We start from the raw sequence: 144179 nt of genomic DNA on the forward strand, positions 1-144179 counted from the left end.
AACCATAGTTAGCTGCTGCAAAGCAGCCTGGGATTGAAACAAAAACATATTCTTATAATATTCATATGTTTTTAAAGAAAGCAAAATTCCAAAACTCCCACTATAGTGTCAGGAACATTTCCTCAAGCCTTTTGGAAAGGGGCTCCCTGAAATCTCTTTCTAGAACAAAGGTTTCTTTACCCTTTGTTATTGCTGTCTTCCAGAGACACAGGATTCAGATAAACCCAACACTGGCACCAGCTACACTGGTATAAACACGACGAAACAGGCTGGACTTGGTGGTGGTGCAAGCCTGGAACCCCAGCACTTGGGAGGTCCAGACAGGAAGAACCCGAGTTTGAGGCCACACTGGGATACTGAAGGAGAACTTGTTTCAAATAAAGCAGAATTATGGGAGAAATGACTCACCGGTTAAGAGCAATGGACGTTCCTCCATAGGACATAGGTTCGACTCCCAGTACCCATATGGTGGATCATAAACATATGTAACTCCAGTCCCATGGGATCTGACTCCCTCTTCTGGCCTCCATGGGCACTAGGCATACATGCGGCACACAGAAATATATGTAGGAAAAAAAAAAAACTTCTTACACATAGAATTAAATGTGTAGTTATTTAAAAATTTTTCAAAAAGAACTTCAAATAAAGAGGAAATAAACAATAAACTATGGTACAGTTTTACAATCCTGTCTTGAATCCAGAAGCGTTTCCTTCCCAGCTCCTATTCATTGTGGGTTTTGAAAGCATCATGGACCTAGGCACTGGACTCGGAGTAAGACCTGGGACAATAGGATGGTGTGGGAAACACTAAACTATGACGGCAGATGGCAGACGACAGCAACTAAGTACTCAGTTGTTCCCACACTGTGGGCCCCTGTGAAAACTAGAGCTGAGGGCTCTGCCCAGAAGGTTGAAGGGCGTCTCAAGGATGAAGCACATGTGGACTTCCTCCCTTTGATGCATATTAGAGGTTAGAAGATATAATGGAAGTTCACTGGGGCTCTGGAGAGTGGAGGCTGGGGCCCTTGACAGTGACTGGCTGTGTGCATGCTGCATGACTTCCCTCAGCAAAGTTTTAGGTACCTACTGTAGGCCCCATGTCCCATCTAGGGCCACAGTCTGGCAGAGGAGGTCAAGTAAGAGCAGTGGCAGTAAGCTGTGGTAACTGTTGGGATACAGAAGAGAGAATTCTGTGGGTAGCTGGTAGGACAGCATTGCCTGGGAAGGGAAGTGGGGCTCCAGCTGGACCCAGAATAGGCTAGTAAGGCATGGAGAAGGTGAGCAGGGAGGCCTTTCCTAGGAGGTCTACAACCTGGAGTTAGTCATCCTGCACAGGTCATCATGTCCTGAGCACCTGAGAAGCCAGGCATTATTGAAAAGGGAGGGGCTAAAATCTCTGTCTACCTATTTGCAGTGGCTTCCTAATCAAGACACTGCATGGTTTGAAGGCTGAAACAACTGGGTGACCTGAGAACTGCAGAGGGGCCTTCCCATTTTCCCAACCCACCCTGTCTCTCTCTTTCTCTGTCTCTCTGTCTCTGTCTCTCTCTCTCTCTCTCTCTCTCTCTCTGTGTGTGTGTGTGTGTGTGTGTGTGTGTGTGTGTGTGTGTGTGTGTGAACCAGACAACAACTACCACCTCAGGAGCCATGCAGCCTGTTTTTGAGATAAGGTCTCTCATAGTCTGGAGCACAGGCACTCACCCAGGCTGCTTCCTCATGGACTGGCCTGTCTGTAGCTCCCTGGAACTAGGATGATAAATGCACAGTCCTTAGCTCTTTGAAAGCCTGGGAGAATTCTGTGCTAAAACCATCTGGCCCTGGGCTTCTTTTATGGTTGGGGATATAAATTAAAAAGGAAGAAGTCAATGTATCCCTATCCCTGACTTCAAAGTGTACTACAAAGAAATCATAATAAAAACTGTATGGTGTTGGCATAGAAACAGATTGGTTGGTCAATGGAATCAAATCAAACACCCAGACATAAATCCACATACCTATGGACACTGGAGTTTTGACAAAGAAGACAAAACCATACAATGGAAAAAAGATAGCATTTTCAACAAATGCTGCTGGTCTAACTGGATATCTACATGTAGAAAAATGCAAATAGAACCATATTTGTCACTCTGTACAATATTCAAGTCCAAGTGGATCACAGACCTCAATATAAAACCATAAACACTAAATCTATTAGAAGAGAAGTGGGGAAGAGCCTTGAACTCATTGGCACGGGAGACAATTTCTTGAACAGAACACCAAGAGCTCAGGCTCTAAGATCAACAATTAATAAATGGGACCTCATGAAACTGGAAAGCTTCTGTAAAGCAAGGGACACAGTCAACGGAACAAAACATCAGCCTACAGATTGGGAAGAGATCTTCACCAAGCATACATCTGACAAAGGGCTAATATCCAAAAGATATAAAGAACTCAAGAAAGTAATACCAACAAACCAAATAATCCAATTAAAAATGGGGTACTACAGAGCAAACCAGAGAGTTCTCAACAGAGGAATATTGAATGGCCAAGAGAAACACTTAAAGAAATGTTAACATCATTAGTCATCAGGGAAGTGCAAATCAAAATGACGCTGAGATTCCACCTTACACCTATCAGAATGGCAAAGATCAAAAACTCGAGTGACAGCACATGCTGGCGAAGCTGTGGAGAAACGGGAACACTCCTCCATTGCGGGTGGGAGTGCAAACTTGTGCAAGCACTTCAGAAATCAACCTGGTGCTTTCTCAGAAAATTGGGAATAGTGCTACCTCAAGACCAAGCTATAGCACTCCTGGGCATATACCCAAGAGATGCCCCACCATACAACCAGGACATTTGCTCAACTATGTTCATAACAGCTTTATTCATAATAGGCAGAATCCGGAAACAACCCAGATGTTCCTCAAGGAAAGAATGGACAAAGAAACTGTGGTACATTTACACAATGGAATACTACTCAGTCATTAAAAACAAGGAAACCATGAAATTTGCAGGCAAATGAATGGAACACCAGAGTGAGGTAACCCAGACCCAGAAGGACACAACGAGATGGCATCCTATCATGGCTGTCCTCTAAGAGTATCCATCCAGCAACAGAATGAAACAGAAGCTGAGACTCACAGCCCAACATTTGGTGGAGGATAGGGAGAGATGGGGGAGGATAGAAGGACCAGAAGGGGACAGGAGCTTCACAAGAAGACCAACAGTACCAACTAGCCTGGGCCCAGGGGGCGGGGCTTGTGGAGACTGACACACCAACCAAGGACCAAGCATAGACTGAACCTAGGTGCCCTACACATATGTACCCAATGGGCAGCTTGGTCTTTATGTGGGTCCCCTAGAAAGGGGAGTGGGAGATGTCTCTGACAAGGTCTCTGTTTTGGTCATTTCCCTCTGCTGGGGCTGCCTTGCCAGAACACTGCGAAAGAGGAAGTGCTCAATCCTGATGGGACTGGACTTGCTGGGTGGGTTGGGGGAGGGGATCCCCTTTTCTGAGGCGGGGTGAGGGGGATAGGGTGAAGAGGGAAGGAGGGGAGAGGGAGGGGAACGACTGGGAGGAGAGGAGGAAGGAGAATGTAAAGTGAATAACTGCATAAATAAATTAAAAATAAATAAATAAACGCACAGGCCTCCAAGCCGGACATTTTCACTGGCTTCCAGACTCCCTGCACTTGTGAGGCCAGCATTCTAAAAAGTGCAATCCAGCTCTCCAGGCTCACAGGAGGCCCCCTCCGGGGAAACTCCCACCCCTTGTCAAAGTTCTAGGTGCTCTGGTACCTGGGCCCCTTGCATTTCAGCTGCAGGGTCACTTGAAGGACCGGCTGGCCCTGGTTAGCTACAGGAGAGAGGGCCGGCAGGAAGCAAGAGAAACTCAGCCAGCTTGTTCCGCGCCAGCCGGCCGGGGCGGGCCAGGCAGGTGGAGGCGGATCCAACCTCAGGCTTCTTAGGCGGGTCTGGTCACCTGTGGGTTTGGCTTGACTGGGGGAGAAGGCGCCTGCTCCTCCCTCTCTGGGAATCCGCGCTTCAGTGGGATGGGCTGGGGACAGCCGCACAGCGCCACGTCCCTCCCTTGGGTTCTGCTGGGAAAGCTGCTCTCCTATACTTTGGGAGACTCGCTCTTCCCCTAGGGAGAGGTGGGTGGCTTTTCTGTTTGTTTGTTTTGTTTTTGTTTTTATTTTATTTTATTTTATTTTTTAGGACTTTACAACTAGCTCCGCAGCAGGGGGAAGGAGCCAGTGGAGGTGAGCGCCTGCTGGCTATGACAGCTGAAGGCTGACACAAGGCTAAGCGCTCTCACCTGTGGCCAACACAGCCCTAAAGAAGACCTGCCTGCTGGACTCTTGTAAGTTTGGACTGAGGGGGCAGCAAAAGCTTAAGGGGCGGCAGGGAGATGCCTATTCTAAGAAAACTGCCAAAGGTGACCTGCTAGCAAGACTCCCTCCTCTGGGCTGGCATTCCTGTCCAGCCGCCCTCATTCCTTCCAACTCCTTTGTGTACAGTTAACAGTGGTGTGCACAGAGCCTGGCTCTGCCTGAATGTTCTTTCTTCCCCCTCTTGGAGGTCATCTGTCCAAGGAGTTCAAGGTCAGCTGTTGGACACTAGGCCAATTTGGAGGAATATTTTTCATCTGATGCAAATATTTCGAATCTTCCATCTCTCTTCTTTCATCTGGCCTCGTCCCTGACCCTGTTCACAGGCAGGTTGTTTTTTTGGGGGGTTTTTTGTTTTTGTTTTTGTTTTTCTTTTTTATCTTCCCTAACTCTTTTTTTCCCTCCACCTTTGAGTTGTATTTTTTTCTACACAATATATATTTTTTTTTACTAATTTTTTTGCATTAGGATCATATTTACCCCCACTCCTTCCCCTGACTCCACCCAAATCCACTCCACCTTCTCAACTTCAGGGTGTTTGTTTGTTTGTTTGTTTGTTTTTGTTTTTAAGTAACTCACAAAGTCCAGTGTGGGCTGCCCATATACACATGTGTCAGGGGCCCTCCACCAAAGCATGGTCTGTCTAGCAGGAGCCACTCCCTTCTAACTGCCCCTCCCTGGCCACAAAGCCATCAGCTGTTGGTAGCTCCTCAGCAAGGGGTGGGGGCCAGTGAGGCAAGCCCCTCCTCCTGTGTCCCAGGAATCTCAAGCACCCTGGGAAAAGAAAATGAGCTAGTGTTTATGGGTACTTGGAGTTCCTTCCCTTTCTCTCTCTCTCTCTCTCTCTCTCTCTCTCTCTCCTCTCTCTCTCTCTCTCCTTCCTTCCTTCCTTCCTTTTTTTCACTCCACTCGTTCCTTCATTTCTTTTAGTTCCGTCAATACTAAAAGCCTTCAAACGTGTGTTCAAGAATACACCAAAGGAGAAGGGAAACAGTCTTCCATGTGACACTGTAAAAGGAGACTGATTTTTAAAACCACACAAATTGATCTTCTGTGTTTAGTCCAATACTGTTGCTTCTTTGGAGAACAGATATTTGTAAATTAGAACTTCTTTCTCAAGCTAACGTCATGCTTCACCATATGTAAAGGGATTTCTACTGTCTCTAACCGAGGGGAGACATGAGAAATCTGGGGTTCTCATGTACAGAGACTCACTGAGAAAGAATATATTTAAGTTCTAAGATATTTTTAGGCACGCTGAAAGTATTGGTATCAGGGCATTCCAGAGTTTCAAGGATGTTTACTTGCTTATTTTTAATAATAATAATGATAATAATAATAATAATAATAATAATAATAATAATAATAATAATAATATAGAGCTGCTTACAGTAACTCATAGGGGCAGCCCCTGTAATCGCTCTGTTAGCACATTGTAGGTGAAACTTCTCTTGATAATTTTTTAAATGTAATTATTTTTTCACTGGTTCTTAAGAGTTCTGGACCCTGCTCTCCACTAGGCAGAATCAGAGACCAGAGGCTAAGGTGGGAACCTGGTGGAAAGAATTGAACAGTTCTGAGCTTTAGTCACAGCTCAGTCTTGAAGTCCCAGTGAGTCCTTTGCTATATTGATTCTGAGGTCTCCAAAAGTCCTTAACGTGTGGTGTGTGTGTATGGGTGGGTGGGTGGGTGGTGTGTTTGGGGTATGGTGTGTATGTGGTGCGGTGTGTGTGGGCTATGTTTGTGTGTGTGTGTGTATGTGTGTGTGTGTGTGTGTGTGTGTGTTTTCTCTTAATTTTCAGAATAAGAACTCAGGAAGAGCATTTGAACTCTTTTTAGCATGCTGTGTGTCCAGTGCTGGGGAGCATCGCTCTGCAGAATTTGGACTGTGGACTTTCCTCCTGGTTCCAGAAGGTGTCCTGGCAGGCTGGACATCCCAGCAGCTGACTAAGGGTTCAGGACTGATGGGACCTTGGACAAATTACTCTTGCTTTTTGTGTCTCATTTCCTCCTGGCTGGAGAGGATAATATTCTACGATGTTGTGCCCGAGAGTTGAACGGGCATGTAACATGAACCCTGCAGGGCGTACAGCTAATAGTCATCCAACAAACAGAAACAATTTCTTCAATGTCCATTTTTTTTAATGATTGTTTTTATTCTTGACGAGTCTCTTTTTTATTTTTGCTTTGACCCAAGGTCTCATGATTTGTGTCATGAGGCTAGCTCAGGCTAGCCTCAAATTCTCTATGTTGTTGAGGGTGACCTTGAACTCCCAATCCTTCTGTCACTATGACTAGTCTCTTTTTTCTTTAATTAAGATAATTTATCTCAAAATAAATGTCAAGTCCTACACGAATGTGTCTGACATCTAAGCAAGTACAGGATGAAGGAGCCCCAATGTAAGTTCACAGATGGTGACTGTTGTCTGTGAGCTACAAGTGGCTTGTGAGCCCAGAGAGCAGACATGATCTTAGGTGGCTTTAGGACGTATTAGAACGCACAGCCTCAGCCAATGGTATTTTCTCTGTCTGCCTGTTGCTCTGTATGCACACCTGAGAGCTGCATTCTTAGGGTGAGTATTCACACACTGACCTGTCTAGGGAATGTGGAGTCTCACAGCGATTCACACTTGTTCCCAGCTAACGCACAAACTCCTTGGCTTTCCTTCAAAGCATTTCCTCTGTTGACTTTACATAGACCTTGCCAAGTTACTGCGCCTTTGGGTTTTGTTGTCCTCAGATGTCACATGGAAGCCTCACTACTTTTGAATCGCCTCTAAAAGGGTGTTTCCTTTCCAGAAGCTGGAGGAAGACTAAGCTGTGTACACAGCACTTTTCTGTGGGCTGAAGTGTCAGCCAGTGTCCTGCCCTAGGACACGCACCTCGATTAGACACAGTGAAACACTAGCGTGTGCTTGTGCCCTGGGGCGGGGGGGCACACATATCACACAAGCAGACCACGACAGGCTGGAGGGGTGGCTCTGTGGCCAAGAGCACTTACTGCTCTTCCAGAGGATGAGAGTTCAGTTCCCGGCACTCAAGGCAGACAGCTCATAGCTGTCAATAGCGCCAGCTTCAGGGGAATCCCAGACTCTCTTCAGGTCTTCAGGGGCACTCATACACACATGACATACATACATACACAAATACACACCTGTGAAAATATATATTTTAAAAGCAGACCAAGAACATGTTAGCTGGCATCATTTGGAGTAAATTCTAAAATTACATTTACTACTATTGCTGCTGCCCGCGTTCTCCAAACACTACAGGCTATGCTTTAACTAAGGTGTGCCCTTGGCCTGAGGTGGGAGAAGGTCACCCCCTCTGCACAGGTTCTCTTATCAGGAAAAAATATCTGCATTCCTACGTGGGCCTGATGATATCACTTTTGCTTCCTTCTGAGCAATGTAAGTGAATGTTAGAAAAGAAATGTTACCCAAGAGGTATCAGGGATAAGTTCATCATTTTTGACTGAACATTTCGGTGGGGAAGTTCTTATGGAATTTCACCCTCTTGGTTTCTCCTTGGTATTGTTAGCTTTTAAATACAGAGGTCTTGCCAGGCGTGATGGTGCACACCTTTAATCCCAGCACTCGGGAGGCAGAGGCAGGTAGATGGCTGTTACTTAGAGGCCAGCCTGGTCTACAAAGTGAGTCCAGGACAGCCAAAGGTACACAGAGAAACCCTGTCTCAAGAAAAAATATTACAGAAGTCTTTTCCTTTAAATTTGAACTTGAGTATTTATGAGTTAGCTTCCTTGCTCTCAAATGTTGTGCAAGTTGGCTGAATAAATGAGTCGCTAGAGTTGGCGCTCTCTGCCTCTTACAACTACATGAATTCAAAGGAGAGATTTTTGCTGCAAGGTGTGGGAAAATTCTACCTATCACATAGGTTCCACCAGTAGACAGGAAAAGGAATTTAATACTTTAGGTTTCATTCATTGTAGAGAAAGTTTTTTTTTTTCTGCAGGCCCAGACTAGCTCTACTGGTTACTGAAAGCCTCTATCAGGCCGGGCCCTCATTTGTATCACACCATCATTATCTGGTCTAAGAAATTAGGTGAGAATTACTCTTTTGGAGTATTCTTTCCCTTTGTTCATTTTCTTAGTTTTAGTCAATTGACTTGGACATTTGTTCGTTGTCCTGGTAGACATCAGGTCCAGCCAGAATCGAGCGGAGACTGAATCCAGCTGTTCAGCTTAAGTGTACATGTCCAGAGCCCTAATTAACATTCTGACTCCTGGACTCATCCTGAGACATTCCAGAACTCCAAGGCGATGCTGCTCTCATGGCAACCATCACATTGTGCATGTGGTGCACTTGCAAGGGTGTATGCGTTCATACGTGCACAGGTGCACAGGTACCTATGTGGAGGTCGACATCAGCTGTCTTCCCCAACTGCTCTTCACTTTACTTTCACTGAGCCTGGAGCTTGCTAATAAGCAGACTGGGCTAGATGGCCAGGGAGTCTCAGGAGTCCTCCTGTCCCCGCCTCTCCGGGGCTGGGATTGTAAGCATCGTGCCATGCGCAGCCTTTTAAAAGTGGGTTCTTGCGTGGTAAATAAACTACCAGCTGAGCCATGTCTCTACCATCACCTCCTCCTCCTTCTTCTCCTCCTCCTTCCCCTCCTCCTCTTTCCTAGAGTCCCTGTGTCTGTGTGCTATGTTTATGCATGTGTCATGCAAGTGTGCATATATGTGTGTGGAGCCCAGAAATCAACATCAGGTGTCTTTTATCTTCTCGTTTCTTACATTTTGAGGCATGGTTTTCAGCTCAGACCAGACTTACTCTGGCTAGACAGGTTTTCCCTTAATTCAACGGGTTTTTTTTTTTCTTTTCTATTTTTAATATCAAAGAAAGCCTCATCTAAACCAGTTTTCTCTGGAGACTTGCAGATGAAGGTCCTTAGGCTTCAAGAATTACTGGAGGGAATGAGTTCTGAGCCAGGAAGGTGGGGCTGAGGCTAGTCATGAACTATTTTATTAGATTGTTCCACGTTTCCTCTGGATTCTGGATATAAATTCCCAGCTGAGTGTTTCAGTATTTGATCTGCCTCTTCTGGCACCCAAGAATCCACCTCACTCTCTATCCAGGGCAAATTCTAGCTCCCTGTGTACCTTTGGAAAGGAGTCTTCAGCCCTCATCCCTCAGGGCACAAAGGTTCCATGACCTGTTGGCATCTTGGGGGAGGGGCATGCTTCCTCCAGGTGTGTGGGAGGCTGCAGAGTCAGGTACTTCCTAATGGGGCATTGGGGTGAATCAACCCCCACTTTCTACCAGACTTCAGAATCCAAATATCTTTATTTTTTTGTGTTTGACATGGTTTGTGGGTTTCTCCTCTTTTCAGCTTTGAGAAACTTTATATAATTCTCCATGCCTGCTTTCAAGAAACACGGTATATTACAATTTTAACTATTATTTCAGAGTTGAGAGGGAATGTCCTTCCTTCCTGTGTGCTTCTCATATTTCCATTTACTTATTTAGCTTAAGAGACCGATTCTAAGCAGCCTACCATGCCCTGGGTGATGCCTTGTCCTGTGCTCCCCCAGAAGGGCAGGGTTTGCAGAATCCTGTTTACCAGCACTTCCGTTTTCTATTGAACAGAACTCTGGCAGGGAAAGCTTCAGCCTTTTAAAAAAAAAATCTTATTTTATTATTTTTTCTTTTTCCCAGTGAAATAAAGAAAACAAGTCAGAATGACCCTTGAGTTGCTAATGTCTGTCACCTGAAGAAAGAGCAAATTATTTTCTGGCCTCTGTGTTGCCGTGTATAAAACATGTGTTCTGAGTAGTTGGCTTTTTCTCACTGCCTCTTTTGCCAGCTGAGGTGCAACATAAACTATTTTAATTAATACCGTGTCACCAAAAGGGATTGAGGTAGCCAATTGAATTCTGCCAAGATAGAGTCTTTTGATGAAAACATATCTTTATTGATTGAGGATGAAAAAAAAAATCATTCTTAAAATGAAATCCAGAAGAAAAAAAAATCACGTCCCTCAGAGAAAATTTCTGAGTGGCAGGCCGAGATTAACATCATAAAATTGAATTTGTGCTTCAAGCCTTTGATGTAATCAGCAGCTGGGAGATGGTGCTGCCCTAGCTGTGTGCCCTCCGATTATTGCGGAGAATGAAATAAGGGTTTCTGGTGTCCCTCCTCCAAGAAATACAAACAAGGTATTACTAGGTAGTTTCTTGCTAGTTAAAATGGGTTGGATCGATCCGAGGCCTCTTAGGCCCTCATTGGCCCATGAACGGTGGGAGTTGAGCATTTATTCATGCCCCAGGGACAGAATTTGTGGCTGTTGCTACAGAATGACTTGGGTCAGTAGGAACCTAGCAGAGCAGAGCAAAGGGGATCCTCTTTGCCAGGGACAGCTTTGGGATGGGCAGAGGCTGGAGAAAGGTTAGAAAGCAACACAGTGCTGGCTCTGCCTGCTCAAAGGCGCAGTCAGTCTGGGGACTCGTAATTGGAGGGCATACTCTGTGTGAAAGTCATCTCAGAGGTGTGGTCTTAGGATGCCTGGTCACTCTTTCAACAGGTCTCTCTCCTGGTTTTCTTTAGTCGTGGTACTTTGAAGGAACCACTGCCCACACCTTTGACGCTGAGTGAGTAATGAGTTGGTTTTGTAGATTAAGTAGCAGAAATCTCTTGGCAGCTTCGCCCTCAGACTGAACAGCAGCTTGACCTTCAGTCACCCCGTATTCAGGTTGTACGTATTTTCTGTTGTTTCCTTTCCTTAGGGGTACAGGCTTGCTCATGTGGGCCATAACAGGAGACGACGTACTCCTAACCCTCACTCTCAAGCCCTTTGAGAAGCGGGATGGGCCTTGAGGTCAGACAGACATAGGATATAATTATCCCTAACCAAGGGATTCAGCTTTGCCAAGCCTCTTTCCCCCCCAAGAATAAATACTAAGTGGCAGGTATACGATGGAATCGGAAAGGTGGGAAACACCCGAGTCCAGTGTTGATCTGGCGTTTAGTAAGTGTGTGTAAGTGGGATCTGTAAAGGTTTCCTTAAGGCTGAGGAGGAAAGGAAAAGAGGGTGAAATTGGATGTGTTCTCAGAGAAGGGGAAATGAGAAGAGTCAAAGCAAAGGAGATTCACACACACACACACACACACACACACACACACACAGGAGAGCACATACACAGGAGAGCTCACACACAGGAGAGCACACACACAGGCACACACACACACACGGGGAGAGAGAGAGAGAGATTGTTTTGCTTCTTTTTTCCTTTTTCTTTTCTTTTCTTTTCTTTTTTTTTTTTTTTTTTTTTTTTTAGTTTTCCGAGACAGGGTTTCTCTGTGTAGCCTTGGCTGTCCTGAACTCTGTAGACCAGACTGGCCTCGCAGAAGCAGGCGGATCAATAGAGAGAAAGTTTTTAAAAGACCCTGGTGTGGCCAGAGCACTTGTAACTACGTAACTAGCTCTGGGGAGGCAGAGACAGGCAGAAGCCTAGGGTTAGACCCTCAGCCAAATTAGCCTATTAGTGAACTCTGTGTCAGTGAGAGACCTGGTCTCAAAGAAACAGGCCCGTGGCGCCTGAGGAATGACAGCTGGAATTGTCCTCGGGCTCCACAGGCAACTGAGTATAAATGGACAACCACTCACATTTACACCATCAGGTATTAGGGAAGACGAGGTGTCTTTGTGTCATAATCCTCAGGCCCTGTGTCTCCACAGGGACCACCCTCCCCCAAGCACCCTGGACTTTAGTGTCAGCATGCAGTGCAAGCGATGAGCTTAAAGTAGTGGTTCTCAACCCGTGGGTAGTGACCTAAGGCCATCGGAAAACACAGATCTTTATAGTAGTGACCTAAGGCCATCGGAAAACACAGATCTTTATAGTATGATTCATAACAGTAGCAAAGTTACAGTTCTGAAGTAGAAACAAGAAATAATTTTATGCTTGGGGGGGCACCACAACATGAGGAACTATAGTAAAAAGTTGCAGCTTTAGGGAGGGTTGAGAAGCACTGAATTAAAGTCGTCCTTGCTGCGGGTCCTGTCCACCACACTGAAGGCAAGTACCTTGTCATCCCAGCACTTGGGAGGTGGAGGCGGGAGGATCACACTCAGCTGCATAGAGAGCTGAAGGCCAATCTGAAGTATGAGAGACACTGCTCCCCAAAGATAGAGTGAAATGAAGGGTAGCATAAAGGGTCTCACGGACACAATGCATTGCAGCCATGTGTTCCAACAGCACACAACGAACATTATGTGTTAGAAGGTGCTGTTTTACTGGCCATTTCAAAAAACCAAAATATGCAGTGCCCTGATTCTGTGGACATTTTTTGACTCATAAGGATATGCTTATGTGATGTAATTTATTCTTTTTTTTTTTTTTAAATTTTACAAATAAAAGCTTATTTCACACAGAGTTGTGGAGTTGAGGGGACCAGCACTGACATGGTGTTGCCTCCACTTTCATGATGGAGGAGGAATCCCACACCAAACAGGAACCAGAGATATGTTCTTACACGAGTTAATTTAATATTTTCCGTGTGTTAACCTAACCAAATGTACTAGGCAATTTTTTTTTCATATATATTGTTCTTCCATGTGAGAAAAACATATGACTCAATACTGAAATGGGCTTGTAGAATTCACAGGCACAGAAACAACTGCTTTGCCAGCAACACAAATGCGTATTTAAAGTTAACCACAGAGTGACTCAGTGATAAAGACATTGAGAGTTTGTTTTTCCCCCTTTCCTGTTCTGTGCTGGGAATCTAACCCAACAGGCCCCTAATAAGTATTTTTTTTTTTTTTTAATTTAATTACGAATGACCATACGGCTCAGGGTTTGAGAGCGTTTGGGGCTCCTCCAGAGGACCTAGATTTGGTTCCAGCACTCACTGCCGCTGGTTTACAACTTCCTGTCACTTCAACTTCAGGAGATCTGACGCCCTCTTCAGGCCTCTCTGGGTACTGCACTCGTGGCACATAATTTTAAAAAAACATTGAAATAGATCTTTTAAAAATGGACTAAAGCATGCTAGATGGTTTTAGGTTTTTAAAAAAATGGCTTTTAGTTTAACTATTTGGATAGTTAAGTGTAACACAATCTGAAACAAAACAACAACAACAACAAACCCTGAAAAAAACAAAATCCTTTTAAGGCCTAATCCTAAGGTTTTAAATGTGAGGACGGTATTTCTCTGAATTGTTCCAGACTAAATAGATGTGAAATTGAGTGTCACTCACTAGAGGTCCCCCCGGGCTTCTCGAGTTTCTTTTCCCACGCTAACGCCCAACTCTCTAACAATGACTGCATGCAACACGCGCGGCAGTTTCATTTTGCTAGCACTGCAGATCCACAGTTTAACAAGAAGCAGATGAAGTGTGCAGGCGGCACTTCCTGAGATCCTGCAGCTCGGCAGGGCAGGTAGAGCTGGGGGCTGCGCTGGAAACTTCAGCTATTCAACAATGGGGGGGGGGCGGGGCGGGGCTTTAGGGCTGTTTCTTGGTTGGCTTACATTATTGCATATTCTGGGTCATGAGTATTGGAAGTGCAGCGATTAATCTGCATATCTGCTTAACTCCTCACTTGATCTCGGAGTGATTTTTGCATTGTTAGTACAACTGAGGTAGTATCTGTCGAAAACCTTACCTTTAAAAAAAAAAAAATTTTTTTTTCCAATTTGGTGGAGTACAGGTTTTTGTTTTTGTTTTTGATTTGTTTCATTAAAAATAGAATTATTTTTATTACTGTTTCAACTCCCTCTACTCCTCTTAGATTCTCCCATCTGGACTAAAACAAAACAAAACAAACCAGGCAGAAAGCTAGGGAATAATAGTAAAAATAAAAGATTATCAGATAAAACAAAAACAAATTGGAATAGGGCAAAACAGCCAAAGAAACAAACAAAAAGAGCCAAAGAAAAATTACAAGAAACACATATAGATGGACATGTTCATACACACAAGAATCTCATAAAAAAAACCAACATCTTCTGAGATCTTCTTCAATGTCTTTCTGCAGAGTCTTGAAGTTTGATTATACAGTCTTTCACGTACTTGGTTAGAGTTACCCCAAGATATGGTATATTTTTGAGGCTATTGTGAAAGGTCCTGTTTCTCACTCTGTCATTTACATGTAGGAAGACTACTGATTTCTGTGTTAATTTTGTATTGAGCTACTTTGCTGAAAAGGTTTATCCGCTGTAGGAGTTTCCTGGTAACGCTTTTAGAATCCCTTATGTATGCTATGATATCACCTGCAAACAGTGAGACTCTTATCCTTTCTATTTGTATCCCCCTTCAGCCGTCTTTTTAATAGTTCTAGCTGGGACCTCAAGTACTGTACTGAGTAACTACAGAGAGTGCACAACCTTGTCTTGTTTCTGAGTTAGTGGAATGGCTTTGAGTTTCTCTCCATTTCAGTTGATGTTGGCTTGTGGGCTTGCTGTAAACTGCCTTTATTATGTCTTACAGTTTTCTAAGTAGCAGCTAATCATTTAGTCCTCCTGGTGAGGAGCTTGGCTTTAATGTTGGCTAAGGGTTAATGTGGGAGTAGTTATGCATCCAAGGGTAGCAGACAGGATCACGCTTCAGAGGGTAGAACAGAGGATGTGTGTGTGTGTGTGTGTGTGTGTGTGTGTGTGTGTGTGTGTGCAACTCAGTAGATGCATTTGTTGTTGTTGCTTTGTATTTTCTAAGGAGTGGTCTTATTCAAGAAATCTTCTGCTTTGGGAACGAACCTCTGTAAGCAGGCAGGCTTCGGAAGATACACTTCTGTGGGGACCATGACAGGCACACAGGGGGCCTCAGGTTCCCATGGGTCTAGGCTGCTTTGTACCCTCTGTTGCTGTGACAGGGGGCCTTGTAGAAACTCTGTCTTTTTTTTTTTTTTTTAAGTTTGCCTTTGCCTCATTTTCCAGGACAGAACTGGACTTTGCTACCAACCAGCCAGCTGTGTCATGGCTCCAGCCGTTACTTCCTTCTTGACATCTCAGTCCTTTTGAGGTTTATGAAGGCAATTTGTCCACAATAACCAGACTAATTTGTTTTTTAGATAAAAATATTGTGTTGTAATTAACTCACAAATAAAATATCTCACTAATAGATAAAGGGAGTCACTCAAACACTTGCTTACTTCCAAATCCTGTGCAGATAAAATGGCCTTCCTGTATTCGTGGATCAGGATTTAGGGTTTTAAACCTTCACTAACAATTATTGTTTTATTCTCTTATCCAACACAAAAAGTGAGAAAAAGGTGATGATTGAAACTAGAAAAAATTGATTGGCCTTTTGTGATCCTTGTGAATCAGTGTCATTGAATGAGAGAAATTCAGTGAATTTTAACACTGGAATTCCTGTAATCTCTGTTTAAACTCAAAAATCTATAATAACACTCTCTGGCTTAAAGCTGACCAAGTTATCTTTTTTGAGAAAAAAAAAAATCTCACTTTAAAAAAAAAGCACCATTGATGTTTTGTTTTTTTAAGGTGTTGTGTTTTTATTTTTTTACATATACATTTATATTATTACGCATACATACAGTAAACTACCTACAGCAAGAAGAACCATGAAACAATCAGGAATTATATAAAAGTTATAATCTTAGTGTTTTGGCTATTTGTACTTGGCAGCCTTGAAGGAAACACCTTTCCTCTCTTGGTGAGTCTAAAATTCTGAATGTAAATCAATATCTATTATATCTCATCAATATCAACTTAAGACATCTATCTAGACCTAAAAACATCTTAACCCCCAAATAACTACTGGGCAAAATATCCTTGTTTCTACCACAGACAGAATTCTGCCTAAAAATGGGCAAGCTTGGATGCAGGCAGAGTCAACATGAAACTTTACCAAGACAGGGTAAGCAAGTCCTCAATAGTCCCTGCCCCATAAATATGTCTGTCAAATATATTGGGACAGAAGGCTGAAGACGATGCTCCAAGGTTATAGAGAGTTTTGGGTGACTGTTTAGGTAGCAAACTGTCTCTGTCATCTTCTCATTTGGAAAGCCACTAACCTGCACTCCCTGTATACTCAGGTAATTAATTTTATTCTTTCTTAAGACTCTGATGGGGTTGAACACCAGATACTTTAGTTAACAATAACAACAACAAAAAAAATCTCTTGAAGTGATGACGTTAGTCCCTTTCAGTGGCTGTGGGTTTAGAAAGGATACCATATTGGTTCTTATTCACTTGGCAGAAGGACTCATAGCAGCCACACAGGTCCCACCTGAGACTCAAGCTCACATCGTTAACTGATACACTCTTTCCTCACAGGTGTTCTCCTTTGGTCAGGAGGCTATTATGAAAACTCATACCTTGTACTGCGGGACTTTGGCATATTTTCTTGTCTGTCCTCAGCCAAAGGGTTTGGAGTGGTCCGTCTGTGGGTCTGACTGTGTCCTCAAACAAAGCTATTTGTTAGTTAGCAACCCCAGTGTCCAGTAGACACCAATGGCAGATCCATGTGTCCTGATGCTAGTCGCTATGCTGATCTCAGATAGGTGAGAAATGTGAGAACAGATTGTGAGGGAAAATGATGAAGGTGGATGGAGGAGAACTGTAATGGTGTCATTCCTTGGGACTGCCTGGTATTGTCTCTATAGAGAAAGGGTTGGAAGAGCTAGCCCCTTCCCTCCCTCCCTTGCCCTCTCTCCTTCCTTCCTTCCTTCCTTCCTTCCTTCCTTCCTTCCTTCCTTTCTTTTTAGAATAATCTGATCAGCAAATGAATTTTCCTGGGTGAATCAGTAAGATTTTCTGGCAGGAGAGTCTGGGCCCTGTGCACTCTGTTGAGTTTGCTAGCAGAGTGCTTTTGGGTTCTGGCTCAGCTGATCTTTCCTTGGGTTACCTTGACCAAGTGATCAACTTTCCAAAACTTTGATTTTTTTTTTCCTCATCTGTAGAAATGGAAGAGGTGCTTGTGACCTCCAGCACTGTTGTCTTTAGCTTGGGATTATTAGAGGCCCTCAGACACTTATGCAATGATTATATTTCAATTTTAAACAAACAATAATTGATAAACACGTTCCACATATAAGGCAGTGAGGTGTGTGTGTGTGTGTGTGTGTGGTTGTGTTAGCACTTTCAGGGTTTTGAATAAGCCACGTGACTGGTTGGTTTTAAGAGTAAACTTGCTACAACCTAGAATCACTTGAGACGAAGCTTCAGTTGAGGAGCTCACTAGATCCGGCTGGCCTATCGATTTTTTTGTAGGGGATTGTCTTGATCATTAATTAATATAGAAGGACCCAGTACACTGTGGGCGGCGTCATTCTCTAGCCAAGGCACTGTGAGCTGTCTGAGACAGGAGACAGCTGTATGAGAAGAAGAGGCACCAGGTAGAATGGGTGCATTTGTTTCCCTTGACTGTGGCCTTGGCTTCCCCCTCAGTGATTAATTGTACCCTGGAATTGAAAGCCAAATCGATTCCTTTCTTTCATAAATTGCTTTTGGTTAGGATGTTTTATCACAGGGAGAAAAGTAAAACTAGAAAACAACACTTACATAAAAGAAGTATTATTCACTTTTAACTAGTTAGCTTGTGATTTTATTTACTGTATACGGCAGCTGTAATTGTCTCCCCAATAGTTGATTAGAGTTGAGTTTAGAATTAGTGACAATGAATTGGATGTTGTCATGGTCAAATGTCCTGGATATACCCACAATGCCTCTGAGAAATAAATAGTAGTAGCCATTTAGTAAAATAAACACAGAGACTCTCCTACTGGCAAAGTTCATGTTAGACTGCTGTAATACACCCTCCAGCTACAGAGAGAATCGTAGTGATCCTTTTCTCTGCCAGTCATTGAGGAGACAAACACTGAGCACCAATTATGAGTGAGACAGACAATGTGTATTCTGTGTAGAAATTATTAATCCAGTGTCAATTTTCAAAAGTAATTTCTTCCAGTTTTATAGATGAGCAAAACAAGGCTCTGAGATTAGTTCCTCAGTGCTAAGATAGAGGAGGAAGAGACCACGATGAATGTGACTCATCTGGTTTATCTTCCTTATCTTTCTCAAGAAAGTATGTTTTCATTGGGAATAAAAGAGATTATGATGTCCTGGGTACATACCCAATGCATCTGTTCTTATTGGTGAAATACAGGCAGAGGGCCTGAAGTGATCACTTTCCTGTGGGTGTACGCTCCTGGACCAAGAAGGCTCCTCCCTAGAGTGGCCATACCAATTCTGCTAGACTTTTTTATTAGCATGATGAGAGTTTACCTTCATAATTTTGTCTTTTATTTTTAAGTGTGTGCATGTGTGTGAGCATGTGTGCATATGTGTGTAACTGTGTATGAGTGTGTGTGTGTGTTTGCACATGTGTGCTGGTGCACAAAAGCTGGAGCTGGGTGTCAGATCCCGTGGATCCCGTGGGTGTCACAGGTGGTTGTGAGCTGACCAACTTAGATTTGAGGAACCAGAATTGGGTCATCTGAAAAAGAGCAAGTGCTCTTAATCGCTATGCCATGTTTCTAAGCCTGAACCTCCACATTTTAGAGCCCCTCCCCCCACTGTCTAGATTGAATATCATCACTGAAGAAATATTTAGTGAATGTCACGTCTGTCGAGCAGGGTGCTAGGGTGAGGACAGGGTAGTGGCTCACTACTCCCAGGGTGTTTCCTACTTGATGGCAGAGACTAGCTTGGAAGGTGGCTGGGAGATGCCATTGTCAGAATTAGCCCAACGCTGCCACTTAAGCCTTTCAGTATGTTTTAGTTGCAGTCAATCTGAGTCCCTGCTGAGCTCCTGCAGCTCTCGTCAGCTGTCAGCATAACCACATGACTAGGAGGCTGGATTCTTAGGGACAAGAAGGTCTTCCCAAATCTGCCAAGACATTTTTTAAATGACTCCTGCCCCTGGTCTTCTTTTCCTCTGGTTAGTGTTTTCCATCCCTTGGAAACACAGCTTAGAAAGTTTTCATTTATTCCCCAACCTGCCCCCACCTTTTCCAGGTGATGTGTGACAGGCACGCTGCCGGGAAGTTGCTCCTCATCTGTATCAGGTTAGAGATCTACTGCTGGAATCCAGGCAGCAGCTCTGCAGATCTGGCTGTAAAGATAGGCATGCCTCCATCTGCAGGAGTCATCTGATAGGCTAATTCTGGATACCAAAGCTGCCTCTACTACTTGTTAAAAAGACATGCTCAAAAAGGGGGAGAGTCTTGATGACCTCCCTGCACAGGGCGGAAGCCGAGATAGACACAGTAGACCAGGAGAGTGAAAGCCTGTTCCCTGACTTGGTGGGTTTTCATTCCCAGAAGACGACAGGAGAAAATACAGGAAGGTATAGGGCAGATTTCTAAGCAGGACCAACATGGGTAAAGGAGTAAAGGGTGGACCTGGGGACTCCTCGCCTCATGCCCCTTTCAGCCTGAAGGGATGGAGCTGGCTTTAGTTAGATAGTGAGTAAATCAGTAGTTCATCCATTCGTCCATCCATTCATCCATCCATCCACCCATCCATCTGTTTTTCCTTTCTGCGTGGCGTGGTCCATTGGCTTTTCCTGAGGTTCTGTTATTTGTCTGTGACATGAACTGTGCTTTAGTCACCTAGATGACCATCAGCATCCCCATCACAGGACTTTTCGTAGAAACTAAAGAGAGTCACAATTCATAATTTGCCTGGTTTAAAACCATTTCCAGATAACAGTCTCAGAATCTTCTCTAATTCAAGAACAAAATGCACAGTTCCCTTCTAGCTCTCCCCTCTCTGTACCTGTAGGATAATTAAGTACAGTGTTTCCATCCACATGATAGGAATGTGCTGCCAAGTGCTAATCATTAAAGCACCTGGTTTCAGCCAATTATGCACACCTATCCTGGAAGCTCCCCTGCCCCCCCCCCCCACTCCCCAAGGACTGTGTAGCCTTTGTTCTCCCTGAGTAAAGTTGCGCTAGCTCCCTGTAGTGGTTCCTGGAGTGGTCATTCCCTGCCTTTCTCAGGGCTTTTCAAGCTCTGTGCCTCTCTCCTTCTGCTCCTCCTGCCTTTGTGGGCTGGTGGCCAACAGCCCCCAGAGAAGAAGAAGAAGAAGAAGAAGAAGAAGAAGAAGAAGAAGAAGAAGAAGAAGAAGAAGAAGAAGAAGAAGAAGGGGAAAGAGAGAGAGGGGGAGGGAGGGAGGATAAGAGAGAGAGGAGGGAGGGAGGAAGAGAGAGAGAGAGAGAGAGAGAGAGAGAGAGAGAGAGAGAGAGAGAGAGAGAGAGAGAGAGAGACTCTGTAACTATGGGCTTATTCATTTTCGTTGATATTCTGTCCATCTGCTATGACCATCTTGGAGACCTCCCCGAGAAAAATAAAACATGATATCTAAGTAATTTACAGTCAAGAATTTGAAGAATTTGAGAGGATGTTATCTGAGAGTCATTTAAGACCGTGAAGTTTTGTATATATTTCCTTGTTTACAATCTTGTTTCCATATCTATTCTGATCATGTCATAGGATAGTGACTACATTATTTATATAAGTTATATTGCATAATGTCAAACCCAAGGATACACTTGCTAATGTGAATAAAGATTGGAAAGGAGGCAAATTTATTTACCCTTTAAAAAGTCAGTCATATAATCCTGTGCCTCTTTTAATACCTGTTTTTGTTTGTTCGTTTGTTTTGTTCTGTTGTTGTTTTACAACAGAAACATGTGTTTCAAACTCATGATTTAGAATTTATTAAAGGATAAGTATGTGTCCGTAGCTATTTCAACTCCCCCCCCCCACCATCACCAAATCACTAGGCATTCAAATTAGAGATATACTCATTGTAAGCTGAGGGCTGTGTTTTAAACTTGGTTTGACTTAATTGTTTGAAACAGAACAGGCAACCTTCTTGGGTACATCAGAGAAACTTGATTATAGACAGTTTGCATTTTTTTTTTTTGCAGGCTATTATCAAATTGCTGTAGTATGTACCTAAGAAGTTTGGTACCCAAAGAATAAAGGTTGGTTTATTAGAACTGAGTAGATGAAAACATTGCATCATGTATATTAGATCTTGGACTTGACTCTGGTATTTAAAGGTTTTCTTTAATCAGGGTTTTCCTGCAATGTATAAAGTACCTCAAGCAACAGCTTAAGACTTATTAGGAGCCTCTCACATATTGATAGAAACATTTCAACTTTATGGAGTCATTTAAATTCTTTTTTGTTGTTGTTGTTGTTGTTGTTGTTGTTTTTGTGGGTTTTTGTTTTGTTCTGTTTTTTTGAGACAGGGTTTCTCTTTGTAGCCTTGACTGTCCTGGACTAGCTTTGTAGACCAGGCTGGCCTCAAATTCACAAAGATCTGTCTGCCTCCACCTCCCTGAGTGCTGGGATTAAAGGTGTGTGCCACCGCACCCACATCCAGCTCATTATAGAGACTTGACTGCGAATAATTGAAAGTCACAACCAACCCGCATTCCTTCTGTCGGATGAGGTGTAGTTCTTTTAGCCTGTGAGCAGTAAAATGGGCTGCCATTTTACTTAAGACAGTGTATGTACGTGCTGGCGCTATTTGGCAGTAGAGTAGGTAATGCAAAGCATTAGGGTTTGGTTCCCAGCACCCACATCACACAGCTCACAACCTCCTGTAACTCCAGATCCATGAGATTGACACACTCTTCTGGACTCATGCGCACACACCCACACAGGACACACACAAAAACACATGATTAAAAATAAAGTACATTTTAAAATATAAATGATGTAGGCTGATCCTATATGTTTTTACTCATGGACATGTGTTTATTAGTCCTGCAACATTACAGCTCCACTTCACTGAAGTTTCTAGCGCTCTGAGACAATATATGATATATAATTTAGGTAGCTTATTCTTTTTATCAGTGATTACGGGCAACTCAACTCAACTGTGTTTGGATTATTATTACTTTTTATAATAGTGTATGGTTTTCTCTATGTTGGTTTCTTTGGAATTCTTTGTGCCTATTTAGCTTTTCCTGTACATAAAATTGTACTTTTGATATTTAAGTTGCTATTTTTTTTCATTCTTCTTCTTTTTAAATATATGCCTTTAAGGCTAATATTCCATCTAGTAGGAAAATCTAAATTTGGCTGGTCTCATTATACAAGTCTTCATTGTTTTAGGGCCTTGGTAATATCTAATTGTTATGTTTTTCTTGGTTGGTCAAGGACCATTTAAAACATATTGTTTCTATTATAAATATTTATAGAGCAAATACATTGTTTGTGTATGTGTGGTAAGGGTATTAGAGGAAACATAACTTAATTTTTTTTTTAAGTTCTGGCTGAATGCAGTGGAACATGCCTGTAATCTCAGCATTCAGGGTGTCAGAGGCAGGCAGATCTCTGTGAGTTCGAGGCCAGCCTGTCTTGAAAAAAAATTGGACGAATATTGTTTCCTGTGTAGTATTACTGTTCTCTAGTAAATGGTATATTTAATAGTTGCATAGTGGGTTGTTTTAACCTCTAGTGGTGGGTTTATTTAAAACTCATATTTTCAATGCCATATTAATTTTCTTTGATTACAAATTCTTTTATTTCTGGTTGTGGCACATGAGGAAGCTTTTGTAAGTTGGACATGTTCTGAGACAGCCTAGTTAAGAAGCTTTGTCTCGAGGCTAGACATGGTTTAGTGGCTTAGAGCACGGGCTGCTCTTTCAGATGACCCAGGCTCCATTCCCCAGCACCCACACGGTCTTTCTCAACCATCTGTAACTCTAACCATAAGGGATCTAATGCTTTCTTCAACTGTGAACATGCATCACCCTCATACATGATGCACGGGCATCCATGCAGACAAGCTACTCACACACAAATTTGTAAAAAGAATCTTTATATTTTTACTAGCAATTTCCTTCCATGTACTTTACTGTGCTTTCTGGGATGTTTGAATGAGAATTTACATTTAATTTTGCACTTTTCTCTTTCCCATGTTGCTTTTTTGCTCTTGAGTTTTTATCTTCTATTTGATCAATAATTTTTAAAAATTTTATCTCTCTACTGGTTTAGATGTTAACACATATTTGTTTCTTTTTGCATACTGTCATAATTCCTACCATAATAAGATTTAATCAGTATCCTTTCCTTCAGAGTAAGTTAACATGCTTCTACTTTCTCTTTCATGCTATTACCTAAATTTTATGTTTCCCCTCTAGTGTGTCAGTCAACATCCATCTTTACAACTATGTTAGCCCTACTTTGTTTTCTGTTGCTGTGATAAACACCATGACGAAAAGCAATCTAAAGTGAAAAGCTATATATGTTTCATATTTCCAGGTCAGAATTCATCATAGCAGGAAGCCATGAAAAGAACTCTAACAGGAGCAAAGACAGGAACCCTGACAAACACAATTTGCTATCTTGCTGCCAAGGCTTGCTCAACCTTATTTCTTACACAACTCAGAACTACCTGCCTAGGGCTAGAACTGTCTCCCTGTGGGCGGTGCCCTCCCACACCAATCAACAGTCAAGACACTTCCTCACAGACATACCCACCATCACGTTGATGTGGTCTAGCCTTCACTGTTTGTACCATTGCACCTATGGTCTCACAATTGCAACGCAAGGATGCACACGGTCTAATAGTGATCTGTACCCCCAAACCTTGAATGAGAGAGGGGTGAGGGGATGGGGTGGGGGTAGAGGTGGGAGATTACTAAGTAGTTTAGGCCAGGCTCCTGCCTCGAGTTTTTGAGTCTTTTGGATTATAGGTTTGTGTCACAAGCCTGGCTTTTTGTTCTATGCTTTTTTTTTTTTTTTTTAAGGTTTTAATGCCCTTGTCATTGTAATAATTTCTTTCTTTCTTTCTTTCTTTTTTTTTTTTTTTTTTTTTTTTTGGTTTTTTGAGACAGGGTTTCTCTGTGTAGCCTTGGCCATCCTGGACTCACTTTGTAGACCAGGCTGGCCTCGAACTCACAGCGATCCGCCTGCCTCTGCCTCCCAAGTGCTGGGATTAAAGGCGTGCGCCACCACGCCTGGCTTATCATTGTAATAATTTCTAACAGTTTATTTATTCTTTTAATGGTGAATTTTAGGTTATTAGTTCCCCAGGGTACCCTGGTTGCTCATGGCTTATTATTTTCATGGCTGTGTTGTAACTTTTTTTTTTGTAAATTTATTTACAATTGTAATTATATTTTCATAAGAATTCTCTTCAGACTTAGTTTGTTACAGCATCTTTCAAAATTCTATCCCCAGCCCCGTAGGCAAACAAACAAAATCCAACTTTAGTGCAGTATATTGACATGCAAAATACTTTAATAAATATGTAGAAAATATATACATTGGACACATGTTTTATTCCCTGTACAGACTCATAAGCACACCTAGCCAGAGTTGGTATAATGAACACGTTCGCCATCTTCAATGCTACCAACATTTGTGGCCTGAGGATTATTCATCAGCTAAGACACCACACTGCCCTTGCAGAGGATCAGTGGGCAGTAAACAGCACCCTCATCAGACAGTTCACAGCCCCCTGTAATGCTGGCTTCTAGGAATCTGACGCCCTCCTTTGGCGTCAAAGAGGCTGCACTCATGTGCAGAGAAACACATGCATGCATATAACTGCAAATACAATAAACCTTAAATGAGAAAAAATGCTCTCCATGTTTCCTTTGGGGTCCTCACGCTCTCCTGCTGCTTCTTCCAATCCATGTGGCCTCGCGGTCCTGCCGTCTGCTTCCAGCTGTCATCCACTAATTAGAACTTTCTAGTATCTCACCCAGAGGATCATATGGCATTATTCTTTGCAGGTACTTGATATTTTTAATAATAATTGTTTTGGGATTCACATAGTGTGAGTCAATGGGCCATTTATTTTGTTTAGGAATAGTACCCCATTGGGTAGATATGCCTCTGTTTATCTGGTTACCTATTAATTGACACTTGGCTTGTTTACAGTTTTTAGCTATTGTGAGTAAGGCAGTACATATAGCTGTCTTCCAATAAACACATGTTTTTTCTCCTATTGAGTGAGAGGTAGAGTGAATTGGCTGGGGCATGGAGTCAATATGTATCTGGCTTGTCAGGAAATGGCCTCAATGACTTCCATCATAGGTTCTCAAATACGGTTCATCTGGAACTCACCATGTAGCCCAAGCCAACCTTGAACTTGTGTCACGGCTCCTCCCTTGGCTCTCCATTGCTGGAATGACAGATGTGAGTTTCCCCAAATTTCAGAAAGATAACTATGTACATTTCTCCCCCCAGTTTCTCTGTATCTGAGATTCACCCAGCATGAGGAGTGCTCTGCAGGCCGTGGCCCTGTGGGGAAGAAAAGCTCCTCCCCACAGCATCACCGCCATCATGATCACAGATGACCAGCAAACCATCGTGACTGGAAGCCAGGAGGGCCAGCTCTGCCTGTGGAGTCTCTCACCTGAACTGAAGGTGCGTAAAGGCTGTAGGTATTAAAGCTGCAGCGACCACTCTGCCTCTTAGGCCTACAGGACATGTGGGTGGAAAGGGTGTGCATTATAGGACAGATCGGGATGCTACGGAAAAATTATGAATACTGTTAATCTCAGCTACCAGCTAAGTTCTAGCCCCTTTTAAGCTGCATGGAGTTTTACTATTTTCTGTGCTGAATTATATGTGTAAGTAAGTGAACTATAGACATTTAGGATAGTTCCCAAGAATAATGGTCCATTAATACAAACAAAAGGCACTCCTGACAGCTACTATTAACTAAATGAGTAATATCTTCATTATCTGGACATTTCTGATGGGTTAGCCGTCTTGCTGTTCTTCGAGTCTCTGCTTTCCTGTGATTTTTTTTTTTTTTTAACAGAGCACATCAAAATCTCTACATTCAATTTACTGTTTGCCGTCCTCTGATTTCAGAACCTGACCTCACCTAGTATTGGACCCATCGATTAGCAATTAATTGTTTCTGTCCCAAGTCATAAACATTTAACATATTGGAATAGATATTTGCTTAACTCTAGCAGCCTCTAGACCCAATTTGAACAATTAAACTAATGATGTACTTAAAGTGTACTGCCCTCATTAAGAAGCCTTTTAAAGATCAAAACTATTTTCAGCCTTTAAAGTCTGTCACTTTTAAACCTAAATTAACAATTAATTGTAATTCTATTTTATGGTGTAATTAATTAACACCACCCATCACTGAACCCTTATGCTATAATAGAACTGGCAGGAGCTGCACAGCAAGCCAGCTCAGCTTAGTGTTTATGAACACTTCTGAAGGGGGTGGGTAGTACTGCAGAAGATAATGCTTTAAAAACGGTGGTCATATATATCTGAAGATGTATGTTTCTATTACCGTTTAAACTCAGACTTCCAAATGGCCTAAAAATCTCTCACTAATCTTTTAAAATCTTTTTTTATTGTATTGCTTTCTGGCTGAAGTGGCTGCCTAGCAATGCGTATCTCATTATGAGCTTAAGTAATTTGAATTCCTAGTATCCTGTGGGCTTTTTTCCCCCTATATGTTTCTGATATCTGTTTAGTATTTGTTCACCGAGCATTCTGAGAACATATTAACAGTTAGCTGGATTGAGTTCATACTTGCTGGGGGACACATGTGCTGCTGTCCCAGGAGGTTGCAGTAAACGAGATACAGGACTTGGCTAATTACACCACCCTATGAGGATCCTAAGTAGGCAGTAGGCAGTCATGTGGTGGCCACTTGGAAAGTTCTGTCATGTTCCTTTAGGAGCAAGTCATCTCCTTGGGGTTTGAGCAGTAGTTCTTAACAGGAGGATAATTTGCCTCCTAAGAGATATTTGGCGATATTTTCAGACACTTTTGGTTATCAAAACAGGAATCAGGAGATGTCACTGACATTTAGTGGTTCCTATTAATGTCTTAAAGTGCATATGTTTATCTAGAACAAAGGCTTTCCCAACCAAAACTCAGTCATACTGATACTGAAGGCCACAGCATTGCAGATGTGGAGTGGAATGAGACTCACATCAGCATGGTGGGAGGAGCAGTCATTGTATTTAAGGCAACACCCTGATCCTTTGGGAAAGTGGAGTGTGCCTGCTGCTGGACCCAGGTATGAACTAGGGTCTAAGAGAGATGAGCTAGGAGAAGAGATAAGATTTGGCCATGGAGATGCTTTGGTGCCCAGGAGAAAGACTGGATCTTCTGGGCCAGAGGAGCCTCTGGGAAGATCTCATCTGGGGATGGCATGAGCCTTGTGTTCTGGATGTTGTATATGGAAAAGTAGCCATGCAATAAAATATCGTGCAGCACAAATACGATACTTTATGTCTCTATGATTTTGCCTGCTGTGTACCTCATATGAGTGGCATTACTCAGAACTTATCTTTTAATTCAGGGCTTATTTTATTAGTCCATGGCCATCAAGGCAGGGAGCATGGCAGGCAGGCATGCCACTGGAGCAGTAGCTAAGAGCTTACATCTGATCCATAGGCAGGAAACAGAAAGAGAGTGAGAGTGGGTCTGCCATGGACTTTTGAAACCTCAAAGCCCACCTGCCAGTAACACACCTCTGACAAAAGGCCATGCCTCCTTATCCTTCCTAAACAGTTACCCTAACTGAAGATCGAGCATTTAAACATGAGCCTATGAAGACCATCTCATCCAAACCGTCTCAGAAAGGCAATGGTGCTCACCTCTGATATTTGCTCTGCTGTGGATTTTCCTTTGTGGGTGGAGTATTTGTGACATGTCTGGAGTTGATGTGGCTTTTGGCCCATTGAGGGGATGCCACTCACATGGTGCTGCACCCAGTGTGGAGTCTAGGGACAAAGGGTATTGTTTTCTGAGTAGTAACCTTTGGAAATTTCTGGGAACTATGTAAAATTAGAATTTATTAAGTGATCTTAAGAAGATAAAAGACACTCTTAGCACAATTTTAATATGACAAGAGATCTTTTAAAATAATTCTGATTGTGGTAGAAATAAAGGAAGCCATTCTATTAGATAGATATATTTGGTAACCAGCCATGTGTATGTTTATGTAGTTTGGACAAAAAAAAAAAACCCACTGATTATTGGTCCATGTAGAACATAGATATTTTATTATCCACAATACATTTTAAAACTATTTTTGGATTTATTATGTTTTTTCTTCATTTAAGGAAACATTATGAATTTTCTTTAAAAATGTATTTTTAAAATTATGTGTGTATGTCTGTGTCTATGCACAAATGAGTATAGGTGCCCACAGAGGCCACTAGAGAATGTGTGATCCCTCAAAGCTTGGGTTACAATTGGGGTCTGAGCCCATGTGGATGCTGAGAGACAAGTTTAGATCCTTCCCCAGGACTCTTAACTACTGAGTCATCTCACCCCCATGTTTTCTACCCTATAGTTTTCATTTTCCAAATCCCTTTTACAAAATAGGAATATAATTCTAATTTCAGTCATGAGATAATAAAAGAATAAGAACTTAAGGCTACACATTAAAATGCTCATAGTGCAAATGACACAATGACATTGTAAATAAGCATTTGGTTGTTTTCTTATGTAGAAAAGTTGATTTTATTATTTTTGAGGAGGGGAGTCAAATTAGGTATTTTTTAAATTCAGAACTTTAATTTTAAAGGTAGTTTAAAGTTGGCAGCTAACGTAGAGTTCAGTATCAGGACAATGTCACGCCTACTGAAGTACCTGAGTGGAAAGTACAGGACTCCTCAGCTGCCATTTTGTGTTCTAGTATGATTTCTGTTGCTGTGATAAATAATGTGAAAAAAAAAACTTGGGGGAGAAACTAATTGTTTGGCTTATAATTCCAGGTGACAGTTCATTACAGATGAAAATTGGGGCAGGAACTCAAGGCAGGAACTCAATCAGAGGCCATAGAGGAATACTGCTTACTGCCTTGTTTCCCATGGCTTTCTACTTGCTTTTTCATTTAGCCCAAGCCTACCTACCTAGGGGCAGTATCATCCACAGTGGGCTGGGCCCTACTACCTCAATTGTAAAAAAAAAAAAAAAAAAAAAAAAAAGATGCCGTTCAGACATAGGTCAGTTTCATCTATGCAATTCTTCGGTTGAGATTCCCTCTTCCCAGATGACTCTAGGTTTGTGTCAAGTTAACAACTGACACTAACTGTGCCATGCTGTCACCCTGGAGTGGGGTACTGGGCACAGCAATGAATTAAGACCTTATGATTAATGACTCCCATGCTTCACATTATAGTTAATTTCTCCTTGGTGCCCCGATGGACATTCTATGGGCTTATGTAAACTGACGTATGTTCACAATTTGTCTTGTGATACAGAATTATTCCATTATTCTACATGCCCCTGTGTTCTACAATCTCCTGTAAAAGTATGGAGATTCTTAATCTCATGGATGTGGGCACCAATGTAAAAGTGTCTTTTATTCACCTAAGATAATTGTAGTCTCTGAGGCTTAGCGCTGAATATACTCACCCTTTCTAGTCTTTCTGAACTCTGCCTGGCTGGTTCAATTCAGCTGTTCTGGCTCTAACTCCTCTCCAAGATGACTGATTCAAACTGGCTTCGCTGGACCTCAGACTGATTTGCTCTGCTTGGCTTCATACTGATTTTGGCCATATGTTCTAATCTTCTGGATCCTTCACACTCTCTGGCTCATTTTGTCGTTTCTTGTGTCTGGCTTGTTCTCTCTCTGCAGCCTGTCCTTGTGTAACTGTCCTGGTAGAACTGCCTCCTCCATTCCCTGTTCTGTGCTGCTCCCTTTTAAGTCACCTCTCCTCCATCTCCATTCTCATCAGCCGTGGGCGTATCCCATTCTGCCAAATCTTTCTCTGATTGGCCACTTTGTCTGCCTCTCAGTTAGACATCAAATGGGTGCTTCCTTCTACAAACTAGCTTTACCCTCACTGTTTGGTACTAAAGGAGAGGACTAACGGTGCGTCTGCATTCCAGCCAGATCGTGCAGACCTAGAATGTCTTTGGATGTGATCAGAGCAGCCATGTTGCTGGATTAAAATTCTTCTACAATGTCCTGTCCTCCCAAGCCCTTGATGGGTACCAGCCTGTTTACATCCCTAGTTCTGTCTTGTCTCAAATGTCACAGAGTTGGGGTCATACAGCAGCTGGTTTTCCAGGATAGCTTCTTTCGGCTAAGCAACACATAGGTTTCTATCGGTCTGGCAGCTCAGCTGCTCGTTTCTTTTCTCATCGTTTTCCTACAATCCTGTAGCTTATGTTCTACCGAGGGGCAGCTTCGTTGTGTTTCCATCTTTAGTAATCCTGAGCAAGACCACTAAAAATGTGCATAGCTTTTTTTATGTGGATGCTGCTTTTCAGTTTGTGTGGGAGAACACCAACGAATCATTCCTGGGTTGTGCATGACCTTCAGCGTGGGGTCTTCCTGCTTTACTGCTGGAGTTACAGGCGTTCAATACCACACCCTGGATGAAATCTTTGCCTCTCCAGTCTGGGATCATGGTGGAACTTCTGTGGGTGAGAAGCACCCACACTGACTTATGTGTATTCAAAGTTGAAATGTTGAGGAATTGGTCTGATGCTCATGTGAATCTCAGGATGGAAGCCAGCACATGCCTTTATCTCTGTGGATTTTGATGTGCTGTGTATCAGTTTTCCTGAAACTTGTACACATTAAAAAAAAAAAAAAAACAACTTAGCATACAAAATTTCCTAATCAGAACATGCAAATAGTATTGATTATTATTATTGTTGTTGTTGTTGTTGTTGTTAATTATTGTTCCTAGAAGTTGAAAGTTGTTCAAAAACTTCATTTCAACATTTTCAGATTTCAGCTAAAGAACTTCTTTTTGGCCATTCGGCTTCAGTGACATGTTTGGCAAGAGCAAGAGACTTCTCCAAACAGCCCTATGTTGTGAGTGCTGCTGAGAATGGGTGAGTGACAAGTGTCCACATTTAGCTCCATCTCCATCATCTTCCTTTGTAGCTAAGAGGGTGGCGGGTGAGTGGAGGGGAGATGGACCTGTGGGTGTAGCGCTTGTACCCAAATGTGAGCGCCTGGGTTTGCTTCCCAGCGACCATGATAAAAGCTATAGCCCACAGCTGAGGAGTGAGACAGGAGATCCTGAGGCTGTTGTCCATCCACTCTGGCCAAATTGGTGAGCTCCAGACTTCGTGAGAGGCCAGGAGAGAGTGTAATCTAGACAAACACCCGATGTTGACCTCTGGCCTTCAGAGATTTCATGCCAGCTGTGGTACTGAAGACCCTGTAGCTCTAGCACTCAATAGGCTGACGGGAAGGCCATACATTGACTGCCATCTCCTTAACCCAGGAAATGATGTTCACGTCTATTACCCCAAAGTGGTTGAAATGTAGAATCCACACAAAAACTTAGATCCAGTTATACACCCACTTTCCATTTATATCTGTGTGTGTGTGTGTGTGTGTGTGTGTGTGTGTGTACACATAGAAGATCATTCACAACGAAGTGGAGAGTGATTGAGGAAAATGCCCAATGTAGGCCTCTGTCCTCCACACATGCAGAGTGAAGGCACAACATAAGATAGTTGAACTAAATTTGGGTAAAATATTATTTTGATTATCTGATAGGACCAAGCTTTACAGTTGCATTGCAATGATTGCCAGACAATCAGAAAAAAGTTGACATCATGGAAAAATATAAAAGAAAATGAAGTTGGAAAAATGGTTGTAAAAATAGATAATATAAATGTTATTTTAAAAAGGAAATGGATGGGAAAGGTTTATTAGGTATACCAAATAAGGTTGATGTGGTAGTGTTAAAAATTTATATTAATAAACATACAGAGTTAATGCAATATGGTTAGTTACATTTTAAAACAAAAAGTCTTGGTATTCATAGAGAGGATTTCCATCTGTTAAGAGAAATTCTCACCAGTGTTTTTTTATTATTTTATTTTAGTTTTATATTAATAAACATACAGAGTTAATGCAATATGGCTAGTTACATTTTAAAGCAAGAAGTCTTGGTATTGGTAGAGAGGATTTCCATCTGTTAAGAGAAGGTTTCATCAGTGGATGAGAAGTAGGTAAGTATTAGGACTCAGGACAGAGATTCTGCCAGAGATGGCTCAGAGGTTAAGAGCATTAGCTGCTCTTCTAAAGGTCCTGAGTTCAATTCCCAGAAACCACAGGGTGGCTCACAACCATCTATAATGAGATCTGGTGCCCTCTTCCGGTATGCAGGTGTGCATGTAGGCAGAACACTATATACATAATAAATAAATACATCTTTAAAAAAAAAGACTAAGTGCATCTCAGCGATACCTACCGAGGCTCAGTGCAGATTTCTGGGCCTTAATCCAAAGATATGAGTTCACAGCGGTGACCTTGGGTCCTGTAACCTGCATTTCTAGTACAGTCTTAGGCTAGCCTTCTATTCATACACCCTAGAGACTGTATTTGAAGTCTCCTGTGCCCATTTAGGGATAGCTGGGGAAGTGTGAGGGAGGCTGAGTTGGGAATCTTACAGTGTGGACAAACCATTCATTGACATAGAACCAATCAGGGAAGAAAGTGTTTTCACGAGGCTTGTGAACTCCCAAACACTATACAGATAGAAACAGCTGTCATCAGGTGGCTAGGAGAATAGGAGCTCACCAAGCACAGAGATAGCAATAAAGAAATTGAGAGAAGATAACTTTTAGAGAGAGAGTAGGAAACAAGACAAGACAGTCCAGATCTGGGGGGCTGGAGAGATAGCGTAGAGGTTAAGAGCATTGGCTGCTCTTCCAAAGGTCCGGAGTTCAATTCCCAGCAGCTACATGGTGGCTCACAAGCATCTATAATGAGATCTGGTGCCCTCTTCTGGCTAGCAGGCATTGCATGCAGGCAGAACATATGAGAGAGAGAGAGAGGAGGTCAGCTCAGCAGTGAAGAACACTTACTGCTCTTCCGGAAGGCTCAAGTTCAGAACCTAGCACCCACATGAAGGTTCACAGGACCCGATATCCTCCTTTGACTTCTATGGGAATTACACTCATATGGCCATACACATTAACCCCCTCTGACACACACATACCCATAAATAAAAATAGGATAAATCTTTAAAAACTGATTATTAGAGATACCAGCTTAAAATTAACTTACCTCAAAACATAACAGCTTACCAAAGTTTTTAAAAACCACACATGGCATTATCTAATAATAGCCACGGAGTGAGGATTGCTAGGGTAACTTTTTTAAGTACTTTCAAATGTTTCTTGATGTGAGGAGGGATCAGAAACTACAGTGCTAAACTATGTTACTGTTATTTTTATGCTGTTGACTACTTAGAATTCAGTTTCTTCACCTTTGATTTTTATATTTTTCACTTCCCTTTCAGATATATTGTTAGTTGTTTTATTTCTTGTATATATATATACAAGTCTGCACAATTTTATATATATATAAAAATTTTGTCTTTTCTTCCTTGTTATTTTTCCTCCATGCACACAAATGCACAGGCATATGTGTTTGTGACATCCACATTTTCCTCCCTGCTCTGTAGAATTACATGCACTTTCAGGTTATCTTGAAAACTCTTTGGGATGCAGTTAGCTAAGAACAGAGGGAAGGTCAATGGCTATTTTCTTCCTGTTCTAGGGCATACCCACCCTCCCTACTTCAAACTCCAGGCATTTTGGGATGAGCATCCTTTGTTGTGCAGACTTGCTCACTTGCAAGGTGCCTGCTGTTTCTCTGCTTTCCACCCACCAGATGTCAGTAGTGTGTTCCCAGTGGCAACAAGGTTGTCCCTGGGAAGTGGTCCATAGTACGGAACAAAAATCAACCCAGTTTCAGAGTCAGTGGTTTAGAATATTGACTCCTAGTGTTTTATTAGAAAGTCAGCCCCCCCCCCCAACCCATGAAATTTACGCAATATTTAACATTATTAGTCTGTAATTTTTAATATTACCTCAACTTCAGTATTTCTCATAGTACCCATAAAGTTTGTTTTTCGTGTGTGTGTGTGTGTGTGTGTGTGTGTGTGTGTGTGTGTGTTGTCTGCTTTGAAATTTCCAAAACCAAAGAATATTTTACAGTGCTGATTCGATTGTCTTTAGTCTTCTGAACAGAAATCATTTAGGTTTAAACTATTTTACCTGGTGCATTTCATAGCTTCATTGTACAGGCTGTGTCTATGTCTTTATAAAATGCATTAAAACAAATAAGAGGATACTTAAAAAAAATAACGGGGGTTTTCCAAATATTAAGTGTTAGGATTTGTTTATTTCAGTGGGGAAAAGATCAAAGAAAGAAATTGGGTCAATGATAGGCCAAATGTGGCCTCTTGGTGGTGCTGTTTATTTTCATGAGAGAGGAGAGAGAGAGAGAGAGAGAGAGAGAGAGAGAGAGAGAGAGAGAGAGAGAGAGAGAGAGAGAGAGAGAGAGAGAGAGAAGAGAGGGAGAGAGGGGGGTAAGGGATGGGGAGGAGAGGAATGCGGGATGGAGGGAGGGAGGGAAAAAGTGAGAGATCCTGCATACACAGATAAGGTGTGTTATCCTTCCCAGAATATGTAGTTTAAACTCAGTGAAATAAACTGTTTTTGAATGATGCTGTTTCCATAGAGAGACCTGAAGAAAACACGGTACTGTCCCTCTCGAAGGCCACAATGGCTGAATTCCCACAATTTGTGTCAGCCAGGGTAACCCTAAAGCAAAGCTTGCAGGCTGTAGGCAGGGTGTCATTACCCAAACAAAATGATACAGCTACGGTGCGCCAACCCTGCTAATGACCACAGCATTTTCTTGCTCAGTAATCTGTAACAAAAAGCCACATGAACGATCAGGTTGCGCCTAAGTGCATCACTAAAGAAAAACTTGGAGGCACAAAAATGATTCTAGCCAATTGTGTGGAAATGGCACAGAATAATACAGAGTTCTCTGTTGTAGGGAGATGTGTCTGTGGAATGTGAGCAGTGGGCAGTGCGTGGAGAAGGCCACCCTTCCTTACAGGCACACTGCTATTTGTGTAAGTCTGGCACATAGTGTTTTCTATCTGAGCACTTAATATCTTCGGAGAATATTCTTTTCTCAAATGTTCTTCTTTTCCTCATGATGGAAAATGCTACCAGTAATTGTCTGTTATTTTGGCTTTCCTCTCAGTCCAAAGATTGTTCAACAATAGTTGTTCCTGGTTATTTTATTTCTGTAGCTTATCTTTAAAAATGATTGGTAGAGCCTAGCATGATGGCGCACGCCTTTAATCCCAGCACTCGGGAGGCAGAGGCAGGCGGATCGCTGTGAGTTCAAGGCCAGCCTGGTCTACAAAGTGAGTCCAGGACAGCCAGGGCTACACAGAGAAATCCTGTTTAGGGAAAAAAAAATGATTTTTATGTTGTTTCACATTTCCTAAAGTGACACAAAACATCCACTAATACATGGGAAAACTTGACTTTAACGGTGTGCTATTTTATAAAACACAATTTTTTTTTTCTGGGTCTGGAGTTCGGAAGTTAAGTCTGGTTCAGGAGTTAAGAGCATTTATTACTCTTCCAGAGGACCTGAATTTGGTTCCCATCATACAAAATCTTCTCTAACAACAGCTCCAGGGGGCGCTGTGCCCACAGCAGGCAGCGCGCTGATGTGCCCACCCCCAACTCATGCACACACGCCTGTGCCACATTTTAAAATCTTAACCAGCTCTTTTTGTGGATTTCTTGATTTCGGCTATTTCCTTTTTATTTGCGAAAGGAAGAGAGACCTAGTTATAATATCTACAATCACTTTTCAATTCAAAGCCTTTTTATTTCCCCTGGCGTTGGAGGTTGAAACCAGGGCCTCACCTGAACCATACCTCCTGACTTTTAGGGTAGCTTTTGGATTTTGATGGGCAGATTACAAATAAAGGGGGTAATTTCACCACCCACATGTCTTCATCCTTTCCCCATTGTTTTGTGCTGCTGGTGCCTCTCCTATAGTAACACTTAGCCACTGTTCCCTCTTCTCCTGGACCAGAGCCCAGTTCCATGACTCAGGGGAGGTAAAATGTATATAGAACCCGGCCTTTAATAGAAAATACTTCCAAAATTTATTTGGTAAAGAATATCTCCCCAGTCTTCTGGAAATGCTTTCATTCTTACCAGTTTTTATCCATGCTGCTGGGGTAGAGAGGCCAGGTTGTTCTTCTGTAGCTCCGAGTACCACTGCAGGAATAGTATAGCCATCACTGTCCGGTGATCCATACTATTTCTTTTTAAGAGGTCTCTACTTTCTTCTGCGGGATGGGATGGAGGTTGAAGCTAAGCTGAAAAATCAACATGGGAAGAGAGTGGGGTTATTTCAGGGAACCTGAGGTGTTACCTAGTCCAGAGGTTTCCTTGAGTAGAGGATGACTAAAATTCAACTGAGAGGTCTTTACACAGCTAGAATGGTGCCGATGCTGCCCGTCTTTGAGGTGCTGTCCTTGGAATTCTGTCCTGTAGTACTACCACTGCTCCTTCCGGATGACGGGCGAGGGCTGGCTGCTGTGCTGTGGGGAGTACCAAGACGTCCTCATCCTTGACGCCGGCACCCTGGCTGTCCTGCACGCATTCTCCTCTCTGCAGTCCCCCGATTGGATGAAATGCATGTGCGTCGTTCACTCTGTGAGAGTTCAAGGTAATGGTGGGTGTCTTGGGACTCTAAGGCTGTGCAGCAGCTGGTGAGGTGAGGTGAGAATGCCGTTGCTGCTCACCATGTCCTGGAGGCAGCTCTTGAAGCCTTGCCAGGGAAAACCCAGATCCCTTCTACCAGTGGGTCAAGTTATTAGGAAGCTAGCAAGGAGTGAAGACAAGAGAAAGAGAATCTGTTTCTATGAGGTGGTTCTCAGTTCTGCTTGGGGTAGTTGGGCTGTTTGTCCTGTCCTGTCTTTTCCTTTTCCTTCTCCCCAGTGCCTTGCCCTTCCTTTTCTTTTTCTTTCCTTGTTTTTCTTTTCCTGTGTGTGTGTGTCTGTGTGTGTGTGCATGTGCATAGGTGTGTGCACACATGTGTGTGCATGTGTGTGTGTGCATGTGCATAGGTGTGTGTGTGTGTGTGTGTGTGTGTGTGTGTGTGTGTGTGTGTATGTGTAGCAGAACACCATTTCTGGATATACTACCTGAAATTCAGTTTCTGCAGTGGGTACTACCTGAGTAAAGCAGGAACTTGTTCTACATTCCTGTCTGCGATGGGTTCAACTTGACCAGTGCCTGACAGTAGCCACAGCTCTTCTTTTTGCTATATTCTACACACACACACACACACACACACACACACACACACACACACACACTTAGAACAAGGAATGAAATCATTCCTTTAACCCAACAAAAATCCAGGTCCACCAGCTGACAGCTCATATTCGACCTTCCTTCTTTTCATAGAAGATTCTCTCTTGGTTGTGTCTGTGACCGGCGAGCTCAAAGTCTGGGACCTCTCCTCCTCCATCAACAGCGTTCAGGTTGGCTTGGAAACCACTCGGTTTTCCATTATTTCAATCACCAGTCATTGAGAATTTCAAACGATGAGGGTGATGCACGTTCACAGTTGAAGGTTAAAGCGATATATTTCCAGGGGTGGGCACTGAGCAGTTGAATTGTATTCTTTCATCCATGACCCCACGCATAATGTAAATAGATTTATTTACACACACACACACACATGGAGTAGGGAGAGGATAAGATTATATTTTTAATTTTTAAAATAACAGACATTGTTGTGGGAGCTGTAACAGACAGATGTGGGGGGGGGTCACTTTCCTGGGCATGCTGGCATACACACGTGCTTCCTAGTTTCAGACTAGAGTCAAAGTAACAGACTAAAGCGGAAGCACAGTGCGAGTTAGGCTCACTACCCAGTCTGGGGCAATTTCCTCTTGTGTTGCGTGACACTCTTTGGGAGCACCCACGCCACCCAGCGCTATCAGAAGCTGACATTAGGTTTTGCTGCGCTGTGCTGGCTATGCCTGTCTCTTCTCAAGGAGCTTCCTGTCTCACTATCTTTTGGTTTTAGTCACTATGGGGTTGGGTTTTGTTGTTGTTGATGATGTTGTTTTGACTTTTACCCTTTTATGCTCCTCCCCTTTCTGCTTTGTCTGAAAGCCAGTGACTTGATGTTCTCAGTGCTCATCGTGATCCCTCGTAGAATAGTTTTTGGTTAATTATCAATAATAAGTCCTTGAATCTTAGGTGACTTTCTGCTCACAGCTTCTTTGCAAAGTAATAATTAAGACAAGATGCTGGGAAGGAACCTTGGATACTTTCCCCTGTACAATGTAGGAAGGATATGTGTCAAGCCATCTGAGGAGGGACATGTCTTCTGCTTATGTGTACAATTCCTCAAATTTATATTAATTTTTTTTCCTTTTGAAGGAAAAGCAGGATGTCTATGAGAAAGAATCGAAATTTCTTGGCTCCCTGAACTGCCAGATGATACGATTTTGTACATATACAGAGAGACTCCTGTTGGTGGTATTTTCTAAGTGTTGGAAGGTATTTAAAGCACCAGTGATGTACAAATGCAACGCCATTTTTGTTGAGTCAGATAATGATAATACATTGTAAATATTGAGAAAAACCCTTTGAGTAGTAATACGAAGGCATGAAATGAGTAGCCGTTTGTGTCTCTTATGTTTTATGTTTTATGCCTCTTATTATTTTGTGTAGCACTGCTTTGCTCCCTAAGATATGGTATATGGACCATTAAATTCTAGTTTTATCAACCACAAATCATGGTAATAATGAAAATAGTTTCTGAGGGCTGGAGAGATGGCTGAGTGGTTAAGAGCTCTGGCTGTTCTTGTAGAGAACCAGGTTCTGTTCACGGCGGCTCACAAATGCCTGCGCTCCCTTACCAAGATACCTAGTGTTCTCCTTAGGCCTCCTCAGGGACTCGTGCACCATGATGCATACATGCAAGCACTCATACACATAAAACAAAAATGAATTACTAAAAAAGGAAATGACTCTTCAAATTAAACAATGTCTGTATTATTTTCCTTTTAGGAAGCTAATACCACATACATAGATGGATCGTATTTGTGGATTTTTTTTTCTTTTGTGTCACTGCCATGCTTTTAGGGAATAGTCAGTCCTTTGTTGTGGCTATATTCAGTGATTTCTCTGGGGGGTAAAGTAAAATAAAGTTATGATCCAATAGGCAGGCATCTTTATTTTCTTTAATGCTTCTCTTAGTTGCTATCAGAAGTCTACCTGGTTTTTACTGTACTGATATGTTGTCACCAAAGATTAAAGTATGAGAGCTAGCTAAAGATTTCTGGTACACAAACATCTTATGTATATGGAATTTTTAAGTTCTATGCTGGGACTACTCATGTGGAAAGAAGAAAACTATTTTAAGATGTAGGATTTGGGATCCCAGGCTTAACAGATACAAGGTGGAATAGGCCAGCTAGAGACCTTCATGTACTGCAGCCTACTCAGTGGGCTGTTGCCTTGCTGCCATCATCATCATCATCCCTCACAGTCTTGATGAGCATATTTCAAAGCTAATCCTACTGACAGACTCCCTCTCCAGCCTTTACTAAGGCACATCTGCACTGCCTTGCAGGTTTATGACTATTGTGACTTTTCCCTTCTGTGGACGGAAGTTAGTAGAGGCGGGCAGTTCTTCGCTGGGGGAGAGGTGCTTGCGGCATACCGGATCCTTGTTTGGACAGAAGACGGTCACAGTTATATCTATCAGCTGCCGAACAGGTGGGCTCAGATGGGAGCGGCATTCAGAACATTCAGGTAGAAAATGAACTTGGGGAGGTTTATTATGGAGAAGCCTCTGCGTGCAGCCCCTGATCAAAACCCAGAACAAAACAACTTTGGCACTGGAAGATTTCCTCTGGGCTTGCGTGGCGCTCTGCCTTTGTACAGCACAGCAGGGATGAAGGCATGAGATTAGCCACGTAGAACTTGTACAGCTGGCGCAGGGCTTTCAAAAAGTCACTCGTAATTATTAACCCAACAGTTTATAACTAGAGTTTAGAAACTTGAATGGTGCCATCCGGCTTTTGAAAGTGGAAGGGGGGAGGAGGCAAATAAAGGACCCTACATTTCTAAATTTTGCTTATAATTTCCCCCTACGTAGTGGGCTTTCCAAATGCATATGCCCTGCCGACGGAGGAGTTCTTAAGGACACTCTCTACCCTCACTTACTGTGCTCCACTTCAGTGGAGGAAAATAAGGTAAGACAAGAAAAGCAGCCTCAAATCGGCTTCTTGTTTTGTAATAGACTCAGCCTTGCAAAAATGAAATCAAAGCATTGGATCAGGTTGTTAATGAGAAAATCAACTTTGAGTATTAATGGCTCCTGAAGAGAAAATGTCACCCTTAAGCATGGTTGATTGATACAGCAATGCCTGTTTATTATAGGGAAATTGTAAGTGTGGAAGAAAATAAAGAAATATTAAAATTCTGATTTCACCACCATAAAAATTGACTGTTTGCCTACTGTAGCTGGAAATATTTCAATTGTGGAAAAGTTGTAAAAAAAAAAAAAAAAGTATGAATAACACTTACTTGTCCTTTACCTAGATGTGCCGATTATTGGAATTTTATTTTATGTACTCTCTCATGCATATGCACACACATTCCATGTTTTCACTTGAGTCTGTTCCACAGCACAGTCTTAACATTTTAATATACCTGCTCCAATTGTGAAACTTCATGGAATGGTTTTTATACTTGAAAAAGAAACCCTGCCTATCCATCTGGCTCATTTTCACATGTACTTAGCTATTCTTAGGAGAAAATATCTTCTTCAAGCAAGTATAATTAAGGTTTCTGGCAGATGATTGAGAATATAATTGTGAGCTTTCTACATGGCTTAACTATACCTTTGACAGTTAACCACATCTGAAATCTAAGGAACTGTTTTATTCCAGGCGTGTTATTCAAAAAGTTATTTCTAACTTGTAGAATCAGTCATCAGTTAATTATCCAAGAAAAGGTACTTCATAAGGAGGAAGGGCTTTTGCTCTGGTGACACATGAAGCAGGAAACGATGCGGCTGTGTACACAAGGATGCTTTGCTTAATTAGGGGGCAGAGCTCTCGGAAGCCCATAGCCATGATGCCCCTTGAACGTTTTCTTGCAAAAATGTGGTTAAAAAAAAAGATCTCTCAGCCAAAACCGAGCCCCCTGCCCCAGGTGCTTCTGGGGCAGAAAAAAAAAAAGCCCCTTAGAATTGCAGTGTGCACCGGGACATTTCTACAATCCTTCATGGGCAACAGCAAAGCCTTGTCACAAAGCAGTGCCATGACTCACCCAGAAAGGCATTTTCACTACTCTGAAGAGCCTGCTGTTTGCTCCGTTTTGGCTTCACAGTGAATTTTTACCAACATAGCTTTCCACGGAAGCCAACCGTCACTCGGGAATTTCTATCCTAACAAGCAAACATCAAAGCTATATAAAACTACTGCTATAAAATTGGAAAGTTGGGGCTGGAGAGATGGCTCAGCAGTTAAGAGCACTGGCTGCTCTTCTAGAGGACCTAAGTTCAATTCTCTGCACCCACGTGGTGGCTGACAATATCTGTGGCTTCAACTATAAAGGACTTGTTGTCCTCTCCTAGGTTTCGCCAGCACTGTACACAGGTGGTACCCAGATACATATGCAGGCAAATGTTCATATATGTCAATTAAATAACTTTTTAAAATGGAAAGCTTTCTAGCACAAAATGAACCACAGAAAGGTTCATTTTCCAATGATTCTTCTTTAGATGTCCATGTTTCTTTGCCCCTCAGCCCACAGTATAAGTGGAAGAAATACACGGAAGCTAGTGAACTATAAATAGAATAATCTAGTTGTAGGAATTTGATCACAGTAAACCTAGAACAAAAGCCTTCTGCAACAGCACGGCATTGGCTAGGGTCAACGTTTGGAGCCCTACCATGAAATGACATCTGCCACTTCAGCACCACTGAGAGTTCCGATTGCTTCCCACTGTGAGCCTGTCTGCTGATGGGTTTGTCTGTCTCCTGGAAGGGGCCCCTGGCACTCTGCAAGTCTCAGCTGACATGGAAGAAGGCTGCAGGTCCAAGGTGGGCATGTACACACAAACTGAGACTGGTGGTGGTGTTGACTTCGGCTGCCACCAGGAGGCCATTTTCACGCTGACATTTGGGGAGAGATTAAGTGTAAGGTTTTAAACTTGAGTGCTTTAATCTTATGATGGGTCTGAGTATGAATTCTTAGAGTTAATAGTTGGTCAATAGCTCTGGAGAAGGGTACAAAGGCCTCCATGTTAACAGGTGCTGTTTTAACTGCCTAATAGAACCGAAACAGCTGAGAGAGACTGGGCAGCTTTGGTAAGCAGTGTCGTCATCATCAACCTGTGTGGTTTTGATTCAGAGTTCTTAGAGTCAAGGCCCATTGCTGTCTCCATTACCATGGGTAACCCAAGCCCTTTCTCTTGCATATATAAGCTGAAAAAGACCATGATGGCACAGACTCATAGTACTGGATTTTTTTTTAATTGATGAGATGTTTTAATTAAACATGTACCTGGCCCTTACTGGTAATGCTTTCATGAAAGGATATGCGCAGTACCCATACACAACACCAAGGTTAGATACTTGTGTCAACTCTCTGAACCTTAGCCAGTGATCTCATTTCTAAAGTTTTAATAGCATATTTATTTTTATTTTATGAGCATTTGTTGGTGTTTTTACCTGCATATGTGTCTGTTCAAGAGTATCAGAACTGAAGCTACAGACAGTTGTAAGCTGCCATGTAGGTGTTGGGACCTGAACCCTGGCCTCTGAGAGAAGAGCCAGTATTCTTAACTTCTGAGCTATCTTTCCAGTCCCAAAGGTTTTTGTTTTGTTTTGTTTTTGGTGGTGGTGGTGCTTTTGTTTCATTTTGTTTTGTTTCTGAGACAGGATTTCTCTGCGTAAGAGCCCTGGCTGACCTGGACTGTAATTTCAGACCAGGCTGGCCTCAAACTCACAGAAATCTGCCTGCTTCTGCCTCCTGAGAGCTTGGATTAAAGGTGTGTGCCACCATTTCTAATTTTTAATGGAGGCTTTTGTTTTCTTCTACCTTAAGCCATGAATTATTTCATTTAATTCACCTAAGACATTTGAAACAGTGGCAAATTGTTTGCAAAGGTTTAGTTCAGGTTTGAAGTCTCACTCTTCCCCATGGTCAAGACCTTCCATGCCACATCGCCTGTGCCAAGGCCATGCTTTATTCTTCAGAGCCTGCGTTCCGTCATGGGCTACGTGAATGAACGGAAGGAGCCTTTTTACAAGGTGCTTTTCTCTGGAGAAGTCTCAGGAAGAATAACTTTGTGGCATATCCCAGACGTCCCCATATCTAAGTTTGATGGTTCTCCTGGAGGTAAGACAGCTCTGTTGTCCACCCCCGTCTCCTTCCAATACAGTGTCTCCTTTGGTAGACCAGGCTGGCCTTGAACTCAAACTCGTAGAGCTCTGTCTGCTTCTGTCTCCCAAGTATGGGTCAAAGGTGCTACTCCACTATGTCTATTTTGACACTTTCCATTTCTTTTTATTTTGTATTTACTTTTAATTATGTGTATATGTTTATTGTGAATATGTGCCTGTTAGTGCAGGCTCCCACAGAAGCCAGTGCTGTCCAATCCTTTTCGGAGCTGGGGTTACAGGAGGTTGTGGGTGCTGAGGACTGAACTTGGGTCCTCTGGAAGAGCAACAGACACGATCTTAATTTCTGATCCATCTCTCTAGCCCCAACAGTTCAAGTTTCTAATCTTATTTCCTGAAAACTCACTTGTGATGAATTCAGTGATTTCTGCACTGAACCATATGGTACTACAACCAAGAGTCTTCACAGACCACTGTCCATTAGATCCTGTGGTGGTGACTGCTGACTTGACAGGGATGAGAAGACAAGCCTCTGGGCATGTCTGTGAAGAGCTCGTAGGCCAGGTTAACTAAGGTGGGAAGAGGTGCCTTAGATGTAGATAGCACAATTCCGTGGGCTGGAGAGCCCTAGACTGAATTAAAAGGAGAGAGAGAGCAAGCTGTGTGTCAGCTGTTTCCTAAGTGTGAGCATCTTTTGTTTCCTAAGTGCAGATGCAATGTGAGTGCTACTCAGAGCCTCCTTAGCCATGCCTCTGATCCTGAATTCTGAGCTAAAGTAAACCCTTCCTCCTTTAAGTTTCTTTTGTCAGGCATTCTATCAAACAAATACCAATATAAAAAAGGATATAATTAAAGTTTGGGGATCTAATGCACAAATACAACCAACGTAATTCAGATGACCTTCAATTGAAAATCCCAAGGGGTGTGTGTGTGTGTGTGTGTGTGTGTGTGTTCTAAATGGGACTGAGCTATTCTATCAGGCTCATATTTCCGAAGAGATGACATTTTTTCCATATTTTCATATCTACAGAGAGTAAATAAGCCAACTTGTCTTTTTGTATGTGTTCCTTTCAGAAATTCCAATAACCACCACCTGGACTCTTCAGGATAATTTTGATAAGCATCACATGGTGTCACAGAGCATCACAGACGACTTCTCTGGGTCCAGGGATGAAGTGGGAATGGCAGCAGCCATCACCTCATCAGAGTACATTCCAAATCTTGATAAACTCATCTGTGGCTGTGAGGATGGGACCATCTTTATCACTAAGGCTCTGAATGCTGCCACAGCAGGACTTCTGGAAGGGGGCTCTTTATTAAAAGGTGACTAGATTTTTCTCCCTACTTACATAATTTATCTACTCTTCTACAAGTTCTACAAAAAAGGATACAGAAGCCTCAGGCCCTTGCTAACATATGTAGATAAATTTGCACATACTTTAAGACTAAATTAAGCATGCATACAGGTTTTGTGAAGACTTGAGCAGAGAGTTGTGCTGTCCCACCACAAGCTTTTCTCTCCATCTTAATTTCCACTTTAATGGCCACTGTGCAAAGCAGTTTCACTATACGTCTTGAAAATGTATAGGCATGTGTGTGCACGCATGTGTATATGTGCATGTGTGAGCACAATTTCATACCAGCACACTGTGTGTTAATTGAGCTACTAAAATAGATGCCATACCAAGTTGTTATTAAATAAATATTAGTAAAATATTTTTGATGCTCATTCTTCATGAGCTCATTTTAAATGACAATTAATAATCAAAATCCAAGTTGAAAATCTTTCTGTTAATCAGTGCTTAGGTTTTTCAGACTTTAGCTACCATGGAAGAGTCATAATCGATTATCCTTGAATGAGTACATCAATATTAGTTTGTGATTTTGATTTTGGAAATTAAGCTACCTAAATGGTTCCATAAAGGACTTATCTCAGTATATACATGAATATCCAATAATAACCTGTGAAATTGCAAGTGTTCTCCCAAATATTGGCTGCCTTTTACATTTTTAAACGTTTAATTCTTTACTAATGAGGAGTAAAATGGCATCTTCCTGTATTCATTTATATTTCCTTGTTAATTAAGTCTGTGTTCTTATTCATCTCTGTGCACTATGACAATATCTACTAAGTAACTATCATTATACAATGAGTTGCCATGTAAGGTGGGGGAAAGATAGGAGGCGGCGGAGATTTCAGGATATATAGTAAAAGGTGTATGTGTGCGTGCGTGCGTGCGTGCGTGCGTGCGTGCATGAGTGTGTGTGCGTGCGTGCGTGTTTGAGAGGTTCAACTTAGAGCACCCGTGCACTCTAGATAAGCATTCTACCATGAGATCCCCCACACGAATTTCCTTTCCCTTTCCCTGCTGCACTGCTGATCAAACCTAGGGCCTTACACAGCCTAAGTTTTATGTTTTGTCTCATTTTGTTTTTACATCATATTTCAATTATAACATCCTCTTCTGGTCCCCAGTCTTTTGCCACATTTTAGCTACTCACTGGGTGTGGGTGGCTTATGATTCTGTGATTGACAACAGGGGACTAGATGGCAAGGAAACCAGAAGAGATAATAAGCAGGTAAATGGCTGCCATTTAAAGTCAGAGAAAATGGGGAGTGTAGACATTTTAATCTAGGCCGATTTATCCTAATATCGAGAAAATAAACAGAAACCTGCACTTGACTGACAGCTTCTGAACTGGCATTCATTATGGCTCGCTGTAAGGCCTGAACACGAAGCGAGACAAAAATCAGGTCTTTGAGATTCCATTTCAGTTTGAATAGAGAGACTGCCAAATGGCCTTGTCCAATTTGGAGAGCGTAGGGTAGCCATGATGGGAGCAGCTGGGAGCTAGTGGCGAGGGAATGGGTTTACCAGGAGGTCTCGGTTCTAGTACAGATCAGGTTTGAAAGGCCACGTGCCCATGTGCTACCCAGATGCCAGGCACTGTGCTGAGAATATACGCATTTCACCTACCAGCTTGTCCCAAGTCAGGGTGGGTGTGGTCACCTGTATCTTAGAGAGGTGGGGAGAATCTGTGAGTCAGAAGAAAAGATAAGCGTGTCCATATCTGTGGCGGCACAGGTAGGAAGCGATTGACTTACAGGCAACGGGGAAGATTCCATGAGCAGTGAAGTTTAAACATAGTGCCAGCCTTTTGACACAAGGAGTTGGATTGACCTCTTCAAACCAGAGATAACGTTATCTGTAAACAGTGAAAAAGAGGTAGGACTTGATAACTTCAAACATCTTTTGTAGCCGAACGTCCTGTGACATTTGCTTTTCTTTTCTGTTAAATTTAACTTGACTGCTCACGTGAGGAGGGAGTGCGCGACTGACTAGTCCCTTCACGTTATAGGATGTTGACAGCCATCGGCAAACAGGAGACGTGAACGATGGAGCTCTCTGCCTCGTCCAAAGCTTGGTCTGGCTTCGGATGAGGCATTTTGCTTTTTGAGATGGCCCACGAAGGCTGCTCCATAATTAGCCAAGTGTGTGCATATGATAAAGATGTGTGATCTTACAGCAAGTAGCCAAGAAGAGACTTGATACCCTATGAGAATATATAGGGGGACGTAATCCCCCTCAGGAACAGTCATAGGGGAGGGGAATAATGGGAAAATGGGGGGGGGGGAATGGGAGGATACAAGGGATGGGATAAACATTGAGATGTAACAAGAATAAATTAATAATAAAAAAAAAAAGAATTACCTGAAAGATAATTTTGTGCTACTTGGTGTTTGACCGCTTTCCAGATTCCCCCTGCCACACCCTTCTCAGAGGCCATCACCAGAGCGTGACGTCATTGCTTTACCCTCACAGTCTTGCTTCGAAGTTGGACCAAAGTTGGATGGTGTCTGGGGATCGAGGCTCCTGTGTGATTCTGTGGGACATTTTTACTAAAGAAATTCTGCACACATTCTTTTTGGAAGCTGGTCCAGTAACAAGACTTTTGATGTCGCCAGAGAACTTGAAAGTGAGTGAACCTGAAGAGGTAAACACAGCACATAATGTAAACCACAAACAGCAGCAAAACCTCCTAGTCCCACAAGGAATCCAACAAACCAAACAAAAAAACCCTCTCACCTTCTGTCTCATTTAGCTAGTTGCCTCTGCCAAGTTTGTTTCTAACTTTTCAATATGAATTTTAATTTTATTATAACGCATCACACAAATAATGTTTCTAAAGTAAACATTGGTGTATCTTTATGTAAGTTCTCTTAATTGCACACTAGGTAATCAGTTTTTTTCTCTCCCTAGTTTTGTCTTAGTTTTTAGTATGGAATTTTTTTTATGCATACAAATTTATTTTATTTTATTTTTTTCAAAATATTTTTAAAATTAATTTATTCTTGTTACATCTCAACAGTTATTCCATCCCTTGTATCCTCCTATTCTTCCCTCCCTCCCATTTTCCCCTTACTCCCCTCCCCTATGACTGTGCCTGAGGGGGACCTCCTCCCCCTGTATACGCTCATAGGGTATCAAGTCTCTTCTTGGTTTTAGTATGGAATTTTAAAATAAGTTCAAAGATTATGCAAAAAACAAGTCAAGGAATACAGGAATATATAAATTGAAATTTAGCTTTTATTTTCTTAATAAATATTGAGTGAGAATTTGATAAATATTGAATTTATGAACACCTATCTTCCTTGCTGGGGAAGATGACATAGCGATAGTTCCTCTCTTCCTATGAGATGTCAGCTTAAATCCAGTTTGAAAAGAGCTGAGTTTTTTTGTTAAAATGTGAACTAAATTTTTGGGGAAAAAGTATTTGGCAAGGCAAGTTAGATTGGTTTATAAAATTATGTTCAGATAGTATAAACTTGGGGAAATTGACACTGTGTTTCTGTGATAAGACATGAAAAAATATTGTTCTTGATCACAGAAGATTAAACTAAACTAAACCGTGAAGCAGTGTTCTAGAAATTTCCATGTGAGCAGTTGGAGTACCGTGGAAGATATTTTATTCCCAAGGCTCTGCTGCCTCGGAACAGAAGTGCAAGTCTGTTCTGCTCTTGTTCTCTTTTCCTCCTGCCCCATCGGCAGGTGAGGCAGCAGTTAGTGTCAGAAGCCATTCAAAACGCAAGCCAGGGAAGACAGGGCTTTCTTGGACAAGTGAGTGAGCATCAGCAGGAGGGCTCCATCTGTATGAATTCAGAAGCATTGTTCCTACCACAAGAACATAGTATTCTGCAAATTCCCCCTCTCTTTTCCTATGAGCTATTTCATCTTCTAGCTTTCAAGTGTTTAGAAAGCAGTGCTGGATTGACCTGGTGTGGGCCATATAATGTGTACTCACTCAATGGCCGTGTGCTCTGTATTCTTGTGATGGTGTGTGTGTGTGTGTGTGTGTGTGTGTGTGTGTGTGTCTGTTGGGTTTGTGTCTAGGGTGTGGTGTGTATGTGTGCTTGTATGTATTTGGGGGTGTATGTGTGTTGTGTACTCATGTGTGTGCCTGTGTATGTCCATGTGTGCATCTGTTTGTGTGTGTGTGTGTGTTTATGTATGTGTGTGTGTTTATGTATGTGTGTGTGTTTCTCAATTATTTGGAGCTGCACATTCTAGAAGCTTTGTCGCATGCTTGTTCTCCACAAGGTAGGGTGTCTGGGGAACTATGGCATCTTTCCTATTCTGAAATTTAGGCTCCAAATGTATCATCACATCCGCCATTTTTTAATTTTGTCCCTCCTCCTCAGGATTTATTTTAGTCTCCTCAGAATTGGGAAAGAAAACAAATGCCTGACAGAGTATTGGGCATCAGTGGCTAAGCTGTGTTGTTCTGGGTGCCTCAGCCATCCCCATGCCAAGCTGAGGACTGAGTTTAGGGCTGTGTGCATGCTGGCACATGTTTCTTACCACTACATCCTAGGTCACTTAGGAACTTTGCTTAATTTTTTTTTTTTTTTCATTTTATATATTGGCTGCCCAGGTTGGGTGGTGAAGGTAACCACTGATGACTTTGGCAAATGTCTTTAGGGCTGCTGTCCTCTGACTCTCCTTATGCCCTTGTGTTTGTGAGGGGTGAGGGAATGCCTTCAGCAGGATCCTTCTAAGGCTGCCCTGCCTGGTTTCAGATTATGGCTACATCATGTTTCCTGTTTGGATTAGAATCTGTGGAGTTCTGGGAACCGCACCAAATCACATTTTTGAGGCTTTAAGTGCAAAGTCTCAGCTCTCAATACCCTTGGGCCTAACTTTGTGTCCACAAATAGCTTCTTTTTGTGGTGACAAATGAGTTCCGGGGTTTATTGTGTTCTGCGCTGTTTCCGACATCAGCATTGCTGACTGCATTTGCTGAGTGGTTGGAACCCTTCGCTATCTTACAAGAGGATCTAGCTGCTCCTTTTCCCCTTCGCTGCTGCCTGATGACCTTCCTGGTAGGCTGGTGAGTTTAAACTCTGCTCTGTGTCTATGGCTGAGCCATGAGTGCCCCATGAAGAAGTTCTGTGCAATGCAGAAATAAACTGTTATAAAAAGCTTATAAATAGGACAGAACAGTGTGGAGAAAATGAATGCCTTTATCAAGGTCACAGGTGACTTTTCACTTACTTAAGCCTGTTGTCTTTCTACAGCTGAGGGATGGGCAGATACTCTGCTGTGTGTGTGATGACCACTCTGTGGCTCTCCTTCACCTGGAAGGGAGAAGGTGCCTACTGCGAGCCCGGAAGCATCTTTTCCCTGTGAGGACAATCAGATGGCACCCAGTCGAGAACTTTCTAATTGTTGGTTGTGCAGATGACTCTGTCTACATCTGGGAAATTGAAACAGGTGAGCAGACAGGTTAGGTCTTTTTACTCTTTGTCTGTCTGTGGTGTGTGAGCGTTTGTCCAGAAGAAAAATTCCATAACTCACACAGTGATGACCTTAGTTGTTTTTCCTTTGAGTTGCGCTGCATTTATAACCTCGGTGGAAGTGTGGGAAATAAAACACAGTGGCCTAAGTCAGATCCTCACCAGCTGATGATTAGCTGACAGGGCACTGCTCAGGAATGAGCCGGATATTTCTGGAAGCTATAAATAAAAACATAAGTTATCTACTTTAATTATTAACAAGAGAGAAATTTAGTGTCCTACTGGTCTCAAATTATCATTAAATTCTGCCTTCTTCAGCATAGTCACCAACTCAGCAACATTTTGAGCTAATTGATGATCAGTAATAATGGAATATAATTAATTATAAAAACTCAAAAAAAACTTGAGTCAGGGAAACTAAAGACTAAGTAGTTCAACTTAACTTTTTGATGTCGTACCATAGAGGTTGTGTATTTTGAACATTGAAGGGATTTTTCTCTTTCTTTTCTAGTTTGATTAGATGTTTGAAGGCAGAATAATACATTTCAGAAAGGGCTGGGAACATACCAAATAAGGGAAGTGTAATTACTGAATATGAGTTAGAGGGGATCTCTTGGGAGTGTGTTCCACAGACTCTACTGCACAGTTTTTATCGATCAAACAGTGGTGGTTTTGTGTTGGGTGTTTACAGACTGAGTAGTTCCTAATATAGTTCAGTTTTATATTTTGCCAAGGTAATTACAGTTTTCTCTCCATTTGACTGTCATGGGCTAATGATGGTGATTTGTGTCCTGGCGTTTCAGGTGCCTCCTGACACTGCCCTGCAATGGGACCATGTTTAACAGGTTCATTTCCTCATTTGATTCTCACAGTTTGTAGGGTAGAGAGGCAACACTAGCCATCACCATATTGATAAGAAAAGCCATACCTGTTACAGAAATATGCAAGACGTCAGAGCTAAGAACTGGGGACTGTTCCATGTCCTTGGTGACACTTCATACAAAAAAAACAAAACAAAAAAAAAAACCCAAATTAGGATCATTTTTATTTTAGCTTATTATTTTTTGCTTTTATTTTATGAGTGCTGTTTCTATGCATAGTCTTGCACATCATGTGCACCTAGTACTCGAGGAGGCCAGAAGATGGCATCAGAATCCCAAGGACTGGAGTTACAGGTGCGAGCCACCACATGGTGTTGAAAATTGAAATCAGGTCCTCTGCAAGAACAGCCAATGCTTTTAACTACTGAGCCATCTTTTCAGCTCAAGTTAGGAAAAAAAAATTAAAAATCCATATGTAATCTGGTTCTCTGAGTGATAGTTGGATACAGTGGGTAGAAGAGATGCTGAAGCATTGATTAGCTTCCAGGACCTTTTAGGGAAGAGCTATCTGGCCATGGACAAGTCACATGTCTGTGGAGTAGATGTAATCACACAGGATTAATTCAGATAATACCTCTCATATTGGAAAACAGCAGTAAGTCACTAGTAATATTAAGTAAACCACCACCACCACCACCACCACCATTACCACCACCATCACCACCATCACCACCACCATTACCTTTATCACCATCACCATTACCATATCATCATCACAACCATCATCATCATCACCACCATCACCATCATCATCCCCATAACCATCATCACCATCATCATCATTACCACCACCACTATCATCATCATCACCACCACCACCATCACTACCATCACCATCATTATCACAGACTATAACACATCCTAACTCCTGCTGTGAAGCCCTTACCTGCCAAACACAAGTGCTTACTCTTATAGGCAGTTGCATATTTAAGTGTGGATACTTGGTGACCAGAGCTAATTTTCATAAGTAATAGAATCGAGAACAAATAAAGAACTATGTGGGCCTTCATAAAGGCTCATGGTTGTACTTTATAAGGTAAGTAAACAGCTCCATCTCACTATCAGAACCTAATGCTAGAAATGCTCTCTCCTTGCCGCCGTGCGCATTTCCATGTCAGAGAGCAGATGCCCGCATTATATTTCAATCATAGTTCTAGCAGGAAGCTGAATCCAAGTCATATTTGTCAAAGGATGAGAAATTCATGACTGCAGTATTTGAATGTGTGTGGTGAGGGAGCAGGCTGGGAAGGAGGGAGTGGGTGATGAGGGCATGTGGGCATAGGCAACGTCAGTGGTCTCTCTCTTCCTCCCCTGATAAATGAAGCAGAAAGAACCAGAATTCAACTGAAAACCAGGATATGCAGGGGATGCTCTAGCCAGGCACGCAGGGTCAAAGGAGGAAGCACTGAAGTGATTCTCTCACAATCACCTTCTTTATTTAATCCCACTAGCCATCATTGGCCTCAGTGAGCATAGAGCAGGTGATAGGAAGTAGGAGCAGATGGGCTGGGCTGGCCAATGGACAGTAATCAGCATCGTATCTACCATATACAGAACATGTTTTGATTCATGGGTCTTCTGGAATTGACTGTGAATATTGTTTCTGTAGAAGCATTGGATCAAATAATAAGTGCATATTTTGTGCCAAATCAACTATGGAATGTTTGTACTGAAAGAGGTTATATACCCATGTTGACTATGCTGGTGTTTATTTGTTTTTGTTTTGTTTTGTTTTTGTTTTAATGGCATCAACTCAATCTCTCAATCTAAGAATTCACACACACACACACACACACACACACACACACACACACACACACACACACCTGAGTCTTGATATGGATGACATATCCCTAACGTTCCCCAAATTCCACCCTAATGACCATCAGATCTCTGACTTCCTTTAAACTAAGTTTACCTAACCTGTTTTAGCATTGTGTCTGCTACTAGTTTTGTTGAGGGTTGCCTTCAATCTCTGCAATTCGTTTTGTTGTTATTTAAGGGTTCTTTTATTAGGTTTATGCTTATTTTATGAGTACGGGTGTTTTGCTTGCATATATATGCCTGTGTACCACATGCCTGTGGATGTGAGAAGAGGGTGTCAGATCTCCTACAACTAGTGTTATACATGGTTTTGATGCTAGGAATCAAACCGAGGTCCTTTGGAGGAGCAGACAGTGGTCCTAACTTCTGAGTTATCTCTTCAGCCCCATTTGCTTAAGATTTAAGGGACCACCTCTCCCTTCCCACGCAGGATTCCAGCTGGCTATGGGGGAACCGTCATCTTTGTCATGCTTTATTTTTCATTTTGTTCTTTCTATATAAAGGTGGAAAAGTCTGGAGTCAGGAAGATTTTTCCACGGGTATTTTCATAATGTTAGGGAGCAGAAAATATTGGTGGAAACCAAAACTGCTTAGGAGGACCTTAAGAAATAGAATATACCTGCTCACTGGTGCGCCTGGCACATGGGTAAATGAGCTAGTGAGCAGATGGATGAGTAGAGTAACACAAGCGTTCCTGAGCCTCAGTGGCTGCAGGGTTGAATTCCCAGTTTCTGCAGTTCTTGCCTGGCTGACGCCTGGCTGTATGCAGTCCCAAGTTTTCTGTTCCATCCATCCCACAGGGTCCTGAGGATGATGCCTCTCAGAGGGAGGACAATGCCTTTTCTACTCCAGGAGTTTTTCTGGGCCTTTGTCCCCTTGCCCGTGGTTGTGCAATTCACTCGACAGGGTTCGAAACACGTGACTGGATGTGTGTGTGTGTGTGTGTGTGTGTGTGTGTGTGTGTGTGTGTGTGTTTTGTTCTGGTATTCAGCCTCCTCTAAACAAAGGAGGAATCAATGGACTGAAGTGAGTCTGACATTTCCCAGAACCCACACACCTCCCGAGCCCAGAGGAGGGGGAAAGCCAAGTGTCCGTGAGATAGGACATCAAGAAAGAGGTTCTGGAAAGAAACGAGATACTCTAGAGCTATGTATCCCGTGCCGATTACATGCTGAAACTGTATGCCGCCTCTTTCTTTCTGTGACAGGCGGCATGGTTGGATGCATGTCCGGGTGATGCTCTTGGGTCAAAGGTGAGTGTGCTCACCTCATGGATGACCAACACAGGGGACTGTTGGTTAGCATTGAAGGTTCTTGTCCTGGCTGAGGGCAGAGCCATAGCATCGAGGGCCGAGAGCTTCCAGTTCACGTATTGATCTACTGGATGCCCAGTGATGCTTAGGCCTGATTAGGAAGGGGAAAAATTGGAGATGTCATTTTGATTAATATTTGTGCTCCCACAGCGTGTTTGGCACTGAGGACTCTGGGCCTCACTGCCACATGGCTGACACAATAGGGACAGCACATTACCGATTCTTCTCCTGCGTGCACACCAGAAATAATTTCCAGCTCGGAGCTAATTATTCCTTTTAGACGTTAAGTTTGGTATGTTTCTGAGGGATTTTGTATTTACAGTAACAGATTTGCAGGGCAGAAACCTATACATTGGGTTTCTCATGGCTGTTAATGTAATGGTTATTCTTATTCCTGAATGTTTTCTGCTCAGCTCGTGGTACTGATAGAACACAGTTCATACTGAGCCACCTAATTATTATTTTTTTGTGTGTGGAAAAAATGAAACCCCATTTGTTGGAAGATAAAGCATTTCTTAATAGGATGGTTCAGTAATTTCTTTTTTTTGTTCAGTAGTTTTTAAGCACAGGGCTGGACTGTAAATATTGTAAATATTCAGTTGTTGGGGCATTAGGATTTCTCCTGTGACTTCCGGACTTGCCCTTGTAGGCCCAGAGAAGCTGTAAACAAGACTCAAAGCTCAGACAAGGCTGTGTTCGAATAAAGCTTTATTCACAGGACAGGCATCAGGCAGCTGTGGATGATACAGTGGTGAGTGTAATGATTGTTCATCTTCATGGGTATTGTTAGGGTTGGGGAGAGAGTTCATCTGGTAAAGCGCCTGCTGTACAAGCGTGAGGGCCCGGGTTCCATTTCCAGAGCCCGTGTAAGAGATAGCGGAGGGCATATGATTATAATCCCTGTCTGGGGAAGCCAAGACAGGAGGGTCCCTGGGGCTTGTTGGCCAGCCAGCCTAGTCAAATGAGCACACTCCAAATCCAGTGAGACTCTGTCTCAAAAATAAGATGGAAAGGCATTGAGATGACCCGGTGGGAAGCAGAATAGAAACCAGTGACCAAGGCGGATGACTCAATTTTAACTACATGATCTATGCGGTGGAACAAAAGAGCAAACTGTAAGTTGTCCTCCTTACTTCAGGTACACTCCTAGGCATGTGTACACCCCCAGAGCTTTGGAGAGCAATTGAGGAAAACACCCCAAACCAACTTCAGATAGCCACGCCGCAGGCATCCACACATGCATGCGCCTGTATACCTACATATGAACAAGTACATCACTCATACACATTAAAAAAAATGTCATCTTCGTAGCAACTCATTCTTAGTTCAGTCGACCTTGCTGACTGTGCTGAGTTGGGATTGCTGCGCTCATTTCACTAGTGAAAAAACATAGTTGAGGCAGCCTTCTGAGGCTAACGCAGCTACCAGGGAGTGAGCCCTGCATGGGGCCACATGTCCCTCCCTGAATATCACAAATTACAGTTCCTGCAAGTTGGAAGCTAGTGTCCTGAAACCATCAAACAGGAGATAGATAAGAAAAGTGTTGAGAAGAGAGGGGGAAGCTGCCGGAAGATCGCTCGCTGCTCTCTAGAAGGACACCGCTGGGGCCTCTTTGGAAGGAGGGTCTCTGGCTGTCTCTCAGAATGTGGCTTTTGATTTACACAGAGCACTAACAGCTCTGGCCATCTGATTCCTCACCTGACAGACAAAGAACAGCAAAGCTTGAGCAGGAGGTGGTTAGTGACGGGGCGGGGCACACCAGAGAGCCTGAGAGCAGAAGGGACAGCTGAGGGGAAGGCAAGGGAGACCGATGTGTACTGAGGCTCAAGCAGGCTTCCAAGCTTAGCAAAGCTCTCTGGGAAAAAGAATGCTGAAATTGTTTCTAACACAAATATTAAACTTCTAGTCCATCCATAATTTTTTCCATAATTGATTTATTAGAACTATCTGAGAAACTATGGTTTTTAATGCTGTTGTCTGTTTGGGGATTTATTTCCATGGTTTCAATGGAAATAGCAAGAATTATGATGATGATGATGATGATGATGATGAAAAGAAAGATGCTAGGCTAGGAGATAGATCTGTGGTTAAAGACCCACAAGCAAGAGAACCGGAGTTCAAAAGCCCAGAAACCAAGTAACTGGCAAGTGGGCATGACAACTGTTCTGTAATTTGATCCCCACCTCCCACCCCCAGAAAGCTGACTAGCCTTATTGGTGAGTTCTGGATTTGATTGACAAACGCTGTCTCAAAGAACAAAGTAGAAGAATGAAACAGCAATACCCTACACATCAATCTTAGCCACACAGATACCCACACATACGTAAAGGTGTATACACACAAGGAGGCACACATCACATGCATGAGAAGAAAATGAAAGGATGCATGTATGAGAGATGAGTTGTGTGAGCTAAAAGCTAACAGACCATGTTTCCCATGTATATCCAAAGTTTTGCTTGCAGCTGTGTGGAGGGAAAGCTATGAGGAATGCACAGGGTGTACATTTTCCCAGGTCGTTGGGCCCATTACCCCAATAGTATAGAATCTGTACTTAAATTCAAACCTTGCCTTAACAAAGTAGCACACAAGTTGACTCTGGGAAAATTTTTTTCCCAGTGCGTAAGTTTTAGTCCCCCAGGATACACAATGGCCAATATTGTTACACACGTGAAAGAAAAATATTGAGATGACCCCCGTGGCCAACTGCACCAGACTAAGGATAATTTGCTTGCTTTCTTATCAAGGTCACTATTGTCTAGCTAAAGTGGTAAACTTACAGCATGTGGAACGCCTTGTCAGCAGGGCTATTGTTTAGTGTTCACTGTACACGTGGAAGAGGTAGGCTCAGAGTGCATTGCAATGTCCTGCCAGTAGCAGTGTCTCCAATGTGTCATTTCCCCAAAACCACTAGGTTTTGTTGTGGCAGATTGCAGATGGAACCCCCTTGAGATGATTGCTTTTAGAAAAGAAAATTAGGATGCATTTAAGTGCAGGGCAAGGTCTCTCCTGCTTCACCTTGTCTAAGGCTGTTTTCCTTCCTCACAATAATTGCTGGCGTTATTACCCACTGTCTGTTTTTCCTGGGCAGCCTGGTTTTGAATCTTCATGTTCTCCTCCTTGGCCTTAGTTATCGCAACACTGAAATTTGGAGTTACGTGTGTGATCATATGTGTACAGGTAGGTGCATAACTGTAGACATGAACATTGAGACTTAGCAACTGAATAATTATTCAACTAAGTTTAATCTTTAAAGTAGGAGGCAGTGCCCAAAGACAGTAAGGATATTAGTGTCAAGAGTCGAATTACCCAGGTTCAAGTTTCGTTCTACTGTGTGTGTGAATATCTGAATGTATGTGTGTGCATGTGTTTGTGCAGGTATCTGTGTTTGTATTTACACATACACATACGTATTTTAATTGAGTGATTACTTAATTCTGTCTTTTGGCTCTCCTGGCATCTTAATACATTGGGCACATTACTGTGGTGTTTGCAAGACATCTTTAGAGCATTTTGTGTGCCCAGAAACAAACGTGAAAATCAATATGATGTCATTCTAATTAGAAAAACAAACGCCATCTGCTTATAAAATTGCTTTCACGACTCAAGTTCTCCCTCTCCTGCTGCCCTTATTGCATCCGTTTGGCAGTTGCTACCTTCCTGGATTTTGCTTTGTGAAGAAAGTTCACGATGTAACCACTCTCAGCAGCTCCTGTGGTCATGCTGCCCTCGGGCACAGAGTGCTGGCTGGGTGTGTAGTCACATGCTCACAGCTAATGTGCAGAGGCTCACACTGCAGAACTCCGGCAGTTGCCGTGCAGCTCCCTGTCAGTGAGGCATCTTCTACAAATGTGTTACACTGACACCCAGAACCTTGGCAAGGCCCTCAGCTGGAGTGCAGGGTGGAAAGAAGCCCAGAGGAGCCATCTGCCCTCCCCAGCTTCCCTCCTTTCAGTTTGGCTCCATCTTCCCAGCAGCCAGCTGCCACAGAAACGATTTGGAAAGCAGCACTCAGTGGACTGTAATGACTGGTGCTTAGGGGGAAAGCAGCCTCTCTGATTTGGCCACAAGATAAGACACCGGGCTTAACTTGATTAGTCTAGAAGCATCAATAATATCCACCATCCACCATCCACATGTGTTGAGATTAGATGGGGGAAGGTCTTTCATGTCTCTGGAATGAGCCAAATAAAGTTAGTTCAGCGGTCACATCCTTGTCTTGGTGAGCCAGAGCACTGTACTGAGGGGGGGGGGGTTGTTGTTGGATTTAACATTCCATATCGAAAATAATACTGGTTATTGATCTCTGCCTTGTTGGTAAGATCTGGGTACATATTCACCCGCCTCTTGCCCTCATTTTTTGTGCAGACCCGATTCTAATATGCCCATCTATGCTTAGAAGCATGGATGTTCTGGCAGTGGGTAATCCCAGGTACACTAACCGACGTAGGGTGGGGGGATGGCTCAGCAAGGCACTTGCCAGGCAGATGTGACAAACTGAGCTCAACCTCAGAAGTTATAGCTGTAGAAATACAGACGATGGAAAGAAAAGGCAGTTAAAGGGACATAGGTAGACAAGTGAATGTGGGTCTCTGAAATGTCAGCTTCTTGTTTCAAAGAGCAGAAGAAGGCAATGGGAGAACTGGCCGGAAGGTGTGGGATGGCTATATAAACAGAACCTGTACAGGGAAGGGGAGGACCCAGTGGCCCTATAGAATATCCAAGCCAGCTTGCACTGAGGGGCTCTCGGCCTTAGGACTCTCCCTTCCAGAGCAGGAAAGCTGGTGTTTTCCCTTTCTTCAAAACTTGATTTTCTGTTTCCCCCAATGTCCAGTTATTTGTCTGTGCCATGGAAAGGACTTGGGGCTGCCCTAGGCAGCCGCCAGCACTCTGTTATGGTAAGACAGGCAGTATGTAATATTCTGTAACACTATGGTCAAATACAGGAAAAATGTCAGTGGTTCTACCTGGTTCAGCGTGCATCAGAGATGCCTGGCTGTGTAGGGAACTGTATAGTTCTGAAGCATTTACCATTTTTCCCCCACTTTTACCAAAATATTTAATAAGAAATTTGAATCTTTCAGAAAAAAAAAAACGTGCACTACCAGTGAAACAGGAATTAAATAATTTCAGAGATATTGAAAGTGTTTAAAAGCAAATGGCTTAGGGCCAGATGGATTATGGTCTTCCTCATCCTTTGTGTGAACTATTGACAGATTTGCCAAATTATGAGCTTACCCGTCAGGGCCTTTCTTCAGCTCCCTTTTCTCTATCACCATTTGTGAATCACATATGTTAGAAACAGAACCAAATTTTCTAGCCCCCTTGGCATGCTGGCTCTGCTGCTGGATTGATTTAAGAGTTAAATGACACGGAGATGGCGGGGGATATGTGTGAGGATGTAGCTAGTTCTTTGACGGTTTGCCTAGCATGCACAAAGCCCTGGGTTCCATCTGCAGACCACATAAACAGGGTAGGGAGTTGCATACCTGTAATCCCAGTGCTCAGGAAATGGAGTCAGGAAGCTCAGAAGTTCAAAGTCATCCTCAGTTACATAATGAGTTTGAGGCCAGCCTGGCTTACATTATACCCTCCCTCAAAATAAATGGTATAGATAGTAGTAAATTTAATTATGAGAACTGAAGAGTAAGAGGATTAAAAACTAAACAATAATATTTTGCCATTTACATATGATTCCTCCAGAAAGAGAGTGTTGGAAAATGAAAGTGTTGGTGTGGAACATGATTTCCAATCTGTAGTTATTTATTGACTGTCTCTATGGCTTATTGTATTCAGAGCGTAAGACAGGAGATCGAGTTATTTTCTGAGGTTTAAAATATGTAACTGAGGTACCCCTTTTTTTAATCTCCTGATGCTTTTATGCACTTAGTTACTTGTTTCATAAGAAAAAATATTGGGAGAAGCATCACAGACAAGTGCAGGTAGATGTACCATCAAGAGTCTGCTATGCATCTATGTCTGGCATTGCCAGCATGGCACAACAGCCACAAACCTCATAGCTTAGAAACCTTTAGTTTAATATCTCACAGTTCTGCAAAGTAGAGGGGCAGTTGAACGTTACTAGCTTCCTGGCTTTGAAACTCACATGGCTAAAATAAAAGCATAAGCCCGCTGCTTGCAGTAGCAGCAGCAGCAGCAGCAGCAGCAGCAGCAGCAGCAGCAGCAGCAGAGTTCTAAGGGCTCCACTAGCAGCTTAAGCAGGGGCTGGGGAAATGTGCAGTCAGGAAAATGACCTTGGATTTCCAGTACTCACTTTAAAACCTATGCATGGTGGTATACACCTGTATGCCAACAAGGGGGAGTTGGGGCTTGAGGATATGAGGGGCTTAAATGAACAGCCCGCCTGGACAAACTAGCATGCTCCAAATTCAGTGAGAGATCTTGCCTCCAAAAATAAGGTGGAAAAGCAACCGAGGAAGAGACTGGACCGTAACCTCTGGTTACAATTTGAGAATACACACATGCTTGTACACATAAACACATACATCAGGGGGAAAAGGGTAACTAATGGGAACTGGATTAATAGAAGGTTCTCCTTTTGAGGTCAAGGAATTAAAAACCTTAACAACCGTTGCGCTGCTGTGTCATCACAGTCGTATGGGAGAAGACTGGATAAGGGTGGCAGACACCGGGGATTATTTACAGACTTCTGCCTGTTTCCTTAGTGATCAAAGCATAAGAGTCTGTAAAGACTTCAGGAGTGGATGAACCACAGAAATTTGAGGGTGAAAAGTGGAAAGAACACTTTTTGCATACCAGGGTATGAACATAGTACAGACCTTCATAGGTAGATTCTTGTGGGGGTAATTGATGCTTCCAAATAAATCTCAAACTCCACTGACCCTGCGTTCACTCATCATTTGCCCAAAGCAAAAAACTGATTATAGTCAAAATCCTTCTTTCCTCTCTATTAATACCCCGCCCTCAGAATACAAGAGAGACGGAGCAGGAATGGCGAGAGTCTGCATAGATGCCGTCCTTCGCTCAGCACCTTATGCAGGAGAGCACACTTCAGGTCTGCCTTTTCCAATATGCTTCATCTTTCCAGGAAAAACTCTAGATCAGCGGGGCAAGATAATGACCTAATCACCTAAGCCGATGCCAGGAGCAAATAAATGACAGACTGGAATGTCTTCAGGGCCACTGCAGCCAGTGAGTCAGCTAACCCTCAATAAGACGCAGGACGAACAAAATCTGAGACGGTTATTTTAAAATTAGAAACAAATACACCTGGTGTCAGAATGCAAGCCGTACAGAGTGAGTGGCATTTTCTGTTAGTTAGAAACGTGACGATTTGAATGCTTTGTGTAAGATAGGTGAGTGTCAGTTTGAGCACAGCTTTCATTCAGTAAAGCAAAACACCCCTTTCCTGGGCACATCCTCATCAATTAGCTCATTAAGTTTCAGAAAGAAGTTGAAAATTAAAAATTAGTCATAGACAATGTTGCTAACAATGTTTAACAAGAGGGGGCATTCAATAAGAATGTGACAGGGAGAGTCTGGCTTAAAATTTGCTTATAGTCAGTACTTTATTTTAGTGGGAAAACACGACAGCAATCTGAAGCCTCTATGTATCTGTCTCATCCCTTTCATTCTCTCACCCGCTCTAAGCCCCTCTTGGCATCCTTCTGGGGGTCAATGGTCAGAATTCAATGTGGGGGTCGAGTGTGTCCCTCTGGTAAACGCCAGGATTTCTGTGAAGGTGCTGGAGGCTGTAGCAGAGCTGGGGTTTAGGTCACAGAGGTCAGACATTTTTAAAAAGATGTATTCTATACCCTTAAGGTATAGGAGATTGGTGAAAAGCCAGTCCTGAGTTTGTTAACATACTAGGGTCTTTGCATAGTGCAGAAACGAGTCAAGTCATTGAAGATCTATTTTCCAGATGGATTTATTCCGTTCTCTGATAGTTGGGAGTGAGGCAAGTGCCTTTATGCCTGGTTTACTATTTTCAGATCCATCCTCCTTCCCCAAGCTTCCATTTCTTTCTAGTTAGCTAAATCTAAATCCCATGCCTCCAGGGCCTACCCTTGGTCAAACTCACATCAGTTTCGTATTTTGCAGAGTAAGATGCAGTCACTGTGAAATGCTTTTATTAGAAGGGCCGCTGGGTCAATCTCCATACACTTCTATGAGCAAGCCACTGAGCTTCATGCACAACTGAAGATAAGTGAGAAATCTCACAACACAACCAAGGGCAGCTTCCTCCACACAGGGGATTTGATTGCTTCTGGCAGCCATCTGTTTGACTGAAATCTGATTGCATGAGTGTGGCTACCGAGTTTGGTAATGAAGCTACCTTTTTAAAACCTGTTCTATTTTAGGTCTAGCCACTTTGAAATACAACCATTCCTAAGCACTGCCCTGTAGCACATCAGATTCGGTAGAGAAAATCCTGCGGATGGAGGCAAGTCCTAGCTCTATCGTGCAGTCTTTCATGTTCTTACTGTCAGGCTCTGTTCACGCAAACGCATGCCTGCTATTAAGCATAATGTCAGGCTTCTTTTTTTAGCAAATTCAGCTAATGTCTTAGGTTTTCAGAATGCTATGAGTAGAATATTTAAGTTGAATCCACGTCCCTTTTTATAAAAATGTGTCAGCTCACGGTGCGTGAGCTTTTGGTGGCTCTGAGAATTTGTGTGCCTGCAATAGTTTTATTTCTTTAGTGTTCTTCTGAGGAAGTCACTACTGTCTCAAATTTATTTATGTGTAATGTTTAAATAAATAAAACTTGTTACAATGTGATCAAATATGGTCAACACCAATGATATTTTTAATCTAAACTTCACTTCAGTCATCTGTAGATAGATTTAAGGGTTTGTGATTGTTGTTTAATAATGTGTCTTTTGGGGGGATATTTGGTGCCAATTCTTAATAGACCTAGTTACTAACTGTTAGGAGGAAGGCTTTCTGGCTGGAAATTTAAATATAGGTGGGAAATTTAAACAATTGATTTGTTGATAGTAGGTTATGATTCTAGAAAGCAGGTATCAGTGGCACTTTAGAATATATGTAGTAGAAGACCAAATGTGTTTTAAATTTGCTGGAAATTAACAGGAAGACAGATGGTGAGAACTTCCGGCTCCTGGGAAGGGAGTTCCGGTATCCGGCTATGCAGTTCCTTCCTGATCCTTGTGTATTCAGGAGTACCACACTGCTGCATGTTCTGTGTTCCCTACACTCTCTGCCCTGCTCTTTGTACCTTGGAGGAAGTCCTGTCCTGTCTCCTTTCTTGCTTGAAGACAGCCTGACACTTGAAAGTCAGGTCTCCAACATACATCATAAAGATCATTTTCTCTACTCAAAAATGAGACCAACAGGAAGCAGTACGGTAGGTCACCTGCAAATATCGACAGCCCTAGTGTCTTTGTGCTTTTCTTTTAGGGACATAGTACTTCACAGAAGGCTGGGTGGGAATTGTCCTCTCTTCTTTATATGCAGAAAGACTCAACGGTCTGTCCTGGCTTCAGATGATCCCAAGTCCCTTAGGCTCCAAGTCTGCCACTGGAATTTAACCTCAGCTCCTTTTAGGACTGTTTAAGTTTCCGTCTTTCTGCTCTGGTCTCTCCCTGGAAATCCCTAGGCTGTGTGTGCAAATGGCTGACCTTTAACCTGGCCAGGTCTGTCTCTGAACCTCCATTATTATAATGCACCCATTAAATAGAGAACAAGAGGCAGGTAGTGGCAGTGTTCTCAGAACGAGGGTTTTGCCACAAGGATGGCAGGTGCACTGGTCCTTAGGATGGGATGAGAAACAGCTAGAAAGTTGAAAGCCTTCCTATTCTCCACCAGCCTTTTCTGCTTCGCTCTCCTTGCCTCTGTCTAAGCATTTTCTAACTTTTCCCCCTTTGACTAGAATATCCTGCCCTTGGGCTCATGGGAGAGTGGGAGAGTTCACACAGGCCACATTGACACAGATTTTAGTCATTCAGAGACTGACTCTTGCCTGTCTTTGGGTATTGCAAATAACCAGGCATCATAGCCGTGAGCTCTGCCAGCATCTCGCATGGGTTCTGAAAGTCACCTGTCAGAGCCCCAGGCTCCCTTAAGGCCTGGGCATAGGCTTATAATAAGCACAGTGAGAGTTAATGCCTGTGCAGTGAGACCCAACATTCTCTGATGCTCTCTAGCTGCCCTCTTGCTCTGCCTGCAGGGAAAGAGTAAACTTTAATCTATCCATTCAGTGAGCATTTATTGAACCCTGCTTGGCTCGGCACTCAGAGAATATAGTTCACACTCATCAGCCAGGGCCCACAATCTAGTGAGGAAGCAAAGGATTGTAATGCACCAATTTGGAATGTATGTGCTCTGAGGGTGCTGAAGTTGAAAATGAGGCCAGGTGAGAGAGGAAGCTGCCTGTCTGAGTAGCAGGAGTGGTTAAGATATACCTAAAAGAGGAGCTGGAGCCTGCAAGTAATGGTGCGCTTGTTTTCAAGGAAACTAAATGGAAAGGTAAGAGAAAAGGCAAGTGTGTGTGTGTGTGTGTGTGTGTGTGTGTGTGTGTGTGTGTGTGTGTGTGAAACTGTGCTGAGAATAGAACCTGTAGATGAATGGGCTGGATTCAATCCCAAGTAGAAAGTTCCTCATCACCCAGATTGCTGCTAGCACATAATCCATTAAAGAGTGACATCCAAGCTGTAGTTTATACAGGACCCTACCTTGATGGACTGAGGAGGATTTAAAAAGCGAGCCAAAGGATTGTGGATGTGTTGCTAAGTTAGTAGAGTGTTTGCCTACTGTATTTAGAGCCCTGGGCTTCATCCCTCCCTAGTCCCACATCAGCTGGGCATAGTGGTACAGTGCATGCCTGTAAATCACAACACCTGGGAGGCACAAGCATAAGGACCAGGAGTTCAAGACCATCCTTGCATACATAGTGAGTTCAAGTCTATGCTAAGCAACATAAAAATTCTGTATTAAAAGAAAAGCCAAACATACCATTGTGCTATGAGTTTGATTATATATAACCTGGGAGGAAAGGTGATCTGACGAAGCCACCTCTGGGGTGCAGGGCAATGGGACCCCAAACAACTCATTTGCTCGGCTTGAATGTAAGAAGCTTTCCAGAATAGAGAGGCAAATTTGTTTGCTGTATAGCTCCTGATTAGCTGAGTGTACGTTGCTGTCACATGACAGAGTGAAATCATGGCTCAAGTTCACTTGGTGCTAGAACTTAGAAACCCAAGATGTGTGGCCCAGAGCCCACTGGTTGTTTGTGGCTCCCAACACAAAATTGTAGATATTGCAAGATATCTTGTTGATTTTTTTTTTTGCAAGCAGTTGTGTGGTTTTTAGGTGTGAACTTTATAGATTATGATGTCCTTTCTTGTCTCGAAGTCAAGAACGTGAGTAAAATGCCTATACCATTTAGGCTGCTTAATAACTCTGTGGGGGTGAGAATTATTATCCCATGATACAACCAAAGAAAATGAGGCTCAAAAATCCACAGGAACTATGTGTGGAGGTTTGAGCAAAAACATCCTTCATGGGCTCATGTACTTGAACAGTTGGTCCTCAGTTGGTGATGCTTCTTGGGTAGGTTTAGGAAGTGTGGCCTTGCTGTAGGAAGAACCTCACTGGGTACAGGTTCTGAGGTTTTAAGGCATCCTGCTTAAGGTTTTTGTTTCAAAACATGAGCTTGTGGCTTGCTGCTCCAACCATCCTACCACTGCTCTATACCCTCTTACCTCTTATCTATCTATTATCTCTCATCTCTCTGAAAACATAAGCCAAAATAAACTCTTTATTCCTTAAGTTGCATTACTTATGATGTTTATCACATTAACAAAAAAGGAATTACTAGGCCATGTAGCCTTCAAGAATGGAGCCAGTATTTGGGAACATGAGCACACAGTAGCCTGGAGCTAGAGGGTTCTCTGTCCCATAGTGAGCTGACCCTGATGTTAGACTCCGAGGCTAGGGAGGAGGTGTGTCAGTGGGACCCAGGAACCACCTGTGGTCATAAAGGGAGCTCTGGCTTTAACAGTATGTTGACTAGGGATGTTGTCACCTGGTGGGCTGAGTCAACAAGTGAAAAGCAGCATGTGACAGTGCAAATACTGTCTGAATGGGTACAGGGGTTTGCCAAGGGGAACCAGGGTCTTTGACTATATCAGTTGAGCCTTTGCTTTCTGTGCACTGACTTTTTGGGAGAAAATGTAATTCTGGATCCCTTACAGTAGGTCCCTTACAGTAGATCCCTTACAGTAGGTCCCTTACAGTAGGTCCCTTACCGTAGATCCTTTATGATCATTGTTCTGATTGTTCTTTTCTTGTAGATTTTTTCCTCTGATATACCACAAGCTGAGGATGTCTTTCTCAAAATTCTTGGTACCAAAAGTCTTTCACATGTCTGTATCATTTGAACATCCTTAATCTGAAAAACCAAAATGTAATAGCTTTTTAATGCCATGAGTTACACAGAATAGCTTAAGTTGAAAAGAAATTATGGCAAAACTCTTATCAATAAAATATAAAGTAACAATGGGTGATATTTACTGAAAAGTATTTTTAAAACATTTTATATGATGAAGTTTTGGGTTGTTTTGGCTTGGTTTTATGATACAACAAAGTCTAGCTCTCTGAAACTCAATGTGTAGCCCAGACTGGCCTCAGTTTTTTTTTTTTTAACGTGATATAGATGTCATGATATTTTCACATACCTACCTGGAGGAAAAGAGATGGTAGTTGATAGCATGACTTTGTCACATGCCACTCTGTACATTTTCTCGTCATGTCCACGCTGAATAAGGGAAGAGTGTCTGTACCCTTCCCACTCTTGGTGAGTAGAGGGAAAATCAGTTTGACTTACCATTGGGCTCACATGGTGAAGCAGAAACTCTCTTGAAGTTGGGAATTAAAGTAAGTGATTTATAAACGTTGAGTTTCTGGCATGAGGAAGCAGTGACCCCCGTCTGCTACAAAGGCAACCGTTAAAGTCATGGCAGCTACTGTTGTGGCACATTGTCTTCCCTCCCAAGCATCATCGCCCATCTTCCTGAGAGCAGCTTCGCTCCCCTGAGAGCATCCATCAGTGATCAAGTCTGTGAGCTGTTGTTGGCATTCCCATCACAGAAGGAAGGATTTGGGCGGCTGTTGGACTATTTGTGGGGGGCGAGTTTCTGGCCATACTTCCCAGATGTTTATGTGCAACGTAGCCCTAATTGCACCCAGCCTTGAGTCTAGGGTAGGTACTAGAGTATAGAGGCTGGGAAAGTTAAATGAAGAAGACTGTGGGCCATGGGGAAGCCATCCATCCTCCACGCTAGGTGCAAATCTCCAGGTGCATCTGTTAAAGTTACCCAGTCGCCTTTCCCATAACCCCCATCACTGCTCTGTAAGTAGACCTAGCATACTCACTGTTGTCCCCAGATGAACTTTGGTGGAATGGTACTTTGGTTTGTTACTGGTTTCTTAGGAGAAGGAGGGTAGATTTGTTTACACCTCCATGTAATAGAAGTTTTGTTTTCTTTATAAATTCAGCTGTGTTATGCAAATTTGTTTTTGTTCTAATCCCCAGTGTGGGATTTTAGTTTGAGCTTTAGCTTGTTCATACCTGTTAATTGTCTCATGAGGGGTGTGGTTTTGCCAGTTGGTAAAGGCCTTCCTTGTGCAGCACAGAGAGGGCTGTGGTCTACAGCTCTGAGGCTATAGATAAGAGCTCAGGGAGAGCAAGTTGCATAGCATGAGGCGGTGGCCTGTGGCTTTGACATGTAGGGTGTAGCAGTTTAAAGAGACCAGAGACAGACAGTATCATGGTTTGGAGGAGACAGAGAGGAAACACTTTATGGAGCAGTGGCTTAGAGGAGACTGCTAGCTATATCTGCTGTTGGAAAAGATGGGTATAGCCCAAAAGAACCCAATTGACCTTAAATAACTGGGAAAAGTAAAGGGGCCCCCTCTCCCCACTAAGCTTCTCTCTCCTATGTAGGACTGGGAATTTGGAAGGGAGGTTAAAGCCTAAACACCCCAAAATAAAGTAGAGTTTAAAGGAACTTCCCCAGGGAAGGAATTTACAAGAACACACTGACAATCTCCCTTGTGGGGAGGCTCTTCTTCTAGATACCTGTAACAATTTTAAAAATGTTCTGGAAGTAGTCCAAATTCCATGAATTCTGATGAGAAGTGACTTAAAAGGGCTTATCAATTAGGAGACACAAGCAATAATAATTTGATAAGAAGTTTTTTAAAAAAAGCATTAATTCCCATGATAGGATTTCTTATCAACAAAACCAAATGCTCAATGTTTGTTTTTATTAGGTTGGGGGATATTTACCTGTGTGTAGAATAGAATGTTTGTACTTTAGATACTTCAGTAAATTAGCCTTCAATGTCTCTTGCTTTGAGGGAGCTCAGAATCCTGGGAGGAGCCATTTTTGTTTACTGTATGTTGAATGGTTCCATAAATGAAACAGATTAGACATCTGTGCAGAAGCAGAAGAAGGTGACAAAAGGAGGTGACAGCCACACACACATGTGGGTAAGCTACAGTTATGCCCGAGCAATTCAAGAGATGCCTTGTAAAAAAAAAAGTTTAGAATGGAACACATGAATATATAAAATATACACCTGGTCACATGATTAAAGCACAATAAATTATTTCACTGCCGAAAGCCAAGCATGGTAGCGCACACCTATACTCTCAACTACTCAAGAGGCAGAGGCAAGAGGCCAGGAGTACAAAGACAGTTCTAAGTAACTTAGAGAGACTTGAAATTTTCTGAAAATATTTTCTAAATATCACACTGTCTTGCCACAGAAAACTCCTGAGAAGATTATCCATGTTGATACCAAGTTGAAAGAGAGATCTCTCAGAAAGACCATAACTGACTTACTATTGGGTTCTGGGTTCCCAAACTCAGGTCTTTACAATCGGGCAGTACCTCTCTACTAAGCTTTTTGGTCCTTTGATCAGCGTGTGTGTGTGTTATAATGAGTTTGTGTGTATTATGTGTTTGTGTATGCCAGTTTTCTGGTATATGTGGGCACACTTACATGTGTATGAATTTGAGGGCAAAGCCATGATGTCTTCTGTCTTCCTTGCTTGTTCTATGCTGTATTTATTGAGGCAGAGGCTCACTGAACCCAGAGCTCACCATGTGGGCTAATCTAGGCAAGGGATCCCTGAGTCTGTCTCTTGAATGCTGGAATTACAGATGGTCTGCCTTGCCTACTAGCAGCAGTTACATGAGTACTGTGGATCTGAACTCTACTTCTCATGCTTGTCTAGTGACCATCACCCCAGGTCAACACTGGTAAATTTAATAGTTGTTCATTTTTGTTTATTTATTTTTTTCAAGACGGGGTTTCTCTGTATGGCCTTGACTGTACTAGACTCTCTCTGTAGATCAGGCTGGCCTCAAACTCACAGCAATCCGCTTGCCTCTGCCTCCCTGAGTGCTGGGATTACAGGCATATGCCACCACACCAGTCTACTTGTTCTTTTCTTAAATATTTGTTTTATTTATTTTTTAAAATTTCTTTTTATTTTTTACATATACATTTATATTATTACACATATATACAATAAACTACCTACATCAAGAAGAACTATGAAACAATCAGGAATTATATAAATGTTACATTCTTAGTGTTTTGGCTATATGTATTTGGCAACCTTGAGGAAAACATCTTCCCTATCTTAGTGAGTATAAATTTCTGCATGTAAATCAATACCTACTGTATCTCATCATTATCAACTTAAAGCATCCATCTAGACATGAAAACATCTTAACCCCTAAACAACTAAGTTTAATTGTAAAACTAAACAATCTGGTCTTCAAACCCATCAGAGACTTGAAAAGGAATAAAATTAATTACCTGAGTATACGGGGAGTGCAGATGAGCAGCTTCCAAAATGAGAAGATGGCAGAGACAGTTTGCTGCCTGAACAGTCACCCAAAACTCTCTATAATGTTGGGGCATCATCTTCAGCCTTCTGGCCCAAAATATTGGACAGACATATTTGTGAGGCAAGAACTATTGAGGACTTGCTTACCCTGTCTTCGCAGAGTTTGACCATCGACTCTGCCTACATCCAAGCGTGCCCATTTTTAGACAGAATTCTGTCTGTGGTAGAAATGAGAACATTTTACCCAGTGGCTTGTTTGCCACATTTGAAGCCATCTCCACAAGGAGGTTCTTTGATGCTCATCATCTTCTTCGAGGTAACCTGGGTGTTGCCAGGAGTTAACCTGTCTCATTGTCAATGAATCTTTAAAATAATAAAAACATCTTTAAATGCTATATTCTGTAGGCCTCTGAAGTTTGTGAAGACCGTATATAATGATTTTACCTTATCTTTCTATCAAATCATATCTATTTGTTACACCCAGTATGTATATTCTTGTGATAAAAGTAGACTAGTAATCAACATGACCATGGTTTGATCAACTAACAATTGACTTCTATAACTTACTTATCCTAAACAGCCTGCAATAGCACGTTCGAAGTATTGGAAGTAAACCTTGTGTTATAATTGAGTTGTATGTCTACAATACCTCATATTAGAATAGAAATATATGTAATGTGTGTGAAGAGTAATCTTAAATTTGAATTCTATACCAATGTATCAAAATTAAACTTATTTTGCATCAATATACACAATTCTATACCAGTGAATTTAAAAAAAACCTAGTGAGTAACAACTAAGGCATTAAGTTGAGGAGTAGATTCCCTAATCTACTTTTTGTCCTATCATCCCTATATATTTCTATATTCAGCCTTCTTTCTTTTCAACCCCTATCTCCAAACCTAAGAAAGAAAGATAAAAGAAAAGAGAGGCATCCCTGAGTCAAACCTTGTTTTTTCTCTAAATAAGAGTAATAATTTAAAAACAACTCCCAATGAAAATAAATATCTATAGCCCAAAAATCAACCAACAACCTACACAGAAGATTTATTTTAATTACACGTGCATATGTGTGTCTATATGTGTGTATACTGCATGAGTGCAGTGCCCACAGAGGTCAGAAAAGGGCATTGAATCCCCTGGAGCTGGAGTTACAGGTAGTTATGAGCTTGAAAACCCAACCACAGCTCTCTGCAAGAACAGCCAGTGCTCTTAACTGATGAGCCATCTCTCCAATTCCCATACTTGTTCCTTTTAGACTTAAATTGGACTTGTCAGCACCACTTCTGGAGCTGGTCAGATGTCAGAGGGCAGAGGAGATTAATTCCAGTTCTAATAACATAAGAAATAAAACAGAAAGGCTCTGATGGTAACAAACTCCAGCAATAAAAACAGCAAAATCTGGGGAGCTCTGAGTGAGGGCAGATGCACTCTAAGCCCCACGTCCTCGGTAACCCTAATCATTTAAGTAAGTTACACATTACCAGTAGAAACACTGCAAACTTGGGAGCCCCAGACGGCCACTTCAGAATCTCCGTTGTCTGAGAGCTGGGACATTAGGAGACAACACAAAGGTTGCTCCTAATTGATCACTTTCACACTGGATAATAAGAGGGATTTTAGTTATGGAGACTCGCAGATGGACTGTCGGTTCTAGTAGATAAAAAGGCTCTTAGTGGGGCGGGGTGCACTTTCAAGTCCACTGTTTCATAGCTGATGACAACATTTAAACTATCTAGACAGAGCTCTGAGGCTGGCTCTTTCTGTCGTAGGAAGGCAGTAATGACAGCTTAAAGGGCCAAGGCCTTTCTGAGGAAGCGTCACGTGAGGTCTCTGTATTCTGTTCTGGTGTGCGTTTTGCTTACATTTGTTTTGTTTTCTGATTTTCTTGTTCCAGGCACTTTGGAAAGGCATGAGACGGGAGAAAGGGCAAGGATTATCCTCAACGGTGCTGACGATGTGCAGCTTGTCAGAGCTGAGCCTACACTGTCAGTGGCCTCCGAGACACAGAGACACAAAAGCGTAGAGCAGAGGTCATCCAGCCCCCACCAGCCCGGGCTGCTGTCCTGCCCTGGTCTGCAGCTGGAGCCTTCGTGTAAGGTGAGGCCACATCTGTCTTGTGTTCCTCAAAGAAATAGCAACTGGGGTAAGAAAGAGTGTGCCTTTACAGAACAGGGTGCTAACCTGTGGTCAGAGGAGCAGAGGGGCAGGTGATGTCGTCGGCTAGTGATATTGGGTGGAACAGGTGGGGAAGCCTACCTAACTCTGACGAGAATGCTATCCTTGCAATGACATTTGTGACAGTAGAGTTTTCAGCTCATTAAAAATGAAGTTACTATTCCATCAACTCACATGATAGATCTTTTTTTTTCTAATGGTGGTGATTATATTCTGTAATTTGGATCCATTTTTAATTCTTCAGTTGAATGTATTTAGTGTGTTTTACTCAGGATTGCTGCTCATGTAAACTAGCTTATTTTAATTTTCTAGACATGCTATAATGATTTAATCTAGTTTCTTTAAGATATTATCATCCATCTTTGTGCTTCATGCTCTCTTCTTAGCATCTTTACCTATGCCATTTGTGTGGATATACCTAGTACTTTTTCATGGTAATATCTTTTATAATATTATCTAATAAATTTCCATTGTTCTAAGGGCCACTATATACTCTATATTTCATTGTTCTTATTGCTGATATAAATTATTTTCTTATTAATTAATACTTTATATATACCATTTCAGTAACATGCTTGGCTCTAAGAATTTTTAGAAAATTAAAATTGGTGGCTGGAGAGATTGCTCAGTGATCAAGAGCACTTGCTGCTGTTTCAGGGGACGACTGTTTAGATCCCCAAATCCACATGGTCCTTACAACTGTGTATAACTACAGCTCCAGAGATCTGATGTCTCTGTCTTTCTTGGGCATCTGTTCTCACATGCTTATACCCATGTGTAGACATGTACACTTAAACATAATTGAAAATAATCTAAATAAGATTTTTTAAAATATCAAAATTATTTGAGTTGAAGATGTGGGAATTGAGGATTTTAAGTTATGATTTTCATATCTTACCATTTCCCACTATTTCAATGCTCTTAATAAAAACTTAGCAAAGATCCTCATTTTATCTTGTGTGAACATTTATATTAGAAACAGAAGATGTCTTGTCATTCATTAAGGATATGGAAGCCGAGCCACATGTCTGAGCTTCCGTACCACCTTACAGGGTTAGGGACCTGATTTAGATTTTATCAGAGATTTTATTTGAGATGTCAGATGCTAACTGAACACCTAGTAGGAAGTCTGTCGCCTGCCAGTGTTTACTTGCCAAGCAGTGAGAAGTATGACTGGAAAATCACACTGCTTCATCGTCCCCTCACAAGGTGCAAAGCTAGAAGGCTTACAGAGCACAGATGCTGACACAGGGCCCCATGGTCCTTGTGACGCCAGCCTCGGGAATTGGCTCAGTGCATTCTGAAAGTCAGATACTGTCGTTTCTAAGCCCATCGTGCCACCAACTCACCGGGTCATGGTTGAAATAGAATGAATGTCCCCTAAAGATTGCGTTTCTCTGTTTCATATTCTGTTCAGATAACCTATTTCCGTTTGTTTTCCTTCTTTAAATGTTAAACCAAATAGCTTGCTCTCTCTACCTTTGCATTGTTTTGAGGCTGCCAAAGTTTGTATTTATGTATTTATTTTGGCCTACATGTATGGACCTTGTGGATATACAGTGCCTGTATAGGACAGAAGAGTACATCAGGTCCCCTAGAGCTGGAGTTACAGATAGTTGTCACCCACCTTGTGTTGTACTGAGAACTGAACCTCGATCCTGTGGAAGAACAGCCAGTGCTCTTAACCCCTGAGCCACCTCTCCGGCCCTGGCACTTAGCATTCTTAACATGAAAACAGGATCTTCGTAAGGATGCCTGTGTAGCTGTGATAAAATTTCAGTTGAATCATGTGTGTGGTTGGGTCAATGAGGCTCAGTTATTGAGCCTAGCTGGCTGTTCGCCCTCATCCCAGTGCAGCTGCCTTCTTGTCTGTTGTAGTGGACCGCGCATCACCGTGGAGTAGAAACAGGGTGCCGGAGGCGGCAATGTGGGGGTGAATCTGAGTAGGCTCCTACGTACCTGTGTCTCAAAGTATCATAAGGAAAAGAACCATTTTGTGCAATAAGCACGCACTATAGTGGAGTAGGGATTGTTCTAGAATAGTAGACAAGAGCTAGGTGTCTGTTGACCTGTGTGTTTCAGAGGGAGAGGTGTAAGGTCTGTCTGGAAAAAAAATCACTTTTCACTGGGTGCCAGTGTTTCTCCCTGGGGTCCCAGAAGGTAGGTTAAACTGGCTGCTGTTTCTTTCTGAAGGTCAATGTTATCCTTTAGGTAGTGGTAACAGTGCTTACACATTTCATTTTCTGTATATAATTTTGTTTTCTTTCTTGACTTCAAGAAGCAATAAAATGCCCTGGTCCTGTCATCCTACTTGTAGGCTGATTCCCACTTGATTTTCTAGTTGTTGCCCTTTGCCTGAGCAGTGTATACAATTTCCAGCCTTTGTTCTCTGTAGTAGAGAAGCAAAGGAGACGGGACAGTCTTCTCTTTCCTCCACATGCCCCTGCTGTCACCAGATTTTGGTGTGGCCATGGGTATTCATATTTGTGCTTCTGCTTTCCTCTTTGTGTTCTGTATGAGATGTCACCTTTGTAAGTCACTCATGTGTTGTTTTAGGATTTGTCTTAGAGCCAAGGTACTGAGATCATTTATCTTAAAGTCTGAAATCTCAGAGGTGAACTTGTACGTTATTAATCTATGCCGCATTACAGTGGCGCATGGCTGTAATCTTAGCACTCAGGGAGGCAGAGGCAGAGGCAGAGGCAGGCAGATCTCTGTGGGTTCGAGGCCAGTCTGGACTACAAAGGAAGTCCAGGACAGTCAAGGCTACACAGAGAAACCCTGTCTCAAAAGAAAAAAAAAATCTCTTTCTGTGTGCATGTGGTGCGCATGTGAGAGTCTGCACACACATGTCCTGGTGCACATATGGAGTTCAGAGAACAATTTCAGGTGCTGGTATTTCAGGTGCTGGTACTTGTCACCCATATCACTTGAGATGGGGTCTCTGTTGTGTATTGTCATGTATGCCATCCAGAGTAGACGACCTGCAAGCTTCCAGAACCCTCCTACCTGGCCCTCTATCTCTCTTCTCACCATAGGAGCACTGTGATTACAAATGTCTGACACTGCACTCGGGTTTTCCATGAATTCCGGGTACTCAAACTCAGATTTTCATATTTGTAAGAGCTCTACCTGCTGAGGCATCTCCCCAGCTCATAAGGGATTTACACTTAATATAGTAAATGCTTCATGAATTTCATAAGAAAAAGCATTCCAAAAAGTGTGTGAACCACATTCTTTCATAAATGGGAAAACTGGGAGACTACAAGCCTATGAGCTTTATACCCTCAAAGACTGCTTTGTATCTGTGCCTGTGTTTGTGCACATATGTCACTGTTAGTAAGGCATAGGCAGGCTACTAGGTAGCAACAGAACAGACTATTTAGATAGGAGATAATACGTAGAACTCATGTGGGCCAATATTAGGACATTCCTAGAATTTTTTATTCAATTTTTTCATTCATTTGGATAGTACATATAAATGGGGGGCAGGTTGTGGGGAATAGAAAATACCATAAAAATCATTTTTAAATTATGTGCACTTTGAATTGCTGTTAAGAGCTGAATCTCTGCTGTTAAACAAAGAGGGGTCTTGGGGCTGAGAGGAGGAGGGTGAGGGTCTTAAAGGATTTACAGGCGACAATATCGTGGTGGTGGGAGCTGCTTTTCTTAGATTGGGCAGAGGATGAAACAGGATAGAATCCATTTAAATAGCACTGGGAGAAATTTAGCTTTGAGGTAGGGATTTAACAACTGGACTAAAATCATTGCTACACGACACTGATCTTTGTGGCTACATGGTATCGTACAAAGACACAACTCATTTTGTTCATTGGTTGGTTGGTTTTTATTTTATGAGTGTGTGTGTGTGTGTGTATGGTGTGTGTGTATGTGTGTGTATATGTGTGTGTGTATGTGTGTGTGTTCAGCTTTTCATTGTGCTTCTTATCTATAAAATGGGTAAAAGGAGTATTTTAATTGATGCAGCCTATGTCATTTGCAGTGTCTCAGAAGGACTCCGATGAACTGAGTAGAAAACATGACAGTTTGAGCTGGTGTTTGGAATAAGACCAGAACAAAATGCTAAACACATGCATTTTGGAAATATGAGATTAAACAAAAAAAAATTATTCGAACCAACTTTACCCATTTTCTATTTATGTTGTTTTAAGATGTCTGTTGTGCAATTTAAGATTATACCTGTGATCTGCACTTTATTTGCTTAAGACAATGATGATCATTAAGAAACTTATGCCAATCTCTCAGTAAAAATCAGGGAGTGACTGTATTAGGGTCACAGCTCAGAGCTTTGCCTAGGTTCCTACTCAGCTGTGCTGTTGAGTAGAGGGGTAACCATGGGATGAATAGCTAGGGAGACTTGACCTTACAGCAGCAAGCAGTGGCCCAGACATGATATTCTGGCTGTGGTTTGCCAATCTACGGTTTAGTCGACCTGTTTGCACTGGATGGTCAGGAGGTATCGCGAGGACCTCAGAAGAGTCTGTGTAACTCCCCTTTTTTCTATGTTTGAATTTTTTGTTTGTGTTTTCAAGACAGGGTTTCTCTGTGTAGCCTTGGTTGTCCAATAGGCCAGCTTTGGAGACCAGGCTGGCCTTGAACTCACAGAGATCCACCTGCCTCTGCCTCCCCAAGTGATGGAACTATAGGCATGCACCACCACACCCTGTTCTATGTCTGAAATTTTAATAGAGTCGTTTATTTTGATTTCATATTTGTGTACATGATGTGATCCCAAAATTTATGTGTATATATGATGGAATGTAAATTGGAATTATTTTTTTGTCAATACATTATATTCTATTCTTGTATAGAAATCAGTACTTGTACGCACTGGAGGTACCATCCTTTGTAAAACAAACAAATAACAACAACCAAAAGACCCTGCAAATTTTGATTTCTAGTACAACTGAGTATATGTATGTTTGTGCATTTATGTGTGTGTGTGTGTGTGTGTGTGTGTGTGTGTGTGTGTGTGTGTGTCTAATAGAAAATAAAGAGCAAAAGTATCCTGGTACAGGAAGCCTGTGGTATACATGCGCTTATCCTATAACCTGGCTTGGCCTCTCTCCCAAAATTAGGACCTTTGTTCCGGTTTTGAGACATATCCCACAAGTGACCAGAGTTGTAATCTGCCTGTGAGCCAAGTGACTCACAGTGGGGCAAGCCTTCCTTCCTAAAGAGGGATCTAAGGAGTGCCTGGCTCCACCTGGCCCTATGGCTTCCCTCGAGCTCCTGCTCACTCTTGTTCGGAGCCTTTAAACGGGGCAATCTGACAATCAGTGGCTTCCTGTGTTTCCACAGAGACGAAGACGTGAACTTCAGTGCCACGTGCCACACTGTCCTCGTGTGCCCATAGATCTCTCTGCTTTGTGTGTGGCACTGCACATACACAGCGCATACACACATATATGTAATCAAAACTAAAATTAAAAAAATACACATTTCCCACGCAGAATGTTACTTTTCACCTCTTTGGTAGGTTATTTGGATGGCATGCCCTTTGATAGTTGATCAAAGTATAAGCGACAGGGAAAGTTTTGCATAATTTTGTAAGAAAATCAACTTTTTATTAAATTAAGGACATCCAGATCTTTAAATTTAGTGTTCTAATTTTTGTTTTGAATATTTTACTTTATTTAATCGCTACTTAGAACACAGTGACTGGCTGGCAACACCTCCCCACCTCAGGCAGTATAGGAGAATGTAAGATAGTGTTGATATGGGTGTGTCAATTTGTTTTTTGAACCATATATAAAGCAATGGATATTTTTGACAGAAGGTAATTATTTCTCAGAAGGTGAATAAAAGCTTCCATGATTGATAATGCTTAAAAAATTATCTGACTTGTGAAAAAAGCATCTTACCTCTTATTCAATGGCATGCATTTAGACTTTATTTATATTTATTTTTATTCAGAAAGTTGCCTCAGCTACAGGAAACTATTAGAGGCTATCACAGCTTTGTTTTAAAACTACCTCAGGAGGTCGGGTCACCACAGAAAGACTAAGCATGGTGAAGTGAGCCCAGCTGCCAGCCTCCTGCACAGGATCCACCCTGAATCTCCTCAGAGGACTTCAAAGCCTGGCTCAAATCTAAGCATTCGTCAGCCATGTAAATCAGAGTTACAAAAGCAAAATGCATCTATTTCATGGTTCACGGCTGGCGAGAGAGCCCAGCTTTGTGCTGCACGTGCCGGGGAGGGCGGTGGGGGGAGGGAGAGTGCCAGCCACCGAAGGGCACGGCCCCCACCCCTGTGACAAACACAGTTAACACCAGACCCATATTAATGCTGTCAACTTTCCCTTGATGCATTTAAACAGATTTTTAAATTATTTGCAGCATTCCGAGGTCCACAGTATATAACCTCACAGTTCTCCAGAGAAAGCTTGCTTAGTGTGTGAGCATAAAAACCTCTCATCAAAAACGAAACTTTGATACCGGCCTCAGCCACCGCCACAGGTTATTCATCCCGTCAGCAATTTGTGTGGCAAAGTGCCATTTGAATAGCGTATTGTTGGGGGACTTACGGTCCACTTGACAAGGGCTCTTTCTCTAAATAGTACAATTTGACTCCAGCTGTTAGAGATTGCCTTTGACGGCAGCCACACAGAACGGAGACTCACTGCTGAAAAAGGAAAAAAAATCAATATCAGCTTCTGGCTCCTAGGAATCTGTTCTTTTCTTTTCTGTGGACCTATCAACAGCTATCGAGGGCGGAGAAGTGGAAGCTTAAATATTGTTTTAAATGCAATCCACTTTGAGTTTCCAGTTAAGACGCGCCACGGACAGTACCAAGAAGACTTTTAGGATGTGATTTCCACACCCTGATTCCTGTTGAGGCCCAGTTACGGGGCAGCTGAATCTGGCGTTTCTGTTTTCTGTAGAAAAGAATTAGTGTAAAAACAGGCAGAATCGTGGGTGATGTTACAGAGCCAGACCCATGACTTCTTGATGTTCGCTTGTCAATGTGTCTTCCACATCCCCTCCCTTCTCTGCGTGTGTAGTTTTTTTTTGTTTGTTTGTTTGTTTTGTTTTTTTTTCTTTCTAATATTGATGGCAGACTCTTTTGTGACTGTGCCCATGGCAACACCAACAGATGTTGACAGTGTTGTTCTCCCAAAGTAGTTTTGTGAGTTTGGGGACTAGGCTTGGGGACTTTTCTAGCACTTTCTCTCTCTCTCTCTCTCTCTCTCTCTCTCTCTCTCTCTCTCTCTCTCTCTCTCTCTCCCTCTCTTTCTTTTCTTTTTAGCAATGCAAGGTTGCTATGATACCTGACTGGCGTAAATAGCTATTGAATCTCTTAATTCCAATAACTCCCCACAAGGACCCGTCTGCCTCTCGCCCTCTTTGATTGGGGCCCTCTATTATTTCCTCTTTGGTCGGGTCTCTCTCTTATCACTAGATATTATCCTTAACGCACAGTAGAGAGAGTAAAATTGCATCCTTGAGATGAGGAGTGAAAAAAAGTCTTAGGGTAAAAATCTCAAACCATAAAACATTTCAAGTTATAAAAAAAACTCTACTGACTATTGATCTCCCAGGATTGCAGATATAATTTGTTTAAATTATTTCTTGCTTTGACTGTATGTGATTTTGGATTTTTATCGGTATTTCCCTGAGATGTCGTAAGTCTTCATCTAAGGTGTGCTGAGTGCAGTCTAGGAGAGCTGTCATTTTTAACATAGAAAATGCCAGAGTGATGTGTCCTCTCTCAAACGCCTTTCCACTGGGCTTGGCCGAAATAGCTGCTGTCTTATTATTGGTCAGCTCTAGGTTTACTGAATCCTTGGCTGCAATAGCAACTGAAAATTCATAAAGCCGTTGAGCCAATTGTGAACAAAGACCTTTAAGGCGCACTCAAGGTCAACGTTATTGTTTTTATAATTGCTGATAGGCAAACCTGATTTCTCCCAGAGAAGGGCTTTGCTCAGCTTTGATTTCCGTGACTGTTATCTCTTTTGCTAATTCTCGTGGAAGATTTTTTTTCAATGAATAAATGTTGGTGCCACCTCTCCAGTGCTCCATGCAGCCTGGGTCTACTTCATGACCCTTCCCCATGCAGGGTCCCGTCAACCCTGTTAGGGTGCAAAGCGCTGGGATCTTGAAAATATTCCAGAGCTAAATTCTTTCTGTACTTATCAGTTAACGTGTGTGTGTGTGTGTGTGTGTGTGTGTGTGTGTGTGTGTGTGCGTGCGTGCGCGCGCGCGCACGCGCGTTGGCATGGGTGGCTGAGGAATGACTCGAGCACAGAAATGCTGAGAAGAATTAAGCTAATCAGGCATCCCATTTTGTGCTTAACCTAACCAAGAAACACCATTAACATTATTTACTACATATGTTTTAAAATTTTGTCTTTATTGACATGAATAATTTGATAGGTCTTTAGCACATATGAGTGCTATGATTATGGTCATGCTGTCTGACCTATGACAGCTTAGGAACATTTTCTTCTCCTGTCCTTAGTTTCTTTCCTTCCTTTTATTTTCAGTCCTAAATTGTTTGTTTGTTTTTAAGCAAAAATTAAAACAACAGGCAAAGAAAACCCCAAGGCTTTTTAAGTTTTGGTTATCTCTTCCTATCAATTTCACTGAGAAAACCAAACCACTATCTTGCTAAAGCAAAAATCCCCCCAATGGGGTCAGATTTGTCCTGTTTGAGGCCCTTGTTTCTGGTGGTAAAGCTTCTTGAAATAAAATCATCATCTTTCGTCAGGAATGTTCTCTTTGTATTTGTATTTATTACTAGCACATTGGATACTAGCTTCAAGAACAAAAAAGAAAAATTATAGAAATTCAGATGTTGAGTTAATTCAATAGAACAGGAAAGGAAAGGAGAATGAAATCTCCCTTTAGAAGCTGGCCATGTCACTTGCTGACTGAGTACACCCTCTGGGTCCATTTAAGGAAACACAACAGGCCAGTGCTGGCATCAGTGACATATGTTGATGCTGTCTCTAAGAGCGGAAAATGCAAAAATGTTACAAGAAGCAGTTCTTGGACAAAAGCATTTATTCTCATGGAATATTTCCTCTGGGCTATTAAAAGAAAATGTATTAAAGTGTTAGCTTTGTTTATTGAGGCTAAGAGTCTGAATGTGTTTCATTAGAACACACAGCCAGCTAGGGTTCTTTCCTAACTGTCTTTTCAGAATTGAATTTTCACAGTCGCATCCTGGGAATGCCTTCAGCTCCAGACTAGTTAGCGTCTCTGAAAACAACCATCTTCATCCTAAATGTAAACATACTACAGAACCTTTTCCACCAATTATCACTATTCCTTGTGGGTATTAAATGTTCCTAAGACGTTGTATGCGCAGCAGGACTTTGTTTTCCTACGTACATAGTTTCATACATAAACAGATCTGAACACTGCATGGTTTCTATTGATGGTGGTAGGCTCCCCCTACCCCCAGCATCCTGGCATCTAAGATGTTTTTTCAAAAGCCATTCCCAAAGCTAATGAAATACACATCCTGCTCACCCCCAGCACTTTCTTTCATATCTCTTAAGAGGTCCCTTGTCATTATATAAAACTTGGTTTTGTCCATTTCGTGTTTGGTAGCAAATATTTTGTTTTCCTTCTCTGTCCCTTCCACCAGACTGAGTTTTATAACCCTACACCGTGGCATTCACCATGTGGCTGTGTCTGGAATACAGAGAGACGAGCACAGGCACTGGCTTCCTGTGAGACCACCCGGAGACTTGAGTGAGAATATTTATTCCTGGTAGATATGGGTGGCCACATCTAAATGCTCACCTGGGTCTGGAATATGTCTGGAGAGTTCATGTACAGTGGGATTGTCAGCTAGCCACCACACATAAGCACCATAGACCTACATTTTCTTCAGCTCATAGTTGAAGTCAAGTTTATGGATGATTAAAAAAAAATTTGTCTTCAGGACTCCAATGTGCTCCCTCCCCCCTTTGTGCTTTTGATTTTTGCATAAACTAAGGATTTTCTTATATAACCCTTAGGGCACACTTTACCTTAGTCTCTGGCATGTTGAAGAATGAGATTACTATGATGGTAGCAGAAAATGTCTACTTTTCCATGTATTTATGATTTATCCATTCATTACCGTTAGTTTTGCACTGACTTACATAATCTACCCTTCTTAGTCAAGATAGCAGTTATCACCAGAGATAGAACACGCAGTGCGCAGCTGTGAGTGCATGCTTTGACAATGCACAGAACCTCCAACATTTTTTGTGTTTTTACTGCATTACTTTAGATTATTATAATTCCTTTTGTAACATGGAGTTTGTTTTGAGACAGGGGGTTTCCCTACGTAGTGTTGGCTACCCTGAAACTCACTGCATAGGCCAGGCTGGTTTGAATTTACTGAACTCCTCCAGCTTCTGCCTCCCATGTCCTGGGATTAGAGGTGTGCACCACTGTGCCAGCTTTGTCGAAACTGCAATAGTTAAAATCCACCTTTCCCTCTCTAATGAATACGTTAGAAAGGATTTGGACACTTAGTATGTCTGTCTCTAAAAGACCGCACAATGATCAGGTAACACTTCCATAGAAACACCACAAAATATGATGAGAGCAAGTGCCACAATCTGCTGGCTTAATAAACTTTAAAAGATTATTCAATAATGGTAATGAAATCTAGGATTCTTGGCACACGGGGAGTCAATGGCTTCACTTTAGGTAAGACGCAAATAGCAGTTCCCTTATAAGAGCCAGATAGACAAAAGGTGACATGGTTAAGATGGCTTTATTCACCAGCCAACTTTATGGTGTTGCCTCCATTTACCTGTCTGTCAATCTAAGGCTCATTTCTCCTCGTCACAAAGTTATCTAAAATAATCACTCAGACGTAGCCTGAGGATTGTATTGTGTGTCACGAGTCCTCCTCGTCTCTGGGATAATTACTTTCCAAGCCCACCCCTTAATATAAAACCCCCAAAGCTATCAGCCATCTAATCAACAGGTTTGCAATAACGTTTAGAGATGGGTGGATGATAAATATGAAGAGGGTTTATTTATGCTTCCTTTCCCAAGCACAGGAGCCTTCAAGCAGCAGCTTCCTGCTTTGGAAAGAGGACAGGAGAGAGAGAGAGAGAGAGAGAGAGAGAGAGGATAGAGAGAGAGAGAGAGAGAGAGAGAGAGGAGGGGGGAGGGAGGGGAGGGAGGGGAGTAGGATAGAGGAGAGATATAGATAGCGATAAGAAGAAGAGAAGATGAGAGAGAGAGAGAGCGCTTATTCCACTCCAATGTATGCCACTTCAAATACCTGCATCTTTCTCTTTGGGTGGGATTGGTTCAGAGCCTCAAGAGACTGGGAAGCCTTGAAGGATTTCCTCTTCTTCCCTGTCTCTTAATACTTCACCGAGATGTGGCGGGTGAGGATGCTCAGTAATTTTCGGTAGGCTTATGTTTTTCCACATGCTGGCACTGCTGACTCTGGTCCTTACATGTCTCTTCCTGGCCAAGGCTCTCTCTGCCTGCTCAAGCGCTCCCTGGTCAATAAGCACATGCTAGCTCGCTTTTGAAGTACCAACACATTGCCTCATTTATACTACTACTTTCCCAAGTAGGTCTCGAGCTCGTTGGAATATATGTTGTATAAATTTTGTAGTGAGTTAAGTCAGGCAGAAAATTCATTCTTCAGATACTTGTTGAATACCTACTGTGTGCCCCACATGCTGGACACTAGGGATTTCAGGAGCCTGGACTCACACAGCTTACGTGTACAAGGAGAAGAGATGGACCATAACTTAAGAAAAAAAGGCCAGGGTTGGAGAGATGACTCAGTGGCTAAAGACAGGTGATAAATAAATAGCTGTCACACGTTTCCTAAGGAGACTGGGAAGTGTTAGAATCTAGACTTGGCCTTATTGTTTCACTCACTGCTAATTCCTACTGAGTACTGCTATCAAACAGGATGCTTTGCAGGGGACCTTAGGGCTTCTTCAGTTTGCTGGGCTAAAATTTTCCTGTCCATTGACTGATAGTTTACCCCCCCCCCCCCCCGAGCTCCTGGCTGCTCTGTGAAGGTGATTATTCTGTGTCTCTTCTTTTTAAGTAGAACCTTGTGGTGTTCCTTCTGTGTTTGGCTCTTGTTATTCAGCATCAGGTCCATAGCATATTTATTATGGAGGAATCTTTGTTGCTGTTTGTTTTGCTTAGTCATCGGTTGTAGAATTTCCTTCTAGGGCCGAATATTATTTTATCACAGCTATTTTAATATGTTTGTCTTCATTCATTCATCTGTCAATGGACATCTAGGTTTTTTTCCTCATCTCTGTTATCGTGGATAACGCTGCAGTGGGCACTCATGTTTCTCTGAAATCTTGATTTTAATCTTTTGGTCAGTATCTAGAAGTAGAATTCCTAGGTGTGTGTGTGTGTGTGTGTGTGTGTGCGCGCGCGTGTGTGTATGTGTCTGTATGTCTGTGTGTGAGTCTGTCTTTGTGTGTGTCTCTGTGTGTCTGTGTGTGTGCATGCGTATGCGTGTGTGTGTCGGTATGTCTGTGTGTGTGTGTGTGTGTGTGCATGTCTGTGTGTGTCTGTCTTTGTGTGTGTGCGTGTGTGTCTCTGTGTGTGTGTGTCTGTCTGTGTGTGTGTGTGTCTGTGTGTGTGTGTGTGTCTGTCTGTGTGTGTGTCTGTATGGCTGTGTGTGTCTGTGTGTGTGTGTGTGCATGTGTGTCTGTGTGTGTAATTGTCTGTGTGTGTGTGTGTCTGTGTGTGTCTGCGTGCACCACAACACATGACTGGAGGTCAGAGGAAAACTTGTGGGAGTTGGTTGTCTCCTTCCACCATGTTGGTCCCAGGTATCCACTCAGGGTCATCTGTTGCTTGCGAGTAAAGCCCTCTCAGTGGTCCAGCATCGGCTCTAACTTTCAGAGGACTGTGGGTATTGCTTTCCCATGAGTTTGAGTTTCACCATGTGAGGATTCATTTCCCCACTCTCTCACTGAGACTTGATGACCTCTAGTTTTATGACATCTTCACAGAGCTGAGGGGTGATATATTTGCTCTTTTAGTTTTCATGTTTGTGATAATTTGTGCCCATTGTGTTGGCCACTGGTGGATCTTTTTTAGAAACATGTCTGTTGAATTCCTTACTCTGTTCTGAATCTGACTTTTCAGGGTTTTGCTACTGAGATGTAAGAGTCCCTGAACTTGGAGCACAGCTTTTATCTGTGGTGGAATTTCTTATGTGTAAGGTAGGAGTCACTCGTAAGACATAAGTCATGTACACATACTGCTTCCCTAAATCAAAGGGACCTCATTTCTTCCTTTTCTTCTTCATGTGGCTTTGTTAGAAAGCAAAGCAGAGCATTGGTGGGTACATTTAAAACCCCTGTTTGTGTAGGATAATCCAGGTAGTAGAGACCATTTTTCCTGAAGGTAAGATGTGAAATGCTCTTGTCTTTACGGATTAATTTATCTCTGTGGCAACCTCCCAATTCTGCATCTAGAATGCAAAAATCCATCATTAGATGACTCCTGTGGAAAGGAGCAGTCCTGTGTTTCAATAAAACTTTATTCACAACAAGAAGGGGCAAAGATGATTTGAGTGTCAGGCATTTGCTCTGGCCTTTCAAGTAGGATATAAATAGGTGCAGTGTGCTGGATCTGGAGGCAACCTTCTTGAAGGACTGTGCTTTCTTGTCATACCCTTCTGCTTAAACATGTGGAAAACAACTGCCTCAGAAAAGAATGTTGGCCGTTTGCTTTTTATTTTTTCTAAAATATCAAAATCTGCAAGTTATCTCTTGGCTTCACTCTCATTCCAGAAGCGAGGCATGTGGGTGGGTAGATTATTTCTCTTTTAGTTTTTCTCTGGAGGGAGGTAGATTTGTCCCCCAATTTTTTCTCTAATCTGCTAACTGCATGAAATGAGCCTGGACATGCCTACCACCTGACCTCGTGTTAATTTTGATTCTCATAATTTTGCTTGTACAAAACAAAACAAAACAAAGCAAAACTTCAGGAAGCAGGTGTTGCTCACGCAGCAGGAGGGCTGAACCTGCATGCATGCATTGGAGTTTGAGGACTGAACATGCATGCATGCATTGGAGTTTGAGAGCTGAACCTGCACACATGCATTGGAGTTTGAGCGCTGAACATGCATGCGTGCATTGGAGTTTGAGGGCTGAACCTGCATGCATGCATTGGAATTTGAGGGCTGAACATGCATGCATGCATTGGAGTTTGAGAGCTGAACCTGCACACATGCATTGGAGTTTGAGGGCTGAACATGCATGCGTGCATTGGAGTTTGAGGGCTGAACATGCATGCATGCATTGGAATTTGAGGGCAGTAGTTAGAGGGCTCTCATTTGGCTTGTTGGCTTATTTCTTATTTCTTCTATAAAGCAATTTATAAAGTTTTGTCAATCAATTACCAGATTGTGAGATGTCACTACAAGGCCCTTTCCCCCTTCACTTTATGTGTAAGAAGGTCGGCCTGCATGTCTGTCTGTCTGTCTGTCTGTCTGTGCACCATGTGTGCAGTGCTATCAGAAGCCAGCAGAGAACATCTGATGATCTGGAAATGGATTATAGACAATTGTGAGCCACCATGTGGGTGCTGGGAACTGAACCTGGGTGTTCTCTAAGAGTAACAAGTGTTCCTAACCACTGAGACATCTCTCTAGCAGCTTTTAAAAGGGACTTCTGCACTCAAGCATTTCATATACTTTGTTTTCTATTACATATTGTTTTAGCCAATGATACTTTCTGTACTGACTTCAGCTTAGCAAGTTATTTGAGGGATTGAAAAGATCAAAATATCTGGTGGCCACATAGAAGCTATAGAGGTATAGCTTCCAGATATATAAATACTGTGGTTAAAAATTCTTTGTTTAAATATATTTTTAATTTTTTTAAATATGTGGATATACCTATGTAAATATATCACACATGTGTCGATGCCCTGGAGGCCAAATGAAGGCATCAGATCTCCTGAATCTGGAGTTATGAGCATTTGTGAGCTGCCTGATGTAGGTGCTGGGGACGGTACCCAGATCTGCTATAGTAGTACCGGATTTTAACAGCTGGGCCATCTCTTCAGCACCAAGTCTTTACTTAAATATGTGTCACTCCAAAGAGGAGAAGCACTTAGTAAATAAAATGTTATCCCTTGTTCTGTTTAGTGGTAAGCCAGTTCTGGCTGGCTTTCCCCCTCCCCCCTCTGGACCTACACCTCTGCTGATCTTTTGGCCAATTGTCAGTTTATTGGGATGGCGTTTATAATGTGTAAATGTGATGCTGCCAACCAAAGTGTCATGATGAGAAGCAAAGGTGTGTGGAGTGAGTCACATCAGCATGCCCACAACACACACTTTTTAATTAGTGTTCTTCCCTGGGGGCTGAGTTCCTAGTAATTTAGCAACACACACTTGTCATCTTAATTAACAATTATATACTGAGTAAGAGGTTAAAAAAAATAAATAAAAGGAAATAGTTGCTGTTTAAGGAAAGGGCCTGAGACAAGTAGCTATTTTGCCATTTAAGAGTGAGTTCCTTAATAAACATGCTTTTGGATTTGATTTTTTTTTCTATTAGTGTCGTTTATTTTATTGCAAACTAAAGAACAAACCAAAGTTGAGTTATAAAACCTCTATTCAAACAATTGTGGGAAGAATGGTTTTGGATCGTCTGGTAATTTTTAAAGGATGCAGAAAGTATTCTCTCTTTGTGTGCTCCTGAGCACACTGGTGTCTCATTTCCACCAGGGCTCCTCAGCATTGGTTGATTGAATAAAAGTCTGTGTGACTTTGAATTTGTCGCCAGGCCTCTCTCCACTGTCATCTGTCTGTCTGTCTTTTCATCCATCTATTGATTCCAAATTGAATAAGAGCCCAAGTCTCATTAGCTAATACAACCCCAGTTTATTTCTTGTTTATTGTCAGCACCAGCCTGCCCTTTGCTCATTATACAGACAGTAGGCTGAGCAGGCAGCAGAAGCAGTTGACTCAAAGACATCCCAGTGGTCAGGCACGTCAGTATTTCAAAGGTTCTATCCATAAGAACCCAGAGCCTTTCCCTCAGGAGGATGCCTTCCCTTCTAGAGAGGCACTGCCTCAGAAAAGGGTGTTGCCTGTTTGTCTTTTAGACATTTTTCTAAAGTATTGAAACCTCAGAGCTGCCTCTTGGCTCCACTCTCATTCCAGAGGGGAGGAGAGGCAGCTTGTTGTTTTTCTCTGGGGGGTGAGAGGGATTGTCCCGCACTTTTTTTCTCTAATCTGCTAATGCCCTGAAATGAGTCTGGACATTCCACCAAGTCTCTTGGTAGTTTTCTTTTTTGTCTTCCTTCTCTTCCCCTCTAAAGCTCTCCCTTACCTTGGTTTTTGAGGGCTGTCGAAAAAATGAGTCCTTTTTGCTATTAAATCAACTATAAATAGAAGGTAGGCTGTAGCTCAGTAATACAGCACTTTCCTAGCATTGTGGAGTGCTAGGTTCAGTCTCCAGAATGATAAAAAAAAATGGAAACACATCAAATAAACCCATTACATAGACACGTGCATTATTTCTTACTAACTCTGGCTGTATTTGTTCATGTTAATAAGTTTAGCCAACTACTGAGGTATTGTTTTAGAGATACCACAGTAGGACACTGGTGGCATGATTTTTAGAAGTAAAAATAGTGGAAATAAAAAGTTTTATATTATTCAGTGTTTTTAAAAAAGATTTATTATGTATGCAATGTCATATCTGCATGTACAACTACTTACCAGCAGAGAGCACCAGATCTCATTATAGATCCTTATGAGTCACCACGTGGTTGCTGGGAATTGAACTCAGGACCTCCGGAAGAGCAACCGGTGTTCTTAACCTCTAAGCCATCTCTCCTGCCTCCCAGTATTCCTTTTAATTGGGCCCTTGATTTCTTTTTCATGAGCTATAGAAATCTGAACTGCTTAAGGACTGAAACAAAATTTCAATTTGCAAGTTTAATTTATTTTCATGTGTATGGGTATCTTGCCTGTGTGTGCCTGCTCTCTCAGAGCCTAGAAGAGGGTGTCAGAGCACCTGGAATTAGAGTTACAGAGATAGTTATGAGTGACCATGTGGGTGCTGAGAATTGACCCGAGGTCCTCTGCAAGAGCAACAGCAGCCAGAGCTCCCGACTCTGAGCCTTCTCTCCAGACCCATTAACCTGGAAGTTTAGAAGAAGAAAAAACAACTTTTTTCCAGTTATTAAAATTATTGATACAGTTACGATTAATTTTCTAATGTTATTAATGTGTGTGCACATGTGTGTACACACACATAGTGATGAGAGGCTGACTTTGAGTGTCTGTCTATATTGCTCTCTGTTTTTTTTATTTTTCCTTTGAGATAGGGTCATTGAACCTGAAGCTTTGGCTAGACTAGATGAATTTCCTTAGGCTTTGGTTGGACTGATTACCCAGCAAGCACCTGGGTTCTTCTTCTCTCTGCTGAGACATGCTGGCCATGGGAAGGAGGGTGTGGAGTGGTCCTACTCCTGATGATCTCAATACAAAATGTCTGGAGTTTGGATATGTCTCAACCCCACTCTTGCTTTGGGCCAGCGCACCTGGTCTATGGCTCCTGCCCCCACACTACACCTGATTTTTATATGGGTACTAGGGTTCCAAACCCAAGTGTTTGTGTTTGTGTTGGAAGCACTTTACACAAAGAGACATGTCCACAGCCAGAAGTCACATTTTATGAGTGACCCAGAAACATTCATTATTTTTCATAAGTAAATTAATGGCCCTACACATGTGAGTTCATGTGGGAATGCGTCCAGGTTCGCTGAGACGGCCATGGCTCTCGGCTGTGGTTCTAATACAATTATTAATGGTACACTATTTTACTCTAAAACGTAGTCTGACCTGAGCAATAAATAACATACTCATTTGTTTAAAGGAGATAGCCTTTAAATGAAGAAAAATATATCATAGGCTACCCAAGGTTAAACCATCCATTTAAAAATATTCAAATAACCATGGTGGTAAACTCATATGAATATGCCAAAAAGTCACAATAATGAGAATATTTACTAGTTTTCCTTTTATGTTCAAAGAAGCAAAAATACCAGAGTCATCTTTGAGAAAGTCAGTGATACAAGAAAAATTATGCAAGAGGCAAATTGGAACATACATTCCACATGTACACTCTACTGTGGAGTGACATCCTCTATCCACCGTTAATAAAAACAATCGGCCTGGAAAGCAGTGCCCTGCACTTCAAAATCAGATGTTGTATTAATTAGGAATATAGTCAACTCACTGAGCATCTTACAGAATTCTACCATTTCTCAGACTTAAATTATAAAGCCAACAATTTAAGCAGAAACAAGCAATCTTTTCTGTTAGCTGGGGTGAGATTATAGACTTTAAAACCGGAGGTTTTGCAGAACAGGCTCATAAACCAGTTTGAAGCCTGAGACACAATTTCATTTATCTTTATATTCTAAGCTTTATGGTGTCGCAGAAAGTGTCCATCTGTTCAGCTGAGATTGCTGCAATAAGTGAGTGGTCAGGAAGACTTAGTAGAAAAAGGTCAAAGGGGCCTCTTGACCCTGAGGAACGTGCCAAGGCAATTGGAGCATCGGGGCTGATACATAGTGAGATACAGTGGGCTGAAGCAGGCTCTCTTTTAATTGGTAATGATAGTGAGACTACACGGGGAAGTCACTGGCGAAAGAAAACAAAAAGTGTCCAATATAGTAATTTATTACCAGGCAGTGGGTCTCCAGTGCTGAGTTGTCTTACCCCTGCAGCGGCAAGAGCCAAGGAAAAACGTACGCCAGCACTTAGCTGAAAATGGATGCCCTGCTGGTACCTGGGATGCACGGGGGTCCGGTGATTGCCCCTGCCATTAGTTTGATAATATTGTCTCTGCTGCAAGCTCAGTCCCCCAAGCTCTTCGTGCATCTGCAGCAGAGGGAAGCCTTTCTCCTTTGTCTACTGTTTGCCCGGCCAGTCAGGCCACCCTCCACCTGACCAGATGGACCCAGATGATTGTACTGCCAACAACTACATCCAGAAACCTAGGGCTCCGGCAGCCTCAAAGAATGGCTGACACTTTCATTTGCACTTTATTGTTTGAGTGACACATTGATGGTTTCATTGCTATTGGGCCGGTGATGGTTCCTGGATTTTTCATCTTTGTAAGATGAGCTTTTCATCAGCAGCACATCCCCAGCTGCTGTGGTGTCCTGTGAATCAACGTATTCGTTATACATGCTAAAGTGTGTTTGGTTCAGAAAGAGCAAAGCCCTTTGCTGACCTTTTAAATTTAGCGACCGATTTTTAAAAGCCCCGCTAAAAATCATACCAGTTTCTGGCAATTCAAAATTCTCACAAAGAAGTATAAATGAGCTCTTTGAAGAGTTAAATTTTTTTTTTAACAAAAAATGCCTTTTTTTCAGGTTTACTTATACGTGTGACTATTTTGCCTACATGTGTATCTGTGTGCCATGTGTGTGCCTGCAGAGAACTGAGTTACAGACAGTTGTGAGGCACCATGTGGGAATTGAACTCAGGCCTGCTGCAAGGGCAGCAAGTGCTCTTCCCCATTAAGGCACATCTCCAGCCCCTATAAAAATGTCTTAAGTTGAACAATATAGTACCAAGAATGGACACCAAATTGCTAGCACAGGCGTGGTAAGATAAACCTTATTTTACATTCACAATGCTAAATGTGGGGGCGCACTTTATGCTTTCAGCTTGCATTTGTGTGTGGTAAAATGGCATCGCTATTAAAAACAAGTTAAGATAGGTAGGTAGGTAGGTAGGTAGACAGAGACAGACAGACAGACAGATAGCATAAATACTCAGAACTGCCTCAAATCTTTGCACTGCAACAAGGGTCACTTTATTTCATGACTGGAAATACCCTGGATTTTTTTTTTTAAAAATCAAATCCCAACATAAGTTTATCCCTAAGATAATCATAGCAACTCACTATTAAATTGGCACTTAGGGCTATAGCCAAAACTTAAACTTGACTTTGATTTTACAGTTGTAATTCTGGCTATATATATATATGAAATGTTTATAACTATGTACATTTTCAGTGGTTAAAAACACTGTTCATACATTTAGTTTGCATAGGTAAATTAAATTCTGTATTATGTAATTCTCCATGAAGTGACCTTGCAGATAAATTTTGATATATCTGTGGAAATTGGTGAATTGTTGAAAAAGATATTGTGTTTTCTCTTTCTAGATACATACAAATACACACATGCATGTGCACATAAACATGAACACACACATGCACACACACACTCACACATGCTCGCGTGCGTGCACACACACACACACACTCACACTCAGTTTTAACTTAAGCAAGCAATCCTACCCTAGTTGGGATTACTATGGCTATAATGAAATGCTAATGATAAAAGCAAGTTGAGGAAGAAGAATTTATTTGATTTCCACAACCACATTATCGTCTGTCACTGGAGAAATCAGGACAGGAACTCAAACAGGGAAGGAACCTGGAGGCAGGAGCCGATGCAGAGGCCATGGAGGAGTGCTGCTTACTGGCTGGCTTCTCCTGGCTTGCTCAGCCTGCTTTCTTATAGAACCCAGGACCATCTGGCTAGGGATGGCACCGCCCACAATGGGCTAAGCGCTTCTCAATCAATCACCAATTAAGAAAATGCTCCCAAGCTTGCCTACAGCCTGGTCTTATGGGAGCATTGTTCTCAGTTGAGGCTTCCTCCAAAGAGATAACACTAGCTTGTGTCAAGTTGACATGGAGAATTAACTAACACAAATAGTATTGTTCTGAGGATAGACCCACAGAGGCCAAAAGCCGGAAAGACTGAACAGAACCTTCCACCAGCAGCTGTGTGCAGGCGGGTTAGGTGCTCTGCACTGTGCAGGTCACCCCAGAGAAGTTCTGATAGGACATGCCCCCTAGCTCAGTCCCATCACGTTTAGAGACCATGGTGCTGTAGACTTCAGAAACATCTGGACTTTCAGGATTCTAAGCTAACTGCATTGTCTTTGCGAAGAAAGATACACAAAAATCTTGCATCGCCTGCCTGTGCCTTGTGAGGGATTGCTTGGCTTGTTTGGTAAAAGTCTGCTTGGTAAACATTCAGTTGTTATTAGTATCCGAATTCATTAGCCAATTTATTAATTGATTTGCTATTGAGATGAAGACCAGGCACTCATTATACCATGCATCATTAATCTTTATAAACTAAGGCATTCTATGGCCAATATCTGTATCAAACCTATATATATATATATATATATATATATATATATATATATATATATATATATATATATATATATATATATTTTTTTTTTTAGAACACATGGTTTCCAAGTGAAAATTGCATGGAATTGCTTTACCTTTGGATAAATATTCACTTCTTACCGTATTTATAAGGACTTCCTCCTAACTTGTGCTTTATAGATTAGAGTCTGATTTTTTTTTAAAGGCTCTGAAGCCTGCAAAGAGGGTATGTGCTCCCCAGGAACTTTATCATGTCAGCAAAATGACTAGGCTTAGGAAGAGGGTGCAGTGAGGGGAGCCAACATGAGGCCCTTCAGCAGCTACCGGAAATGGATATTTTAAGGGAGATAGCTGAGTTCCCAGAACCAGGTGGACCCTAGTGGTAAAAGCCTCCAGAGACCAGGTGAGCTTGTAAGACAGCCTCTGCACTGTGCTCGCCATGAAATTTTTATGTGCCTATGTGTATTAAATCAGTTAATGCCTTGATGTTCTGGCAGAGGGGGGTTACAATAGGCTTTCATTTTCCTGGATATCATGTCAGTAACATGTACATTAAGTTGCCTTTTCAGGTATGGTTTCTATGTCATTTAAGACTTTCCAAAATACAGTGTAGCAGTATTGGTTTTCATGCATCACTAATGGACCAAGGCTGAATTTTAGGAGTGAGTGCTTGACAGAATAGCAAGGACCCTGACATTTATGGAGAGGAGAAAAAACATCAACAACACACACACACACACACACACACACACACACACACACACACACACACACACGCACACCCTTGCTAGCTCTTTAGATCACAGCGCTGGCTCACCTGTGCTATTAGGCTGTGGACATGATGCTTGCGAGAGTGCAAGACAGAAATTTGTGGGAGTGTCGGGATATTTGTTTCTTTTCATATGGAATTAAGATGTGTTACAGATGCTAGTTCTAATGAGTAAATTGCTTTAGATTAAAATGATTCCTTAATTTAGAATAACAATATTTTGCCAGGACAGGGAGATGGGTCAGTAGTTAGGAATTGTGGTTGCTCTTACAGGGCCCCATGATTTGACTCCAGGCATCAGCTAGTGGTGCATGCCTGTCTCTAAGCCCAGTTACAGGGAATGTGATGCCCTCTCTTGGCTTCTGAGGGTACTGCAGGTACACAGGGTAAATACTTACATGAAAGCAAAACCCTCCTAAACATTAAAAATAATTATTGATAGCCACATGTGATAATGCACATATGTAATTTCAGTACTTAGTGAAAACAAGAGGATGGCAAGTTGAAGACCAGCACTCACTGTATGTTGAGGCAACACACGCACACACTCACACACACCATACACATACACAAACACACTCACATACATACACACACACAGGCACACACATACACATACAAGTACAGGCACACACATACACACACACACACACACACACACACACACACACACCATTCTACTGTTATTTTGACCTTCTATATAAGTTTTAGCAAATATCAACTTTCTTTCTTTCTTATTTATTTATATTTGGTTTTTCGAGACAGGGTTTCTCTGTATTATATTGGCTGTCCTGGACTTGCTTTGTAGGCCAGGCTGCTCTTGAACTCACAGTGATCCTCCTGCCTCTGCCTCCCAAGTGCTGGGATTATAGGCACGTACCACCACGAATTCTTAATAAATAGAACCAAATGCAGAGAAAGAAACAAGCTACATTTATTCAATTATTGAAATGGTGTGCATCTTGTTAAATGATTAATGAATCAAAAAATCTAATGAAAATGTTTAGCAGAGTAGTTGGATAAGAACAAAACTCTTATAAAAATATTAGCATTTTGAGAACATATCATTCAATTGTAAATAGCCATAAATATGAAATAAAAATGTAATACATAAGTGTGTAAGGGGCCCATACAAAACTATATTTAAAGTGCTACTAAGATAGAAAGGCTATTGATTTAATGAAAATATGTAATCCCAGAGAGAAAACACACTATTTTAAAGAGGCTTATACTCACAAGTACATACAGTTATTTATTTTAAAGATTTACATGTATTTTATGTGTATGAGTGTTTGCCTGTATATGTGTGGGGGCATGCATATGTCACATGCATGCAGTGCCTGCAGAGGCAAAAAGGCATCAAGTCCACTGGAGCTGCAACTGCAGGCCATGTAAGCTGTAATGTATACTGTAGGAACTCAACCCCATGTCCTCTGGAAAGACAGCCAGTGCTCTAAGCACCGAGCCTTCCCTTGGTGTATTTAATATTGAGAAATTTCAATGTTTCATTGGCTGGATTTTAGGAACTTAAGGATTGCACTATAAAATTCTAGAAAAATACCCATAGGGACTGAGTTGAGAAGAACATGAACAGAAGAGTGTGGAGGGTGAAAGCCCTTCTGTCTCTCTCCCCATCCATTCGCCTCAATCCATGCAGTGTATAACAAAGCTATGGGGTGTATGCTCCCTTAAGAACAGATAACTGGACAGACAGAATAAAGTAAAAAGGAGCTCAATAAATAAATCACAGCTTGCTCTTTGAAAAAGACGAAACTTAAAAATCAGGAGAGGAAACCGCACAAGTGGATTTTGTATAATTCATTGTCATTTTATATAAACTATAAAAATCATATGCCTGCTTTCTATAAAATATACTCAGGACCCTACAGGTTTTCCACACAAATTTTTAGAAAAGCACAAAATGTAATAATAGTTTTAATAATTGAGCTATAAAGGGCTTAAGAGTACCAAAATCAAATCATTACAATGATTGTTTTTATGTTTAAAAGCATTTTTAAATATATAACAGAACCTGTAGTGTAATTTAAAAGTGTAATAACAAATTAGGAATGTCTTAGTAAGATATCCAATGGATTACCATCATATTCATAAATGGGTTTTTACAGTTGGTAAAAGATACAGCAAAATGACAGAACTGTGTGACTGTCATTTAAGTCACAAGAAAAATATCGGGAGTGTGACAGTTTCAGAATCATATGACCTCGTGATTCATAACAGTGGCAAAATTACAGTTATGAAGTACCAGCAAAAAAGCTTTATGGTTAATGGTCACCATAACCTGAGGAACTGTATTAAAGGGTTGCAGCATTGCCAGGCATGGTGGCACATGCCTGTAATCCCAGCACTTGGGAGGCAGAGGCAGGAGGATCGCTGTGAGTTTGAGGCCAGCCTGGTCTCCAAAGTGAGACCAGGGCAGCCAGGAATATACAGAGAAACCTTGTCTTGAAAAACTAAAAGAAAAAAAAAGAAAGAAAGAAAGAAAGAAAGAAAGAAAGAAAGAAAGAAAGAAAAAAGTCACAGCATTAGGAAGTTTGAGAATTGCTGTTTTAGAAGCACCTGGGTAGAGAGTCTCATGAAGAACTTTCTACATCAGTTTTGTCTATGGACATATATTATCTTAAGTTAATTGACATGGAGAGACCCAGCCCACTGTGGGTGGCACTCTCCCTAGGCAGGGGATTTCAGCTCTGTAAGAGCTGAAAACGTGGCAAAGCACAGCAGGTGAGCATGAGCTCACTCATGTTCTCTGCTCTTCCCCTTGGATGTGATGTGAGCAGCTGTTTGAAATGCCTGCATTGGCTTCCCCGCGGTGATAGGCTGTGCCTGGCTTTCCTGCAGTGATAGGCTGTGCCTGGAACCCGGAGCAGAAGCATACCTTTTCTTCTCTGAATCGCTTTTTATCAAGGTCTTTAATTCCAATAACAGAAATGAAACTCAGATAGTTATTAAGTATTTCTCACTGAAACCCAGCCATAACATTTCCCGTTTTTGTGATGGAGACTATACGGAGTGCTGATTGAATAATTAATTACTGCTACGCACCTGCATTTGCCAAGTGTGTTTTGGGGTAGTCTTGCCAGAACCATCTAACAATCTCCCCTTTCGCCTTAAAGGTATCTCTGTCTTGTCATTCTGAGATTTCACTTCAAAGGATTTGTAAAAGAACCAAGAATGCATTGAATTGTTTTAGGTGCCTGTGTGTTTACATAAGGGATACGAAATAGGTATTTATTTGTAGTCTGTGGAAATAGCCTAATCAAAATCTTTTGTCTTCTCTAATTTCAAATTCACGATCAGAAAATTTTCAAAGAGAAATATTGTGTTCAAGGGTACCAGAACCAGGAGTGAGGACTCCTGAGTGATACTCCAGGTGCACAGGGGCCAACAGGCCTGGGGAAATCTTGGCAGAGTGACTGTTGACTGAACTGTAATTAGGGCCTTAAATGGGCAGGAGTTTGGAGGCATTTGTTTCATACTTAGGAGACAGTTTTGTAAATGAATTTCCCAGGTCAGATGGAAGTTGGACATGGGCTTGAGGGAGCCATAAGAATAAGGCTTAATGGCTGGATTTTAAGTCACCAAGAATAACAGCAGAGTTATCAGTCATAATAGTAATAGTCTTCTGGCTTTATTTGTTGTTTGTTGTGTTTTAAGTTAGATTTTATTTTTATGTTTGTATGGGTGGGAGGAGGGTGAGAAGGTATTTATTTGTCCTTGTGTATAAATGTGTGAAGTAAGTGGTTTAAAGGTTTGTTTCCTTTGATACTTTAATTTCATTTGTTCATTTTATGCCCCAAGGTAGGAATAATCTACTAATTAACCTGTATAGTTCTTTATCTGTCAAAACTCCTAGCCTTTGCTTATCTGTCTTTTAATTTTTGCTCTTACACTTCTATTCGGGTGGGTGCTTGTTTGTGGGGAGCTGCGGGTTGGGTTAACTTGCTTTCCTTGATATGACAAAATACCTGAGGCACACAGTTTATAAGGAGGGAAGGTTTATTTTGTTGTTGGTTTCAGATGTTCCAGCCCATGGTCACTTGTCTCTATTGATTTTAGGTCTTTGGTAAATGCCACTGGGGGTGTGGAGGGGCCATTGGTAAATGTCACTGGGGGTGTGGAGGGGCCATTGGTAAATGCCACTGGGTGTATGGACGGGCCATTGGTAAATGCCACTGGGTGTATGGAGGGGCCATTGATAAATACCACTGGGGGTGTGGAGGGGCATTTGGGGTGAACAAACTTGGTTGGTATCTAGGAGCCAGGAGAAAAGGAGACAGAGATGTGAGGGTCAGAGTCACAATATCCCAATTCAGTGAACACTGCAAGCAATCTTGCTTCAGCTGCTGCAGGGCCCTCCAAACAGTGCAGTAAACTCAGTATCAAGCCTTGTCACATGGCCTTGAGGGTGGGGGTCACAAGCTCAAATCATAATATATCAATGCCTATGTCAGTTAGCACTATTTTCTTTGGCAACGCTGACGGCTATTTTAAAGGAATTTGTTGGTTAGTATCATAAGTCATAGACATTTTAAAAACAGATAAAAAGATATTAATAAATCCCTAACTTCATAATGCCTGCAGATCCCTTGCCATGTCATCATATATTTGGTGTGTTCTTGCTTTAGCAGCCAAATGACAGTTCTTTAGGAGTGCATGCCTGATGACTTTAGACAAAGTGTGCCATGGACCATTTATTTTGCAGCATATGGACATTTAAAAAATCTGTGCTGTTCATTGCTTTTATATGACTTCATGTACCTTTGAAATTGTCTTGTGGGATAAATTAGTTTATAATTTCAATATTAAATGGCACATAACGTTTTAAATACTTTAACATATAATACTAGTTGCTTTCCATGCAGCAGGCACCATGTATACTCATTCTGTAGTATGTGCAAATGCTCATTTTCTCTATAAAAACTGATTTTTAAAAACATTGCTCTCACAAACATAGTTTCGATCCATTTTGTAGGTTAATGTCATAAACATTAGTTCTACTAGACTCTCTAAAAATAATAAACAATTTATATTTCTAATCTCTAAAAAGAATGCTTATCTGAATTAACAAGAATCTTAAGGAAGTCTGAGATGCTAAAATCAAAATGGGAATACGATTCTAGAAGATTCTGCGGAAAGATGAAGGTACAATTCTGTCCCTGGGAGTGTAGGTTAATTGTAACCACTCCACAGGCGATTAGACAGAATGAACCGATCCAGGAAGGGATGAGGTGTTGCTAACAGCCTGAGTCCATCACTCCTGAGGAACTGCATACTCACTGAGAATGCGGACTCAGTGTTCCCCAAATAAATGAGAAAACACAACTCTGCCTTTGCCGGTCTCTACCTTGGGGGAAATAGTTTTGATTCAGATTGAATACTATGATGTAAGAGTCAGAATTAGTAATATATGCAAGGGCTGAAAAAACATTTAAACTGAGCATTTTACTCAAAGTGTCTGTGGGTGACAACCCAGCATGTACAGAGGCAGTCATAAACTAAGGTTTTCTCTTGAAGAATATGCCCTCACCCTGGGCCTTAAGGGCTCTCCTGACAGTATTTCATACAAACAGTCACACGTAGTCAAGTTCATGCAAAGGACCAGAAAAATCATAGACAAAATTAAAAAGCAGAGTAACATATAAAATAAGCATGTTTGGGGCGGGGAGAAAACCAAAAATATAGTCTTAAAACACAACTGATAAACAATCAACTGAAATTTGAAAAAAATATATACATCAAAATATTAATGATACATAGATCTTAAAAAAAAAAAAAAACAAAAAAAAAAACAGACAGATGGAGTGACAGTTAGCCCAGCAGCTGACTTTTTCACTGCAAGAGAAAGGAAGCCAGAGTCTGCAGAATAGTGCCTTCAAATGCTGTGAGACAAGCTGAAGGCGTGTGCTCAGCAAACCTGCCCTTCAAGAAAAACATTATTTTGTTGAAAAGCTAAACAAAGTTAAAAGCTGATTCCTTAAGAAGATCATCAACATTGAGAAACTTCCAGCAAGAAAAAGAGAGAGAGAGAGGCAACAACCGCAACAACAAAAAGGCACAATGACCTCCAGTGAAGGTCAGTACATGATAAAGAGAGATGCCCGTTGAACAAGTATTAAAAACTATTAAAAATGTTAACCACAGTCTGGATGCATGAGAAACATGTGTTGTAACTTGGCATGAGTTTTCTGATTTATGGTAAAGCCTGGAAGGCCAAAGAAGGCCAAAGTAAGGTGACTTACTTGATCAGATGTTGTCCTTGAGTTTTAGTATTATTACATAATTTGTGTCCAGTGGTGACAAGGACATTGATTGGTGTCCCCAGTAATTAGACCAGCGAGCGATACTGGGGCAATTGGGCATCAGGAGAGAGATATGAGGAAACCACCCTGCATTGCAGGGCAAATCCAGGAGCAAAAAGTAAAAAGTAATTACAAATTTAAAGTTATGAAAAAATATAAATTTTGAAAAAACTCTAGCTAACTATTTTTATTTTCTCTGAGAAGAGATAATTTTTACAAAAGAGAAATGCAAAGAGAATAATCTTCAACAATGCTTTCTGAACTGGGGCCTGTTGAACTCGCGTATCCCTGACTTTCACACGAATGTGATAGCATACTCTTTCTCATTTTCATTGATTAGTCCTGTTTTGCTGAATTTTATAGCTATAACAGACATATTTTTTGATGACTCTGGGTAGGTCAGTTGAGGCTACACATGAAGGGAAGACTAATGTGGAATCAGAGGAGTCATAAGCCTGAGACCCTCAGCTCTAGTGAGCAGTCCTGGTATCAGGACGCCTTCTGCTGTGAAGTCCAAATGGAGGACACTTGCTGATTCTCCTTCACTGTTACTTTCCTTTTTATTGTTTATAAGTTCAGAGCAGATAAGCAGGTAGATAGACTGATGGCTGGATAGATACAGAGAGATAGAGATTAATACATGGTAAATAGAGAAATATAGTGAGAGATAAGATAGATGATCGATACATTGATAGATGTGATGGATAGATAATAGGTAGATAAATGATAGATAGATAGATAGATAGATAGACAGACAGACAGACAGACAGACAGACAGACAGACAGATAGTTAGTTCTGGAGAGATATTCAGCAGTTAACAGCATGTATTGGTCTTAAGAAGGACCAGAGTTCAGTTCCAGTACCCATTTGATGGCTCATAGCAGACTATAATTCCAGTTCTAGGGTCTCTGGTACCCTGTTTGGATTTCTGTGGGCACCTGCATACAAGTTGCATGCACATGCTGACCACCCACCCCCCGAACTTCCAGAAGTCTAGTTCTAATTTGCTCAGGGGAAAATCTTAGAGGAAAGAAAGTTTGTGGTGGATGTCAGAATCTACGATCTTCAGTTTAGAAAAGGAGTTTCATGATGGAAACAAAACCAATGGTCACAGCTTTAGTATTATTATTTTTAGCAGACTTTAATAGTTCTTGCCTTTAACTGTCACTAAATATTTCTTTTTCTGCCACAATTATATCATATCATGCCACCAATGCACATCATGAACTCTGATATGCTCATATCTTTCCCCTCAGGTTGCGGATGCCTCATCAATCCCAAGACCTTTTAATGTCTTGCCTGTGAAGACAAAATGGAGTTACATTGGCTTCCATGTTCTCCTGTTTGATCTGGAAAATCTTGTTGAACTACTGCTGCCCACTCCCCTAAACGATGTTGACCCTTCTGGCTCATTCTATGGAAGTGACATCTTGAGGAGAGCCAAGAGCACAGTAGAAAAGAAGACACTGACAATAAGAAGAAACAAAGCATCATGTGGCTCTCTCCAGGCAGAGGCACAAGCCAAGCCCAGTGGGGACAGCCTGGCCCCCGGGGACAGCACCAGTAAGCTCCCAGAGGAGAGTGATGGCATTAAAAGACAGAGGAAAATGAAGAGCTCCAAAAAGACATACCCTAAGCCATCCAGGAAGGTCGATGCCAGCCTTACGATAGACATGGCGAAACTGTTTCTGTCTTGCGTTTTGCCATGGGGAGTGGATAAAGAGTTAGATAGCCTCTGTATCCAGCATCTCAGCATCTTAAAGCTGCAGGGCCCTGTGTCTTTGGGACTTGCTTCAAATGAAGACCTCTTCTCTCTGATGCTGCCTGGGTGGGATGCATGCAGTACCGAAATGAAGGAGTACTCAGGAGTCAATTTGTGTTCCAGAAAAGTTTTGGACTTGTCAAATAAATACACAGCCACTCTTCCACAGTACACTGGAATCCCCAGAGGCCCGGAAAATCACTGTGATGCTTTGCAACAATCAGATACTATAGTGTCTTTACTGAGCAGGCTTTTTTTAGTTAATAAGTTAGTTAACATGCCTTTGGATCTGGCCTGTGAAATGGACAGGTAAGAAGCGCTCGAGAGACCGACAGTTCGGATGCAGACCTCAAGGCTGTTATGATCACTCTCTGTGCTCAGCCCTCTCATCTTCCTCCCTTCTGCTGGGAGGCAGAGTTAAAGATGCAACAACCCTTTTAACTCAGAGCCCATTTAAAAATATTTTCCTATTGATTCTTCAGGCTGGAGGTTAATTGTATGTTTTAATATTAATTCATTTAGGTTCGGGAGATGTTTTGATGTCATGCAAAGATGAAGAGTGGAGATGGAGTCTCCAGCACTGATGTGAAGGCTGGGTGGGGCAACGGGTGCCTCTGAGCCCAGCCTTGGGGACACAGAGGGAGGTGGATCTCTGGAATTGGCTGCCCAGCTAGTCTAGCACAGTCAATGAGTTCTAGGGTCAGGAGGAGGCCCTGTCTCAAAACATAAGGTCAAAGAAGACACTCAATACTGACCTCATGCCTTTACATGCATATGTATACACATACACACATAGGAATATACACATAAACACACAAATGAAATTAGGGATAATATTGGTCCCCTCAGAAGATATCCATTATATTCATATGTGCTAGAAAGGCCATATGGTTAGATACTTAGTGAAAGCATAGATGGATGTGTGTGTGTGTGTACTTACGTATGTCCATACCCATGTACATATCTTGTGATTCATCTAACATAGTGTGAATTAGATCTGAACAAAGCATTCCTTAATGGGTGCTTATGGCGGTTGGAAATGTCATATCTTAACTCATACCACAACTTGTGCCTTGCACAAGGTAGGGGTGGTGCGATTGTCTGTTATAGAAAACACAGCTCACCAGTAACAGATGGCAGGTGCAATTTAATACTCGGCAGTTACTATGTTGTCCTTTTACATACATGACAACATTTTTTTTTCCATTCTGATGCTATTAAATTGAATTCAGTCCACCAAATGCTTACTAAAGTATGTCCACAGCTTATGGCCTACAGAAGACAGAGAAAATAGGTTTTTGATTAAGGCAGGGGAATCATTCAAATAATAAAAAACTCTACACATAAAACAAATAAGGACCGCCGAATACAGGAAAGGGCCGAGGAGAAAGGGAGGTGTGATGTGCATGGTGGGGGTGGGAGAGAGAGAGAGAGACTTACCAGTGTGAGGCAAATCCACTCTCCTGTCCAAGGACAAGATTCAACTTACTTGCTGCAGGGTACAGGGTCTCTGCGATCTTTTTGATAATCGCTCAGGCCAGCAAGCCTTTGTCCCAGATGCTGAGCGACAGCGCTCCTGCCCTCCTGTGCTTCCAGTCAGTGGGAGTCCAGACAGACTTCATAAGCTCCTGGGCTGCTACATACCATAACACTGCCATGTTACAGGCTTTTAATGCCTATCTTCCCGGTGTTAATGTGGAGAAAACAGACTCGAGGGGGAGGGGGAAGCAGACTACTTTCTGTTGTGCATCTTAAACACCCAAATCTCACCCAACCCTGCATACTTAACAAGAAAATTAAGGTAAACTTAAAAAAAAACCAAACAACCTTTTTTCTTTCTCCTACTAAACATTTACACAACAACAAAGTATGATTTGTTATCAGTCTTGAGCCTGAAAATATAGGGGAGAGCCTTGCATCCACTGGGGCAGCCCATGTGCTGTCAGGCTTGCCACTTAGCCTGCCCAGGCTTTATTTTCCCCTTTTTACAAAGTGAATCCCCAACCTACCTCCACCCCCACCCCCACCCCCATCCCCACTCCCAGCAACTTGCTGGACTGTGATTATACCATGTGGATGTAGGACAGAGGTTTATTCTTAAAACTGACTCTGAGGTGGAAAAGCTGGCTGGGTCCTGTCGGAGGAGTCCAGGTGCTTTTAGCATGCTTACCTACCATTAAAGAGTCTTAAAAAACTATTAAAATGGTGGATGCGGTGGTGCAGGCCTTTAATCCTAATACTCTACTGTGGGGCGAAGAGAAAGGCAGGCTGATCTTTGGTGTATAAAGGAAGTTCCAGGGCAGCCAGAGCTACATAGTGAGACCCTGTCTCAAACCAAACCAAGCCAACTAAACCAAAGCAAAACACAACAACAAAAACAAACAAACAAACAAACAAAAAACAAAAACAAAAACAAAACAAAACAAAAACCAAAAAGAAAAAAAAAAACAAACCAAACAAACGAACAAAAAAAACAAAAACAAAAACAAAAACAAAACCATACAAACCAACAAACAAACAAAACAAAAAACAAATCCCCAACTATTCATTCAAACAAACTCTGGAATGGAGGTATCAGAGTGATCAGCTCTCTGTATTTGATCTGTGGGGGCCAGGGTTGTATGTTTTATTGAGACATCAAAATGATGTGTTACTGGGTATGTCTTATCAAATCCTTCCAACAAATTTGTCCATTTTGCCAACACTTTATTATAGTTGTGAAGGCTGAGAAGCCCCTGTATAAATGCACTGAATTCTGAAGAAACAGCGCAGCATCCCTAGCTTTGTCAGGAACAGTGGTCCAGGACAGAAGCTGATGGTACCTGGGGAGAGTTGTCTGGTGGCATCAACTGTGGGATTCCTAAAGCAGTCACTGCAGCTGGATACACTGCTCCATGGTAGCAAGACTTCTCCCGCCAAAGGGGCCACAGTGCATTCTGATGAGCTAATATTTGAAGTTCAGTTGAGAATGGAGATAGGTCAAAGTTGAGAAATTAAGTATAGAAGATAATGTGACGATAACTGTGCTTAGTGCCCAATCTGCTAGGATAGTTGTGAGCATGTGTCTTCAGTTTATTTTCTCAAAGAGGTTACCATACTTTTAAAGTTATATCCCAGAAAACTCTCTCTCTCTCTCTCTTTTTTTAAACAACAGACCCTTCAAGACAGAGTCTGTGCATAACAAGGGGAGATTCCCTGGAAGTGATATTTTAAATATACCAAGCTTCTACAATCACCTAAGAAATGGTAAGAGAGTTAATGACACAGATGTGATCTGACGTATTTCTCACTGTAAAACAAAGTAACAGTTCTACAGCTGGATGGTAATAGGTAACTTTATAAAATGCGTAGATTGTACCCACAGGCCACTAGGCGCCCAAGTAGCTAAGACTTCTCAGTGGATGAAATATTTGGATAGTAGAGTCCTGTGTGGTTTATTAGAAGATTCCCTGCATCATGGCTTTCTTAACCCCGCCCCCTTCCCAAAAGCTACTATCAGAGAGTTCTCTGGCTATTTCAGGAGGTTATTTTTATCTGCATAACAATCTCAAATTCTTCTGAGTAATCGTCTCGGCCTTTAGATTATGTTTTGATGCCAAGTGGCTGGTGTACTTCCCGTTTGCCTCTCCCATCCTTAGCATCCCAGGGACCGCTCCCTCAGTCCTGTTGCTCAGCTCAGAACTTTGATACCGTTTTCTCACTTTCTCTTCCTTCTGTCATCCAGTGTCTGATGCACCCCATGTGTGAGCCTTGAGTGTAGTGTGCTTGTTAGCTGAATGGCTACAGTAGGTCTCTCACCACTCCACACTCCTACCCTTGCCTCTCACACTCTGTTCCCAAGTGGTATCTTCTCTTCCTCAATCTGTCTGTCTCTCTGTGTATCTGTATCTGCCTCTCTGTCTCTCTTTCTCTGTCTCTCTGTCTCTGTCTCTGTCTCTCTCTGTCTCTCTGTCTCTCTCTCTGTCTCTGTCTCTCTCTCTCTCTCTCTCTCTCTCTGTCTCTGTCTCTCTCTCTGTCTCTGTCTCTCTCTCTCTCTCTCTCTCTCTCTCTCTCTCTCTCTCTCTCTCTCTCTCTCTCTCTCTCTCTCTCTCACACACACACACACACACACACACCATCTCCCAGTGGCTTTTTTTCACTCGGGATACAAGCTACATCACTCCATTAATCCCTTGGACTTAAGTTGCTCCACCCACACATCATGTGCTGGTAATGATGTATATAGTATGAGGTTGCCCCTACATTTGCCTCTTTATCTCTAAGAAACATGACAAACAAGCCTTAAGACTTCAGCCTTGCCTTTGTTTTTGTCTGGATTGTTCCTTCTTCTGGTGTCCTCCCCAGGACCCTACCTACTGTCCTTTTATTCATCTTCATCCTCCAAATCTTCCTCACATGCTCCATCTTCTTTATAACACCCCACCTCTTCTCCCATTGTACCATTCTCCATATGTTTTTTCACTAATAATTATCGTTCCCATTTCTATGACAGTCTCATTCATTATTATATCTAATGCCTGGAAAGAATTGTCCAATTGTTCTGGGTTAGTGTATAATGAATTAACAAGTGAGAAGACTTAAAAGATACGTACTGGCTAGAACAATGTTTGAGATATGAATAAAACAGGTGAGTGTAGATTAAGGTCCAGCTGTGTAGATTACTCTGTATACACACCCTTTGGGATGTCTTTTAGTTTTTATTAAATCCCTATTTAAAGTGAGAAAAAGGGTCCTGGCCTAATGCATATGCTACCTCTGAAGCTAAGCAGTGGCTGACCTGTGTTGCACAGTGGCCCTACTAGGCTACTAAAAGAGCATTTAAGGTTCTTTCTAGGAGATTTTACTAATAATGGTCAATTATGGTGTCCTAATGTATTCCAAGAATTCTGTTAATAGTTTGCATATGAAGTTTCACTTGATGTATAAAAACCCCTTTGCACTAAAAGTATAAGTTATCCTCCGGGATGGGGCCACAGGGCTCCTAAAAACTAGATGGATCAATGACACTCAAACTGCTGATAACCAGAGAAACAGCAGTGGCACGCAGATCTGAGTCACCCCTCTCTCTTCTGTCTTCATCAACTCGCTCTTCATTTGCATGCCTGTGATAGACCATGACTGGTTGCCTGCCTTCTTCTTCAGATATAGAAGTTCTTAATAGGGCTCCTTCCTCAGTTTCCATTTTTTTAGGACTATCAAAAGGATTCAAATTTAAGGTTTAACACACATGTTTCAGTAAAGATGGAATAGCTAACCAGATCCAAGGATGCTTCTCTTTCTCCTGTGTGTCTGCAGGTCAACAGCCTTGATAACTAGAGTTACTGCTGAGTCATACTGGTGTTTAGGCTCCATTTGTTACAGTTAATATTAAATCAGAGAGACATGGAAATGATTGGGCAGGTAAATGCTTACAGTGCAATTTAAGGACCCAAGCTCAAATCCGCAGCATCCTCATAAAATCTGGGGATTGTGGCCCATGCTTGTGGTCCATGTGCTGGCAAAAGGGAGACGAACGGATCCCTGAAGCTTACTGGCGAACAAGCCTAGTCAGTCAGCGAGCTCTAGGTTGAGTGAGAGGCCCTGTTTCAAAAACTAAAGTGGACAATCAAGGAAGACACTTGATGTCCAACTTGGACCTACAGAGGGACACATATGTACACACATGCCACAGAGGGACACATATGTACACACGTGCCTCCCCCTCCCACAAAGTTGAAATTAGAGACAAATAAAGGTAACTTTTTTCATAATAGATAGAGAGATGAGGTGAGTGGAGAGATACAGGAAAAGACTCACTTCTTGGCAATTGATTTTTAAAGCCGACCCCTGGAAAGTGAAATAACATTGGAGTTCTCTTTTTCAAGGCTTGACAGGAACTAGTGCCCACTCCTGTTAGCAGAAATGGTGACTGAGTAATGCTGACAAGGCTGGGATGTTTTCTTTTCATCTTTACCCCTGAAGTTGCAATTAATTCTACGACTCCTTGACACTGCCAAGAAAAGTTGGCTCTGGTCTCTCTATCATATTAAAATTTTAACATCACATTAAAGCATACTGTGAAGTGCCCCACGATGCCAGTAAGTAGTTACAGTTGAGACCAAGACTTAGCTTTGAAGGTGAGTCACAAGGTCAGCAAGATTAGAGAAGAAGAGGGGAGAGAGATCAAAGGAAAATTTCTTCATCGGCACTTGTGGAGATGTGGGAAGTGTGTTCAGAATGAGACTGTTTTGGGACACAGTTCTTGTGCAGCGTGACTGGTTATTTCAAATTCACATTGCACACTCCTTTAGGAAAAAAAAACCCCAGAGTAGTAGGCAAGCATGTATTATTGCCTTCTTTTATGTTCTTAACTTGCTTTATACCCAGTATGCTTGTTCCATCACCATTCTTTGACCACTAATATAATTTAATGGAGATATACACGTATAAAGCAATATGCATGAAATGTTTCTCATAAGGCAATTCATAGAGAATGTAATGGATTAACACTAATATCACTTGTTGTTACTAGAATGTCAAACATGAATTAATACCTTGATTTTTTAGTAGACAGCTGTAGTTGCAATTTTCCCAGCAGGGAAGGCCTCATGCCTCCCACTTTTCTCCGAGGGCCTGAGACCTGTATGACACCTTCAGCCATCAAAGCCTTCAGTGATTGGCTTTTTTTTTTTTTTTTCATTTAGATGATTATGCATACATTCTCAATTAATGAAAAGGCACTTTTATTTTTCATTAGTTGCTCTTTTGTGTGGTGAACTGTTGGTCCTGGTATGGACCAGTTTAAATGTAACAACCCCTTCTCACGGTTAGAACTTCCCTCTGGACTTAAGGCAGAGATAGGACAGGTAATGAAGAGAAGAAGAAACAGAAGAAACAATGTCCCACAGACAGTGTGAAGCATTGATAATTTTCCTATTGGTAGCAGACGAATAGGTGGGTGAGGACACACCAGTAGAGTCCGATTTTACCTATGATGGGTACCAACTCATTGCAATCCTGAGCTCTTTGTATGGGGAGGTAAGAAACAGAAAAATCTGGCACCTTTTGTCCCAGTTTGGGAGAAGGGTAGAGAGATGAAATAAGTGTGATTTGACAAGCATCTGTGTTTGTCTAATTATTCTGGCTGTATCTGAAAGTCATCTGAGATACTTTGGCAGAGTGTTACTGGCTGCCCGTTCCCATCCTTGGACCCACTAAATCACACTCCCTGAAATGCTGAACCTGAGCACTGGTGTTTGAGAAACAAGCTTCCCCGGGTGGTTCTGAATGTGCAGGCACCAGGAACTGACCGTGCTTTGCATTAATAAGTGTGTTCTCTGCATCTCTAGGTAGGAGTGAATGCCACGCACAGGAGGCCGACCTCTCGCTTTTGAAGCTGGTCTCCTGCTGGAGAGAGCAGTCTGTACAGGTATGACGTAATCCACATGCCTCATCCTGTCAGAGGAGATCCCTGATGCTGAGCTCCACTGAGCCCTTTCCCTGAGGAAGCAAATAGGCAGTTATTCTCATCCCGCGAGATGGCTTTCTAGAGCGTCCTCGTCACCAAGCCTAATGTAGAGACAGGGATCTGTTAAACCATAGCGATGTCCCATAAGGATCCAGGAAGATGGGCGCAAAGAAAATGGGCAGGGGAGGCGGGCTCACCCCAGAGGAGGCAGCCCCTTGCCTGATGGGAATCCTCCTCGAAGCAAAACTAGTTATTGTTTGGGTTGTGACTTGCTAGTTATTGTTTGTGTTGTGACTTGCATTGCTCTTTTCTGAGAGATTTCCTTACATGAAATTGGGTGACTTATAGACCAGCTTTGTGTGATGTCTTGTTCATGTCTTTTCTGGGACCCTGATGATTGTATCTTGAACAAGTATTTTTTTTTTTTTTCACCATCGAGAAAAATTAAAACAGCATCATTAGACAGAGTAATTAAAAACCCCTCTTAAGTGCCCTTTCAGAGTCTTGCACTTAAAAAAAGGGGGGGGGCAAATGGATGGAACTGGAAAAGATCATCCTGTGTGAAGTAACCCAGGCCCAGAAGGACACGCATGGTGTATACTCACTTATAAGTGGATATTAGCTACATAATACAGGATAACCACACTACAACACATAGACCTAAAGAGGCTAAATAACAAGGAGAGCCCTAAGGAGGATCCTTAATTCTCACTTAGAAGGACAACTAGAATAGACACTGGAAGAGAGGGAACAGGTCAGGAGCCTACCATGGAGCTCCTCTGAAAGAAGCATAGAAGCAGAAGCTGAGACTCACAGCCAAACTTTGGGCAGAGGGTAGGGAGTCTTATGGAGGAGTGGGAGAATAGAAGCACACAGCAGGTACAGGAGCTCCAGCAGACCAACAGAGCCAACAAATCTGGGGCCAGGGTGGCCAGCGAAGACAGTTGTACCAAACCAGGACCAGGCATCAAGAGTGCCTAGGCCCCCTGCTCAGAGGTAGCCAATAGGAAACTCAGTCTCCATAGGGGTCCCCTAGTATGGGGAGCAGGGGCTCTGTTGCCTGCTTTTTGATTACTTCCCCCTGGCGGGGTGCCTTACCAGGCCACAGAGGAAGAGGATGCTGGCAATCCTGATGAGACTTGGTAGGCTGGGGTCAGTTGATAGGGAAGAAAGGATCTCCTTCTCTGAGGACTAGGGAAGGGGCATGGGGGAAGAGAGAGGGAGAGTGGGACTGGGAGGAGATGAGGGAGGGGGCTACAATTGGGATGTAAAGTGATCAAATTTTTAAAAATTAATTTAAATTAAAAACAAAACAAACAAACAAAAAAGAATTCAAGGCTGGTGTTTTCACCTGGATTCTTGTTTTGGTTTGTTTTATTGTTTTCCAAGACAGGGTTTCTCTGTGCAGCTTGACTGTCCTGGAGCTTGATCTGTAAACGAGGCTGGTCTGGAACTCACAAAGATCCACCTGCCTCTGTTTCCTGGATGCTGGAATTAAAGGCATGCGCTCCCTCCGCCACCACCCTCCTTGGACTTTTTTCTTTATTACATTTTATTTTTATTGTTCTGAGTTTACAGTCTCACTCGTGTGGGGTGAATACTGCCCGCTCTTGTTTCCACTACTCCTATCACCTCTGTCCACCCTACCTCCTCCCCACAGCTCTCTCTCTCACGTTCTTCCTGTTGGTGTGACTTTCTCGTGAGGACTGTCTGCATGACTGGGGGTATGGAGCCTTTTGGAGCCTCTTGGGCTCAGCTACGGGCACACAACTAAAAACAGTGATGTTCTTCTCCCAGAATCTACCACTAGCTAATAATTCAAAGGTGAAAGATAGGGCCCCTGGCGGGCTGTTAACAGGGTATGTGTGCATGCTCCCAGTGCAGGTAACAATAGTTTTGATAGTTATTTTTTGTTCTAGGGACTGGCACTTTGGAACCCTTCACCCTATCTGTTGGCTCCTACATACGCCTCATTTGCTTTTTTGCAATTTCTCCTTGGGTATTAGACAGGGCTAGGTCCACATCTGCTGCTCGGGCAGCTCTGGGTCTCTGCATTCATTACTTTTACTCACAAAGAGAGACATTTGATGTTACTTTTAGCAAAATGAGATGATATCATTTATGGAAAAACTCAAATCGAAATTCCAGGCTTTGGATGTAGGTTTTTTTATAAGACTCCTAGTAATATGGAATAATATGTAATTCATTAAAAAAAAAAAACTGTCCCAGGTAACTGAAGCAATACAAGCCGTCCTCTTGGCGGAAGTTCGGCAGCACATGCAGAGTCTGAGAAATGCACCAGTTGGTAGTCAACCGGATCCAGTGTTAGAGCACGGCACATGTGAAAGGATGCAGGTCGCACTGAAGATGGAACGGGCTGAAGAGCTAGAGCTACAGTATGTGGGAAACGCTTCACCTCTGAGAAGTAAGTGAGCAGTTGGCCTGTTTGCTCTTCCAGCAGAGCTCTCACACCACTTAGAGTGTGTTGGGGAATATGAGTTGACAGGGTACCGTTTGCTCATGCGTCAAGTCAATACCCTCCATTTCTGACTTATTTTTTCTTAAAGGTTTGTATCATTAGCAAGCTCCTGAAGAACATCTGGATTCTATTGTAGTCATAGATACCTTATAGGATGCCCTTGAGGACTGAGTTCTAATCCCCACTACCCTCATAAATATCTGGGCTTGGCAGTGTGTATCTATAACCCCAAAGAAAATGCAGGACTCCATCACGGTTGTCCCATTGGAAACCACTGGAGGGTGGGACTGGGGGGCAAAGGAGGGAGAGCGCTATGATGGGATGTAGAAGGAAACCACCAGATTTCTTGAACAATCTGTCTGAGGTGCATATGGGAATCGAGGTGTGTCTGAGCTCCATGATTTTGCAGCTTACTCACTTTGCAGCATCTGCTTATGTTTCATGGTGTGTATTTTTTATTTAATTAATTTATTCAGATTACAATTCAATTGTTTTCCCCTCACTTGTATCCTTCTATTCCTCCCTCCCTCCCTCTTTCACCCTATTCCCCTCCCCTAGGTCTGTGACAGAAGGGGACCTCCTCCCCACTATATGGTCACAGCCTATCAAGTCTTATCTTGGTAGCCTGCTTATCCTTTCTCTGAGTGCCACCAGGGCTCCCCACCAAGGGGAAGTGGTCAAATATGGAGCACCAGAGTTCATGTCAAAATCAGTCCCCACTCTCCACACAACTGTGGAGAATGTCCTGTCCATTGGCTAGATCTGAGGAGGGGTTCGATGTTTACTGCATATATTGTCCTTGGATGGTGCAGTAGTTTGAGCAGACCTCCCCCGGGTCCAGATCCTCCCATCATGATGTTCTTCTTGTAGGCTTCTAGAACCCTCTGGATCCTTCAATTTCCCCATTCTCCCATTCTTCTCTCACCTAGAGTCCCAATAGGAAATCCTTCCATCTATCCTAGTCTCCTGGTAAGTGAAGACTTTCATGGGACATCCCTTTTGGGTTAGTGTCCAATTATAAGTGAGTATATACCATGTGAGTCTTTCTGCTTCTGGGTTAACTCACTGAGTATGATCATTTCTAGTTCAATCCATTTGTCCACAAATTTCAGAATTTCTTTGTTTTTAATAGCTGAGTAGTATTCCATAGTGTAGAAGTACCACAGTGTCTTTATCCATTCTTCAACTGAGGGACATCTAGGTTGTTTCCAGGTTCTGGCTATAATGAATAAAGCTGTTATGAACATGGTTGAACTTATGTCCTCCTTGTGTGGTGGAACATCTTCTGGGTATATTCCAAGGAGTGGAATAGCTGCATCTTGAGGTGGCCCTATTCCCAGATTTCTGAGAAAGTGCCAGATTGATTTCCAAAGTGGTTGTACAAGTTTGCATTCCTACCAGCAATGAAGGAGTGTTCCCCTTTCTCCACATCCTTGACAGCATGTGCTGTCATTTGAGTTTTTGATCTTAGCCATTCTGATGGGTGTAAGACAGAAGCTGAGGCATTTTGATTTGCATTTCTCTGATGACTAAGGACATTGAGCATTTAAGTGTTTCTCAACCATTTAATATTCCTCTGTTGAGAATTCTCTGTTTAGTTCTGAGCCCCATTTCTCAATTGGGTTCTTTGGTTTGGTGGTGTTTAATTTCTGCACTCTTTATGTATTTTGGATATTAGACCTTTGTCAGATGAAGGGTTGGTGAAGATCTTTTCCCAGTCTGTAGGCTGTCGCTTTGTTCTCTTGACAGTGTCTCCTGCCTTACAGAAGCTTCTCAGCCTCATGAGGTCCCATTTATTAATTGTTGATCTTAAAGCCTGGGCTGTTGGAGTTCTGTTTAAGAAGTTGTCTCCTGTGCCAATGTGTTCCAGGCTCTTCCCCACTTTTTTCTAACAGATTTAGTGTCTCCGGTTTTATGTTGAGGTCTTTAATCCACTTGGACTAGAGTTTTGTACATGGTGACAAATATGGGCCTACTTGCATTTTTCTACATGTAGACATCCAGTTAGACAGCACCATTTGTTGAATAAGCTATCCCTTTTCCATTGAATAGATTTGGTTTTTTGTCAAAAATCAAGTGACCATATGTGTGTAGATTCATTTCTGGGTCTTCAATTAAATTCCATGGATCAGCCAGCCTATTGCTGTGCCAGTACCATGCTGTTTTAATTACTGTTGCTCTATAGTACAGCTTGAGATCAGGTATGGAGATTCCTCTAGAGGATCTTTTATTGTACATGATTGTTTTAGCTATTCTGGGCCTTTTTGTTTTTTCATATGAAGTTAAAAATTGATCTTTCAAAGTCTTTAAAATATTGTATAGGTATTTTGATAGGGATTGCATTGAATCTGTAAATTATTTTCTGTAAGATGGCCATTTTTACTATGTTAATTCTCCCAATCCACGAACAAGGGAGAACTTTCCATCTTCTGATGTCATCTTCAATCTCCTTCTTCAGAGATTTGAAGGTTTTTTTCAAACAAGTCTTTCCCTGCTTGGTTAGAGTTACTTCTAGATATTTTCTATTGCTTGTGGCTATTGTGAAGGATGTAGTTTCCTTATTTTATCTGAGGTCTCAATATTTGCGTATCTGTGCTTCACATGAGGGTTGTCACCTTCGTCTGAGTTTACATTTCTATGCTGAGTACATCTTTCTTTGAAATTGCTTAAGTAAGAAATTGTGTAACAAATACATTTCAGAGTGTTTATTTCTTCTTACTTTACATGCATGTGGATTTTGCCTGCATATATGTCTGTGCGTTGTTTGCACTCAGTGCCACTGGACACCCTGGTACTGGAGTTACAAAGGGTTATGAGCTGCCATGTGGGTGTAGGGGACCACACTTGGGTCTCTGCGGGAGTAGCCACTTTTAACTGTTAAGCCACCACTCCAGCCCAACTCATCTTAAATACGGCAAAGGTTTCAGGTATCAAATGTATTTTGGAAGTTATTTCCTTTTATGGCTCTGTGTGTGTGTGTGTGTGTGTGTGTGTGTGTGTGTGTGTGTGTGTGTGTGTACAAATGTGTGGAGGCCAGAGGGTGATCTCAGGTGTCGTTCTAAGGAACCATCTCTCTTGTTTTCTGAGAAAGCATCTCTCACTAGACTCAGGCCCTGTCAGGCTAGGCTGGTTGACAGGCATGCTGTAATGATGCTCTTGGTCCTGCTTGCCCAGTATTGGGGTTACAAACACACACATTCATGTCTGGCTTTTCTGGTGGATTTTGACCATGCTACTTCCAAATTACTTCCTGGGGTTTCCCTATACATTTTGCCATTACATATATATTAGTTGAATGATCCAAACTATTACAATAAATAAATCATTTGTCACAGATGTGGAGGCTTTGTAGAGAAACTGTCCCTTTGGAATTATTGGCCAAATTGAAGTTAAGCTGTGTTTGTGGGGGGAGGGGAATTGATCCCTTGGAGACAAAGATTGCAATTAATCTTCCCACATGCTTCCTGTTCAGAGGCTTATCCAGAAAATTAAATAACAAAGCATGTTTCATGCTTTTCTTTACATAGAACATAAGCATCTGTTGAACAGGAAGTTGGCTGATTCTGCGTTTTAGGGCAGGAAAGGGGCATCCTTTGTCTTCAGAGATGGAAGGGAAATCTAACTTAAAAAAGGATTTGATATGCAGCTAAGTAACTCATAGGGAACTGCCGTCTCAACTGGACTTACATACTAACTATCTCTTCATTTAGCCTCAGCGTGGTCTCTGTGCCCAAATGAGACATGTAAGTTCTTCCTGGTCATAAAAGTTGCCTAGGAAGTCCATGGATGCTGAATTATCAAGGAGCAGAAACACAAAGGGACACATCGTGGGAGACCTACACATCAGGAATCTCTAAGGTGCTCTCTGATAGAACCTCATCTGGTTCTCCTTTGCTGGCCATGTTACTCTGTGTCTGGATGTTGAGGACAGTAGTGCCTGGGTTAACCCTGGGGAGCTGCCTTGACTCCTGTGTGTGGCAGGGTAGCATCAGGTCTAGGAGTATCATGGTGTCCTGAAGGTCAAGTACAAGACTCACGCCACAGAAGCTGCCCTGGGAGCCTGCTTTCACAAACATGCATTTAAGTGATCTATAGATATTCTATTTTTAACTAAAGTACTCCCCAGAAAATGAACAAGAGGTATACAAGTCTCCCAACAAGAAATTTGGCTTAAAGGTGACACGAACCCTGCCAAGCTTGAAATGCTATTGTCAGATGCAAGTTTTTGTGAGGGCTTGCTACTTCCTTCTTTAAACACTCCTATTTGTGTACATTTTGTAATTAGTGCAATGCAGAGGTACTGTCATGGTGTGTGTCATTGATAAACAAATATGTATATGTTGATGCATGTTTGGAATCTTTCATTATTCTCTATGAAAGTATCTCAAATATAGCCTTTAGGCAGGCTGAGCTGGGTAACTAAGACTGAGCAGTGCTGGTAGACTGATAGTCACCAGTAGACAGTGCCTTCTTTTCAAAACTTTGACTCAATCTTCATACATTATATTATTTATTTATCATTTGTTTGCTAACTAACTAACTAACTAACTAACTAACTAACTAACTAATCCTCTGTGATGCATGATGACGGAAGAGAAGCATCCAGAACTCACTGGCCTCCCCACTGTTATTCTGGAAGGCTGGGATAAAGAGGGCAGGTTACGGATGCAAGGAGACCTGAAAAGAACACGTATCTAAAGGCAGAGGATTCTGCCTAAAATTGCTGAAAGGGAAAAATACGCATCAGGGTGCCATCTGTGATCTTAGCTAACAGCTGAATTCCTGCATCTCAACCTTTTCCTTGGCTGATTCTGGCATCATACCAGATGAGAAAGAAAAGATATTCACTCTCGCCACTTTTCTTTATTATAGCACACTAGATATTTTATTAAGAGATATCAAGCAAAAGAAAGAAATAAAATAAACTTGCAAATATGAGAGAAAGTAAAATTACCTCTGTTTTCCAAACTACTCCACCAAGACTATCTGAGTTAAGGAATGAATACATAGAGTTGCAGGACACAAGATAAACATACAAAAAAATCTTAGGTCCTCTATATAATAATAATAAATTTGCTGCAGAGGAAACTATGAAAGCACTTCTAGTAATAATGATAATCTCTAGGAATAAACTTAACTAAGGAAGTAAACATGCCCACAATAAAAATTATGAGACATTGATAAAAGAAAAATACATATTAAAATGTGGAAAGATCTCCCATGTTCATTTATAGGAAAAGGTAACAAATTCTTCAATAAATGGCATTAGAAAAGCTGTTTCAATCTGTGAAGAAGATTGAAACTGGAGTTCATTGCTCGTCCTGTACAAACAAAACAATACAATACAATACAATACAATACAAAAAGAGTTAAATTGAGTCAACTACCATAGTATAAGATGTGACAATATGAAACTATTGCTTAAACAGAGGGTACACACATCAAGATACAGGCATGGATGCCAGTTCCAAGTGGGACTCTGAAACACAAGAAGCCAAAGGGAGCATTGACAAAAGGGATTATACCAATGAATCAGACAGCAAAAGAAACAGCACAACAATGAGAAAACCTTAGAAAGGAAGAAAATGTATGCTGACTAGGCATCTGACAAACAGTTCATCTCCAGAATATAGGAAGAGCTCCAAAACTTTAACAAAGCAAATAATCCTGTAGAAACATGAGCGAATGATCTGCGTGCTCTATATGGAAAAGTAAAGGATGGTCAGTAAATGTACAGACATCATTAACTTTCAGGGGAATGCAAATCAAAACTCTAAGGAGATGAGCTTGTCCCACTTAGAATTACTGATTTCACAAAACAAAAATAAGAAATGTTAGGTGAATGTGGAGAACGAGGAACTTTTCCATTTTGATGGAGATATGAATTGCTGCAGCCTCTTTGGAAACAGTGTGAAAGCTCCCCAGAAAACTAAAATTAGAATTAACATATGATCCAGGTACCCAACTCCTTCATGTAAATTCACAGGAAATGAAATTCTCATACTAAGGAGGAATCTGCATGACCATGCCTATTATGGCCCTATTCACAATAACTATGAGGTGGAGCCAGCCATGGTTGCTGTCAGCAGATGAGTAGGTGACAATGATGTGGTGTGGAATTCCCAGTGGGATAGTACACAACAGTAAAGGAATAAATCTTCTTGTTTGTGGAGAAATGGATGGAACCCATGGACATTGTAGTAAGCGAAATAGGCCAGATACAAAAAGGCAAATGCCACGTTTCCTCTCAAATGGAAAAGCAGTTATCAATCATCCTGAAAGTAGTGTAAATGTTACTAGAGAGGAACACCATGAAGGTCATGAGGGCAGAAGAAGAATGAATGAATAGGATCTACAGAAACTACACCCATGTTATAGAAAAGTGTGAGTTTCTGTCCCTTAATAAATACAGTTTTTACATGTACAAATATATTAAGTATTCTTCCCTTCAAAATAACAAAAGAATAAGAGAAAAAGAGAAAATCTTGCCCAAGGCCTTATTGCTAGTGTGTGATACAGCCACACACCACATCATCATACAGTCTGTTTCCCACACTAAGTTCTTCAAGGTAGCATTGCACATTGCCTCATCTCCAATCAGCCACGGTTGTTCTTCTTGTCTCTCTCTCCAGTTCCCCAGTATGACACTCTCAGAGGGAGGCTTTTGTGCTTTTGTGAGTGTGTGTGTGTGTGTGTGTGTGTGTGTGTGTGTGTGTGTGTGTGAGAGAGAGAGAGAGAGAGAGAGAGAGAGACAGACAGACAGACAGACAGACAGACAGACAGACAGACAGACAGACACAGAGAGACAGAGAGACAGAATGGGAGACAGAGAGAGACAGAGAGGGTGTGGCATTTGGTATTCGGGTATGAATTGCCCTTCACAGGCTCCAGTTCCCTGTGGACGGCACTGATTTTGGAAGGATGTGGAGCCTTTAGAAGAGGAGACCTCTCTGGATCATTGAAGGTGGGCGTTATTTTTAGCTCAATCCCACCTTGCATCTGCTCCCTGCTTCTTTATTTTTAACATCATAAATTTATAATCATAAAGCAGCAAAAATCCAGACACTCAATAAGACAGAAGGAAAAAAACCTCTCTAGACCAAATCCATCAACACATATTTGTGCCTACTCTCTACAAATCTTTGAGTGTAGTATTGTCAGCCATTGCACCACAGATGTGCTTGATTCTAAAGGTCTGACTCTCGAATATAAATCGATGCTTATGTAGACTTTAGTGGTTAAAAAATATCTAGGAGTTTTACTGAAACATAGAACTTCTAGCATGGCTGTGTTAGCTTAAAGGGACAAGCAAAAGGGAAGAAGAGTAAACCTCGCTGGGTCCTCATGAAATACTCAGTAGCCCATCTCATTGAAATGTCAGATAGTCATGTCTCAGGTAGATGTTAACTGACTACACTAAGTAAGAAGTTACGGCATCTAGTGTACACTCCGTACCTTTCTCAAAGGCCGTAGAGGCAGCTTGGGCTTGAAGTGTGCCCTGTCTTACTTTTAGCTCCATATAAAACCAAGATATCTCATTATGTAGCTCTACTGAGCCTCTGCTGCTTCTGCTTTCTGTGAATTGTCTTAAAGATGCCACTGCCCTTGAAAGGTAGACAGTCTTCATCTTTTTATTTTTTTTCCTTCCCTAAAAGTTGTTTCACTTTCCACAGAGGTTGAGACTGATGGTTTCCACCTCTGTATATGAAAACCTGGAAAATTTGTCATCTTTTAAATCTGAGACATCAGATTAGCAGTCAGGCTCGGCTGTCCAGAGATGGTGGTTTCAAGGAACAGAGTTAAGTATTTCCTTAATAAAGGTTTGCAAGCGCCATCACATCGATTATTGTCCACACACCCATTTAAATGTATTGACAAAGAAAAAGTGATCTAGACTCCCTTGCTGAAATCAATGTTGTGTGCTATTGTTCTCTGGAGCTGAGGGTGGCCTCCGACACAGATCATTCAGAAGCAGGGACGGGGCCAATCTGTCTTTTTCTCTCTCGTCACCTAAAACACTCTTTCACCTAGCAGCCAGTCGGAAGTATTTATTGAATAGATGAATAAACAGATGAGCAGTGGGAAATTTTGTTCTGAAGCTTCAGCCGACTCCTAGTTAGTAAGAAAGGGCAAGGATGAGACCGTCAGTTGCTCTCTTTGTGCGCTAGCAGCCAGGATTCCTGTTGATGCACACTGGGGTTTGTGTTTCCCCAGAGGCGTTGTCCCAGGGACATGTCCTATACACAAAGCAGATTCACACACTCAGGCACACACATACACACTCACACATATATATGCACACTCATGCACACATATGGCCACACATACATACACATACACACACACATGCTCACACACTCACACACACTCATGGCCACACATAGATACACACACACACATGCTCACACACTCTCACACACTCACACACATATAATACACATATACACATATGGACACACATAGATACACACACACACACACACACACACACACACACACAGGGGGACATACACAGACACAGACACAGTCATACAACATAGAGTTTCCAATAGGCTGGTGGACGTCTTGCAGAGTCTGCACAGTGAAGAGAGCGCCTGTTGCCCAGGCTTGCATGTATTCCTTCTTTGAGAGATATTCCTTTCCAGTCCCCAGCCTTTGTTTCTCTAATTCCACTTCTGGAAAGACCCAGCTGATACCAGTGGAGCAATGGCAGGGAATGTTGCAAGGACACTCACAGAGGCAGGCCACCAGATCCTGGCCAGGATGGGGAAAGCGTGGCTAGAGCAGAGCGGGAAAAACTAGGACCTGCTGGGCAAAGCTTCTGTATGGAGCTGAAAGGTCCAGACTGTCCTGAGACTCATCATCCAGGGAGAACTGAGACATTGTAAACGCTAAGAAATGGGACATACAGAAACTCAATTCCAATACTTATCAAGTTAATTGTATACTTGACACATTCCTTGTAAAGTTAAACTCGTTTATAAATTTGGTGTCCATATTAGCTTTTCTTTTCTTTTCTTTTCTTTTTTCTATCTTTATGAAACTGGGTTTGTGTTCTAGTTTAATTCTGTTGCTGTGTTAAAACATTCTGACCAAAAAAAAAAAAAAACCAGCTTGAGCGAGACAGGGTTTACTTGGCTTACCCTTCCTAGCCACTGTTCCTCATTGTTGAGAGATGTCAGGACAGGAACTCAAGGCAGGAATCTGGAGGTGGGCTCCATGTGGGAACACACTTGATGGCTTTCTCACAAGTTCATGCTTAGCTATCTTTCTTGTATATCCCAGGACCACATGCCTAGGTATTGTGCTGCCCACAGTGGGCTGGGAGCCTATAGCATCATTTAATAACCAACACAGTCCCCCCCGCCCCCACATGTCCACAGGGCAATCTGATCTGGGAAATTTCTCAATTTCTCCTCTAGGCTGTGTGAAATTGAAAATTATAGCTAACTAGACAATATTAGTGCTTCATACCTCATAAAAAGAAAGATAGCGTCTTCATGAAAAGAAGGAAGTTTTACCTCCTTCCTGTCAGACCAAAGGTCTGTGTGTGGCTGTGGTTTTTGCCAAAGGTCTCCCCTCTTCCTTTTGGGGTACTTCAAATCACTCTCTCTCTCTCTGATACATTTCTAAAGTTCACCCCAAATTCTGTCCAGTGATTTGATTTTTCTTTATTTCTTCTAGCTTCGTCTGTGATGTTTATAACTTAAAGACCCCATCAATGTATTGTTCCTAGTTTTGAAACATGGACTTACATCAATATTATTCATGCTTTGTTTCTTTGTTTGCTTGTCTGTTTTTGTTTTGTTTGTTTTGAGACAGGGCTTCTCTGTGCATCCTTGGCTGAGCTAAACACGCTTTGTGGACCAGGCTGGCTTCAAACACACAATGATCCACCTGCCTCTGCTTCCCGAGTGCTAGGACTTTTTCTTTTCTTTTAAGCAACAGACATCCTGAATGGAACCTGGAGCTCCTTAAAGATTCAACTTGTTAAGTGCTTGCCATCTGGAAAGTTCCGGGAATTGGCTCTATTATTTCTCTTCAGCACATGAAACCGTTTTGATTTTGTGAGTGGAATTTAGCAAAGCGAGGCGACACTGAAGGATGCAGTTTGGTCTTCTTGTGCTGATAGTCACCGTCCATCTACAGTTGAGTCCTGTGACCTAAATCTTGAGGCCATCTGCTTAGTCGCAGAGTTATTTTACCACCAACTTCCCTTATACCACTGACTTGTGCAGTTTTCAAACTACCGGGATTGGACAGTCTCGTTTTCTTATCTTTTTTTTTTTTTTAATTAATTTATTCTTGTTACATCTCAATGTTTATCCCTTGTATCCTCCCATTCTTCCCTCCCCTCCCATTTTCCCCTTATTCCCCCCCCCTATGACTGTTCCTGAGGGGGATTACCTCCCCCTATATATTCTCATAGGGTATCAAGTCTCTTCTGGGCTACCTGCTGTCCTTCCTCTGAGTGCAACCAGGTCTCCCCCTCCATCTGACACCTTTGCAGCATGAAGCTCCTTCAGAAAGCCATAGCAGAATCCCTGCAATGCAGTACAGCCTCGCCCGATCACCTGTGTGCCTCAGGGGCACGCCAGATGCCTTGGGTCTGAGGTGCTCATCCTGCCAGCAGAGAGTGAAAACCAACCAGTCCCTCTCCCTCTCTGTGGGAAGCGTTTAATGCTGACAGCTGCTCTGGGATGGGGTGAGCTAGCTGCTCTGGGATGGGGTGAGCTAGACATTCCTCCGCTTGGATCTCAATCTCCAGGTTTCCAAGTGAAACCAATTCAAAATATTCCAGAGAAATAACAAGTTGAGAATTACAAAGTATCCATTTACCCTTATTTTGATGTGGCTGTGGCCAAATGATTATCAAACTTCTCCTGGTCTTGTTAAACACTTTACTTTTCTAAAGCCTTTAGAAAAATGCTAAAGTGTTCTGTCATCTCTCTCTCTCTCTCTCTCTCTCTCTCTCTCTCTCTCTCTCTCTCTTTATTTATTTAACTAATTTTAATTACCAAGTGAAGTGAATCTCTGCCTTATTTATTCAGTAAACCATCAGGACATGTTTGCCAGCTTTTCCCTGCTGACCTGAACTGTTAGAACATGGTGTAAGACATGCCATTGCTCTTATTTGACAATCCTGGAGTTGAGTTTTCTGTTTGTTTTGTTTGAAGTGTTACGATATCACAGGACAGGATAAGAAGGATGGAGGGTTTTTGTTTTGTTTTGTTTTTTTGTTTTTGTTTTTTACAAAAAAGTAAGTCTGTTTATGTATGAAAAATGAATTTTGTTCTGGATTAGCTCAAGCCTTTCCCAAGGAAAATGTCCCTGGTTCTCTATGTCCAATGGCACCTTTTAAGTGAAAACAAGCATTTAAAAGAGTGAGTTACGTCAGTGGCAACCCACTGCTAATGTGTTCATGTTTATAAAAGCCTGGATTATATATTACTCAAAATTATAGTTTGATGAATGCAATGTTTTCATAAATTGAAGATAATCATTGCATTGGCCCCCATAATAAATTTGTTTTAAATATTAGTTTATTATATGTGTCGGCTTATATTACAGATATTTCCAGTAAGCAAACACAAATCACTTTTATATTTAGCATTTAAAATGTATCTTAACTTGACCATTAAATCATTTATTAAATATTCAATTAAAGTGAGGTTTGATTCTTATTTTATTTTATATTTTTAATTCGTGGTCAGGTATTCGGGAAGCAAGCTGGTATGATGTTCCTGGTGCACAATTTGCTTCATTCCTTGTTCTGTGGATTTTGTCAGAGAATGCCTTAATGTAACAGAAATCAGATTTGGTGTGTATTTTTACACCAAATCAAATTGTGCAGGCGCCACCCTCTGCTCTCTCCAAAACATGATAAAGGATTAGATTCCACCATGGTTTAGCTTAAGAAAGCCACACAGTTCTGGAAGAAGGCCGTGCTGGGAGAGCAGGAGTGTTTACTGGAAAGCGCAGCCCACAGCACCCAGTGCAGAACAGAACTTAGGAAGTTTACTGATCTGAGCGTTAACTCCTTCTGGAGTGTTGCTGTGTGCAGCTCTTCTGGTTATTCTGCAGGCGTAAATCACAAGTATAAAAGATGCTGAAAAGATGTGAGAATGGCGCTGTGGTACTGTGCTGACTGATTGTGAAAAGCACTTAGGACTTACCCATTACGACAGCACGGGGGGGGGGGGGGGGGGAGGCATCATGAGCTGTCATCTTTATTACAATTGGCAGGCTTCCCTTCCCTGCTGCACTCAGCCCCACTTCCTCCCTCCCCAACCCTCGCTTTTCCAAGTTCACCCGCCATAATATATATAAATTACAACATTTCTAATTTGTTATTTTATTTTAAGGTGTAGTATTAATACCTTTTCTCAAATCCAGAAACTTAAAAAAAAAAAAAAAAAGTTCAAGCCAGGCATGGTGGCACATGCCTTTAATCCTAGCACTCGGGAGGCAGAGGCAGGTGGATTTCTGTGAGTTCGAGGCCAGCTTTGTCTACAACGTGAGTCCAGGATGGCCACGGCTACACAGAGAAACCCTGCCTCAAAAAAAAAAAAAAAAAAAAAAAAAAAGTTCAGTAAAACTTCATAGGGTTTTTATAGTGCAAAGTGCCACAACAGATTACAAATTCTCACTTTACAACCAATTCCTGGAGGTAAGAGCTATTCGCTGTCTTTCTAGACAAGGCTGGTAAAACAAAAGCAAAACTATTCCTTCACTGTGAGGTAAACTAGGTTGTTTCCACTGTCATTTGGGAGTCATTATTTGAGATAATTTTTGTACTTTCTCTATAGCTGTAAGTTGAGATTTTGCAAAATACTAGATAAATAGGTGATTTCACCCAGAGCTCCCATTTTACCTATGAGAAAAAAACCACAGAAATTTCTAAAGATTTCTGCCAGTGACATTTTGAGAAATGTCATTTCAGAAATGATCTAAATTTCAACTTCAAAACTGCCTTCCATATTGGAACCACCTATAAAACTGAAATAACACAGAAAACTGTGTTACTTATTGAATTTCTGATCATGTATTTTTAGTAATTTGTATATTGTGATATTAGGCTTTGAGATGGGGCACGTTTTCATGAAGTGTGTGGTCCAAAATGAGGCAGTGATGAGAGTCATGTCAACTTTTGCTCTCAACACTAAATGTATCTTTCTTTATTGAGGCAGGATCTCGTGTAGTTCAGCTGGCCTATGGCCACCTCCAACTTCTGATCCTTGGCCCCCTAAGGCCACGCCCTGGAATCCCAGGCTCCACCCAGCGTGCCTGGGCTCTAACCCCAGGCTTTGTCCATGTTAAACAAGCACTCTACTTTCTGACTCTCAAATTCATTTTGATGCATAGATCTGGATACATTGTAGGGAGAACTTCTGACTTATCTTGGTAAGCAGAGGCACATTTCACCAAGAGCATTTGATTGAAGAAATTTGCATGAACAAAATTGCTTTAAACCAACATTTTTACACACACACACACACACACACACACACACACACACACACTACACCTGTTCTTTTCTCAATGGTGCATCTTATAAATTAAAAAGTAAAACCAAATTATTCTTGCATCTACAGGAGATAGTAAAAAAATCAATGTTTATTATTTGAGTTTATTAGTAATTAGTATAAATTTTGCATTTAAAAATGAAATTATTTAACAATGGACACAGTTAAAAATTTGAAAACATAATTTGAGCCAGACATATAAATCTCTTTAAAAAAAACTTCTGAGAATCCATGCTAGTGTCTGCATGCTTCTCCTGCCCAGTCCTGAGTCCCTGGGACAGAAGTGGCAATGTAAGAAATGTTTGCCAAATTCCCCACTGTCTTATGTCTCTGCTTTAGTTGTACATGAAAACAGAAGGGGCTGGAAACTCTCTCAACTGGTAAGGTGCTGGCCACACAAGCTTGAGAGCCCATGTGACAATAAGCCAGGCCTGTGACATGGGCTTGTAACTCCAGATATGCGGAGGTCCCTGCAGTTTGCCGGTCAGCCATCCTAATTGAGTAACTGATCCCAGGCCAAAGGTGGAAAAAGCTAAGCAAAGGTGATCACACCTAAGGAATGACATCCAAGCTTATCCTCTGGCCTCCACACTCAAGCACACACATGTGCGTGCACACACTCACCCACGAGAGCTCACAGTGTGATTTGAATTACCATGTCCCTTTGAACAAGCCCTTAAGTTCTTCGATGGTCCCTGATGTGCGGTGAAGCTGTATGCTCTGTGAGTGCCCAGCTTGTGCCAAGCAAGCTGTCGGCTCGCAGGGAGAGGAGTTCCAGGAAGTGGCTGGGGCCTTTTTCCAATAACACTCACTGGCGTGCAGACCGTGCAAAACTCCTTTGCAAATGGCTATTGCTGTGAGATCATGATGAGATTTCCTAGAATCACATGTAATTCTTTTCGCTAAAATTTCCTACTTCAAAACTTTCTATAAAAATGTAGATTTCATTCTACCTCCTTCCTGCTACATACGCATAATAAATAAGTCAGTGCATCCTAGCTCCCTCTGCCAAGGCATCAAAGGGCTTATGTCACCTGGGAACAGGCTTCAAAAATCATGATTTAAGTGTTGTATCATTACTCTTACTTATTTGGGGTGTATGTGTGGTATGCCATGGCACCTGTGTGTAGGACAACTGACAAGCACTACAAGAGTCAGTTAATTCCCTCCACTGCATGGGTCCCAGGGACCAAACTCAGTTTGTCAGGCTTGGGAGCAAAGTGGTTTTGCCACTGAGGCACCCACCACGCTGCTCACACCACTTTCAATGTGTGTTTTTTTGTTTTAGATTTTCGGCTTTAGTTACACCGAATCCTAGTGTCTTAGTTCAGATATTTCATAAACACAGGAGCATTAAATAGTTAATTATCTCTGCAAATTCCCTCAGTCGCTAACAGGTCACTGATAGTTTAGGGTAGGGATGGCAGAGAGTGCTTTGCAGCCAGAAAGCTGTCCTAAGTGATTCCAGGACAGACTGACCTTTTTGAGCCCTGAGCAGCTGCCGGAGTTGAAAGATCCCTGCGTTCAAGCAAAACTCAAAAGGAAGATCCTTTTCTGTATTCTTCCTTCTCAGGCTTCCATCGTTTTCCAGCAAGACTAGCAGTGCATTCTGAGCCATCCACTGTTGACCCATAGGTCTTCCATCACTAAAGAGTCCCCTGTCATCAAATCTGTCCCCACTTATCTCCTATGGCAGCTCCTCAAGGGTGCAGTGCCTTCTAACAAATAGACATTGAGACTCTCAGGAGTCAACCACATGCTTGTCTGCTCGAAGGGGCAGGGATGAGGAACCGCGGCTGGCCTCTAAGCAGCAGTGAGTTTGGAAGCAGCCTTGCTCAGCAGGCTTAGGCGTCTCTCAAGGACCCTATAGGTATAACTAGCTAGGTGCACCTGCAGGAAAGTGCAGGTGTATACAACTTTGGTGTTTACAGCATATTCAAAGTCCCCTTGGTCTGGATGCAACTACAGGAAAGCATTAACTTTTACGATGAACCATATCAAACTGCATAGCAGTGCACACATTGAATACCAACATTTGGGAGGGGGAGACAGGCAGATCTCTATGAGTTCGAGGCCATCCTGGTCTACAAAGTGAGTTCCAGGACAACAAGAGCTGCATAGTAAACCCTATCTCAAAGAAGGAAGGAAGGAAGGAAAAGGGGAAAATAGAAGAGACAAAAGAAAAGAAAAGAAAAAAAACCAATGAGCCCTGTCATCTGGGGACTTGGATGGCATGGAGATCCAGAAAAGAAAACCATTTATTTTATTTTAAGGTTCTGTTGTAGATAACCTCTCCTTTCCTTTAGGATAAATCATGTTTTTTAAAATTATATACAAGGATCCTTAACAAACAGGCTTTGGTGCCTCTCTAGTGTTGTCCTTTACCCTTCATCTTCAAGTCTACAACTCACCCGAAGCAAACTTTCTCATTTGTCTTAGAGATGTGTTGTTTCTGTTTGCATGCTGCCTGCTAATTTGTGTACTTGCTTAGAAAGTTCTGTATGCCTTCCATGAGTCAAATGCTGAGCAAGGTCCCCGGTGTACAGCAGTGATAGAGACAATCTGTCACCATAGGGTCTGCACCATGATGCTTAACACCCCCTTCCATTCTGTGTCCCCAGCATCTTCCGGGACAAGTGTCTGCTCTGCGTTATACCTCCAGCTGTCCCCATGTTGTGTGTTCCTGGTGCCTTGCCTGTCCTGAGAAGATTCTGTGCCTAACTTCTTACCATTCTTGTGTCCAGTGTTTCCCTCAGGCCAGGCTCCTAGAAGGTACGCAACAAACATGTGATGAGCAAAGGCCAGGAGGTTCTAGAACTGCAATGTAACCAAGTGTCTGCTCCTCAGGCAGAGCTTCTCGAGTCCTGTGAGAGCCGAGGTTCTCAACCCTCCTGTGCTGGAGTCTCATACAGTCCCTCAGGCTGTGCTGACCCCCAACCATACAATTATTTTCATTACTACTTCATAACTATAATTTTGCTACTGTTATTAGTTATAATATAAATATCTGTATTTTCCTATGATTTTAAATGACCCCTGTGAAAGAGTCGTTACACCTCTCCGCAAAGAGGTCTCCACCATTGTGGAGAACCATTGTGTTCGAAGCGATGAGCAAGATATTTGGGGTTGATGGGAGCCATACATCTGCAATCCCAACATCTGGGAGGCTGAGGCAGGAGGATGGTGAGACTGAGCTTAGTCTTAGTCTGGACTACAGAGCAGATGATATGAAAATCTTAAATATGAATGGAATTTTCTTCTTTAACAAATTTAGTAACAGAAAAACAATATACATAACAATTTGGGGATTATATAGGCTACTTATTTGCACATGATGTAGTTTTAAAATTATCATACAAATTAATGGATTTCAGTATAGCAGTTTTATATATTCAGTGAGAAATGTAAACGTTTACTTCAAAATGGAGCGCTGGAGACTCCAAGTAGGGAAAGCCAGACAGTTGATGGTGTGACCCAGCAAAGGCAGGCTCAGTTCCCAGTGGTTGCCGCACTGACTGAGGAGAGGGAGCCATTTACCACAAACACAAGCCCCTTCTTCCCTCTCCTCATGGCTGGGTCACCAGGTGGACAGAATCTTCCACATCATCTGGTTCTAGTGTTTCCCTCAGCTGCCTGAGGCTGTCAGCTTCTTACCAAGAGCCCTTGTGTGGGCTCACCTCACATTTACACCCTGTTTACATGAAGTCTTATCAGGCACCCATGACTCTGTCACATCTGCAGGCAAGCTTGGCTGTTGACAATTCTCTGATGTAAACTTTTAGTAGGGGGGTGAGTAGTTATCTAGTGACGTTTAGGAAAGGGTCGAGCGCCTTCTGTTTCGTCTGTATTTGGACCTTCGATGACCAGAAGCATTTTTGAATAAGGGACATTATTTTATTCCTTACATATACTTTGTTCCTGTTTCATAGAATGTAGTTTTAAATTTGGCCTTGTAACTATGGAAACAATTGTGTAAGTTGTTTTCCTGGAGACTGACATATATAGTGTGTCTGTGAGGATGAGGGTCCTTTCTTTAAATGTATCACCTGAGTTCCCATGTAACCAGTGCTCAGTTGCATGGTCAAATGTCTCTCCACCCGGGTTTCCAAAAGATACAGTTGTGCTCCTGACCAGGGCTCTTTTAGTCTCAGCCTTCTGTAGGACCAAAGGACATGGCAGCGAGTCAGAGCTCCGAAGCCTGGTCTCTTTGATTGACTGAGATAATGCAGTCCCAGACATTATTTTTTGATGGCCTGAGAGTACAGAGATAGAATTTGGAATCAGGTAGGTAAATGGAAAGTTAACATGCCATTTAGGCTTTTTCTCTCAAATATCAAATATCTTAAATGAGCTTTGGAGAGGTGCTGGACCACATTCAATTTGCAATCAGCTTCCTTTAATAAGATTTTGCAGAGCAGGAATTCTTCCTCGCTGATTAAAATGAAAGCCATAAATTTATGAGTCATGCCGACCACATTCCTTGCATAAGAAAGGACAGTGTACCCACAAGAAGCCCAGAACACCTAAGTAGCAGTCCAGTGTTTTGGAAGGAATATAGGATTTTTTTTTTTTTTTTTTTTTTTTGCAAGGTCAGATGTGCAGTTGTAAGTCCCATGGACCACTGGTACTCAACCTCTGGGTTTCGATCCCTTTGGGTGTCAATTGACCCTTTCACAGGGGTCACATATCAGATATTTTGCATATCAGAAATTTACATTATAATTCAGAACAGTAGCAAAATTACAGTTTTGAACCAGCAACAAAAATAATTTTATGGTTGGTGGTCACCACAACATGAAGTCACATGCATTAGGAAGGGAGCGTTCACTATAGTCTCAGGGTGTGTGTGTGTGTGTGTGTGTGTGTGTGTGTGTGTGTTGGGATGGGGGTTGATGCCAACACAAGGGCTTTCCCTACCCTGAAGTGGCCAGACTCTGCTTAATTTACATAGTACTTTCCAGAAAACAACAAAACAAGCCCATCTGTTAACAGTTTGTTTCACTGTCAACAGCTCCTCAGCTGGTCTCCTTGCTGGTGTCCCAAGGGGTCTTGCGAGAGATACAACAGCTGAGATGCCACTTAGGGATGGTTATCTCAGAAGATGAAGGGATGCATCCACCGGCTGGCCGGCCTCCCTACTTTGCAGTAGGCACTTTAGAAACAATCTAGATGAGGATTTGATATCCGATAGAAGAAAGCACAAAGCCGTGAAAGGCTACTTCAAGTGCATAACTTAAGTGCAGTCTCCAAGGAGCATGGGTGGAGCAAGGTCCTAGGTAGGTTTGAGGCCAATCTGTAGTTTTATATGCCACACCATAGATTCTAGGATGTCTGAAGATAGAGAATTTAAGCATTTCTCTATACAGTGGCTATGCTAACTATCCAGCTCACTGTAAAGATGAAAGCTGTTTTCCCAGTGGTTCCTGAAATACCTTCCTCAAATCCTACATGAACGACTGATACTCTCTGTGATGGTGAAATGAGCTGAGTGATCACACAGCCTCAGTGTCAGCAATCAACTCTCTCCGTGCTGTGGGCATCTGAACAGCTGTTGACACGCATAGGTCAACGTGTATCCAATTATGGACCTCCATACTCAAGTTCAGATCATTTGTCCATTCTCCAGGTTCAAAGTCATGCCTGAAATGCTGAAAGCTTTAAACTCTCATCATTTAATTCTGTCATGAGTATGTGAACCTTTTTTTTAAAAACTAATTTTACATTAAAACAAAGTAAGTTCAACCCCTCTCCGACAATAATTATTTGCCTGCATTAAAAGCAACAAAAACACCCAGGGGGCTGAAGTGGTAGCTCAGTGGTTAAGAGTGATTACCTCTCTTGCTGAAAACCTGAATTCAAGTCCCAGCACCCACCCACATCAGGTGGTTCACAACCAACTGCAAGTCCAGATCCAGGGGAATCTAGTGCCCTCTTCTGTCTTCAACAGGTACTGCACTCAAGTGCACATGCACATAGAGAAACGCACACATACATGTATTAATAATGTGATTCATACATTGTACAAAAAGGTGTAATTTATAAAGGCTAAGGCTGTTCCTTTGAGATATCAACATTCTAAAACTTAAGAGATTTCTCTTGGCATAGATATAAAATTATCTTCGGGGCTGATCTGAGACTGCACTCCAAGGTGCACATGTTTGTATCAGTGATTGAAATTTCATTTTCAGAAGAATCATGGTTTTATTTCTGTGGCAGAGCATGTAGCAAACAGTATCGATTATAGTGTAATACATGAGGTGTCAACACCTAGATTTAAAGCGTCTCCCTGACATATTGCAGGAACTGGCTAGGAATCATTTCTCATGAGCATCAAGGATTAGTCCACATTACACATGAAGTGCATGCTCACTTGGCAATTTCCAGATGCAATTAGTATGATGAGTTTGGAACATCTCATGTGTTAGTTCACAGGAGAAAACACATCTACTCCTAAACTTCCTACTTTGATTTTTAAAATGTGTATACATCAGAACAGCGTGTGTATCATAACATAAAGTAAATGTACATGCCGTGTCTAATTTTCAGACAACTATTTAAATATATTCTAGAACAATTTCTGTTGTCATATCCTCTCTTTTAATGCTCTAGTTGTCTGATCCTATGGAAAACTCGTCTCAAGATGCTATATCCTCCCCCATCCCCAAATATACTTTCTTATATGCAGTCACAGTGAAAATACATAGTGTGGCTCCTACAGAAAACTTTTAACTTGTTTTCTAGAAGACAAAAGCAAGGAAGAGATGTTCCAGGTTTCATGGAATTTGTTATATAAATCTGAGATATTATTTCACATCAGGAATTATATAATGAAAAATATTATTTCATATAAAAGGTGAATACTCAAGTCTTCCCTTTAGGAAAAGTTAATAAAATCAAATGCATTAGAAATAATTGAATCCAAATGTAACAGAAAACTGGAGAGAGGCCTTGGTAGATAAAGAGCCCACCCTGGAATCAGGAGGACCTGAGTTCAGGTCCCCCAGAGCTCCTATAAAGCCAGGAAAACATGACAGCTGCCTATAGTCCCAGCATTAGAGCGCTGGAGACAGGGCAGTCCCCTGGGGAAACTGGATAGCTAGGCCAATTGGAGTTGGGGAGCTCCATAGAGAAACCCTCCATCAGTAAATAAATGCAGAACAATTGAAGACATCACCTAATGTCAGCCTCAAGTCTCCATGTGAACAGATGTGCACCCCCACACATGCAAAAACATATGCACTCGTGACTACACACCCCACATACATACAAAAACAAATGAATAGGTAAAATGATATCATTAGAGAGAAATGATGCCAAGCCCTTGTGTTTTCCCTTCTTCTAAGATACATGGTACATAGCTTTAGGCTTTGTAAGATTGGGCACTGCCTACTTCTGAAGAACAGGAGTACAGCAAACAGGAGAATTTTATCCCTCTGTGTCATCAGAACTAAGGTCAATGCCTGTCAACATTGAATAGACTGGAAATAAATTCCTGTGGGATGACTGTGAATCTAAGTGAAAAGACAGTTACCAGCCCCCAAAGGAAGACAGTCTTTGTCCAGCATGACCTTCCTTAGGCCTGTATGCAAAGCCCCTTCATCCAACTCTCATTTTTTTTTGAAAGCTCTTACTTTTAAACCAAGTTTGGATTTTTAATTGTCCCTTAATAGCCCTTCAATGTATTATATTAAGATACAAAACTAGGATATAGTGTAATTTTCATATAGCTGTCAATTAGTTTACATATTTTTATTTTTGGTGTGTGTGTGTGTGTGTGTGTGTGTGTGTGTGTGTGTGTGTGTGTGTGTGTGTGAAGGGAAAGAGATATGTGCAACAGGAGTACAGGTATAGCTACAGGCCGGAAGAGGGTGTTGGATCCTGTGGAGCTGGAGTTAGAGAGAGCTGTGTGCTGCCCAGTGTGGGTGGTGGGAACCAGACCTGTTTCCTCTGCAAGAACATCCCCTTAACCCCCAGGCATCTCCCTAGCCCCTGGTATGAGTTTTAGTGGCTTTTAAAAAACAGAACTTTATCAGCCAACAATGACAAATCAACTAAATTTTCTTAAAAAATAGAAAATGTCTGCAATGAAGTCTTTATTTGGAATGTCCAAACCACCCTTTTCTTCCCCATTTTACTTTTTACGTCTAAGATGACTGGGGTTGTGTTCAGAATAGTGAGTAATTGAGCTTAAAACTAAAGCTTGACCAAACTGAGGAGCACTGAATTGAAGACACTTTGAATAAACCTTAGAAATAACTGATTTGTTTATCAAAAAATATATAATTTGGCTTAATAATGGCAATTACTTATTAAAATGTAGCAAGCAGTCTAAGTATTAATAACGCACTCCAGACTTACTTTTCATATAACATAAACTAGACTTATGTGTTAATAATATTGTGACTTCATATAAATTTTAGCGCTTCTGTTTCTATGCTGACAATTTCTGCACATAAAGATGTGTTTGCACTCAGGGTTGGAGCTATGGCTCAGTAGATAGAGTACTTGCCGAAGCTGCATAAAGTCCTGGGTTCCAGCCCAGACATGATGGTTCACACCTGTGATCTCAACGTGGAGGTGAAAGCAAGAGAATCAGAAATGGAGGGTCATCCTCAGCTACACAGCAAATTTGAGGCCAGCCTGGGCTACGTGAGACCCCACTTCAAAAAACAAGTATTTGGATTCTATTTTTGTGGGCTGATCATTTTCATTTGGGTGTACTTGCTGACATGGGTGACATCACTGGTCCTTTGTAAGACTGATTGGACGAACTGAATGACAGCTCTGTCTGCTCAGGTCAGGCGGGCTTGTGATTGTGTGGGATTCTATAGAGAATTGGCCTGTAAAAAGCAAGTCTTTTCGTTATTCTTTCTGAGGGATCCAAGGAGAGCAAGCCAGCTGGAACTTCTTGGTATGAATCTATCAACTGATTTTGACAGCACCTACATATTCTTGCCCCAAATATATTGTATGAACAGCATATTGCAGTCTGGACTGTCTCAGAAAATCTATACTCATTTCTTGATTCCAAATGTGAAGGTCCCCCTTAAAGCTGGCAGACTCCTGGAAGGATTTACAGGGAAAATACAACAAGACTGATTTTCTAACATGTGTCGGACACACAGCTCACATAAACCTCTGCGCAGCCTCTTGTAGATTTATCGAGGTGGTGAGAGAGGATTCTGCCTGCCCACCGCTCAGCATGGCTCTCCTGTTTCTGAGTTATGTCAGGTACACGGAATCACTCCCAGCCCCTCTCTAGGGACCATAGCTGCTGCCTTTAAATCTTCAGTTTGACACTTTCTGCATGGTGATTAGGGCTTTTAGGAAATGTATCAGGACTCTCAGGTAGCCTAGGGCAAGCGATTTTCCCAGAGACAGTATTGGTTGGGTGCTTGGTAACCCGTGTTTGGGGAATGTTTCACGAAATTTTGCTTTCTCAGAAATGAGGGGTATGGGGAAGAAAAGGCTTTGGCAATTTACTTGTAAAGTTTTTCCAGAGTCATTTATGAGCTATTTTTAAAATTGGTTTATAGGATGACATTTTCCTCTGGTTTTCCTTCCATCTCCATCAGTTGGCCTGGTGGTGATCTCCTTCATGGTCCTGTTCATGTTCCTCTTTTTGTTCTGTAGGTGAGCTGTGTTGTCTGTAGGTGAGCCATGTTGTCTGTAGGTGAGCTGTGTTGTCTGTAGGTGAGCTGAGTTGCCTGTAGGTGAGCTGTGTTGTCTGTGGGTGAGCCATATTGTCTGTAGGTGAGCCGTGTTGTCTGTAGGTGAGCCGTGTTGTCTGTAGGTGAGCCGTGTTGTCTGTAGGTGAGCCGTGTTGTCTGTAGGTGAGCCATGTTGTCTGTAGGTGAGCCGTGTTGTCTGTAGGTGAGCCGTGTTGTCTGTAGGTGAGCCGGGTTGTCTGTAGGTGAGCCGTGTTGTCTGTAGGTGAGCCGTGTTGTCTGTAGGTGAGCCGTGTTGTCTGTAGGTGAGCCGTGTTGTCTGTAGGTGAGCCGGGTTGTCTGTAGGTGAGCCGGGTTGGCTGTAGGTGAGCCATGTTGTCTGTAGGTGAGCCATGTTGTCTGTAGGTGAGCCGTGTTGTCTGTAGGTGAGCCGTGTTGTCTGTAGGTGAGCCGTGTTGTCTGTAGGTGAGCCGTGTTGTCTGTAGGTGAGCCATATTGTCTGTAGGTGAGCCGTGTTGGCTGTAGGTGAGCCGTGTTGGTTGTAGACTATTTGGGCACAGCCGATGGACACTGATAGTGGCCCATATCCACCTGTTGCATTTACTTGTCTTGGGGCGATGCAGTCAACCTCCAGTGACCTCAGATGGGTACCATTTGGTACAATTTTACCAAAGTCCAACTTGATGAGAAAATTAGTTTATTTGGCTGGCTCCTAGGGTACCCAGCAAAGGGTTAATGACAGGAACAAGTTGAAGAACCCATCCTAGTGTATGTGATGGCTCAGCATACAGAATCAAAACACAGGTGCAGAATCACGCAACACACACCTTACTCTTATCCTCACTGGAACAGACATGACCACAGATGCCAGCACTTCTGAGATACAAATTAATTATCTCTGGCAAGACAGACAAAATGACTCTCCCCCCCCCCCCGCCAAGAGGAAATAGGTGAGGTGAGAGGCTCTTGGCTTATTGAGATGTGCTTCCTGTCTTTGCCCCTCAAGCTTCCTTAAGCTTGCTGCCACAGGAAGCTACATCTTTCTCACATGGGCTCCTGCGGGGGACATTTGCCTAATTTTTATCATCCTTTAACCCCCAAAATACATGAGATGCTTTATGTTTCCAGGGTTACTTCCAAAATCCTTTTTTTCGATTTCTAGAGCTAAGCCATTTTTTTAAATTTAAAGACCTTTCCAATAAAAGTTTATATTTGATATCATATATGTTTATATATATATATAAAGTTAGAAGTATAATGAAGTTCTAAAATATGTCCTAAAAAAGACCTGACTTAAGCTTTGAATCCAATGGTTTTCCTATTTTTATGGATTTTTATTTTGTTTATTTTTATTATATATTATAAATTCATTTATATTCATATTACTACAATGTAATATTGATATAATTAATATATACAATAGAAATACATTTGTTTATGTAATATAAATATTATAAATATATTTATTTTCTTTATATTTATGGATTTTGTTTATGGATTTATGGATTTCATTTATAGTTTTATGGATTAAAATCTTCATACTTCCATAAAATGTGTTTTTATGGAGTTCACTCCTCATTCCCTCCCCTCAAATTCCTTTCCTACCCCCAACTCCATAATTTCCTTGTGATTTCATGTGCTCTCTTTTAAACTTGCAGAGTCCACTTAGTGCTGCTAGTATGTGCATGAGTGTAGGGCAGTCTGCTGGGGCATGGGTGGCCTCTCTGCAACCACATACCCAAGGAAAGCTGATGCCCCCCCCCACCCCTTCCCAGCAGCCAGCAGCCATTCACAGCTCCTCAGCTAGGGATTCCCTGAGTGCCGTCCCCTTGCCAACCTGGAAGTTTTGTCTGGCTGGATCTCATGAAGGCCTGTGTATACAGTAACGGCCACTCTCAGTTCATGTGTGCATGTGCCCTGCTGTGTCTGGAAAACACTGTCTTGCTGTAGTCACTCACTACCTCTGGCTCTTACTGTCTTTCTTTTCCCTCTTCTGAGACAGGGTCTCATATAGTCCTTTTTGGCCTCAAAGGCACTGTGTAGCCAAGGTTGACTTTTAATCCTCTTCTGATCCTCCTGCCTGTACCTCCCACCCATGTATGGGGGTTACAGGTGTGAGCCTCTACACCTTGTTTACTTGGTGCATACTGGGCCCACCCCTAAATGGTTTGGGCAATCAATCAGAGCAGTGAGGCCTTACTCTGCCCCAGGTGGTCCCTGCAGCAGGACCCCTGGAGTCTTTGTTAGAGAGAGGCAATAAGTCCAGGGCTGGACCTGTGTGCTCACTGTGGGATAGTTCTTCATCGCTCTGAAACCACCACCATACTTGTCCGATTTGGGATTTCCTCCTGCTGAGCCATCGATAGAACTTGTGCCTTCTCTGTTTTATTAGCAGTATGTATGGAAAACGGTGATGTTTTTTATAAATACTGAAGAAGGAATGTCTCTTCCTAAGAAAGACTTTGAATAAGCCCCCAAATATTATTATAATTATGAACATACCTGGCGATATTAAGAACAGCCGAGCAACTCATATAAGAACACACAGCTAGGCTTAAATACAGAACCCCGAATAAAGCAAACGTCATAGTTACTATGCCAATATTCTTTTAAAGGTTTGTCATTGACGTAGAGATAGTTTCTTTAAAGTTGAATTCGGTGCTAGAGAGGTGGCTCAGTGCATAACGACACTTGCCACCAAGGCTGATGGTCTGGAGTTTGGTTCCCAGGTCTCGTGTGGCACAAGGAGAGAACTGACTCCTGTGAGTGGTCCTCTGACCTCCATGTGCATATTATGGCAATATCCTTTCCCTCCGGCATGCAAAATAAGCAAAACTGTAATGAATTTGAATTTGAAGTCCAAACATTTTAATCTTAGCAAAAGAAACAATGCAAAGCTTAACCACCCAATAGTTTGCATGACATCCTGAGTTCTGGGACATCATAGAACACACGACTAGAAACATTAGATTGTCAGTTTTAAATTGCTTTAGGTAAAAAAAAAAAAATTTAGATTCTGAGTTACAGCTGACATTTCAGGATTTTTTTCTTATTCCTCACAGTATGTAATTCCTCCCCCAAATAAATCTGGCTTCGCAGAAACTAATTATCATATTGGATCATTCTAGCCAAGCCAAGATGATAACAGATAGACACCATGTTTATTAAACTCTGCTGCAGATAAAGGTGCCAGAAATAAATTAATGACTGTGGTAACAGCCAGGCTTTCTTGCTTAGAAGAAAAATACGTTGACATATTTTTGACTCTGTGATTGGTCTACATTTCCAGGATATAAATTAATCTTTAGAAGGTCCTAAAAAAAATATCTTCCCTGGACACTTCACGTATACATCAAGCTGGCCGTATTAGCAATCGAATCACAACCCAGTAATTCAAAGGATAGCAATTGCTTACTGTGAGCAGCACCGCGGCTCTCGCTCTCATTTAGGTCAGCCTAGGATTGCTGATACATCGTATGGTCCAGGCCAGGAATGATGGATGGTGAGCTCGGATGCCCATCCCTAAGTGATTGGGAAGATTGAAGACACACAGTTCACTTAAGCTTGCTTACTATTACATCAAGTAATCAGTTTGATAGGCAAGCCGCGCTCTGTGTCGTCCCACTGACTGTCTGCAGGAGCGGCATTTCACATCTTAAATAAAAAGAAAAAAAATCTGAAGACTGGTGTTCAGGCTCAAGGTGCCATGACTGGATTCATGGTTGACCAAGAAGGCTCACCTCATGCCTGAGATGGGGGGTTACTGGACATATAAGGGATGGTTTGACTTCCTCCACTGAACTACTCAAAGTGGGTGTCACAGAAATTATAGTGAACAATGCAAACGTGTCTCTTTTAAACTTTACTTAGGCCGATAATGAAAAGACGGTCAAATGACGTCACGATTTATGCCTGGCTTCCAATTTAAGAAATGAGTCTAGTTGATAACTAGAGGAAGATTATTCTCTGAAGGTCTGACTCCCCTAAGACTGACTGACTCGTGGAAACCTCATTTTATGAATCACATCGGACTAAAGTTCACCACATACAATTAGGACCATCATTCTGGTTATTGCTCTGTGGGGTAGGGAATCTCATCCTAAAAAAAATGACGAGGAAAAACCAAGTATATATCTTAAATTGTCTATTTTTTCACCAAGAGAATAAATCACCAAGATAAATCCAACAAAATCCCCCTGCCTTCAGTGTTTCAGATGCTGTAATTTATGACCTCAAGCAACAGTGTTTGGTGGAATAATTAGATATTTCTTACAGGGCTAAGAAACTTGGGGAGTAAAGAGCACAGCGCACTTAAAGTTGTTCATTATCTTTCTTTCATCTTCTAAACAATGCCATAATGTTTCTTTGACTTCTAGAATATTCACATAGCCTGCTGTCAGACACCAAGTCTAATTTTAGCTTTGTGGGGCGGGAGGGGGGGGGGAGCTCAAGCCCATTTATCTAGCAGGAAGCTCTTGTAGCAGAGGATGAAAGTGACTCCCTACTTTAAGTTTTGTTTTTGGTTCTAATGATAATCATTGCTCTTATATAATGTTTGCTTTTTAAAATAATGTTTGCTTTTCATGTAACAGATCTGCAAAAGCTTGTCATTAAGGGGCCCAGTTGATAGCACCCGTCACAGTTAATCTAGCCCGCTCATCCTGGAAGCTTGATTCTTCCAAGCAGCTCAAGTTCTCTGGTATGGTGTCCCTGTGTTTGTTTCTTTTTAAGCATGAAGATGGCAGGCCTTTATTTAAAGTCCATGATTGGCTACCCAAGTCAAGGGTGTGCATCGCGAAGTGGCCGGATATGGAGCGAAGGGCAATGTCAGGCTGGGCCATGCTAAAGTAGCTGTTCATCTGCGGTCGGAGAGCGCCACAGGAGCCCTTGCATTCCTTCACTGTGTTTTGCAGAAAACCATTAGATAGCTTCACATCACCCAGCTTTGTCTATCAAGGGCTTCAACCACCACCATTCAGTGCTGAAAGCTTTCCTGTTTGGCTCTGGTTTTGTTGTTGTTGTTGTGTTGTTTTTTCCACAGTTCAATAGCTTGTCTGTGGAGCTGTGGTAGATGTGCCATGCACATCTAAGCTGCCTCCTTAATACTGGCCTGCATTTCAACGTGTAATAATTGCATGTATCAAAGACTTTTTATTTATTTGTAATGAATAGCCAGCAGGCTTACCATTTTTTTTTTCCTCACATCTCCTCAATGCGGTGCTGCACACAACAGTCTGGCAGCTGACTTCTGATGTGGCAGATTTGTTCAGCAAAAGAGCCGTTGAGTTCAGAGACCATTATTGGCAGGATGCCATAGCCCATGCATACTCCTAATGATCCCCCTTTGCTATTTCCGATCCCCTCGTCTCAGCCCACAGTTTCAGACAGCGGTTTCACGACTGCATACTGTGGCTGTTGAGAAGGAAGTTTCCTAGTACTTTTCTCCTCTTGTGTAAGCATGGTAGTCGGGATCGCAAAACCTTAGTGGGGCACAATTGCTGGTTTCTATTAATAGCACCCATTACAGCGCTATTATAGCCAATGAAGAACTTCTCATTTTGAAAGAAGAAGGTTCTTTCAGATCAGCTTGGAAGGTCAGTGCCAGAGCAAGGAAAGCCAGCTCACATGGCTGCTGTCTGGGGGTGAATTTTGCTTGCAGACATTGCAGGTGAAAATAAGTTCTCCAGGGAGGCTGGTATTCACCTGATCTTTAAAAATGATTTTCTAAGACTTAGTTTTTAATGTTTTATTTTATCCAAATGTGTATGTATATGTACCATGTGAGTTCAGTACTCACAGAGGTCAGTGTAGGGCGTTGGAGACCCTGGGGCTAACGGTATCCCTGTTTGTCATCCACCAAGAAGGGGGATAGAGAGCAAATCCAGATCCTCTGTGGGGGAAGTAAGCCCCCTCAACATCTAAGCCATCTCTCCAAACCCCAAAAGTTCATTTTCCAAAAGGAAAACTTGTACTTAAGAAAAAAATAATAAAGCTGGGCATGGTGGTACACACCTGTAATCCCAGCACTTGGGAGATAGAGGCAGGCGGACTTCTGTGAGTTTGAGGCCAGCCTGGTCTACAAAGAGAGTCCAGGCTACAGACAGAGAAACCCTGTCTTGAAAAACAAAAACAAACTACAACAAACAAACAAACAAACAAAACATGCATTTTGTATACTTTGTCATCATCCAAGGTCATTTGTATGGGGAATGGAAACTTCTGATTTTGTTCTAGGTGGAAAAAAAAGGGGGGGGGGGAGGATATAAATGATACGAGCAAAATCCTTATTTTTCAATCAAAAGGGGGAAAAGTGCTCTCACTCAAACCAAGAGTACACAATACGGAGCTGTAAGTCAACACCCACTGCTGGCTGCCATTGCTGGTCAGTTACGGTTCTGCTACCCAAGCCCTTCAGCTGACCCTGTGCCGCGCACTGAGACACTAACCCCAGACTCTGCTCTTCTGCACACCCAAGCTGCTAAAACTCAGCGACTGAGGACTTCATACAGCTTACCTATGTAAATGGAAAAGCATAATAAGTGGGTGCTGAGGAGATGTCTCTAAAGATGAAAGGTGATAGCTAGCGCCTGGGCTTGTCCCCTGACCTCTACTTACACACAGCGCAAGCAAGCTCAGTCCTGCGCTCACACATAGGAACACTGGCACCCATGAAGTATTTTTTTAAAATAGTATGTTCTTGTATTCTGAAACTATTTCACTGTTGAGCGTGGAATAAAAGGTACCGTATCTTCTGGTGTATAAGATCACTAGGAGTATAAGACTTCTTAAAAACTTTTTTCGAGTTAAAATATAGAGTTTGGAATATACTCTCTGTATAAGATTACCCCATTCCAATGCACACTCTGTGCAGCAGACTCGTGCATGTATCTATTTTCAGGCAGGACACAGACATCCAGGCATTCAAAAATTAAAAAGTCATATATGCTGAAAAATACAGTACTTGCCATTGATAGCTGTAAGTCAGAACTCAGCAGCTTCACTCATTATTTCCATTGGGAGAAAAAGAAGGACATGCCCTCCAGAATGATCTGCAGAAGGTTCTGGAATATTTTCTAGCATTGTCTTTAACAGCAACTTAGTAGATACTAACCTTATTAAATTCATAATTCAGAAGTCAATCTGCCATTGCATTGAGAATATACTTTAATAGATGCTGAGTTGCTAAATCATCATGTTGAAAGATAATCAAATAATTCTTTCTCCTCCTCCTCCTCTTTAGCCTTAAGCCATTTCTTCCCAGATCAAAGATGCAAGGTAGTATCTGTGGAATGCTATTGAGTAGAGTTGCAGTGGTCCAGTGAAAGCCGATACACAATGTTTGCCTACAAGCCAATTTTTCAGAACTTGCTTTAGCTGGGTTTTTTTTTTCTCTCACAAGTTTGTACATGTACAATGATCTTGATTTTTAACCCCTGAGAGCCTCTCTTACTCCTCCCCTCTGAACCCATCTTTTCATCATTGACTGTATTTTATATATATTGGGCTACCTTCTTCTCATCATACTTCTAATTTTTCTTTTCTGTGGAAGCGTGCAAAAATATACTAGGAACAGGCAGTAGCAGATTGAGTGTCCTGTATAATGTTTAAAAATGTGGGCAATTAATGACCTACTATTAAAAGATAATTGCCCCCAAGATTGGATGAAGCCATAAAGTGTGCATTATAGGACATGTGCTGAGGAGACGGGGCTGCATCATTTGAGGTGTGACTCAGCAGAGTCAACATGCGTTCCCCAAGATGGTTGTGATTGCTCAAGATAGTCAGCACGCATCTAACCAGCTTCTTCCTCCTTGCCTTCTCACACCAGCCAAGCTCTGATCGTTCTCAGGATCCACGTGTAGCTGGGTCTTGGAGGGGAGAGAAGATGTGCTTCTTCATGCTGCTGTAGCTCAGGCCAGGGAACGCTACTCACTGAGGATATCGAGACTTGTCTCCCCCCAGCTCCAACAGAGAGGCACTGGGGGCTCAGCAAGAGCTGCAATGATGCAACAGTGATACCCATGGCAGGAAGGAATGGGGACCCTTGATGGATGGGGTAGGGGTTGGTTTTCCAATTGAAAAGTTGCTATGAAGGAGACATCTGGCATGCCTATAGAAATGGGCTACGTTGTATGTGGGAAATTCTTCCTTAGATGGAGACCAAACCTTGAAGTCCAGCTCCACTTTTGATGGCATTTTGACTAGCTTCCTTGAACTTCATCCTTCTTATCTAAAACATAATATGAATGATATAAGTTAATATACAGATCTTTCAAATTGTATTTCTATACAAACATTGGGTGCTTTGAATTATCCCATGGCCCACGAGAGAGCCTTGGAAATTTACTGGTAGGATTCCTTTCACTTAAGGGGCGAAGACTGGGACTTAGGATGGCCACACTCCTGTCAGGCCCATGGGCCTTGCCTTCCTTGACCTTACCCAGGTCTCCTACAATCATAAAAATGGTGCACATAGCTGCCTCTTTTTGACTCATTAGTCCAGGCATTGCTTCTTCCTGGGTTCATATACTGTGTAAGAAAGTGCCTAAGCACATTGTTCTAAGCTGTCAAGGCCTAGCACTGACTTCGGTTGGCGTTTTGATTCCTTCCTCTCTTCTTCGCTCCC

At 42.1% G+C, this 144179-nt stretch overlaps 1 protein-coding gene across 1 annotated transcript; it reads left to right on the plus strand.

Moving 5' to 3' along the window:
* The first annotated feature begins 4189 nt into the window (after positions 1–4189).
* Positions 4190–112313, plus strand: Wdr72 (WD repeat domain 72). Its single transcript, XM_051140829.1, has 18 exons — positions 4190–4342; positions 25518–25697; positions 31009–31115; positions 35095–35173; positions 36627–36801; positions 37545–37621; positions 38532–38651; positions 39730–39875; positions 40258–40354; positions 43370–43511; positions 44588–44836; positions 47271–47491; positions 50091–50286; positions 72089–72291; positions 101928–102742; positions 105588–105679; positions 109762–109841; positions 112110–112313. The coding sequence occupies exons 2-18, from the start codon at positions 25545–25547 to the stop codon at positions 112311–112313; spliced, it is 3156 nt and encodes a 1051-aa protein (XP_050996786.1). The 5' UTR covers positions 4190–4342; positions 25518–25544.
* Positions 112314–144179: the final 31866 nt, after the last annotated feature.

This window comes from Acomys russatus, chromosome 32 (genome assembly GCF_903995435.1).
Source record: "Acomys russatus chromosome 32, mAcoRus1.1, whole genome shotgun sequence".
Lineage (NCBI taxonomy): Eukaryota > Metazoa > Chordata > Mammalia > Rodentia > Muridae > Acomys > Acomys russatus.

Bases quoted from the DNA above. Each gene is read 5' to 3' on its own strand.
- Wdr72 (XM_051140829.1), top strand. From the start codon at position 25,545: ATGAGGAGTGCTCTGCAGGCCGTGGCCCTGTGGGGAAGAAAAGCTCCT. The intron at 44,837-47,270 runs GTGACTAGATTT...ACCGCTTTCCAG, and splicing joins AGGGGGCTCTTTATTAAAAG to ATTCCCCCTGCCACACCCTT. The intron at 102,743-105,587 runs GTAAGAAGCGCT...TTTAAACAACAG, and splicing joins CTGGCCTGTGAAATGGACAG to ACCCTTCAAGACAGAGTCTG.